The sequence below is a fragment of the Drosophila obscura genome, unplaced genomic scaffold (genome assembly GCF_018151105.1).
Source record: "Drosophila obscura isolate BZ-5 IFL unplaced genomic scaffold, ASM1815110v1 contig_73, whole genome shotgun sequence".
Lineage (NCBI taxonomy): Eukaryota > Metazoa > Arthropoda > Insecta > Diptera > Drosophilidae > Drosophila > Drosophila obscura.
This window is the reverse complement of record NW_024542865.1, coordinates 7,783,792-7,916,050: the sequence shown is the minus strand read 5'-3', so window position 1 is coordinate 7,916,050 and position 132,259 is coordinate 7,783,792. Positions and strand designations below refer to the sequence as shown.

Below are 132,259 nucleotides of genomic sequence, written 5' to 3'. Positions count from 1 at the left end.
GCTTCTTTGTTCTTTAAAATGGATTCTCTCGAATATCAAGGCATATTTATTTACGGGCAGGAGTTGCCTACTTGGAGTCTCTCCTTTGATTTGAGAGCGCTCTCGGAGAACGTTCACACCTGTTAAAGAACAGACCTTATCAGAGCTTATTCTCTGCGCGATCTCTCTCTCTCTCGCTGCGTCTCTCTAGCGCGGTCTTCAGGTGTGTGTGTCGTGTGCATAAGCTACAGTTAGATGTGTGTATAGATGAAAATCGATAATAGATGGAGCAGGCCCAATTTTCAGCGAAGCGGAGTCGAAGTGCGGCCTCGGGATCCCCGAAGCTGCATCAGTCGGTCGCGAAAACTGCTGAGTGACGGTTGGGCGCCCTGCGACATTAAATATATATCTTGTCACACACACACAAACGCACAAACCATCAAGAACTAACGGCGATCGGTGATCCGTGGATGAGAGACTGAACCCTGAGCCCGCCCAAAACTTCTTCGGCGCAGCATTTTGTTATAATTTTAATTTTATTGTTGTTTTTTTTTTTTTAAATTTGTTATATTTTGTTTTTTTATTTGCTTGCGACCGTTTTTTTTTTTTTTGTTGGCGTTTCGGTGTTTTTATTTCGGATTTATTTTTTGCGGTCAAGGCTTAAACCTGACTGCCGGCAGTCGACCGATCAATCGCTTTGTAAACGTTTAATTTGTGTTAATATTTTGCGGCTCGTTGGGCAGGCCGAACACGAAGAATGAGGTAAGAAACAAGGCTGAATGAGAAGCGGGAGGCATCCCAATACATGATGTGCAGGTAACGGAGCTTGTGCATACATATGTACATACATACATATATCGATTTCATTTTGGTTGGAGAAATATACATATGTACATTCTTATCGAAGGAGATTGCAGCATGTGTGTATATCGATCCCGATCTCTCTTTGAGGAGCAATCTCTCCACTTTATGACACTTCACTTGTGTAAATATTAGAAACAGAAAATTGAAAAAAACAGAAAGCAATGTAGAGCTGGCAGAATGGCAACTGTTTCTTCTCTCTCTCTCTCTCTCTCTCTCTCCATTTTAATCAATTCTTAGACACGTGTGTTGCCTTAGATACAGACAGAGACATATGTATCAGAGTATTACAAGAAACCAAAAAAAGAAAATGAAAATAAAACTAATCACAGAAACCAACAACAAGACACAGACGTCAGCCGCTGTGCTGTTCTTCGTGTTATTCTCTTATCGAGAACTTCTGCATTGCTCGCTTTTTTTTTTCTTGTGGCTTTTTACTGCAGGTGTAAAAAAAAATAACGTCAATTAGCGGTTTTTATGGTTTATGGTACCCAAAGTTTACGATACCCCGAATAGCTGATACATAGTACCGGGCTAAGATATGGGGGGGGAACCATGGGCAGCCAGCCCATTCATTCAGCAGGAAATCGCTGGGATATTAACTGATAATATACGTATGTAATACTATATTGGGTTCTTCTGAAGACATTGCTGAGAAATCACAAAAATTCAATTAACAATTAACGTAAAATTGTTGATTTTACAATACAAATATCCGAATTTAAACGATCATTATTATTCGCAGTATATTCGCAGCATCTGAAACTGGTTTTTATTTATTTTTTTTTCATTAGCAAAAAGTTCCCCTGACCTCTGGAAATATATGTATGAATAAATTATAGAAATCGCTTGGCAAGAGCAGCGGTGGGAAGCAGCGTGCAATTATTTTTGCTTGGGGCTTTGCAACTGTTGAGCAACAGCTAGAACTGATATAAAGCACTCAATTACTCAAAGGTACAGAACTACAACCCTTCCCCGTCCTGCCTGACTTCACAGCGGGCAGGGGGAGGGGCGTTTTTATCTTCATGGAATTGGTAGCAAAAAACGTTTTACTTTTTTTTTTGGCGCAATGAATTTTTGCTTTGATCAAGCAACCAATGACGGTGCACTTCCCCCCGTCACCGATTGATAAATAGTAGAAATTTGTGTTTAATTTCTTGTCGAGTGTTTGCTGTTTGATGATTGCTTTCGTAATGAAAATATGTTCGTTCCACTGCAGGATTTTTATCTGGAATTCATCTTCAAAGCATCTTGAGCATCCCTCCCACATCGGAACTTTCAACAGTCGAGAGCATCCCCTGATGGTTTATCACTGCTTATCATTGTGGCAACTTGTCCCAAGTCCAAGTCCAACTCCAAGTCCCGGTCCCGGTCCAAGTGCAAGTTCCATAGAAAATCCCTGCCCTGTCACGAGCCACCACTTGAGAGTCTCCCCACGCTTATCGCAGGACGACTAATTACGAGCAAAACCGAAAGCAGATCTAAAGCTCTAAAGCCGTTTTATGGCTGCCAACCGCCGCGCCGGCGTTAATGGCTAAACGGCGGCAAAGCAGTTTCAATTGGAGGCCCGAGGGGCCTTCATGATCCGCTCAGAAATTGCCAAAAATGAATGAGTTACCGCCTTAATCTGCGTACGTACGGTCGTATCGTGTCGTATCGTATGGATCACGTATCGCTAGGATGCGATTATACGCAATGACGGACATAATTATAATTGCTCGCCCTGCCCACCCCTTCTGCCCACTGGCGGCACACTCTTCTCCGGCTAAATCTACGTTAATTATAGAAAATGGCTTGTTAATAGCACTTGTTGAGTTTTTTGTGATCCCCTCGTTGGCATTTTTATGAGCGCCAGCGATCAAGCGACCAACGCTATCACAAAAGCCGATAAGAATGGTACACACACGAGCAGTGGCATGGGCAGGGGCAGGGGCAGAGGCATACCCCCACTCTGACTGCCTGCTTGCCGGCCTGCCGCCCCCCCTTCCGGTGAGGTATGCGGCCTGTGTGGGTCTGTGTGGGTCTGTGTCCCCCAAGTGCGTGATGATGACCAGCCAAAATTGGTAGACACAACAAGGAATATTTTCCCGTGTCACGGCCACTCGAGAACTGGACACTCATTTATCCACGATCGATCCCAGATCCCAGATAGGCGTCGGAGCGGCGCTGCATTATTTATGCCCTGGATTCCCAGGGTGTCGGCTACGTGTATGCCGGTATCTCGGCCTGAAATTTGCTTCGGGCTGGCGGCTATTTACGGATCTTCTGCCTTACTGCCTCAGGGTCAGGCATTTCCATCCGTTTTTTGTTTTTGGTATTTTCTTTGGTCTCACACCCTCCTGGATTAATCCTTGGAGTTCCACTGGTTTCCTAGAGACACTTTCGTCTATAGAAATTATGTAATCTGATTTCGCGGCACGGTTGCCATTAAAAATTATTTTAAAATAATTTTAAAGCTTTTTTGTATCTTTTGTGGCTTTGATCTTCATCGATCTTCATCCTGGAGTTTCATTCTTGTTACGTTCTTGCAGTGGGCAACCATTTTGTGTAGGGTATTGCCGCATACCTTCTGGTTGGTGGGCGATTCGACTCGCTGACTCGGCGATTTGCCAGCACCAGCGATCAAAATCAAAACATTAGAGAGGCAATCAGCAAGCGGAGATCTGCAGACCGATAGGGTGCTTCGATTAAACACTCGACCAAATCCCACTTGAACCACTCGAGCGGAGAACGGGTCTGTGGTTGGGGCTGGGGCTGGGGCTGCGGGTTGGCTGTGGACTGTTGACTGTTGACTAAAGATTTATCACTGAGATTGCTCATTGCATTTGCTTTCAGATTGGTGTGCAACAAGAAGACACTGCTATGGTTGCTCCTGGCTGCTGTCCTGGTCACGGCCCTGACGCTGGGCCTCGTCTTTGGGTTGAAGAGCAGCGGCACGCCCCTAATTAGCGGCGCTGTCGTCTCAAATGGCATCGGCTGCGCCGCCATTGGCGGCAACATGCTGGAGGAGGGCGGCTCTGCGGTGGATGCGGCCATCGCCACACTGCTGTGCGAGGGCCTGCTGCTGCCCCACTCGATGGGCATTGGCGGGGGCTTTGTGGCGACCATTTACACGCGTAGCACGCGACGCGTGGAGACGGTGATAGCGCGCGAATCGGCGCCGGCGGCGGCCCACAAGGACATGTTCGTGGGCCAGACGGCGATCACGGGCGCAATGGCCGGAGCCGTGCCCGGCGAGATTCTCGGCTACTGGGAGATGCACCGCAAGTACGGTCGCCTGCCCTGGAAGACGCTCTTCCAGCCGTCGATCAAGCTGGCGCGCGAGGGCCACGTTGTGTCCCGCTACCTGGCGGCGGCCATCCAGTCGAAGCTGAGCGAGATCCAGGACGAGCCGTCGCTGGCCGCCATGTTCCTCAATGCGAACGGGGAGGCCTACGTGGAGGGCGACTACATGAAGCGCACCACCCTGGCCGACACACTCGAGCGGATTGCCGAGAACGGAGCCAGCGAGATCTACGACGGCGGCGAGACGGGGCGCAAGTTCGTCGAGGACATCCAGAAGCTGGGGGGCATCATCACCGAGCAGGATCTGAGGGACTATCGCGTGCAGTGGGACAGCGATGGCCACATCGCGGCCAATGTGACCGGCGGCTACACTCTGTACACGACGCCCCTGCCCAGCAGCGGCCCCATTCTGGCCTTCATCCTCAACGTGATGGGTGACCTGTACACGGACGACAAGGGCGTCTACTGGCAGCGTGCCGTGGAGGCCTTCAAGCATGCCTACGGGCAGCGCACGCATCTGGGCGACTACCTCAGCGATCCCGTTAGCGGGCCCAGCATCCAGGAGACGCTCGAGAAGATCCTCAGCCCCGAGCTGGTGGCCGATGTGCGCAAGCTCATCCACGACGACAGCACCTCCCAGGACAACCTCTACTATGGGGCCAATTTCACGGTGGAGCCCGATCACGGCACCGCCCACATGAACGTCCTGGCCACCAACGGCGACGCCGTCTCCATCACCAGCACCATCAACAACTAGTGAGTGTCGGGGGGGAATTCCAAATCCCAATCCGCAACCGAATCCGCTGCTAACAAATGTTTTTCCCCATTGCAGCTTCGGCTCCAAGGTCGCCTCCGCACAGACGGGCATCATACTGAACGACGAGATGGACGACTTCTCCACGCCGGGCGTCATCAACAGCTTCGGCGTGCCCGCCTCACCGGCCAACTACATCTATCCCGGCAAGCGTCCAATGTCCTCGATGTCGCCCGTCATCATTGTGGATGGCGACGGGAATGTACGTCTGCTGGTGGGGGCTGCTGGCGGCACCAGGATCACCACTAGCGTGGCAATGGTACGACCACAAATTGATTTACTTCGGGCATATCAGCAGAGTACTTATGTTTGGGTTTTTGTTTTCGACTGCCGCAGGTCATAATGAAGTACCTCATTCGCCACGAGACCATGGAGCATGCCGTCAACGATGGCCGCATTCACCATCAGCTGGTGCCCATGCGCGTCCACTATGAGAGCGAGGTGGAGAGCGATATTTCTGATTATCTCGAAAAGGTGGGCCACACCATGTACCAGGAGCCGGCAGGCTCGAGCTTTGCAGCCGTCACAGCCATCGGGTCGCTGAATGATCCGGAGCCGTTCTTCGACCGGCGCCGCGTTGGCAGTTCCCTTACCCTGAAGAACCGTAACAAGATGCAGCACTAGGGGAGCGCATGATCGCTGATCGGTGCTCGTGATTTCGGTTTTATTTATTAAAAATAGTATTATTATTAGTCACAATCAAGGAGGAGAAATGCAGAAACTGTATATAATTGTTGAAGAATATTTCGAATAGAGAACTGAGTGGCTTCGATTTTTTAATGTAAATAACTGGCTTGAACAGCCGAATAAATTTATTCTGTTAACCCATTCTGTTTTATTACAATTCAAATTCAATTTTGAATGTCAACTGCTATCGGCGCCGCTCGGCTATCGGTCAGACAATCGCTTTTGCAGCTCACGGGTACCAATAATAGGACTCAGAACCGGAATATAAAGGATATAAAGCACAAAAACATCTCAATCTCAGAAAAATGCAATATTAATGTATCAACGCAGCTTGGAACAACAAGTTTAACATCAATTAAAGGAAATAGGGTGTACAATGTCCATACGCATGGCAGAAACTTCGTTGACAAGCAACAATGACGTCACATTCCGGTAAACACTTTCGTTGTATGCTTTGGCCGTTTTTGCTTGAACCTTATTATGTAAACAATCCAATGAACAAGAGTTCTGAAAACTAGCCAATCTTATGCAAAACTTATTGATGAAATGTATAAAATTATATGTTTAGGGCTGAGAATCTTAGCTGACTGGTAATATTAAACCGAATATCAAAATCGAGGAATATCAACGCAAAATAGCCCACGGTGAGTTATGTGGTGAGGTTGCTTTTATCCTTGAAAGCTCTGGATTTTGTGACGTTTTTCAACTGGGCCAACCATACCTTTACTTTTCTCAGCATTTAAAAGTTCCCTTAAAGCTTTCTTCCTTAAGAGGAAGAAACAAAACGTGGATATGATGAAATGTTTGTCATCTTGCAATGATCGATTTTATAAACTTGTTTGTATTATGAAGATGTATATGCGAAAATTGTCACTAAATTTATAATCTATCTAAATTAATATTGCAATTCTTCCAGCTACCAAACGGGGTGGAGACATATATAGATTATAATTTAGGTCAAAAACATGCCAATACGAGTAAATTCATTCATACTTAGGTTTTAAAGCAGCTCAAGCTGCTGTGTTCCAATTGGAATGCAGAAGTTTAACAATATTAAAATTAAATTTCCCAATTGGGTATAAAAAGTGCCATATGTAGCAAATGTGTAGTTACCGTGCACAAAAATCAAAATTTTCGCTGACCTTTGTTCAAACCTTATTTAATATGTAATCAAATAATTAAGAGTCTTTAAAATAAACCAGATGGTAGAAAATTGATATATCTATCGGATAAAATTATATTTTCAGTCGTTTAAGTCTTAACTAGCTAGAAGTATTAAACGGAATATCAAAATCGAGGAATATAAACGCATCTTGTCGTGTCCGTCAGTATAATTACGGTATATTTTGTTAATGAGAAGGTATGTATATTTCGGTATACAAATGTCTGAGGTCACACTTATTCAAATCACCTGCAATTGCAATTAAAATTTTAATCAATATTTATTTATTAAAAATAGTCATGGATAACTTGAATGAATTGACACGCGAAGATATATTGGAGCAGTTCAAAAAAGTGAGTATCCCTTTTCATGCAGGACATACATGCATACATTCATATGAAAATGTGTATACAGTATGAAACAATGTTTGTTTTTTTTTTGTTTTGCAGAGGGAACTGCATTTAACAAATGCAAAGGATTTGTCACTGGAAGAACTACTGGTGATATACAAAGGATTCATTGTGCCGCTACCACGCCGCGAGCCACGGGATCGCCGTCCCCAGAAGCCCATGGAGATCGATCAACTAACGGAGCGCATTAAAGTGGTGTCCATGGTCGGCAGCAAGCGACCGATTGAGGAGGAACCCTGTTGTTCCCATCAATCTATCAATGATGCCAAGCAAATCAAGATGGACCTCCAATGACCCCCGCTTGACGCTACGATAAGGAGCGAACCGAAATAGGCATTTCCCAACAGTGCGCCAGCCGAGATGCATCGCCTGCTGTTGCTCCTCGGGCTGCTGTTCTTTGTGGCTGCCGCCGAAGTTCTGCCGCTGGAACCGGACTTGGAAGGCTACCAGGTGGTCCTGCGACGTGCCGCCAATCGGTCCGATAAGCTGCAAGTCTTTCAAAGCATTTGGGGGGCCATACGGTCCGATTTTATCGATGATACCGACAAGGTGAAGGGTCTTTACACGCAGCTGGCCAACTTCATACGCAATGAGATGGCGTGTACCAGTGGACCGACGGGACGCTCGGCCTGTGAGCTGCAGCAGGAGGTGCGACGACACCTACGGTCCCTGATGGCCCAACGCCTGGCCAATCTCATCAATTCCGAGGAGAGCATTCAGTCGTATGGCATGTATGTGGGATCCAGCATTGAGCCGTCCCTAGTTCGTGACGTTCTGGAGCATGCCATCGAAGACGTCTACTTCCACCGGCCGCTGGAGAAGCTCACTCTGCAGCTGGACCAACTGTACACGGACAGGGACGAGGTCAGCTTCAAAATGATGATCGAGGCGCAGCTATCACTTTACTGGCGCTATCAGACCATGCACGACAGCAACGAGGCCTTCCTGTTCAACATGGCGCATGCAGTGAGCAAGATCCAGACCCATTACATGTATGCCAGTGTGGACACATCGCTGCAACGGCGAGTAGAGGCACTGCACAGCAGTCTGCCGCCGGTGCTGGGTGCCCTCTTCCATCCCCAAGGCTTCTGTCTGCTCAATCGCGACAATCGTGAGTATGTGTATACGACCATCACGGATGACTGGAACTACGGCCTCAACGGACGGCAGGTCTTCACTTGGCACGAGAAAAACTATACAGACTCGGCGGGTCTCATTCGAGCCTTTGTCCAGGAGCAGCACTCCACGCCTGTGTTTACGCTGCGCGGTGAACTCTCCAAATGGTACTTCTTTGTGGATCCCAGCGAGGGTAATCGCCTGGGTGCGCTTCGTTCTGGCAGTCCCAGCTCGTCGACCAGCTACTGGACCATCACTTATGTCGAAAATGCCCTCATATTTCGCCAACGCGATCTCACACTCTGTTCCGCTGAAATGTTTGACAAGGAGCGACGTCTGATCAAGATGCTGCCGGGACAGTTGCATACGCCACCGTCAGAGGCATGCCAGTGGCTGCCCGTAAACTGTGCGCCGTCAAAATGAAAGAGATGGCAATTAAAGTTATTTTTCGATTTATTCCTAAATGATTTCTTTTGTACATGAATAATTTACAGATGTTCGAGCCAATAAAACAATGTTCAGAAAGAGAAAATCATGTTAAGTGCGTTTGAGTGAGTTTTCGAGAATCATGCCGTGGTAAGTAAATTGCAAGGGCAGTTAGTTAGTTAGTTGTGCTGTTTGTATATAGCTGTCAGCTTGAGGTCAGTTCTTGAATTAAAATAAATCGGTCATTAAGCGAGGTGGTGTGTCCTGAATTAGCAAATAAAGTCAGTTAATATTAAGTAGGTCATTGAAGGAACTGCAAACTTGAGGTAGTGCAATGGAACTTTGGTTCTGGGATCGATTTGAAATTGATTGCATGCGTTGCACATGAATATCTCTATGACTTAACTTCTTTTTTGGCATTTACTAAAATTAAACGGTCAGCGAACGAAGGAACTTTCTCCAGTGTTGGGTCGAAAACAGGCAAAACATGCCGATGGTGCGATGCAGAATGAAATTCATTCAGCCTGAGCTGCCTGAGTGTTGATTCTGCTTCATGGCAACTTGACCAAAGTACAAACCCATATCAAAAATATGCAATCTTATCTTAGTCTAATGAGTCTTTTGATTCGTGTGGATTGGCTCTTTTGTGTCTTCTTATTCCTGCTCCATGTATTCGTCGTCATCGGTATCAGAATCGTAGGGCTGTTGGATGTTCGCGCGTAGCGTATCTCGTTGGTAGGCGGGCGACTGTGGCTGGGGCACAGTCGCGCGACGACGATCCTGACTGACGTTAAACCTATTGCCGGGCAAGGGCCGATAGTGCATGCTGCACTGCAGATAGTCCTCGGCCTCGTTCAAGTCGGCCGCCTCCATCGACTCTTCTATGGTGCGTGAGTAGTCATCGATCTCCTCGTCGAACAGATGTGGTTCCCCATTGGCAAAGGTGGCGAAGCGCAGAGGATTGCGCAGGCTGCTCATTATGTTCCACTGCCTGCAATCGGGACTGTTGACGAACCGGCGCAGCTCCGCCAGTGAACGTTGCGTCTCTTCAACAGTCTGCTTGTAGTACTCGTCATTTGTCAGCAGTCGGCGCTTGGGCGGAAAGCGGCGTCGATAGAACGAATGGCCATAGGCCAAGAGCGATTGTGGGAAGTAGTATGCCGCAAAGACGGATACCATCAGAAACAACACTCCACTAGAGTGCCAGCTGCTAAAGTAGGCCAGGGCACCACCAACCGCCTGGAGCAGCCACATGATGATGTTCTGGGAGCGCGGATTCTTCGGTGGGCCAATGCGATAGCAGATGAGGAACGAGATGAGGCCGGTTATTATCAAATACCAGACGACATAGTCGCGATAGGTCAGTAGAATTAGGCGCATGTTGTCGGCCAGCTGCTTGAGTATATACAATCCAATTGTCCAGCCTCCAATAAGGACGCCATACATCATGGGACGTCTGGGAAAAAGTTTAGATGTTAGTGAAATTATGAGCAGCAGCGAGCCACAAATGCCCAGCATAATGCCAGCCAAATAATAGAATATACTGTTCTTGGCCAAATTGCGGCTGCTCCAGAAGACGATAACCCCCAGGCCAAATTGTAGAAATCGCCACACATCGAACTGAGCATGATGGAGTCTCACGTTGTAGGGCTGCCTGGAGGCAACACCAATGCACTGAGGATCAAATGGTGAAAGATGTATCCGTTGACGCTTCTGCGAGAAGAGCGTAAAGCTGAAGAGGGAGCGCTGCTCGTTGTAGTGATCCAGCACCTCCTGTGGTGTGCGTCCGCCGTACTCCGAATAGTCATCGTTGCCGATGCCCAGCAAGAACTCAACCGTCTCGAACAGGCTGAGCAGCGAGAGCGGCTTACCAGGATAGCAGTACGTCCTCAGAGTATTTGATCCATAGCCATTGGCCGTGATATCGATCGATGTTCCCGGCGCCAAAAACACGGTGTCCGTAACGGGGGGCGGGGTTGCGGCAGCGGTAGCGGCAGCGCATATCGCCATCAGTGTCAATATAAAGATGGATCCATGCCTCACACCTAGTTGAAACATGTCTATGCACTTTAATTCAGATAGCTGCCACAAAAATGAAATAAATAACTTCGAAATGGAATATGCAGATGATGGATGTTGTGTATCGATATATACCCAGAGCGTTGGTATTAGAGGTGGAGAAACATCGATGAAAACATCGATGCATCGATGTTTTTCAATTTTTTGGAAATATTGAATACAAATATGGAATACAATATTTTGGAAATTTTATTCATTGTTGCGTCATTCCATACGCGTTCCCGTAAGATGCATTGTTGTGCAACTTTGGCACGGGATGAGAAAATGGGAAAATGGATTTTATGGACTTGAGATATTGTTTGTAATTTCAGGCTAGAATTAATGCAGAAACTACTCAGACTCTGTTTTAAAGATATTAACGAAATTTTGCAGCTCAAGGGTTCCAATAATAGGTATCAGACTCGGGATAAATGTATATATAAAACACAAACATGTGCATTCATAGGTAAAAAACATGTCAATCTAGGATAAAATCATAAATAATATTTCAATGAAGCTTGGAACATAACATTTAGCATCAATTAAAAGAAATAAGGTATACAAGAGTTCATACACATAGAAGAAACTTGGTTGACCAGCAACACTGACGTCACAGTTAGTCAACATTTACGTTTTATGCTTTGGCTGTTTTTTTTTTGAACATTTTTATGTAAACAATGCAATAAAAAGGACTTCTAAAAACTTGCCAATCTTGTAGAAAATGTATGTATCCATCGGATAAAATTATTTGTTTAGGGCTGAGAGTCCCAGCTAGCTAGTAATATTAAACGGAATATCAAAATCGAGGAATATCAACGTTGAATGTTTTGAAAAAACAATCGATACTATCGTGATAGTATCGGGCTCAAATAATTATTAAAAAACCATTGAAACCTTTTAGGAACTTGTCCATTGTAAAAATTAGATAGTGTCGATTTGTTTACAAATGTCTCTTCGTATTTTATAGCAGCCAATCCAAACAAATCAAAAGCGCAACGACTGTAGCTCGATACTATCATGATAGTCGCAAAACCGTCGATAGTAGAGGCTAGCAGTACTATCGATAGTTCCCTCGATGGTTTGACATCTCTAGGCCGCTGGTTACGATTTCAGCAGCAAATTTCCATTGTATTCCTTTTTTTTGTCACACTCCAAAAAGAAAAAAGGTGAATTTTGCGTGGATACCAATTGTTCTCCGAGTTGGAACCGATGGCGGTGTTGTGACTTGTGCTAGGATTTTGTTGTGTGCCTGCAAGGAGAAAATCAACTGAACGCCGCCTAACCTACAAAGTTACATAATTTTAATATTATGTTTTTATGTTTAGAAGTTGCTGCTGCAACGACATCAATGCAAGACACTAATTTAATTGCCTTCTCCTCTTGCAGTGAAATATGTCGATCGTGAAGAATGCCCGTTTCTTGGCCGCACGCGGCGCTCGCCTTGCCCAGTCCCGTGCCTACTCGGACGAGATGAAGCTAACCTTTGCTGCTGCCAACAAGACCTTCTACGATGCCACCGTAGTGCGCCAGATCGATGTGCCCTCCTTCAGCGGAGCTTTCGGCATTCTGGCCAAGCATGTGCCCACATTGGGTAAGCCCCGCCGATTATATCACATTCGAATCCAATCGAAACCCTTCTAACTTGATCCAATGTTGTGCCCACAGCTGTGCTGAAGCCAGGTGTTGTCCAGGTTGTGGATAACGATGGCAAGACCACCAAATACTTTGTCTCCAGCGGCTCGGTGACCGTCAACGAGGACTCCTCCGTTCAGGTGCTGGCCGAGGAAGCTCACAATATCGCGGACATTGATGTCGCCGAGGCCAGACAGCTGCTCTCCAAATACCAGTCGCAGCTGAGCTCCGCTGGTAACGATAAGGTACGTCCTGGTCTTCCTTTCAACACACAATCAGAACTGTCCTCACTACCTGTCTGATTTTCTATTGCAGGCCAAGGCAGAAGCTGCCATTGCCGTCGAAGTTGCTGAGGCGTTAGTCAAAGCTGCCGAATAGACGTAATCACAACCACACAACACCCAAACAGCTAAAGCATTGCGTTTAAAGTAAATAAAAGAAAAACATAACTGAAGTGGTGGCCAATTTAAAAAACTGGCTGACATCCCCCCCCCCACGTTATGAAACCATAATAAAAAGCGAATAATAATATCCGAACTAATTACAAACCCGTGTGGATCAAACAAAAAACATCAATCGCATCGCATCGCAGCTCATCGACGAACAGATAACTGTTTTTTTTTTTGTGTTTTTTTTTTTGCATGTGTATTTTCTCGCCTTACACTGTGCTACATGGAGTGAGTTGAAAGGCTTCGGCCCTTTGGGGCTGGCTGTCGCAACATGCAAATCAGCTAAAAATTATGTTGAGCAAATCTTAAACTAAACGATTGACTGTAGAAGTGTGCGAGAGGGAAGTTACAGACACCTGTGCGAGTTATTGCTTAAAATTTGGAAAATCAGCAATCGGCAACAGTTGTTAATGCCTCCAAGTAGTGTCTAGAGTGCAACTGATCTGAGGAATCTTTAATCACATCTGCCTGTAAGCCCTTTCAAGCTGAAATATCTACAAGCTTATCAGAGGAACTAAACAGCAATTAACGTCAAACCATTTTACATACGTGATGAACAATCATTTTGCTGCACAGTGTTGTAGATTTGTATGGCTGGCTGGCTGCTGCGCGTGTGCGCATGCGCCACTCTCTCCCATACCGAAACGAAAGCCGAAAGCCGAAACCCGATCGGAAGGTCAAGTTTACAGCGCGCCGCTTTGTGGCTGTCGAAAGTGAGAGTGGGCCACACGGATTGAAAGTGTTTCTTTTCGGTTTATATTTTGTATATTTTCTAGCAAAAAAAAAATGGGTAAAAAAAATGACTTAAATTAACTCATGGCGTTGTGTAGGAAAAGTCGATAGAGGTAGTAGTAGTAGGTCGAAGGTCTTCCCGAGTCTCGAATGTGTGGGGTGCGGGGGTGTGTCTTGAAGTCGGGGAAACAGTCTTAGTAGGCTGGTGGGCCGTAGGTCTGGGCGGGCGCGTGTCCCACGGGCAGCAGTTGCTCCTCGGGCGCGAACACTGGTGCGGGTGCTGGGTGGGGGACGCTCAGGAGTGGTGCTGGTGCCTGCAGTGGGGCACTGTACACTTGTGCGGGAGCAGGGGCACCGTAGACTGGAGCTGGTGCGGGAGCAGCATACACTGGAGCCGGGGCAGGAGCAGAGTAAACTGGTGCCGGGGCAGGAGCATAGTTCACCTGCGGTGCGGGCGCATAGTTCACCTGAGGTGCGGGCGCATAGTTCACTTGAGGTGCGGGCGCAGCATAAACTGGAGCGGGAGCAGCATACACCGGAGCAGGAGCAGGGGCAGCATACACTGGAGCAGGGGCAGCATACACTGGAGCTGGAGCAGGGGCAGCATAGACTGGAGCCTCCTGGTAGGAAGTCACTGGAGCTGGTCCGGGAACATCGATGGGGGCGTATGCTGAGCCACCGCCAATGCCGCCCGAATGCTCATGGATGACGCGCACCACCTTGGCGTGTCCGCCCGAAATGGAGCCAGAATTTCCGCCGTAGGAAACACCAGCGTCGTGGCTCTCGTGGACCACCTTGATGACCTGCGACACACCCGACGAACCGCCGCCGCCGCCTCCAATGAAAGCTGGACCGCTGACCAGAGGAGCGGACTCCGACAGTACCTTGATCACCTTGACGGAGGTGGGGGCGCTGTAGACTGGGGCTGGTGGGAGGTAGACGGGGGCCGGACCATGGCTGGCGCCTTCGGAGATTACCTTCACTTTGTAGACCTGTGGTGCGGGCTCGTAGCCATAGCCGCCGGCATAGCCACCACCGCCGCCGCCTCCGGAGTAGCCACCGCCAGAGTAGCCGCCCTGCTGATGGATGACCTTGACCACCTGAACTGGACCGCCACCATGACCGCCATGTGAGCTGCCACCGTGGTAACCACCGCCGCCGCCACCGCCGCCTCCGGAATAGCCACCACCGCCGCTGCTTCCGCCGCCCAAGCTAATGCCGGCCTTGAGACTGCCGCCACCACCGCTGCTGCCACCGCCTCCGAGCAGACCGAGGAAGCCAGCGTTGGCCACAGCAAACAGAGCACACATACAAACGAAGACCTGGATGGGGCATAGAAGAAGGGTAGTGGTTATAGTGTGGCTATCCAGGATCCAGGGGTGGGTGGGTGACACTGCAACTGACACTCACCTTCATGTTAACTACTATTCCACTTGATTCGATGACAACGATACCAATATCGAAAGGTTCCTAACGCCTTGAGTGGTGATGCTCTTCAGAGACGACTGATGTCAGATCGAACGCATCACGACTCTTTTATACGATGATCTGATCCCAGCAAACGATGTAAGCGATCATAATGAAGTCCCACAATTCAAATTAGCAACGCAACAAAACAGCATAACACACGATCCAACGCATCCCCAACACATACCCAGGCCCAGAGACCCATAGACCCAGACCCAAACAAAGGCATTTCATTAACATTTCCAACGGTTCATCATCATCGAGATTGGAATCATCATCATGGATGTGGGCATCATGCCCAATGCCCAATGCCCAATGCCCAATGCCCATGCATATCATAATCATGCTGAAGATGATGCAAAACTCAAGTAGCAAACGGGGAAAGAAGTCATCGGATGGCTTTCATTTTCACTAGGCCGCACCCAGTTACTGGCCTCGGGTTCTTCATCCACATCTACCATGCTCCCTCCCATACTCCCATACTCCTATACTCTGCATTTCCATTACCCATTCCGATTTTTGGTTTTGTTGGATTTCCGATTTCTTTCCAGTTTCCAGCCTCGAATTTCGTAAAGCCCTTACGTTACGTTAGGCGAGTCTGCATTTCCGAAATTCCGAAAGCGGCTCCCACAATTAGCATGAAAATGGATCGAGTTGAGGTTGAGGTTGAGCCAAACCGAACCGAACTGAACTGAACTGAACTCATCGTAGCCGGGCGAGCGGGCGGGCGGGCTCACTGAACTGATGGTGATAAGGTGGGGCACGGGAGGGCCAGTGGTAGTGGCAGTGGCAGGCAGCATCGACAGCATCGACAGCATGTGGATTTCATATTTCGTTTTGTCATTTGCATAGACGCGTTTTGGCTCTTGCCTCATAAGCGGCGGCGGCTCGCTGTCTGTCCGTTTTTTTGAGCCATTAACTGAATCGAAACCCAACCCAACCCAACCCCAATTGGCCATGGGCCATGGGCCATCGCCAGCCCAAGCCCAAGCCACACAAGCACAGTTCAAGCCAATCCAATCCCACAATCATTTGGCTATTTCAAGGTGAATTTTGGAATCTAATTTTGTTCCGAAATCCGTTGTCAACTAGCCAGCCAGGGCAGCGCCGCGCAGCGGCTGCCCAATATTATGATTATGCAATTGGCTTCTCAGCCGTGTAAGACGCATCATTGTCTATCCAATGATCATAAAACGACAGCGACAACCATAACAAAGCAAAATACAACCAAAAAAAAACACAACAAGATCATTGAAAATCAGCCTCTAATTTGTGTGTGTGGATGTATTTATTGCTCAATGGACCCGTGGGCCTACCAGACAGATTGCTTCGAAAAACCACATTCCAATGCAGCCAACGATAAGTGCAAAATTCAGAATGCCATAAATTGATATTTAAGCAAAGTCACAGGAATGCTGGAGAGCGAGAGCCAACGGTAAATACATATGCAGATGGGGTAGATAAAGGCAGATACAAGCTTATATAATGATGAAATAATGGTTAAATGTTAAGTGTGTGTTTTTATGGGCCACAATAATACTATTTTTAGCAAATGTATTAGCTAAAAAAAATGTTCCGCCATTTTAATTATGAATTTTGTGATTAGAACAGACAAAATGAGTGGGGACAGGAAGAACAGGTGGAACAATTGAATCTGCTGGAACGGCTGGAACGGTATGAGAGCGGGTGAGCATGGGACCTGAGAAAATTCACTTTTACGGCTCATTTCAGTCTCTCTCAATCTCTAAGACCGCCATGAAACCTTATAGGAAATGGCTAAAAACCCATTCTACTATTTGGTTGAGTACTCCATGTGCAAATTATATCATTTTTCGATGTATTATAATTTATTAATAAACAAAAAAAAAAGGACAAAATTGATTTATACAAGAGTCAGTTATGTCAGCGGTCGCATAGATATCAGCACTATACTTATTTCTGCTTCAGCCAGCCACCGTAGGCCAGGGGTGAATCGTAGACGGCGCCATGTCCGACACGGACCACGGAGGGAACCACGGCCACGTTCTCGTAAACGGGCACATGACGGACGACGGGCACTGTACGCACAACGGGAACCTGGCGGATGACAGGTACGGTGCGCACCACCGGGACGGTGCGAACCAGTGGCACGGTAGCCACTGGCAGAGAAGCGTAGCCGCCTCCTTGGATGACACTGCATTGGGCTACGGCCAGGCAGGCGGCGAACAGCAGGCAAGCAATGAAGAACTGAAAGGGAGAGAGAAGGCGTATTATCCGGTTGCCTGTAGGGCTCTATCCTGTGGGGATGCACCACTCACCTTCATGTTGAGTGTTTTGGTTGATTGGTTGGTTGGTGGATGATTTGTGTTGATTTGTTTGGCCAAGACCGCGATCTTATATAGCGAACAGAACCCGAACCCCGTCGCATCGCTCGAAAGTAGAGCAATAAAACTGGCAATAGAACATAGTCAAACATAGAGGCAACTACAACACAACAATGTGAATGAATCAATCGGTATGCAAATTTTAAATCTTATACGCACATAAGTAAGATACTTGAGAGGTATTTGCCATTATTAGAGATACTACACCGCATTGGTGGTGGGCTCGCTTGGACGAACAATGCGAGGCAGCATCATATAAAAACGCCTTTCAAATGCCAGAACAATGAGAACTTGTTCCTGTCGCTAATGCCCAACAGGTGCCCAGGTGATCTCTGTGACGTGGGAGCTGCTTCCACTCCCATTCCATTGCCGATTTGTCGCCATTTGATGAATTCTTTTGAAAGGCAACAAACCACAGGCGCCTTCGGTGTGCAAATTGATTGTCTTGTCTGTTTAGAAATAGTTTTTGGGAGTTGTTTTTTTTTGTTTGAATTTTGGCTAAACTTTATTTATGAGCCCATTGTTCACGCCCTATTATGCTTTTTGGTTCAGCCAGCAAAAACCGCCAAAACCCATGCAAATTTATGCAAATTTAAACGATGCTTCCTCAATTCAATTCATTTGGCTGTGGCTTTTCCAAAAAACCCATTACAAAAAAGAAATATTTGTGCATATTCGTGTGTTTATTTTATAGCAAAAACCTGTTTGTAATATTGTCTTCTCTTCGTTTGGTTTTTGTTATTTTTAACGATTATTTTCTCCCACGCGCCTTGCTGACATGACACCTTGCAGCACTGAGAGAGCTTCATGTGCGTGCCGTTGCACAACATTGAAACCAAGCCCTCACAGCTGTTCGGTTGTATTTTCGCAGGTGTAAAGTTTTGGTATATTTTGAGAATGGGAAGCAGTGCTGTCGATTCCGCTTTTTTCCGTCGAATCTGGCTGTTTTTGAAGACCAACTGCGGGAAAAATTTTGCATTGCAGGAATTCTGGGCTTTTTGAAATGTGCTTGGCTTTTTTTTCGCTTTTTTTTTAATGTTAACAGGTTTGCTTTAAGTTTTAAGCAAACTATCATCTCTATACCAAATGTGGATTAGCATGTATGAATATTTACGAAATGCCAAAAGACTATAAGCAAAAGTGCCGCGATGCTTGGCTAAAGGCGAAGAATTCAATGTTTGGAGTCGCAAAGATGACACAAATAAGCATAACTGTATTGTAGCTACTGCAAAATCACTATCCCAAGTGCAATAATACCTGTCTGAAAAATCTTGTATTCTAAGTAATTTTTCAGCTTTTTTGTCTCTTGTCCAAGTAGAAATGTTGGCAGCACTGATGAGAAGGTAGATTTCTGAGAGTCAGGCGGTATATATTTTCTATAAGTCCGCGGTCACACTGCTCAGAGGGGGAATCGCAAAATTAATGCCAAAAATGTCGTAGTTAAAGGCAACAAAAGTGAATAAGTAATTAATAATCATATCAATTAGGCTGTTTTGAGACGCACCATGTCTGGGCACGGCAGCAGCAGGAGTAACAGGCACAGAAACACTTGCAACACCGCCAACATGGCGCACCTGCTGCAATGCTCTTGATGTTGACGTCAACAAAGTGAAATTCGAGTGCGCGGAAAAGAGAAACACAACACACACAAAACCAAGAACAGCTACGACAAAAGAAAATCGCTAATTGGAGCTTCAAAATAACTCCACTGGGGCATACACTGAAGGGAAATGTACTCTGAATGGGCCTCACTGTCGGCCCAGATTACGGCCAACAGCTGCGGGGCGCAATGCTTCAGTGTGCTGAACAAGTTTCCAGCTTCGGCTGGACGGGAAGTGGTCGTGTCGGTGGTCAGGCAGCTGGGCACCAATCTGGGCATCACACAGAATGCCGAGCCAAGCCATTTGGTCAAGGATGAGGAGGTGAGCAGCAATTGTCCGATCTGGCAGTGAATCTCACACTTGTCGCACTCTCCTCTTCCCGCTCTAAAGGTAAAGTGGTGCATGGACGTAATCTGCTTTGGGCTGTCGCTGCCCCTGCAGGAGCACGAGACCATCAAGGACTGCGTGAATGTCTACTGCGAGTGGCTGACTGCCTTGCATCCACAGCCGCGCATCAGTGTGCCGAAGCCCATATGCGAGGATGCCAATCTGTATGCGCGCCAGATAATCAATCACTTTCACAATCTCTTTGTGCCGCGCCAGGGCGAAAGTAAGTAAACACAGTTGCCAATCGATCCAGCCATCCACCGATCCGCTGTCTATTGCCGCCACTGCCCATAAATGTCCACTCTCTGTCTTATGTATTAATCCCCATCTAAATTTCAAGTCTTGCCATTTCTATACCAAACCACGCTTGGTAGGTTGCTCGAACTTTTTTACGTACACTGCATACGATGCGGCCTGCGGCCGTGCTGGGATACTGACGTCTTTAATGTATATTTTTGCTGCCCATTCCAGGTGCAGACACCATCAAGCGGCAGGCGGTGCTCTGTCATCGGGTACTGCGCACCCTGCAACAGACAGCGCAGATTTCGCAGCTAATGGATCGCCAGACTTGGGATACGCTGCTGCTCTTCCTTCTGGCCATTAACGAGATACTACTGGCGCCGCCCACCGTCAAGGATGATGTGGGTGATCAGCTGTGCGAGCGTGTGCTCTCCGTGCTCTTCGAAGTGTGGCTGCTGGCCTGCGTTCGCAGTTTCCCATCGCCTTCGATGTGGAAGACGCTGCAGGAGTCGTGCTCCATGTGGCGTCATCGCGTGGCCCTTGTCGATCAGTGGAATCGTGTCAACTTGGCCCTGACGTCCCGACTACTCGAGTTCAGCTATGGACCAGCGTTTCCCCAGCTCAAAAATGGTTTGTGCCGCAAGATCTTCTCTGGCAATGTACTTATGCAGCTCTCTGCCATCCACAGCCGACGAGGATGGCCAGCTAATACCCGTTGGCATGTCGAACGATTGTGTGGCCCAGACATGGTATCGCTTCTTGCGTATGATCGGCAATCCCACGGCATTCTGCTCACCGCACATCATCAGCAAATCGTCGCACTTCGTGCAGTGGGCACTTACCCACGAGAAGGGGGCCGAGACGCACCAGCATCCGTGTCTGCAGTTGCTGCCGCAGATCTTTCTCAACGCAATGAAGGGCATCTCCAGCCAGGTGGATGCGTTTCTGGGTAAGATCCGAACTGCAACAACCTCACCGAAATCACCTACGACATAGGCTTCAGTAGCAATAGTTTTTGTGGTAGGCTAGCCGCCCAGTATTACTCTATCTCTCTCTGTCTCTCTCTTTCTTGTTCGTTTGTTCATCTCGCGCTTATCTAACCCAAAAACTTGTATTTAAAACGAACAAACAAAAAAAAAAAACGAAATTTGCTGCTTGAGTAGGCGTTTATCAGCCACCGCCACACCAGACGGATAATGTCGTGACGAATCTACTGGAAATACGGCACTCGCTCAACGAGGCCACCTCCTCCACGCTGCAGCAGTTCATCCACTCGAGCAGCGCATCGAATATATCGGCGAATAGCCAACAGCAGCTGCAGGGCTCCGCCTCGCAACAACTGCAGCTCCAGCTGCAGCATCAGCATCTGCATCACCATCATCTTCACTATCCGCACTTGCATTTACATGGCGCTGGCAGCTTTCTGCGCGACAATTTCATGAGCAACTCGGCCAGCTCGGCCCTGAACGCCATCATGGGTCATCACGGTCACCATCAGCATCAGAATCAGCAGCAACAGCTATCACTCTCCCAGAGTGGAGGCTCGCCCACGTCAAGCGCCATAGCTGCCAGTAATTTGGGACACTCGACGGGGGCCTCTGCCGTTGGAAGCACCAGCGCTGGTGGCAGCCATTCGGCCGGAGTCGTCGGTAGCATCTCCTTTAGCACGGCTGAGGCCAGCCTGGCAACGACAGCTGCCTCGAGCACGCCCACACCGCCTCTACAGCGACGATTGGCCAAGAGTTTTAGCGTGGCGCCCACCATAACGCAGCAGAAGGGTGCGAACTCGTCCTTAGATTCCGTAGAATGTTTTACTCAATGTTGTTTTTGTATTGTAACCTGGCAGAAAGTATTCCACATAGTCTATGGATTTACTATCGATGTGTTAGCTCGGATTCGATAACTAAAAATCAAAATGTCGAACAAAAGAGATCGTGTAGCTATAATTAATCTATGCCTATGTCAAAGGACTTAATGCATATAAAATCGAATCTATTTTGCTGTCCGAATAGGTGTCCTGAAGGAGTCACATGAAAAACTGAACATTCCGATCATCCGAAAGTGCTGATTGGTAATTAATGGATTAATAATAATCTGTAATACAATTTTCTAGAGCATCGATCCATGGATTCATAAAAATCCAATCAATCTTATCTCTTCATTAGAAATAACTCAATGGTTCAACCGAAATCCATTCATAGGTGGAATCATACTGATCTGCCAGGGTTATTGGGCCTTCGGATCACCGAAGTAAACTTCATTTGTCGTGCATTTTATTTGCTTTGCCTTAATATGATATGTTTTGCTTGCCTAGATTGTTGAATTGATCCTCCATTAATGTATTCGCCATTAGCTTTAAGATCAGTTCATGTTTTAGCTTCAGCTTCGCGACGACACGAGAGCACCTTGCCTCGGGGCACACCGCACCGTGAACCGCGCGCACCGCATGCACGTTTTGCATTTAAGTTTTTGTATAATTTGTTCCATAGCATGAGTGGAATAATCTGTGTGTAATTGCTCGGAGCGCGGGGGGATGTGGAGTGGATGGAATGGAATGGATGTGTTTGGGAATGGCTGAGTGAAAGAGTAACTGTTTCCACTTTCCAACTGCCATTGAATGCAGTGCCATTACATCGCATCGCATAATATCAGATTCCCATTCCCATTAACATTACCATTCCGGTCCCGGTCCCGTTCCCGGTCCCGAGCCAGGCATTATGCATTGTATTTTATCTATTGTACGCCCACAATTAATGCCAACCACGTTGCATGTGTGGCATCGGGCAGTCCATGCCATGTACATGTACCTCCTATCCGACTCTGCCGCGCTACTAATTTCTCACACTTGCTCTGCTCTACTCTACTCCACTGCTCTCTCCACAACACGCACATTCCAACTCACAACACCACACGAATGCTTTGTGCAGGCTTGAGCAAAACCTCGCTTATCGGCCTCACGGGGGGCGGTGCACGCAGTGCGATCGGCAGCAGCACCAGCAGCAGCTATATCCACAGCAGCGGCTCGACGAGCGCTGGCCCCGTCCAAGGCTCTGGTGGTGGTGGTGGTGGTGGTGGTGCCAGTTCTGCCCCTGGCAGTGGCAGTGGCAGCACTGGCATTGGCCCTGGCTCCGGTTCTGGTTCTGGTTCTGGCTCTGGTGGCCAGGCACCGGCTCCGGCCTCGGCTGCGGCACCCACAACGCCAACATCGACATCGGGTCCGCCCTCGGCGAGCAGCAGCATCAACTGTAAGTGTTGTGCGAAACATTTGTCGCTTCTGAAACAATCTAACAGATGTTTTCCTCCTACCTTTCCCCTCTCTCTCATCCTCTGTCCCTTTCTTTCTTTCTATCACCCTCTGCACTGCTGCTGCTGTTGCTGCTGCTGCTGCTCTGCTTTGCGTTTTCAGCTCTGCCACTGACATCGATGGGAGCTGGCGCTGAGCTGGCGGTGGCGCGGCCAAAGTGTAACAGCATTCTCCACGTATTCCACGAGTGGCTGTTCGAGGCGGCGCACATAGGTGGCGATACCTGGCGCCAAAATCGCAAGAGTAAGTGAACCCAAAGCAGCCGATGCAGGAGGAGTGCCGATGAGTGCACTCATATATCAACAAACCTTTTTTTTCTTCGTCTCGCACACAGAGCAGGCATGCGAGGCTAGTAAGCGGCCATCGTCGATGATAATGGAGCACCGCAAGGGATCCATTTCGCTATCGCAGCCCAACTCGCTGAACGATCCCGCCTCGCTGCCGCCCACGCTGACCATCGACAAGTACGAGTCGGGCCGGGCGGAGGCCATTGGCACACTGTGCAAGATATTCTGTGCGAAGAAAACTGGCGAGGAGATCCTGCCGGTGTATTTGGCCCGCTTCTATATGGCCCTGCAGCAGTGCCTAAAGATCACCGAGTCGAAGGAGTGCGATGAGACGCTGGCCAGCATTCTGCTGCATTCGGGTGATCTCTTTCGCCTGGATCTGGATGGGATCAATGTTCTGCTGCCCGGTTTCATCGCTGCCCTGGAGATTGTGCTGCCCGACAAGGATCTGAAGCTGAAGACGCAGTCAATGGTATTCAATCGAACGGAGCTGCGGCGCTCGGCCATCAACATACTGCTGTCGATAATGGTGCTGCCGCTGCACTATCAGGCACTGCCCATTCGAGATCTGTCCAGCGAGACGAGCGAAAAGTGAGTGAAAATGCGCAAAAAAGGGAATTTCGCTTATCCTTCTCCTTCGTCTCTTTTAGGATGTTCACGTTCATCCAGCTCAAGTCGCGTCTCATGAACATTCTGATGAACGCTCTGCAGGTGGAGACAGATGCCCAAAACACACACATGCTGCTGGGCGGCCTGCTGTTGTGCGTCCAGGATGCCGTCACCTTCGAGGAGACGGATATGGGCGGAGGCTCGGGCGCCACTCATATGCACAACTCTGGCGGTGCCCAGCACCATGAGGCCAATCTCCTCAGCTCGGGTAAGGTTGCCGGACACTGGAGGTGATCTGGATCAGCAATTACCTCTTGATTTGATTTTTTACAATTTTTTTGTTTTTATTTAATTGCCATTTTTTGTATATATTTATTTTTTTTTTTTGCATTTTTTGTAATCTCTTTTTGTGCTGTGTGGCACCACGAACAGCTTGCTCGGAGCGTTCCGCTTCGCTGGTCAGCACCGGCACGGCCAGCTTGGGGGCCCAAACGACGGCCACCATGGGAGCTGGTTCGGGCTCCATACGCGACACGGCCTCAGCCCACGATTATCCAAGTTTGACCATCTCCGATGACATGTCATTTGAGTTTGGCCAAGAGCTGGAGGGCGTGACCACATATGGTAAAGAGATTTCTATTTGTTTTTTGTGTGTGTTTATTTGTGTTTTTTTTTTTCTGTGTTTGTTCGCTTCTGTGAATTGGGATCTAATCTGCTGTTAGTCCCTCGGATTATACTCAGGTTTTTTCTCGCAATCCTTTTTGTTTTATCGATCATTAAGTGATCAGCGCTCGATACTCAAATTGAACACAAATATTCTGTCAAATCTTCTAGATAATGCCCATGCTTTGTTTGTGCGGGCCACGTATTTGGTCTGCCATCGGCTCATCTCGTCGTGGAAAACGGACTTGAATGTCTCGCTGGCCGCCCTGGAGCTGTTGTCCGGCTTGGCCAGGCTCCATATACGGGAAACAGGTAGCGTGTCCTTCTCTCTAATTAAATGTGCATGCACGGTTTTGGTGTAACTCATTCCCTTGCAAAGCCATTCTATCTACTAAAAACTATGCTAATCTCCGCTTGTCCGTCCGCCAGCTGTGCTCTCCGCGTCGCAGACTTTCTATTAGAGACTCGGTAGACAGCTGCTGGCTGTAAGGATCAAGTGAGATGTTTTTTGAATAAATTAAATCGATTTTAAAAGACTTAATTTAATTAGGCTCACAGAACTTATGGCCTATAGCTTAGGGGTACACGCTGTGATGGGTGTATTTGTTCGTTAATTATATTGTGGTGGGATCTTGAATGAATTTGCAAGGGAATTTGGCATTCGAAGCTGCGATTAGCCCGTGGCTACTCTTCATTTTCTGGTGTTAATGTCTCGTTGTTTTCTGTCGTCTTTTATTTGTTGCTCGTTTGTTTTACGGAATATGTCGTATGTGCGTGCGTACTTCCACTCCCACTACCCCGCCCTCTTCCACCTGGTCCTCTTTGTAACTGTAACTATAAAAATATCCCCTATCCCCGACCCCCACCTTACCCGCTGTACGTACAAATCCCCAACCCCAAAACCTCAACCACTTGGACTGTCTGTGCTGTGCCAACTTTTGCTTTTGTGTGAAAATTCTATGCGGCAGCCAGGAAGTTTACAAATGGTAATTGATTGAAATGCTAACAAACCTAACTAACGCCACTTTTTCTGTCTTTCTTTCCTTTCTTTCGTTTTTTTTTTAATGCGTTTCTTTTCTAACCGCCCGAACTACCCCCGTCCCAATAACCACTTCACCTGCGCAACATCAAAAAACAAAAAAAAAAAAAAAAATCCACCCAACACTCATCCACAATTGATAATTGTCATTATTTTCTATATATTTCGTTTGTATTTCCTGCGGGACACCCAAATAATACACACACAACACACCCACATCCACAAATACCAATGTAAATAACCTCGAAAACACACACCTGAACCACACCTGAACCACACCTGAACCACACCACAATTCACAAAACCCACAACCCACCTTAGACACATTAGTGAAAATATACGAAGCTAGTCAGAATCTAACGATAATCTCCTCAGACGCTCTAGAGTGCAAGCGGGCCGTGAAGTGGATATGCGACTACATATGCTATCAGTGCTCGCGGCCGCCGCCGGCACACAGCAAGGATCTGCATAGCACAATAGTGGCTGCCTTTCAGTGCACCGCCGCATGGCTGATGCAGCATCCGTATCTGCTGCAGGATAAGGACTGCCTGCAGACAGTTTTGGAGGTGGTCGAACTGGGCATATCGGGCACCAAGAGCCAGAGCAAAAGCGGCGATATACCCAAATTTAAGGATGAGAAGGAGCTGAAACCCGCCTCCATGAGGGTGCGAGATGCTGCCGAGAATCTGCTCACAATCATACTCGAACAGGTTGGCTATTTTCCCAGCGAGTGTGGCCCTGAGTCCATTTCGTCACTGCTCGATGAGCTGGCACTGATGAAGCACTGCAACTCGATGGTGCCGGCGGCGGCGGCAAGCACCGAGCAGGCCATTGCCAAGTTCAAGTATTTTGTGACGGAGAACTCGACGATATTGGCCCTGCTCGAGGAGCCCTTGGGCAATGATCAGGATCCGCAGCCAACAGTGACACGTAAGTCGCTGAGCTGAATCAGTCTCTTTAGACTTATAATTATAATTCCCTGTTGGACAGTGCTGATACGTGGACCATTTGGACGACATGCCTGGACGATGCAGCTGCGACATCTTCCACGCAGCAAGTCGGGCATCAAGTACCACGCCATCAATCCCGGCCGGCCCATTCCCATGAACGATATTAGCCAGAGGCCCGAATGCGAGCAGAAGAACTTCCCCGATGGCGTTGACAAGGTGCAGCCCTGCGTGGCCGACTATTCCATACCCACCATCGATCAGATCCGCGAGCAGTATGGATCCGCTAGCATACGGGAGCTGGAAGCGATACTCGAGAACCAGAGCATCCACGAGAAGCTGGCCTGGGCCGAGGCGGACAACAGTGTGGACAGTCTGTCGCATTCGCAGGAGTGCGTGCCGCCGCTGGTGTGCCAAGAGTTCCATGCCGCACGGCTATTCCTTTCGCACTTTGGCTTCCTCACGTTCGAGACACGCAATCCGCACAATCCAGCGGAGTCGCTTGGGACGCCGCCGCAGCGACCCCTCATTGTGCTGGACACCAAGTCGACGGCATTTGCCGCCGATCTGGACAGGCTGGATAAGCTCAGTGCCCGCACCCATGATACCGTCTATGTGTTCTATGTAAAGGTGGGGAAGCAAACAAAATTTCTATTCGTATTTGCCGATTTAAAACATTTTAATTTGTATTCGTTACGTATTCAGACGGGTCAGACAAGTGCCCAGCAAATAATTGGCAATATGGTCGAGGAGACTTCCCTCAGCTATGATCCGCACTTTGCCGGTATGCTGCAGACGCTTGGCTGGCCGGTACTGGTGGCCGATCACTCTGGCTGGACGGGCTTTGCCCACAACTCCTGGTCGCTGAAGGGAACGCCAGAGGAGCAGCAGATGCAGCAGATGCAGCAACTGCAGCAGCTTAAATCCAATGTACCCAGCGAACTCAATTACAATGGGTCACAGCGTGTGCTCTACTGGGCAGATGTCTCGTCGGAGATTGCTTTCGTGGTGCCGACCACGTGGAATCTGCGCTACAACAGCGACACAAGCGATGGCGGCAGCCTCTCCAACAGCGATCAGATCGGATCGAGCAATGTGTGGGCACGCTGCGAGTCGGATACGGGAACTGGCGCAGCCAAGTCTAAGCCACGCAATCTCAGCTTGGAACTGGACACTGGCACCGGTCGAACACAAAAGGATCCTGTGCCACCAACGCGACGCAAAGGGAACGTAACCAAGCCGACGCTGCTCGCTCAGGCGCCTGCCAAGATCTTTCTGGTGTGGCTGGAGAGTTACGAGGACTACCTGAACTTCCCGCTGGAGGATCTACTCGCCTACACGCGCACTGGCGAGGAGCTGCACTCGCTCCAGCAGCCCCGTGCCGCCGACTGTCATGTGATCTTCGTGCACTCGCTTATGTCGGGACTACTGAGGGTCAAACTGCAGGGCCCACCCGGTCGCATGAGCTTTGCTACGCCCCTAGTCGATGGCATGGTGCTGAGTCGCCGTGTCGTAGGCAATCTGGTGCGTCAGACGGCCCTAAACATATCCCGACGACGGCGACTGGACAACGATAAGTACGATTGAGTGACGGGAATCTTTTTAAAAGTAAATTATTCGAATTATTCTTGATTTTTTTTGCAACAGCTATCAACCGCCTCATGTGCGACGGCGCTTGAAGGTGCAGGACATTGTCCAGAAGTACAAAATGGATTTGAGCGAGGCCGAGCTGCTGGCCCATCTGTTCCAGCGTGCAATTTAGCCGGCGTTAGCAACACAAGTATTTACTAATCTAGGATTAACACCACCACCAAAATGGCTTGTCCATGCCTGTATTATCGTGTGCTTAACTAAAATATACCCCCTCTAGCCCCACCTACGCGTGGGCAATCGGTGTGGGTACACACTGCGAGGGTCTGCCTACGACACTGATCGATGGACTCTTGCAGTTATTCTAATTTGTATTTATATTTTTTTTTACTAATAAATCGAATTATTGTACTTTTTAAAAGTATAATTATGTGTACGGAAATCATTCATGCCCCGTCTCCGTCTTGGGTAATCTTTTCATCTGTGAAGAGGAAACAAGAGCAAGTAAGTGGGTCAAACATCCGAAATGAATTTGGCCCACGGCAATGTGACACACAGCCGAAAAGATCGCATCGCTACATTGTAAGCAAAGTGAAAGTAAAACCACAAAATTTAATTTATGTAACATGTAAATCGTATGAATATAAATCAATTGCATATGGAGTAAGTAAAATCCCTGCAGCTGCACTGCATAACGACAGGAGTAATTATGGTTCTAATCGGAGTGTGTTTGCCATCCCAAAGTTACGTATTTGATACATCATTAGTGGGTCATTGGCTAAGAGATCGATCCCATCAAATGGGAAATCAATTAAAGATGCTTCATAAATAAATACTTTAGGCCGAATTTACGCGTGTTTTCTTGGAAGGTCGTGAGGGGTATCTCACGGTTCGGTGCCCAATGGCACAGCCGCAGACCTGCGTGGAAACGTGGAAACTTCCCCTCTGATTTGTGGAATTTTGTAAGCTTTGGAATTGGGTTTGCAACGCCTTCGATGGTTAATCAATTCAAACTGTTGCTGGCTGAGGCTGCGGCTGCGGCTGCGACTGCGGTTGCGGCTACGGCTACGACTGAGGGCCATCAGCGAGCAATGAAAGTCGTGATATAATAATAAAAAGAAACCCCCACAACAAGTTACAGATCACCGTTTTGTTTTGCATTTCGTTGATGTATTTATTTATTTATTAAGAAATAATTTAAATTAACAATGAAGAGGCGGTGTGGCCCATGGGGTGTTTTCTTTTTTGTACTTTGGTCACAAGGCAATGACTGTGTGAAGGACTAGCCTATGAAAAAAAAAAATATAATAGATAGTTTATAGTGGATAGAAAAAAAAATTAATTTGGTCTAGCTAACTAAGCTGGCAGCGAGGGGGCAACTACCAGGCAGAAGAAGGGGGACCACCGCTGCTCCAGCCACCGCTGGGAGCGGAGCCACCACTGCTCCAACCGCTGCTGGAAGCGGAGCCAGCGTTGCTCCAGCCACCTCCACCATGGGAGGAGCCGCCGTTGTTCCAGCCACCAGCAGCAGCGCCAGACTGCACCTTTTGCTGCTGATTGTCCTGCACACGCATCACCTTCAGAGTTCCGCGCTGCACAACGTGACCGCTCTTGAAAAAGGCGCCCTGGGCCTGATCGGCCTTCATGATGATGGCATTGCCCTTGCTGCCGTAAGCATTGATCAGCTGCCCGTTGATGGCACCCACATCAGCTGAACCGCCGCCGCCGAAGGCGTCCTCTTGCAGCACCAGCTGGAGAATCTGTGGCAGTATGGCATTAAACTGCTGCACATCGTAGGAGGAGGATCCGCCATAGCCGTGGCCAGAAGCATAGGACTGCCCATAGGAGTGGGACGACTGACCCTGGCCATAGGAGTAGCCACTGCCGCCGCCGCCGCTTACTGCATGGTAAGCAACTGGAGCAGGAGCTGGGGCTGGGGTTTGCTCGATGACTTTGAAGACCTGCTCCTGCTGACCGCCATAGGAGCCGTGGCTGTGGCTGTGGCCGTGATCGTGGCTGTGGCCGGTTGCATAGCCATGTCCGTAGCTGTGTCCACTGGCCACGATGCCTCCAGCTGATCCACCACCGTTGCTGTAGCCTTGGCCCTCTTGCAGAATGACCTTGATGATCTGGGCTGAGCCTCCGCCACCACCGCCGCCGCCTCCATGCGAATAGCCGTGACTATGGGCATATCCGTGTCCACCGCCTCCGCCGCCGCCGTGGCCGCCGCCGCCATGACCTCTTCCTGAGCTGGGCGTGGCAATGACATTGTATGTGGTCTTACTTCCTCCACCGCCGCCGCCGCTACCGCCGCCGCCGCCCAGTAACGACAGGAAGGTGGCATTGCAGGCACAGACCGTGGCCAAGAGGCAGATAAAGACCTAGAGTAACCGTTCCGTTTAGTATATGGTATGGTATATCCGTTCGTTATCCAAATTGCGGGTACTAATCCGATGATCCACTCACCTTCATGTTAGCTGAATCCGTTGACTCTCTCTGAGATTCTCTAATTGTGTGTGGAAGCGGTGTGGAAGGAACACCTGTGCGCGTCGAGCTGTTCCCGGTAGGTGAATGATGCCAGCTTCGAGCTTCCCGTAGCTTTTATACATAGATCGGATATGGATATTTCCCCATTGCCCACTCCCGTTAGAGGCAACGCAACGCAACCCGCAACCCGTAGCCCGCGAGAGATGGCAATGGCCATGGAGATGGAGAGATGTGTGACGTCAGCGATGAAGAGCTGCCGATACGGGATTCATCATCGTAGGCTACTCTGCTGCGCTGCTCTTGCAACTCACATGGAGATGGCGATGCTTGAACACACGCACGCATCTGAATGGGGCCGGCCTCCTCCTCCATACAGGGTGCTGTGTGTCGGAGCCAATCAAGAAGAAAGAACACAAAACTGCACTGGTGGTCGGAGATACATATATATGTATATCATATGTACGTAATATTTGCACCTTCACATTCGATCAATCCCGGACAATGAAAGCTTAATAAGACACCCTTTACGTCTTCATCTATTTCTTCAATGGCCAAATAATATGCAACACTAACAACGCCGGCGGACAAGCAAACAAAAACAAAAACAAAACAAAAACTGAAAACTACAAGAAGATAACACAAGCCTAGAGGGGGTTGGAGGGGGGCTTCGTGGGTCAAGCAGGGCAGAGGCCCTCCCACCCCCTACCATACCACAAAAATATCAAGCCGCGACGTCGACGGTGGCGCAGACCGCAACCGCGACTGACCGGCTCTTTGCATACGATTATCGATTTGGGCGCATCGTTGGGCTTTGCTCTGGGTGGCTAACGGCCATCGCGTCGGATCGGATCGGATCGGATTGGATCTTCATCTGTGCCTCTTGGGTCGTTCCGATTGCAACAGCTCTTCGTGTGCTCGGGCTCAGGCAGCTACACTCATAGCTCATACATACATACATACATACATACATACATATGTACATGTGTCGATTGGCCCAATCTTTTGCGCTCTCTGGGAAACAAACGGATTGGCACCGGGACCGGAGTCGAGGCGACAGCCGGATTATTATATCATGCAACATAATTTGAAATTTGTTAATTTTGTGTGCATTTTTGTATAAATTATTTAATGCGCGCTGTTGCGCATGTTGTTGCCCCGACTCCAGACCGGACCAGACCCTCAGACCCCCAGACCCACAGACCCCCAGACCCCCAGACCCCCAGACCCAGTAGTCTCTTTTGCTCCTCTCTTCTCTTCGATTTGCTGATGACCCGTTACCGGCTCGTTTTTCATGGCGCGTTCAGTTTCAGCTTCATCTGAAGAGCATCAAAAGCAGCAACAACAAGCACACACATTTTGGAAGCGATCGGCATTTTAGCACCTTGGTGTTTTTGTGCTGTAGCTGTTTCGGATGTTGATCACAAAGCAGCTGGTTGCTGGTTGTTGGGGCAGGCCAGTCGCTGGTCTCTGAATGGAAATCGGACTGATCATAATGAGGATGATTTGACGTGGTGTGTGCAAATACTTTAGCTGATCAATGGCCCATGGCCCATGGCCCATGGGCCCGGCCGGTCAGCCCCGACGCTTGACTCACCTTATGCAACAAACAGCATATGGTTTACGATATGTCATATACATGCCTACATATGTATGTATGTATGTATGTACATATATTTAAATGTGTTTATTTAAATGTTTTCTGACCAAAATTCCTTACGCGATCAAATTTCGAATGTCCACAGTATGATGAAGTTGGTCGGTCGTATTTGATCATATTTTGTAAATGAAGCAAAGTGGAATTCCAATCAAAATATTAATTTTATACTAATACAAACTAATTCCGATATTATTAAACCTATAGGGAGAAGTCCATTGTAGTCAGAACCCACTTCGAGACGAAAAAACTATGGCTTCAGCCAGGTCTCAGCAAACACAATAACGTGGAATAAGAATGATAGAATATCCAGGACAGGGTAAGCCTTTAGCATTCAAGTAGGCACACAAATTGAACTTCGGCTTAGCGGAAGTAGACCGGGAAAAGGGAGTCTTATGGGTGGCTTATCCGTGATTGAATCTGCTTGGACAGAATACAACGGCAGCTAAATTTTTCTGACTATTAAGATTAAACGAGAAGGAACGTGTGAGTCGCTTCTGTGGACGCGAATTTACTTTTATACCCGTACTCAGTCAGTCTGTATATACCTCTTGTTTTGCTCGCCACTGCAAATTTGTGAGCTTATGATTTATGTAGACTTTTAAAATATTTTAGATTTTAAATTTTTTTGCTACACCTGTTATCTACATCTACACTGTCGATTACACATCGAAAATGTAAATTATACATCTACAATGTAGATTCTACATTTTTTCGCACTGGGCTCAGTGGCAAAGTTTGCATCTATACCGATCATGTAAGCCCGAGGACGGGAAATCCATAAAATATTTATTATCAATGAACTCATAAAAAAGTACCTCAATGGAAGTAGTGGCGGGTATCAACACAACAATTGAGAATGTTACAAACGATTTCATTGGGTGGTTGCCAAGAATCTGTAACTGATTGGATCCGTCGATGCGACCGTTGTGCCAAATATACATGCAATATATGCAATATAACAATAACCATTTCAATTGCCATATGCAAGCAAATTTTTCGGAAAGCGACGAAACTCGCGCCATCTCGCTCGCACAAATTTGAGAGCGTAAAAATCTAAAAACAGAATGCGCTTTCATGTATGAGTACACACAGAACCAGCAAGTGCGTATGTGTGCGTACTTGTGCTATGCGACTCGGCTCGGCTGCCGCAGCGGCAGAGAACCAACTTCGTGTGCCTTCGTATGCTGTATGCATACAAGTGAGCGGCTAGCTCTAGAGCACTCTCTCTGGCTTTTGAACAACATTTTAAGAGAGCCTGGAGACAGCTCTAGAGTCTAGACTCTAGAGCCAGCCGGAAAAATTCGTGTGCAAAAATTTCGTGTGGCGTTATGCATCTTATTGTTATATTGTCTTTGGTTGTGCTATGGCAAAAGGGCCACACACTAGAAGGCACAGAAAAATGCGGCAGTACAATTTCGGAGCACCGTTAGAATAGCAATGGATGTAGCGGGTCCATTCCCTGACAGTGACAGTGACGCAAGACACACCGATAACCTTGCTTCAAATCAGAACATGAGACATTTTTTTTGTGCCCGTGGAAATAAATATTTGCTCGATGTTAGCAACTATTTTAGCAAATGGCCCGAAGTAACCCGATCCCAAACCAAGATGCATCGACAGTAACGAACTTCAATTGGGTACCTAGATACGGCGTTCATATGGAATTACATTCTGATCAGGATCGTATTTTGAGTCTCATGCAATCTAGGAGAACTTATTGGGGACGAACAAGCTTCGGCAGAGGGCAGTGTAATGAAAGGGCTAATCTATTAGGCGAACTATACTAGGTGTGTTGGGTTGTCAGGCCTTTTCACCAATAACAGTCAGTCGGAGCTCACAGATTGTTCGGAACGGAACCTTAAATCTCTCGGAAAGAAATCATTCGTTTATAATACAAAATATCACTTTGTCTCCGTTTCTCAACCTTGAATTCGAATTGTAAAAACGTAACAATAAATATATATGAGATGATTTCATTTATCGGGTCAAGGTATTGACGGATGAAACCTTGAAGAGCGATTTCCTCGTGTTTTGGAAACTTTTGCATATATTGCTGGTTGGCAAAGCGCGCGATTGGTGCTCGGAATTTTGTGCGCCATATGCGTGATTCCAGCTGCAAATGGACTGCGAGGCCACATGAAAATTTCATATGTCCTCAGGCTGTATACCGACTTTTAATGGATGAAATTCCTACCCGGAATAAGGATGGGCTTAAAGATGTCACTGATGTCGTGCAACAAACTAACACCAAATAAGCGACTCATCAAATGTTTGATTTTTGGAGCAACAGGAAACAGCGAGAAGAAGCGAATCCAGTTGTCCAAGGAGACGATACAAAGCCGATATTGAGACGTGTTCAAAATGCCGCCGACTGCACGGCTGAAATTCGTCCCAAATCCGTGTCCAGGGGTCGCTTGGGATGTGGCTCAGTGCAACTGAACCACTCCATTCAAATGGCAACTAATTTCTAACCAATTTGGACACTTATGACGAACAAATAAAGTCTATAGGTATAAAAGTACATTGAAATTTGTAAATTGTTGGGTCCCAAAAATATTTGCTTATATTTTAAATTCTATTTTATTTGCAAATTATGTAAAAATAGAATATTCGGTATTAGAAGGATTAGAAAACTCCACTCATGAAAATATTATAAATGGAGCATATATCCAGTGGTGAAGCAGCTACCTCAGTTTAGTCAAGAGAAATAAGTATCAAATAAGAATATTAGGTGGAGGAGAAATACGTCTGAACAGGCCAGAAAATTTTCGAGCAATGTCGAAGAGCCGTGGACGTCGACCCTTAAATATGTTCGGCAGTCGACGTCCTCTGCTAGAATTTCTGTCGACGCCAGTGCTGACCACTTTTAATCAGAAAAAATCTGTTTTTAGATTTTAAAAAAAGCTGAAAACTTTCAGAAAAAATACAAAAAAATAACGTTTTTTATGGTTCTATGTGGACGCGACTCTACTCAGCCAGTATATAAATTTGTAAACTTATGATTTATGTAGAATTTTAAAAATATTTTACATTTTTTTGCTACATTTTTTATCGTAATCTTCATCTGTCTATTACACATCTGAAATGTAGTTTATACATACACAATGAAGATTCTACATTTTTTCCGCAAAGGTCGCGCACTGCACAGGGCAGAGAGTGTGCAAGCGGGAAAGAAAATGAGTAGCGTCAGCAGCGCTGGAGGAGGTGGGGAAGCAACTGAAAATTAAATTCCTTATTCTAGCTTTAATAATGATCCGATCTAATTCAGATTCGGCAATATGGTAGATATGGTTATTCTCTACGATACTGCGACTTTAGTTTTCTTGTATCTTCAAAATTGTGGCTGCCACAGATTTGCGTTCTTTGTGGTGGCGAAAGGGGACGGGGCGAAATTTAGAAATACACTTTTAGCAGTGTGGTATCACATAAGTCTGGAAATCAAATTTGGTTGCTCTTGCTCTTATAGTCTCTGAGATCCAGGCGCTCATCGAGACGGACAGACGGACATAGCTATATCGACTCGGCTATTGATGCTGATCAAGAATATATATACTTTATGAGGTCGGAAACGTTTCCTTCTTTGCGTTACATACATCCACTTTTATCACAAATACAACATACATATGTACCCCTCTTAACTCTTTTTGAGTACGGGTATATAAAATCAGAAATACAAAATTTGAAAACATTTTCAGCTCGGCTCCTATGAGCACTGCTTGTGTGCGAAGCAACAGAAATAATTTTCGAGTCAGCTACGAATATAAGTTCGAGCGAGCAGCACCAGCATGGCAACAGCATGCGTTTGTGTCCTGCTGCCCAGAAACAGCCATTTTACTTTGCAATGCAAGAAAAGCAATGGATGTAGCGGGTCCATCCCCTGACAGTGACAGTGACGCAAGACACACCGATAACCTTGCTTCAAATCAGAACATGAGACATTTTTTTTGTGCCCGTGGAAATAAATATTTGCTCGATGTTAGCGACTATTTTAGCAAATGGCCCGATCCGTAACCCGTAACCCGATCCCAAGCCAAGAGGCATCGACAGTAACGAACTTCAATTGGGTACCTAGATACGGCGTTCATATGGAATTACATTCTGATCAGGATCGTATTTTGAGTCTCATACAATCTAGGAGAACTTATTGGGGACGAACAAGCTTCGGCAGAGGGCAGTGTAATGAAAGGGCTAATCTATTAGGCGAACTATACTAGGTGTGTTGGGTTGTCAGGCCTTTTCACCAATAACAGTCAGTCGGAGCTCACAGATTGTTCGGAACGGAACCTTAAATCTCTCGGAAAGAAATCATTCGTTTATAATACAAAATATCACTTTGTCTCCGTTTCTCAACCTTGAATTCGAATTGTAAAAACGTAACAATAAATATATATGAGATGATTTCATTTATCGGGTCAAGGTATTGACGGATGAAACCTTGAAGAGCGATTTCCTCGTGTTTTGGAAACTTTTGCATATATTGCTGGTTGGCAAAGCGCGCGATTGGTGCTCGGAATTTTGTGCGCCATATGCGTGATTCCAGCTGCAAATGGACTGCGAGGCCACATGAAAATTTCATATGTCCTCAGGCTGTATACCGACTTTTAATGGATGAAATTCCTACCCGGAATAAGGATGGGCTTAAAGATGTCACTGATGTCGTGCAACAAACTAACACCAAATAAGCGACTCATCAAATGTTTGATTTTTGGAGCAACAGGAAACAGCGGAGAAGAAGCGAATCCAGTTGTCCAAGGAGACGATACAAAGCCGATATTGAGACGTGTTCAAAATGCCGCCGACTGCACGGCTGAAACGTCCCAATGTTCACGGGGATGTGGCTCAGTGCAACTGAACCACTCCATTCAAATGGCAACTAATTTCTAACCAATTGGAACAGGGGGCCGGGGGCCCGCCCCGGCGGCCGCGCCGGGGGCCAGGGGCGATACGCCAAGGCGGCAAAGCCGCCACCGCGCGCAGGGATGTGGCTCAGTGCAACTGAACCACTCCATTCAAATGGCAACTAATTTCTAACCAATTTGTACACTTATGACGAACAAATAAAGTCTATAGGTATAAAAGTACATTGAAATTTGTAAATTTTTGGGTCCCAAAAATATTTGCTTATATTTTAAATTTTATTTTATTTGCAAATTATGTAAAAATAGAATATTCGGTATTAGAAGGATTAGAAAACTCCACTCATGAAAATATTATAAATGGAGCATATATCCAGTGGTGAAGCAGCTACCTCAGTTTAGTCAAGAGAAATAAGTATCAAATAAGAATATTAGGTGGAGGAGAAATACGTCTGAACAGGCCAGAAAATTTTCGAGCAATGTCGAAGAGCCGTGGACGTCGACCCTTAAATATGTTCGGCAGTCGACGTCCTCTGCTAGAATTTCTGTCGACGCCAGTGCTGACCACTTTTAATCAGAAAAAATTTTAGATTTTAAAAAAAGCTGAAAACTTTCAGAAAAAATACAAAAAAATAACGTTTTTTATGGTTCTATGTGGACGCGACTCTACTCAGCCAGTATATAAATTTGTAAACTTATGATTTATGTAGAATTTTAAAAATATTTTACATTTTACATTTTTTTGCTACATTTTTTATCGTAATCTTCATCTGTCGATTACACATCTGAAATGTAGTTTATACATACACAATGAAGATTCTACATTTTTTCCGCAAAGGTCGCGCACTGCACAGGGCAGAGAGTGTGCAAGCGGGAAAGAAAATGAGTAGCGTCAGCAGCGCTGGAGGAGGTGGGGAAGCAACTGAAAATTAAATTCCTTATTCTAGCTTTAATAATGATCCGATCTAATTCAGATTCGGCAATATGGTAGATATGGTTATTCTCTACGATACTACGACTTTAGTTTTCTTGTATCTTCAAAATTGTGGCTGCCACAGATTTGCGTTCTTTGTGGTGGCGAAATTTAGAACCACACTTGTAGCAGTGTTGTATCACATAAGTCTGGAAATCAAATTTGGTTGCTCTAGCTCTTATAGTCTCTGAGATCCAGGCGCTCATCGAGACGGACAGACGGACATAGCTATATCGACTCGGCTATTGATGCTGATCAAGAATATATATACTTTATGGGGTCGGAAACGTTTCCTTCTTTGCGTTACATACATCCACTTTTACCACAAATACAAAATACATATGTACCCCTCTTAACTCTTTTTGAGTACGGGTATATAAAATCAGAAATACAAAATTTGAAAACATTTTCAGCTCGGCTCCTATGAGCACTGCTTGTGTGCGAAGCAACAGAAATAGTTTTCGAGTCAGTTACGAATATAAGTGCGAGCGAGCAGCAACAGCATGTGTGTGTGTCCTGCTGCCCAGAAACAGCCATTTTACTTTGTCTGTGTGTGTGTGTGCTGGGCTGGTGGCGACAGAGCAGAGACTACACCAGAGCAGAGGCCGGCAGCGTCGTATGCACTGTGCATAGGAAACAATTTCGGGCAGCGCAGTCGGCACACGTACAGCGTAAAGATTTTGTGTGGTTTCGTTATTCTGCCTGATGACGTAGCGGCAGAGAAAATTCTGCTCTGCTGACGTCGCGGCAGAGAAACATGCTTCGGGCTATGCAAAAACGGCTTCATATTCTGCTCGCTTGCCTCGGCGGCAGAGAAGCATTCGTGTGCTCTATGCCCAATTCCTCGGCTTTTGCAGCGGCAGAGAAATAAGTAACGTATTTGACTTCGTGTCTGTTGTTTTCGCACACAAACGCACCAAAAAAATGTGTGAGTCTGTGTGCCGACCCCTGATGTAGAATCTAAATGGTACATGTACAATCTACATGTTAGATGTAGAATATACTTTGTATATGTAGATGTAGATATCAGATTTAGCAAAAAAATGTAACATGTAAAATATATTTTTTTTTCTAAAACTCTAAAAAATCATAAGCTTAAAAATGTATATACTGACTGAGTACGGGTATGAGTAAAGTCGCGTCCCCAGAAGCGACTCACACGTTCCTTCTCGTTTTGTTTGAAATCAATTCAATTTTATTTTTATTAAAGTGATAATTAGTTACTATTTAGGTTATATGATATTATTGTACTTAAGATTTATTTAAAAGTAATGCTAAGCTATGTAAAGTAAAATTATATAAAATATATGGATAATTAATGATATTCCGAGTTGGGTTTTTTTGTAATTCGCTCCGCGATCCCCACCAAGGCGGCCATCAATAGCACGTTCGGACGGCTTGGATAGGTGGAAGCCAGCATCACGTTGTACACCAATTCACCAAACGAGCTTCCACAGATCTCCAGATTGTTAGACTTCAGGTGAATAGGATGCAACGGCACCTCAGGCGTCCGATTGAAGTGTCGTTGAAGCATGCGTTGGATTTCGGTCAGCTCCCTCTGGATGCGTCCTTGAGGCTCCCCTGGGCCGGCGTAGTCCTCATTTATTGGTGGAAATACATGATTCTCCCAAGCATGGGGTTGAAACGTGTAATTATACGTCTGGTCCAGCACGGTATCGACGACGTAATGCTCCACCAGGTTCTTCCGCAAGTGGGTCACGTCCCACAGCACTGGGTATGCATGCGAGGCCTGCATGTAGGCCAAGAGGTTGGCAGGGCACCTGTTCGAGATCACTGCCAGTAATCTGGTCGAGAATCCCCGTTCCTCGATCTTCGATAGCACCGTTTGAACGCCCTCGTAGATGACCTGGCTTCCCAACACGTCCGTATCCACCGAAACCGTCTTCAAGTATAGGAAATGGAAGTTTCCTCCTTTTAAGTTGAAGGCGGCAACGACCAGCACCTTCCAACGGTACAGGATGAATCGGGGGGTGGGCAGCTGCGGGATATGAATCTCGTCATATATAACGACGAATTCTTCGTCGTTGTCGAAATGGTCAAAGTTGCTGGATAGGTCCACAACTCCATGTTCCAAATGCGGCGATCGCAAGACCTGGTATTCGGCTTCCAGAATTGCTTCAGGGTTCACGTTGGGACGGTGCGGTCCGAAAATTCCTATAGCGTCCATAGTGGGTTTGTATCAACACTGATCAGTCTTCATTTGATGTCCAGTTTATATACTTTTTCGGCGTTCAGGAAATTGCACAAAATTACACAACTACCTACTACAGGACACGGGACTGGACTTTCCAAAGTAACCCTTTCACTACCTGCCCATGGGTAGGATGCCGGTATTTCCCTAGGAAAGGACACAAGGGTGGACAACCTTTTGAGTCGGATTTTTAAAGAGCCGCCACTCAAATTTGATGTCATGCATTAGGTATCTAAGAATCTATTAGGTGTATTGCATGTGGTTCAATCACAAAAGAAATTCTTTTCTTTACATTTGTTTACGTCGACTTACATGCATACACATGTATACGCGCTTTTTTTTTTGCCTTCTTTGTCTATCCTATCCTTCTCATTCCTCTTTTGTAAGCGAGCGCGGCAAACAAAAATAAACAATTGTTGATTTGATTTAGCACTTTCAATGCATCGATGCATCGATGTTTTTAAATTTTTTGGAAACATCGATGTTTTTGAAAGGTAAGTAAGTTTCAGCGATGTTTATTTTGAAAATATCGAAAAACATCGATGTCCACGATGTTTCTCCACCTCTAATTGAAATGCTCGGCATTTAACTTTTAACTCTTTAAAACACTGCTTTATTCCACTTCTTGCCAGTGTTGCCAAGTCCCAAGAACAGCTGTGTAAAATTTCGCTAATTCAGCCGGACAATCGTGAAGAAAAATAAATAAACAAGCAAATGTAATACAAAATCATGAATTTAGCTCAATAATCAGGTCTTACGAATAAATATTAAAATTTTACAAGAATTTTGTTAGCCGATTATATTTACGAGGTCGCGATAGTATGCTATGCTTATGCATCGTAGGCTTGAATACTTTGACTTCAATTTTGTTTATATGAAGAAGAACTTTGATCTGAAGCTGCATTTTTGTCCATTTGTTGGCCACTTTCTATAGACAATACTCAAAGTGAAAAAAAACCAAGATACTGAGGAAATTGTATAATATTTTCAGTTCACCGATATTCATAGCAACCAACCAGCGGAAAATTCGGCTCAAACTCAACGACTTATTACACGCCATCGATGAGAGTTGTTAATATCGATATCCCGTTGCGGACCACCTCTGACCGTACCGATATCTTGGGCTGGCAACTCTGCGCTCTCTCCCGGCCGTATTCCTCTCTGTTATCATACTCTCTCTCCATCATTTGTCATAGAATTGAAATTTGCTTAAAATCCAATTAGCGTTAATTAAAAACGCACAACGCGGAGAAGGTAGCATGGACGCGGAGCACCTGAAACGGCTAGAGGGCAGGGAAGCTGACCACATCCCAGGCATACTAAATGAATTCAATAAAAAGGTAGAAAACTCACACTATGGTGGCCCAAGCTCATCCGTTCCATCCATTCAATGGTCAAACAAACTACTTTGCAGCACGCGGATCTTCTGGTCTTTGACAGCTTCCACTCGGACAATCAATGGCACGAGCTTTGGCTGGCCATCTTCGGCATCTTGGACGACGCGCAGCTAGGCCACCTGCACACCCAGTGCCTCAATACGGTGAGAATTTTGACCCGCGACGAGTTCAGTCTGCAAACCAATTACATCGAACATGAGGTCAGCCAACTGCTTAGGCTGGCCCGCGTCGAGGCCAGCGCCCTCAAGCTGCCAGCCACCCCCGACGAGCTCAAGCAGCAAGAGGAAGGTCAGCTGCAGGAGCAGCCCAGCTTGGTCCAGTCGGACATTATAGCCGAAGCCCTAAAATGCTTGTGCAATTTGGTCTACCAGAGTGCGGACTGCCGTAAGCAGTGCCTGCGCCAACACTGCCTGGACGCCATCATAAAGCGGGTGGCTTCCTCGATGCGTCATCCCTGTGCCCTCGAGTACTACGACATGAAGCTACTGTTTCTGCTCACAGCTCTGGAGCCAGCGGCACGCACCCGTCTCCAAATCGATCTCAACGGCCTCACCTACATGACCAAGTGGCTAGATGACAAGCTGGCCGAGCCCAGCTGTAGCGAGGAGCAGCTCAACATCATCTGCGAGCTGCTCAAAGTGATGTTCAATGTGACCAGTGCCCCGGATAAGAGTCCCAACGAGTACGAGATCCAGAGCTTGCATCTGACTGGAGTGCTGAGGGAGCTTCTGCTACGTTTTGGAAAAATGGCGACCGACAAGGAGCGCTCGGTGGTCACGCATGCCATCAATCTACTAACCAACATCTCCAGCAGCTGTCTCATCGAACTAACCCTCAAGTGCGGCAATGCCGAGGAGCAGCCCAAGGCGGTGGAGGGGGAGGGTGCCGCAAAGGCGCCCAAATGCTGTGCTCTTTGCTTCGAGAAGCGCAATGTACGCTGTTTGACCGTGCTCCTTAACTATCTGCGACAAGCCTTGGCCCAGCAAGAGGCCGAAGCCAGTTCCCATGAGCTGCTCTCGCCGGTGCTAACCGTTCTAGTCAAGTGCTCCCGCAGCGATCGCGTGATGCGCCACTATCTGAGGCAGGAGATCTTACCGCCACTGCGCGATGTTAGCCAGCGTCCGGAGATTGGCCAGGAGCTGCGCAATCACCTGTGCCGCTTCCTTACGCTGCCCGCTATGATTTTGCGTGACCTCGCCGCTGAGCTGCTCTTTGTCCTCTGCAAAGAGGACGTTGGTCGGATGATCAAGTACACGGGATATGGCAATGCGGCCGGCCTGTTTGCCAAGCGTGGCATCCTCGATTGTCGCCGCGTGGAGGGCGCCGACTACTCTTCGGACAGCGAGGACAGCGACACCGAGGAGTACAAGAAGCAGCAGCAGGGTATTAATCCTGTTCTCGGCTGCGTAGAGCCCAGAGCCAGGCATAACCCGCTGGACGACATGACCGACGAGCAGAAGGAGAACGAAGCGCTCCAGCTGGTCAATCTCATCGAGCAGCTGCGCCAGGGGGGCATCGTCAAGCCCGCTCTCATCGACAAGGATGGCAAGCCGCAGCCGCTGGAGCACATCTTGCAGCTGCAGGAGGAACTGCCGCAGCAGCAGTTTGAGCAGAAGCGCAAAACCTAAGCAAAGCAGCAGCCCACAATCGATGATACTACATATATCCCAAAAAATATTCCAATTACAATTACAATTGAGATCGATTTAACTACACCTGACTGCCTGTCGGTTAATAATTACTAATTGCTAATCGATTATATTATCGATGCATGGAATAGCTCCCAAACAGACTTCAAAACTATGAATGATATTTGGAGCTACTTGGGACTGATTCCACAGCACTTCCATCGTTCGCTTGAATCGAAAACAAAATGCATAACAATCGTTGGGGTCTTCCAGCTTGTGTCCGGGGACGGGGCAGATGGGGCCTCGCAGGAAAGTGGCAGATCAGCAAACAAAAAAAAAAACAAAACAAAACAAGAAACCAAAAACTGCAATCTTTTATATACATACATACATACATACAACTGATCCACAAATCGAAATATAGACAAATTTGACTAGTCCTTGTAATAGCTATGTAAGTGCATGTATTTATATAAATTCTAATTATACATTTACGATCTAAGTACATACAGTTCGTCTGAAATAGGCCGATCCGATCCGATCCGCCTAACTGGCCGGGCCGACCTCTTGCGAAGCTGCAGCCTACATTTCGCTTTGAATTTACATACATTGAACACACATGGAGTAGCATTTCGAAGAACTTCTGCTTAATATGCTGCATCAGATCTACTTCGCACCAGCTCTTTTATTATACATGTTTTGTGTACTGTACGTAACTATAACACTAGAAATGAACTAAAATAACTATTAAGTCGCGAGTGAGGTAAACATAAAACAGGAAATCTAGACTCGGTACCGATATCAAATGATTCTATATTTGTTTCGCGTATTGCTCTCTTCATTGTCGTTAAGGCTCTTCCGAAAGTTGTAAAAGAATGATTCCAACCAATATCCAAATCAATTTTCTTGAAAATTTTCTGCTAAAAGTTTTTTGCCACCCTTTGAAATCAACGCTTCCACAAGCATGCTGGGCCCAGGAATGGCAAGAGTTATCCCAATCCCATATAGCCCTGTTTCAATGCAAAATTTCAATATTCTAATTTTTCCACGGCCGGATATGTTTCGGATAAAATGATGAACTGCAGCTAAACCTTTCTGCATTATGTATACATTTTTTAAATATCTTTGAGAAAGGCACTACGAAAAGATTCTAGCAAAGATATCACAATCCAAACTATTTGGCAGTCACAGTCGCGTGTCGTAGACGTAGTCTCTTTGAACTCGCATATAAAACAATCCTATATAGAGCTTTATTGAGTTCAATTTGCTATAGCAATAGAAGGTAACAATAAACACTATACAAACATACGGACAGATGCCATTTGGCATATGTCTTTCTGCTGCTGATGTGGGGGGAGAACCTCTTTATGATCAATCGGTGAAAGTCTTGCACAAGCAACAAGAAAATTTTGTTAAATTATTGTCGTCGATCGAAAAATTTGCATTTATGAATAGAAAATATATAACTCAAAAAAAGAAACTAGTAATAAAACATCTAGTCGTGATTGACATGGACGCGAGCTGCCTCCTGGATGTCGTGTCGCTGTTGCAGGGTCTGGAAGTAAGCTCCAGAAATGTGCTTCCTGCGTCGTGGCTCCTTGAGTGTCTGGTGGGTCGAAATCAGGGCTGAAGTCGTATCCAAATACATGGGTTTCAGGTCTGTGTGCTGTTTGCCAGGTGTAGTTCTAGTGTTGTCTCTATCGTAGGACGATTTGCGAACTCCGGTAGGGAATGTGGATTCGTAACCATGTTTTTCCATTTCGTGGGTACGGAGCTCTTGGGTTAGCCGGTTCGTCTCCACCATCAAATCCGGCTGCTGATATTTTCTTTCCGATGGATCGAAGACATTGTACACTTGCTGCTGCTGCTGTTGCTGCTGCTGCTTCTGGAACTTGTAGGACGACGCGGGTTCGTAGAGCTGCGTAATGCTATTTCCGTGGTGCTTTACGTGACGGTTGCATTTATATTTTTTAACCAGTAGTGGCTTCTTCACCAACGGCCTACGTGTTTTTGGGGTAAAATAGGACTCGGAGTCTGTAGAACAAAACGTTGCCGAGCCGTCTGAACCGTTCTTCTTAGATTTGTCGGTGATGAATGTCAATCCGGTTTCCGCAGCATACTTGAGAATCTTCTTCTGCATCTTCTTTCGCTCCGCCTGCAGCTTATCCAGATTCGCCTGCACTCTGGCATCCAGATCGACAGACTGGGCAGCTGTTTCCCGCTGTTTCTGCCGCAGCAATGCCTCGAGTAGAAGGCTCTTCTCACTCCTTGTCCTTGGCTTGTCCGAGCGACTGTTCACCTCCAGCAGCTCTTCCTCACGCTTCCTCACCTTCCGCTGGATCTGATTCTGATTATGATTCTGGCTCTGGTTCTGGTTCTGGTCCTTTATGTGCTGCGATTCCTTCTGGATAATGGGCTCCTGCGTGGTAATGGCCTGAACTATCCTCGGCTCCGTATGGGCCTTCTGCTTTGAACTTCTTTCCTTGGTCGGCCTTTGCATGCCGGACTCGGCCCGAGTCTCTCTTGCATCCTGAGTTTCGCCCATTTTTGTTGGATTTAACTTCTCGAGCCAGTCAGTTGGACTCAGCTCGGGGCCTTGCGGCTTCTGCTTGTCTGTGGTTTGTGCCTGCGATTGGATCTTTTCCTTTAACTTTGAGTGGCCTGCTACCCGCGGCGTCGCTACCGCCACTGGACGTTCGCCCAACTCCCGATATGGGGTCAAATTCGATCGATGGCCCTTATGCAAGGTTCGCTCTCCGTCGCCCTTCTGGGGACAAACCGGCGGTGAGTGCGGATGCCGCTTATTTCCACAGTGCTGAACGCTGTGGTGCTTGTGGTGATGAGAACGCCTTGACAGCTCCTCCAGCGGCTGAACCTGAGTCTGCTCTTGGGAGTGGGACCGCTGCTTGCTCGCATTAGAATGCTTCTGCTGGGGCTCCGTACAAGGTTTACTGTGGCCAATTCGGGGGCTGTTCAGCCCGAGCCCATTCGGCTCCAGTCCGCTTTTCTTTCGCAGAGTGCTCAATGCACTGGGGGAGGGACGTAGTAGGTTTGATGTTAGTTGCATGTAGAGGATGGTGGAGCGGAGTGGAGTGGTGTGGTGAAGTGAGTTGAGTGGGTTCTTTGGGTGTTCTCTATGCTATGATATGGTACTAGTTTGAAAACTTTAAAAATAATTAACGGACAGTTGAACGGACATTTGAACGGACAGTTGAATGGATGGACTTGGAGTGGAAATGCTACGCGGATGATCACATTCAAGATATCTGTGGCGGTATCGTTGCTTCTGTTGCTTGTGTTGCTGCTGTGGCTCTTGTGGTTGGGCTGTAGCCGAATCTTTGCAGGAAGTGGACGTGGAGGCTGCTTTTTTTGGCTTCACATTCGATGCACCCGCTGCTGCTGGCCCTGTGTTAGTGGATGCGGAACGCCTATGCTAGGGACGACGGCACCTGTAAAAAGCGGACGAGCAGCTAGAGAAGCTCCAGCGCCAACAGACTACCACCACTCCACACGGACACCCACACCCACACAGACACACACACATGCCTCGCCTTCGCAAATCCCACAAGTTAATCGATTGGCACTCACCTGGTTCGGCACCCGACGGGAAGTTCGCGTCTAGCAGAGGAAGCCTTGGTCGTCGTGGACGCACCGCGACGAGCGGTGGTCAACTCCTTGGAGATCATATCGTACAGACCGTTACGATAGTCGTTCAGCTCGAAGCGATAGTCGTCCCGCAGCGGCGGTTGCACATTCAATCGCATGTCCATCTCCGCCGAGGGGCATCGGAAGGAGCTCACAAACGGATGCTTGAGGGCCTTATTGGCCGTGATTCGGTCATTCGGATCGAGCATCAGCAGGGAGGTGGTGAACTCAATCTCATTGGTGCTGCAGCCTCCGAACATGGCGTGCAGCGAGTGGTGGTAGTCGCGACGGATCGTTCTGCAGAGCAGCGATGTACCGAATCTGGTTCCAATATTATCGATCTCGCGCTGTGTCACATTCGGCAGGGCAGACAATATTTTCTCCATCTGTTTGCCGAAAGGTTAGTTAGTCTGGACACAATATGGGTGGGCCCCGTGGCTCGTTACCTGATTGATGGTGCTGCTGCCTTGGAAGATCGGCTGTTCGGTTATCATCTCGCCGAGGATACAGCCCAGACTCCACATATCGACGGCCTTGGTGTATCTGCAATTTCGTATGTATTTGTATGATTCGTTTAGTTTTGTATAAATGTATGTACTTGCGACAGCCGACGAGAATCTCGGGGGCACGATACCAGCGCGTGGCCACATAGTCCGACATCATGCCTTCATTCTCAGTTGTCTCGTGGTTGCCGCTGCTGCTGGGCTTTGCCACGAGAGTACGCGCCAATCCAAAGTCCCCCACTTTCAGTCTAAAAAGGGGCGACGAGGGGGGTATCATGTCATCCGTCAGCCATCCGCTGCGAGCTGAGCTGAGCTGAGACTCACCTGCACTTGCTGTCGATCAGTATGTTGCTGGGCTTCAGATCCCTGTGGATAACGTTGCCCGAGTGCACGTACTTCATGGCATTCACCAGCTGGTACATCACGAACTGCCTGTGGATGTCCTTCAGGATGTCCCCCTTCTTAATGACAAAGTGCAGATCGCTTTCCATATGCTCGAATACCAAATAAAAGTCCAAATTGTTGGTAGCCCTGTATATGCCCAAGAGTCGAATGATGTTCGGATGATGGCGAAAGGCCCGTAGGAAGACCACCTCACGATATGTGCGCTGGGCATCGGTCGTGTCGCGAAACGCATCGTAGATCTTCTTCAGAGCGACTGTGTCCCTTTGCCGCTTGTCGATGGCCTTCCAAACAATCCCATAGGCACCCTTGCCCAGCGCCTGCCAGTGGGAAAGGCAAGTGGAGTTAGAGGTATGAGGTGGCACGACTGTGGCATGCACATATGTATGTATGTATTTATGATTGATCTTACCTTTCGCACATCGAAGATTGCCGTTACGTTTTTGTCAAGATCATAGTTGGACTCGGCCTCCGTTTTGGATGCCATTGCCCACACCTAAACGCGCTGCTTATTCGTACTGTGTCCACTCAGCTGTCCGCCTTGGAACGCAACTTGCTCTGTAGTCTGTATCTGGAACTGAATCCGTCTGCGTACGAGTGTTTTCTTTCAGCTGGCAGTGGGCTGCTGGAAAACCCAGACCCACAGAGGTGGGTGGGCTGCTGCTGTGGCAGTGTGGGTGGTTAATTCTCTAGTAGTTGCATTTAGCGCGGGTCTACTGTAGTCTGTCTGCTGCTGCTGCTGCTGCTACTGCCCTCAATTGTTGCTGTGACTTTGAGTAGTTCCCAAGTGGTTTTGGGCTCCAACTCCGGGGAATCTGTCCTAGACCAAAAGAGGCTCGCGTGTTTCTCATGGATGCCTCTCATATGCACACGGCATTCATTTCAAGTACGGCTACATACATTCATGCATATGTATGCCTACACATGTACATACATATGTGAGGCAACAGAACCAAAAACGAAACAAGAAGAAGGAATGGCACGTGTAAGGGTACGGGCACGGGTACGGGTATGGGTACCGAAGCTTTTAACACTCTTGCAGATTGATCCTAAAAGCAAGCTATATTATTGGGTACCGTCTTCGTTTCTGATACAACGTGACTGAGTACATGGGGAATTCTGTAAATATGTAAATATTTCGAATCGTTGCAGGCATCTGGCAAAATCAAAATATCCCCTCTGAAGTGTACTTTTCACAAAGAACAAAGAAAAACCGACAAAAGTGAAGTAAGAGGGTAAATAAAAAACGAATAAATATTCGTGAAACAATTTGATTGAAACTGGATTATTGTTAGATCGATCAGGGGAAAGCGAGCGCCAGAATTGTCCTAGCAATGACTCCAATGGACGGACACTCAAGTGCCCTTGCCCACGTCATATGTATACCCCATATACACACACACGTAGTCGCTCAGATCTGGAGGCAGCTTCACACAGACTCTTCTTTTTGTGCATACTCGGATGTACAAACATTGGATATTGGATTCATAGGAAAGATCGATCTGCAAGGGTATCCATTGCCTCGGCACCTTCGGGTGGCTTGTACTTTCGTGTGGCTGTTGAAATCCAAAGAAATCGGTTCATGATGACAGGCCATCAACTGAAAAAAGCACAGCCACAGGCCAACACGGGCAGAACGAGGAAAATGAATTTGTTTAACCAATAAGGAGGAGGCAGGCAGGCACTCATGCGGCAAAGGGCCACAGGAACAACAAATTCGCTTATGGGGCCCCACAAAAAATCCAGCTCAAATATATTCTCCTTCTAGCAGACAAGGACTTTGGCGAAAATAATGTATAGAAATGTGTCTGATGTGATGTGGGCATGGGGAGGAATCCACAGAAAACGGCAAAAGCCAGCAGCAGCAGCAGAGAAGTGAGCAAAAATGGTGATGAGATCCTATCCTACTTACCTGATATGAAAACTTGCTCGATATTTGTGTGGCTGTGTGATGTTTGATTGCAACAATAATGAACAAAATGAAAACGCACACAGAACCCCGTCTGAGTTGAAACGGTGTGGTGTCCTCGAACTGGTGGATCGGTGATCCTGCACGGGGTTCGCCCAATCTCTGCCTCGTTAGATTTCCTTTCAGACAGCAGGGGCAATCAGCTTGATTGACGTTTCACTCGTGGGCCAAACCCATCATTTACTTTCACGGAGTTGTCTTGGAATATAAAAAATATATGGTTTCTTGATGATTGATGATTGATGATTGATGGTTGACGATGACCGATGACCGACGACCCGATGCATCGGTAACCTGCAGGCTGCAGGTTTTGTCTCGCACGTGGGGCTTCAAATTTACCAAAATAAATGAATTGACTACAGAAAAAATAAATATTTTTGTGTGTTTTTTGTTGTACAATCCCGCTCTGTGTGTGAAGTAGATGAATTCTACTCCAGAAAACTCCACGACTACTGTTTTTAGAAATTTCCAAATGCATACTCGTATCATGCCAACTCATTGTATCCATTCGCACGGCCTCCTGGTTTCAATAATTTTCGGTCCTTTTACTTTCCCTTCGTTTCCATTGGTTGCCCAAACCGCTTCCCCCCCCCTATCCAATGAGTGCAGGTCCCGCAGGAGCCGGCCGGCCGTATCATTTACCCTCCAGTTTCCTCACACATATGCACAATGGAACTGCTTACATTTGTTAGACGGGGCGCTTAATGGACCCTGGAGATGGATGGTTGGTGTATTGTATGACTACATCGCAGAGAATAATTTCAGGAAAATTATCTAATTACGATTAAATTTGAATCCAAGAAAATTCGTTTATTTTGGCAACCGTTTGCTTGAGGAATTTACTCATAGATACATGTACATTTGTACACATGCATGTCGTCCCGATTTAATACAAATTTTAGTTTGTTTTCGTTTAATTGAATATTGTAATTACAGCCCCATACTACATAAAATCGTGGTTCTTACAGTTTTAGATAATGTCATATTATATACATAATGTGTAGGTATGTATGTATGTTTATACATATATAAATATAATTTCATTTCTAGTCAAAAAATAAAAGCGCGTGAATGATATTTTTAAGAGTGCCAACCCATGGTTGTTATGGGACACATGCTTGTTGCCATCAATAAATGCATATTTGAGGCTTAGTTTTCAATAACAAACATGGGCGGGCCCTTGTCCGGACGCATAGCAACCTCTGGGCTATGCTTGTGATCTGCTTCTTCCAGGAAAGGCTCCAGAGAAAAGCCGGCCGTGTGTCGGCAAATGTTTCGAATATGTTGCCCAGGGTGACGGTGACGTGATACAGAACCTTTTTTATGTTGTTATTGTTGTTGTTGATTCACAGGAGAAAATTTTCTTGGATTATCGTACGAAAAAGTGTTGAAGTCTGCTTATTAATGGAGTTTGTGTGTTTGCAGCAAAGGGAATGATGGAGTGTTGGCGCTGGAGCTGGAGCTGGACACAGTTGCCGAATCTAGAATCTACCATGCTGGTGGATGGTAGGGGGCTTTTGACTTTGCTCCGGTTGTGACTGCTGTTGGTGGTGGTGGTGGTGATGCTGCTGCTGATGCTGCTGCTGCGGCTGTTGCTGTTGATGCTGTCGCTGCTGTTGTAGCAGTGGTTGTCGCTGAGGATTTTGTGGTTGTGGTGGCAGCTGCTTCTGTTCTTGCTGCTGCTGCTGCTGCTTTTGTTGCTGTTCTTGGTGTTTATGGTGCTTCTCCTTCTGCTGCTGCTGCTGATGGGCATGACGACGCTGCTGCTTCTCGAACTCGGCCAGATGCTCGTTCTGCTTGCGAACCAGCTCGTCAATTACCTCGTGATTGTAGGTGGAGTGGAGCATGAGGCCAAGGAGATTGGCACGAGAGCTAAGCTGCTGTCGGTAGCCGCGCTCCTGCTCCATCAGGTCGTCCATTTTAAGCCACTGCCGGACGCGCTCCAGATCGATCTCGGCCCGCCGAATCTTCTCCCAGGCATAGTGCTTGAAGCAGCTCTTCTTTGGAGCACGACAGAACTGTCCGGTGGGCTCGAAGACATTGGCGACGAGGGGAGCGCCGCAGACGTCAGTCTCGTTTACTTTCGGATCCTTGCTGTGCTCGGGGCACAGGACGCGCAGTCGCTTGCAGTAGGTCTTGCTGGCCGGATTGTAAAAGTCGCAGAACATGTTGTTGCCCTCCATGCGGGTCTGGAAAATGCTGCCGAAGCTGGCCTGAGATTCGTATTTGTTGAAACACTTCTCCATATGCTTGATGGCGGTGCGAGAGTGGATTTCATGGCCGCAAGTGATGCAATACATGCTCTGCTCATCCTCGACGTCGCCAGTGTCGTTCGCGGTCTGCCTTTCTATGATGCTGTGCTTGGCCTGCTCCACTACCATGTTGAGCTCGTCGGAGCGCTTTTCGAGCTCAGCGAGAGCGAAGCGGACCATCGACTGCTTATCCCGGATGGATTCAAGCTGTGTGCGGTTATCCTCTGCTGCACGACAGGGCGTTAGGTTCCATTCCTGCAAACGCTGCGGCAGCACCTGCCATTGAAATATTGATTAATATTCTGGGTCAAAATAATGATTGGACAGGAGTGATGATGGGTACCTGGAATATGCGGTTGGTCGCTAGATTGAAGCCGCATTTTTCACTGCAGTATTTACTCTGAGGTCGCGCCTGGCAGCAACAGCCGGGGCCATGACACTGCCGCGTTCCTTCCAGCTCGGGGTTGAGAAACACTTCGGGACTGGCCACACGATTGCCGACCTTCATCTTGCGATCCTTGGCCGTGGTCTTTTCCCGTTTCCTTGAGGGACCCGAAGCCTGGGGTTCGGACACGGCGGCCGCCTGGGCGACACATGTGCGGTAGATGCAGCGCGGCTTGTGGCCAACGCGAATACGACAGGCATTGCATTGATTGCAGTTGGGACGGCGACATCCCTCGCAGGTGCCGCAACGTTTTCCCGCCTTGGGCTCTTTGGCATTGCTATGCTTTCGCTTCGGCTGGGCGGCTGCTGGTTGAACGGCAGCTAATGCAGGCGGACCCGATCCGTGAGTGTTGGTGCCACTGGTGGAGGCGGCATTGGAGGCCGCTGCCCGCTCGGTGGCCACCAGGCGGAAAATTGTCTGGAGTTCCGGATTCTCCTGCTTGCATCGACAGCAGAAGTATTGCTTGATGTGTTTTGCCTCCTTCTCTGTGATGCCAATGCAATCGCCATGGTACCATTCCTCACAGCCATCGCAGCCGCTGCAGATGGGAGAGATTGTCAAATTACCAAACCTTCGGCATTCATTCAACATTCGTCACCTACATCATAAACCTGGAGCAGTCGGAGGTGCGACATATGCAGTACGCCTGGTCTTCCTGCTTTAGAATTGTGGCTATCTTGGATTTGCGTTCAGGCAAATCGAATTCGCGGGCAATTTCTCTACGGATTTCTTCCCTCTACAGGAACGAAATGGCTAGATATTAACGGGTTAATCATTAAATTTATTATTCTTACGCTTTTCTTGTATTTCTTTTCCTTTTTTTCTGACATGCCTGCCAAAATGTTTATCTTTGCCATTCCGATTTCCCAATACCCAGGGATGCAAAACCAGCGATGGCCGTGTTAATGGTGGCTTCGGAATTGTGCGATATATTTTTGGAGAGAACAAATTTGAATCTTGAATTAAAGAACAGGATTAATTAATTAAAATGGATGTGGGCAATCCCATTATTTTGTAGTTTTTAAAATTATTTACATAATTGTCAATGCAAATGCCAAGTTAACCTATCGATGGTTTTTCAGCTCTACCAATGACACGAATCTTTATCGATAGCTCGCTTTGACGTGTGACCAGTTGAACATTTATTTTTTGTTTACGTTTACACCGCTGAATTGTCATTGTACTTATAAAAACGTTTGTCACAGCAGCGCGGCTGGCAGAGCGGTTCGGCATTCACAAGCTTTGGATCTGGCAAACTTTCGATCCACATCCCACTGCAATTAGAACCCGATATCGGGCATACAGTAATTCGTTTTAGCCGCTACGCTCACTTGTCATTGTCGGTGAGAGTCTTTTGATCACCTGGTGGTTCTCTCGCTTACACAGACACGCATGCAGGCACACAGGTAAATACGCACACCAAGTCATCAGAATCAACAGCAGCAGCAGCAGCGGCAGCGACAGCGGCCATTTGAACCGAAAATTCTTCTTTGGGCCGCATCGCGTTCTTGTGTGTTGAGCTCTTCTTCTTCGCGAGCGAGGCGAGGCGTTAACTTGCTCTAATCACGGTCCGGTGTCGGCATCTGGCTGGCTTTGTTGCTCTTACATTGGTGGTCGCGTAGCCGCGCGCTTAGACACGTCAACAGAATCGCGGAGGGGCGTCGAGCTAGCCAAACGCTAAGAACTGGTACGAATATGCGTGTCAGCCACATCCGCAGCGGGCGCATCTGCCGAGTGGCCCTGTGCCTGCTGGTCATCCTGCCGCTGCTCTACCTCCTGGCCAACTGGAGCGACCACCACAAGCGCGTCGAAGAGGCCTATCACTCCCGTTTTGGCGGGCCCAAGTTCAGTCACCAGCGTCTTGAGGGTCGGCCCCACGAAGTGCCCAAGCTAGTAGAAGGTAAGCAAACATATGTATGCCCGGTTGGCACCGGTAATTGGCACTGTTTAAACAACTGCTGTCCGATTCTTGTATGATTCTAGCATGATTCTAGTATGCACAATGCACTAACCTAACATTTGTATATGTATTTTCACAGGCCTTGGTAACTTCGAGCCGAAAGATCTGAAGCCACGTAGCGGACCCGGCGAGAATGGGGAGCCCCACAGCCTGTCGCCGGACAAGAAGAACGTTGCTGACGACTCCGAGATGGAGTATGGAATGAACATCGCCTGCTCCAATGACATTTCCATGCATCGGTCGGTGCGCGACACGCGCCTCGAGGAATGCAAGCACTGGGACTACCCGTACGACCTGCCACGCACCAGCGTCATCATCGTCTTCCACAACGAGGGCTTCTCGGTGCTGATGCGAACCGTCCACTCGGTGATTGACCGCTCGCCCAAGCACATGCTCCACGAGATCATCCTCGTGGACGACTACTCGGACAAGGAGGACCTTCGCAGTCACCTGGACGAGTATTCGAAGCAGTTCAATGGCCTGGTAAAAATCATACGCAACAAGGAGCGCGAGGGCCTCATTCGGACGCGATCCCGCGGAGCCATGGAGGCGACAGGTGAGGTGATTGTGTTCCTTGATGCCCACTGCGAGGTGAATCTCAACTGGCTGCCACCGCTGCTGGCGCCCATCTACCGTGACCGCACCGTAATGACGGTGCCCATTATCGACGGCATCGACCACAAGAACTTCGAGTACCGGCCCGTGTACGGGACGGACAACCACTTTCGCGGCATCTTCGAGTGGGGCATGCTGTACAAGGAGAACGAGGTGCCCCGCCGCGAGCAGCGACGTCGAGCCCACAACTCGGAACCGTACCGCAGTCCGACGCATGCCGGCGGGCTGTTCGCCATCAACCGCGAGTACTTCCTGGAGCTGGGCGCCTACGACCCCGGCCTGCTGGTGTGGGGTGGCGAGAACTTCGAGCTGAGCTTCAAAATCTGGCAGTGCGGCGGCAGCATCGAGTGGGTGCCGTGCTCGCGCGTCGGCCACGTCTACCGCGGCTTCATGCCCTACAACTTCGGCAAGCTGGCCAGCAAGAAGAAGGGCCCGCTGATCACCATAAACTACAAGCGCGTGATCGAGACGTGGTTCGACGACACGCACAAAGAGTACTTCTATACGCGCGAGCCGCTGGCCCGCTACCTGGACATGGGCGACATCACCGAGCAGCTGGCCCTGAAGAAGCGCCTCGGCTGCAAGTCGTTCCAGTGGTTCATGGACAACATCGCCTACGACGTCTATGACAAGTTCCCCGGCCTGCCGGCCAACCTCCACTGGGGCGAGCTGCGCTCGGTTGCTTCCGACGGCTGCCTGGACTCCATGGGCCACCAGCCGCCGGCCATAATGGGACTCACATACTGCCACGGCGGCGGCAACAACCAACTGGTGCGCTTAAACGCCGCCGGCCAGCTGGGCGTTGGTGAGCGCTGCGTTGAGGCGGATCGCCAAGGCATTAAGCTGGCCGTCTGCCGCTTGGGCACCGTCGACGGACCCTGGCAGTACAACGACCACACCAAGCATCTCATGCACCGCGTCCACAAGAAATGCATGGCCCTGCACCCCACCACGCAGCAGCTCACGCTGGGCCACTGCGATGTCAACGATAGCTACCAGCAATGGTGGTTCAAGGAAATACGTCCGCGCTGGTAAGAGGACAGACCTACGGAGCAGCGGGAGGAGGAGCAGCAGGCGAAGGCGTGCGGAAATGGAGTAGTACGCAACCGAGCAGCTAATGCAAAATCTCAATAGGGTTTCATCAAGGCCGTGCGCGTGGGAGCCGTCGAGCGGGCAGGGGAGGGGAGGGGACGAGCCAGATTTTAGACAAAAGCAATTTAGTGAAAATGAGAAATGAGAAATGGAATTGTTGTTGGTTTTGTAGCGCATATACATACACACATACATACATACATACATACATACATACAGATATACACAGAAACGCACTGTCAGGGCAGGAGGCACATAACGCTGGCATCCCGTCGGCAGTGGCGCTGGGTCCGACCAAGGCATTAAATGCCATGGGATATAAGGGGGAGAAACACTTTAAGACACCTTTTGAATGATATTACTTGTACAACAAATTCCGAAAACGATATTCAGTATTTGATATCGAAGTGTGAGCGAGATATATGGGGGGGGAGTAGCTCTCAATTAAATGTTGTGTGTTGCCTAGAGATTGTACAAGCTAATCTAACAACATTTGTAGTGCATACATACACATATAACCAACCATGTTTAGAATCCGTCTTAAAAATAATGTTACTCGTGAAGCATTCAATATTCATAGTCACGTTTACTTAGTAGGATTAGGGATAGCCCATCCCATTGCCAAGTATTGTTTAGGATCTTCAAGATCACCTTTGCATGTGTCCGAATGTTAGCAGAGAAATATTCTAAATTTAAAATTTCAACTCGAAACATACGAAATGAAACATGCATCAGATACATGTACAACGAGGAGAATGTGGCAGGAAATATGTATTATATGGGAGTATGTCAATCGAGAAATCTCAATATTTGTATCAAATTCAATCAATTAATCAAGAACCACAATCAGGACCTAGGGCGCCGCTAGGCTGTAGGGATTGCCATGCCCATGTCCTCTCCTCCCATGTCATGTTTTATTAGTGCGCCTGAGTGAGTGACAGTGAGAGTGAGAGAGAGTGCGATAGATGGAGATGAAAGCGAGGGAGACGGCGTTAGAAGGAGGAGAAGTCGTTGTGCAATAGAGAACGATATACATAGAATATGACAACGGGTCGCAGATTGTTTTATTTGCTTTATGATTGCCAACCCTACACACAAATAACACAAAACAAAAAACAAAACAAAACAAAACAAATCGATGTAATTATGCTTAGTCGTATATGCTATGCTATATGCTATATGCTATACTATTCCTGTTATTCTGATTCAACTACTTATACGAGTACTACTTCCCAAGATTCGATGATGCTGATGCTGATGCTGTCACATTCCAGTCCGGGATCCAATCAAGTCACCAGCTACAGCTACGGAATCACCACCAGAGAGAGCTTCCATTCCAACCATCATATAATTCGTTCTTCGTTATTCCCTTTGTACTAAGCAAACGTAATCGCAATCGCAATCGTAATCGAAATTCGAATCCGATCAACTTTTCGACTGGCCAACATCTAACGGTACTGCTTATAGTGTACGATTTTTGAAAACAATTTTTTACATTGAAATGTAACTCTAGAGTTATCGAATAAGTCTGAATAATAGCATAGAAATAAACATGTTTTCTAAACACTTTATCTTGTAAGCCCCACAATGTAGTACATTTATTTTCGCATCTATGTACATATGTACATACAGTATGTATTCAAGCGGTAAAATAAGGAATGAAGGCTGTCACGCAGATGGGGGATTCCCAAGGGATTGGCAACCTCTCGATTTCCGGAGGGGGTATTTTGGTGCCCACAAGTGGAGCTTAATTTAAGCAAATGATTCACAACTGATACTTGAATCAACTCAACAACATCGATTGGCAAACCACCCTGCAGAAGCGTCTCGATTTGCTCAGTTCCAGAGAAAGTCCACAATAGATAAAGTTCTGGGAAACATTTTCGTAGAGTTCGTCGAGACGGCGCAGGTGGCGCAGGAGCGGCCAGGGGGTTGGGGCCATGAGGTTGCATTAAATTTCCATCGCTCATCAAAACAGAACTCTTCTCCGAGTGTTTTTGTTGTTTACTGATGGGTGGCTAATGTGTCTTCCGATGGGTCTGGCCTGTTATCATCCGGCTAAACACGAGCCTATACCCTATATACCACACACACACACACACACGATCGAGGAGGGGAGGGCGGAGTGGAACCCTTGATTAGATCTGAACGCAATAACACCAAAATTGTTCCGTTTAATTGAGTGAAGTGGGCCTGGTTCTGGGTAGGCGTTATCAGTGTTATTGCTGGCTGCCCTTCCACCGGGTCGCCCCATTCGCTGCTCGGCAAGGCAACCTGCGGTAGCCTCTGGCTCTGCGCAGCTGCTGGCAAGGTATCCCGTCGGCGGTTTGGCGGCCACTTCGTTCGTGTCTAATCCCACGTTGTCAGTTGCTCCACTCGAAATTGGCAAATGGGAGATAAGGAGGCTTCGACGCTGCCGCTGCCGCTGCCACAGCCACAGCCGGAGCTGGAGCTGGAGCCGGAGCCGGAAGTGGGGCAGGGTGTGTCACGCCAAAGCGAATCAAATCGAATGCCCCTCCACTTAGTCGGAGGCAACTGGTATAAATAGTAAACACAGCCAGACCTTGGCTATCATTCCGCGACTTCCATTCGCCGCAACCACTGCAGGAGCAACCTTTTCCGATTTTCAAGAGCAATCCGATCCGCCGATCCGTAAACCGTCGTCATGTGCAAGCTGAGTCTCTGTTTGGTGGTGGCCCTCTTCGGCTGCCTTGTGGCCGCCGGTCCCGCCCGCCAGCTGCCCGTGGACAGCAGCACCCTGCGCGAGATCACCGTGGTCAAGGACGTGCGCTCGTTTGCCGCCCAGCACCCGGGGCTCAAGATCCAGCGACTGGCCAAGCAGCCGGCCACAGCCCGCGCTGGCGTCGAGTCCGTGCGCTACACCCTCGGTGCTCGCGTAACCAGTAAGTCACCCACCCATCCCATCCACCCTCCCCACACACGCCCAAAAGCAGGCTGCGGTCGAGACTGAGGCTGATCATTGCATACTTTCAGGCGACAGCTTGGTGGCCCAGGGCGCCGATGTCTTCAACTATCCGAGCTCGCAGGACGTGAGCGTGCAGCTGACGTACCCGGAGGAGGGCGCTGGAGCGGTCGTCACCTACGTGGAGCTGATCTGCACCCAGGACAACAGCGAGGGCAACGCCTACGTGGTGGCCGGCGGCATCGGGCAGCGGTTCATTTCGATCATTCTGGAGGCCAGCCAGACCCGCAACTTCTCGTACCAGGCCCAGTACTATGGCCAGAAGTAGGACCCCCTCCTGCTGTTGCTGCCCCACTGCTGTTCGTACATACCGCAGACCATGTCGCATGACTCCAATAGAGAGACAGAAATATACGTATCCATAAATGTTGAAAGTGAAGCGAGCAACCGTTCATTGAATGCCAGGCGACGGGATCATATATCATCCATTCACAGTCCACCATCCACCATCTACCATCGAGGGGTATTCGCTAATCTAGAGTAATTTGAAATTGTTTTCGTCGCCGCTCACGCGCCTTCCACTTGAAGTAGACGTCGGCCATCGCCGCAAATCTGGGCCAGCCACTCACCTGAAAATGAATCTGAATCTGAATCGGAATCGGAATCTGGATCTGATTCGGGGGGGGGCTCCGACTAGATTGGCCGGCCACTAGACAACCCACATCTTCGTGAATCCACATGTGCATATAAGCGCGAGTCACGAGCTATCCACGAGACTTGCGGCGGGAGTACCCTGGCCAGGCGGTCCGAGCAATGATACTACAGAAAGTATCTACTTCTCCCAGTCGATAGTAGCATGGACAGGGCCAGGGCCAGGGCCAGGGCCGGTGCCGGGGCCGCGTCCGGGGCTGGGGACTCATTTTGCGTAGACGAGCAAGCAATTGACTTTTGTAGATTGGTTTATTTGTTCATTAGATTGTTTGCCATTATGCATATCAAGGTTAAGATTGCCACCAGCCACAAGCCACCAGCCACCAGCCACAAGCCAGCTAATAAGCAAATAAACACCCCTCCACGAAGGCGGGGGGAGAGACAGAATCAATCAGAGCTAGATGGGAGATCTTTCGTATGCAGAACTGCCTATTCAGAGTCAGTCTTCCAGTCTACCAGCCATACTATGTACCTGTCAGAGTTTCCCACCATGGAACCCTGCACTTGTGGTGGAGCATCCAAAACCAAGGGGGGGGGGGGGGCTGAATCACCTGCCAAATTTGTCACAAACGCCTCACGGCTCAAGCAATCGGCAATTTGGCGGCAGCGTGTTCCAATCCAATCGAATCGAATCGAATCGAATCCAATCCCAATCTAAACGATACGATCCGTTGCGATGAGATATGCCGATTAGGCCCTCGAAAGCGGGATGGCCTATTTATAGAAATTGAGCAAGGAACAAGCCAGCGAGTGTGCCAGCAATTATGGTCTATTATGTGCGGGGAGTGGAGGAGCCCCTAGCCCGTAGCCCGTAGCCAATTCCAGGGCTTATCGTACGAATTGTCGAGCCTTATCTGGGTGGCTGACCGCCGATAAGGGCGGGCGTATATAACAAGCGGCCCGAAGCTAAGGCACACCCAAACCACGCAGAGAAACGGAAGGCATTAGAGCACTGCCACTGCCACTACTGGAGCCGCACCACCTACCCTACCGCCCTACCGCCCTACCGTTTCCCCTTCGTTTTTTGTTTTTGTTTCTGTGAACTTTATTCTGTACACCTTTTGGTCTGTGATGTTGCTGCGAGTTGTCCTGCTCCTGTGCCTGGCGACGGCGACGGTGCTGGGACAGCCGCATGCCCGCGCCAGTGATCTCTACTACACGGACATCACGCCGGTCACCGACGACAGCCGCTACACCACCCTCAATCCGCAGGCAGAGCTCAGAGAGCTGGACAAGGTGAAGCACTCCAAGGGCAACATAGTCTTCACCTCCGGTGAACGCATCGCAGGTGAGTCTGCAGCGGGCTGGCGTCGACTGCCGATCCTCGACTAAATCCTCCACTGAATTCCACGCAGGTGACCGCCTGGTGGTGAACCACTACGACGACGAGAGCTTCGCCACCGCGGTGGACATCGAGGTGCTGATGAGCTATCCCGCAGGGTCGAGCACGGGCGTCACCCTCACCTGCATCGAGATCTACGTGGACACGACGGCCAGCGATGCCGGCGGCTTTCTGACCAGAGGCGGCATTGGCGACACCACAGCCGAGATCCTGCTCACCTCCAACCTGACCCGCAGCTTCGTCTACGAGACCTTCCTCTATGGCTACTAGAGAGCGGGCCACCCCACCACCCTGCGGCTCAGAACTCCCCAGACCCTTCTTCAGATCAGTATACAGAGCAACAATAAAAGTTTCGCTTGGAACCCAGCTGTGATCGTCCTGCCGCACACCATTTGCCGTAGTATCATTATCGTTATTATTATTATTATTACTATTACTTTTACTATTAGCTTTAGATCCTTGAATTAAAGACGAAAAACGAAACCAACATTTTGGATACCTGTGAGAAGTGTTTCGCTAATGAAACCCCAGTCCATGGAGGTGGTGGCTGGTGAGGGTTAAGCGGTAAGCGGTAAGCGGTAAGCTTATCGCGCAGAAAGAACTCTGTTTACTGTCCGGGTTTCTCCCTGTAGACGACTGCAGACTGCGTCATCTTCGTTCCAGCTAATTGAAATGCCACAAAGCCTCATGTGATCAAATTCGCGCAGATAAGAGCCAGCGGCGCCCCCAAACAGACCCACTGAATTATGACTCGGGGATCGGAGCTGCAATCAGCCATCAGGGATGGCTCTGGTCTGGTCTCTGGTCTCTGGTCTCTGGTCTGGAACGTACCAGAATACTCTCCGCAGTGGGGTCAGTGTTATTGTTGCTGTAAAAACTACCCCACAGCACTACAAAGAAGTATCGGGGGGTATCGGGTATAAATATTCTGATGAATAATGGACTACACGCACACAATCTTCAATGCAGCTAATCTTATCACTCAGCTCATTCGTCTTTAGAGTCTAAACTAAGAACATCCAAAATATCATTATACCCTTGTGTGGGTAGAGACTTTTGAGACCCCGGGGAACGGACACATCCCCGCAAGTCCATGGAACTCGTAGAGCCGTAAAGTCGCTTGTGCGCAGCGTCTGAAGCTGCTGATAAGCCGTGACTTGGGCCAGAGAAACGTACAGCATATATTCATGAGTCGCGAATTTATATAGATTAGTTCTAGGCCGGGCACGACACTCCACGGACATGACACGGATGGGACTTGGACTTTTGCTGACGGCCGTCATGGCGCTCTCCGCTGCAGCCCATCCCAAGCTGGAGAGATCGCTGTCAGGTATGTGAAGCCCCGTGCCACGTGCCACGTGCCACGTGCCACGTGCCACGTCCCCTGTGCCAGCAGACTGACTAATCCCTGCACCAATCGTTGCCCATCCAATTAGAGGGGCAGGACTGCCCCAGTCGCGCCGGATATCCCGCGAGCCGCTGCCAGACCATCAAGAACTGTCCCAATGTCGTGCAGTATATTGTTTCCACCAACATGACGCTGAACGATGTGGTGCAGTGCGGATTAACTGTCTTCGTGGAGCTCATCTGCTGCCCCAAGGAACCCCCGGAGCCCAGCCTCCAAGCAGTGTCCTCGACGACGCAATCGTGGGTTCAAGATCTTCAAGATCCAACGGCCGCCAACTATAGTCTGTTTCCTCCACAGGAGGTTGCCCGCTGGTGGTCAGAGAGTACCCCAGCCCGAGCGCGTGCGTGAGCCCTATGGCCATGTGACCGCCCTGCAGTACTTGGCCCCACAGACATTGGACTCGTACATCTTCCGCTGCACGGGCTTCCTTCTCAAGGAGAACTTTGTCCTCACCTCAGCCGCATGCGCTGGCTCCTTAATGGAGGAGCCCAACCACGTGCGGCTGGGCCCAGAAGAGCCCTTCGGGGACAGCAGGGAGATCAATGTGAGTCCGCACTGCACTTAGCTGTTAATGCATCCCGCCCATCCTGTGCCATTCGCAGAACATCACGTACCACGGCAACGACCTCGTGCTGCTCCGCACGAGCCAAGGCTACGGCAGGGAATTCATTGCCGAGATCTGCAGGCAGGAGGACCTCGACAACCGACGCAAGCTGGTCGCCGTGGGTTTCTCCCAGAAGAACGGTGAGTCCTCTCCTATTGCCTAATAGTCCAAGTTCCCCCTAAGACTCCCTTTCACTCTGTCGATTCTCCAGGGGAGAACTGCCAGTGGTTCGAGCAGGAAGTGAACATCGCCCCGTTCGCCCGCTGCGATCGTGTGAGCATCAACCGTCTCGTCACCGGCATCGACCCCGTGAATCACTTCTGCGTGGCTCCCGCCGGGGCCAGTCCTCCTCCTCCGCCCGGAAGCTGCGTGCCGTGCCTGCGCGGCAGTGCCAGCGGACTTCACGTGATCCGTGGCGATGGCACCGTCTGCCTGGCTGGCGTCGCCACGCCCACCAGCAAGGCCTGCGCTGCCGGCACGAAACATCTGTACTATACCAGCCTGCTCGGCCCGAGAAACAGCAGATTCCTCAACGACATGCTGCAGGTGCCAGCGGCAGCAGGATTTAGACAGCAACGATCCCCTACATATTGATGGAATAAATATTGTTTGGAGCATCACAATCGGTCGTTGCGTTCCCTCTTTGCGGCTAGTGCTGGGTTACATATGTACATAAATATATACATATGTACATATATGTATGGTATGACTTACGTTACGATATCCCAGAGGATGATTGTGGATGGATGCTCGCTCTGCTGTCGTGCTGCTGCCAGAGGGGTTTCTCCCATTCACCGCAAATCTCAGCCAGCGTACCGATAAGCAGAATCAATCATGCTCCGGCAGCTCTCTTCTCTTCTCTCCATCTCCATCTCCATCTCCTCATCGCGAAAAGCTTTGCTCTCTGTCTCTCTCTGTCTGGGTGTTTGATGCTCGCCGTTTGCCGGACTAGTTGGGGGGAGCGCCAGCGCCAGCGCCAAGTGTTAGTTGATCGCCAGCCGTGCAGTTGTTCGGTCAGTAGCTCCATCAGATCGGCGAGCGAGCGACAACAGCAACAGCAGCAGCGGAAGCAGCAAAAACAAGAACAATAGCAACAATCGATCGGAACAATAACGAACGTTCTAAATAGCAACAACAACAATCGGTGCAAATAGAGCGACCGCCCCGCGCCGAGCAATGGTACATCGAGGGAAATCTGGCACATTCGCAGCGATGCTGAGCTTGGCCAGCCTCTGCCTCGGCCTCTGCCTCTGCCTCTGCCTGGGTCGCTGCGACGCCTACTTTAGCTTGGAGAGTGCGTAGCCCGTCGATTGTAATCGATTAATCGATCAATCGATCAATACACATACCCTTCTAAATACCTTCCCTTCCCTTCCCCCAGTGACTCTGCCTCGATCAGCTGTGTGCTCTATTAAATACCGATCGATCTTTTGCAGTTGGCGATCCCTGTCCCACCGTGGGCTACCGCAGTCGTTGCCAGTCGGCTGAGGCTGAGTGCGGCACGCTGGCATCGCACATCCAGGTGGGACACCTGACGCCCCAGACGATTGCGGGCTGTGGATTCACCAGTCGCGGCGAGAAGATCTGCTGCCCACTCGAGAATGCCTCAAACATGGACGTTCGCATCGATTCCAACGAATCCACAACGACAACGACAACGACAACAACAACCACAACGACAAGCACAACAACAACCACTCAGATACCCACAACGACGTCCACAACGACAGAAGCGCCTGGGGCCGATGGCTGGCTGAATATTTTCCAAACGGATCACGAGTTCCTGCAGCGCTCGATAGAGCCCACCCGGCGTCCGGCGCGTGACAGCTTCGTGTATCCGGACACCAGGGAGGGGGCGGAGTGCAGGGCCCCGCTGTACGAGGGCGAGTGCCGGGCCGTGTCCGCCTGCCCCAGCGTGGAGCCGCTGCTGGCGCAGGGACGACTGCGCGACGAGGACTTCATGACGTGCCGTGACGGAGCCAGGGAGGAGATCATCTGCTGCCCCCTCAATCTGCCGCTGCAGCCGCGCGGCCAGGTGAAGACCGCCACCCGCCTGGGTGTACCCCCACTGCCCACGCGAGCTCCGGTGCCCAAGGAGATCGATATCCAAGAGGTAGCCGCCATTGCCAGGGCCGACGCCCTGCTGCCCCACTACCGCCACCTGGGGGCCCTGGCCCACCACAATGCCGCCTTCGATGGGCATCTGCACCACTGCGCCGCCATTGTCCTGACACCGCAGTTCCTGCTGAGCGCCGCCGGATGCGAACGGCCCAGCCATGCCGTTTTCGGGGTGGCAGACATGCGGGACGTGGACGTCGACGAGGACTACCTGGTGGACATTGTGGTGAGTGAGCCATTGCCCCCTTCTCGCTATCTCCCTCTGACCCCCTGTCTCTCTCTCTGTCTCTCTGTCTCTTTCGTTGTGAAGCGCTTGGAACAGTTCCGGCGGGATCTGGCTCTGATGCGGCTGCAGGAGCCACTGCGTCTGGGGAGCGGGGCGTCTGCGAACGTCAGTGTGGCGCCCATCTGCAACCAGTTCGAGCTGACGCGTCTCCAGGTCAGCGGGCGCCTGGTGGCCGTCGGATGGGGCAAGGGCGAGGACACCGATTGCCCTCTGTACGAGATGCCCATGCGCCTGCGTCCCACCCGGGCATGCGGCGACCTGCCCAATTACGGCAGCGTTCAGGAGCTGCCCAGCTCGCACCTGTGCGTCGAGCCCCAGCAGCCGGAGACGGACCTGCAGCCCTTCTCCAATGCCAGCTCCTGCGCCGCCTGCCCCGGCACCGTGGGCAGCGTGCTGCACCTGGTGCGGCCCAACGCCAGCCGCTGTGTCCTGGGCATCGCCACGCCCACGGGCGTCGATTGCGATGTCCGCGTCATGTACTTCACGAACCTCCTCAGTCCCCAATTCACGCTCTTCGTGGAGCAGCAGCAGCAGCAGCCACAGCAGGGGTAGTAGTCGTAGTCGTAGTCGTAGTCATAGTCTCCAAGTCGTAGTTAGTTAACCTTAGTTAGTATAAACTGTTTAATCTGTTTAAGCCCGTGTGTTAGAAGAGAGAGGAGAGCGCAGCGCGTCCAGTGTGACCCCAGCAACGGTGGAGCACCAGTGCCAGTGTGAGGAGAGCCCCCAAGTGGGACGTGGGAATGAAAGAACTTAATGCACCAGTGATCAATATGCATAAATACCCGTACTCCGTACACTCCGGAAATACTCCCAGAAAGAGACCAAACTCCAATTAAATTGAACTATTTTTGAGAGTGTGCAAACACCGTTCCACAGTGCGCCCTCTCATTCAGATCAGTGTGCACACACCATCCCAATGGGAGCTCATCGGAAATACCTCGCCGTATGGTACAGTGCTTCCCCTGCGTAATCTCTGGGCACATGTTGTGTGCTGTGTGCTGTGAGTTGTGAATTGTGAGTTGTGATTCATGCATAAATAAAATATAGTGCCTGCCCGTGCTACCATAGAGTTGAGTCTCCTCCAGGCTGTGCATTTCCCCAGACCCAGACCCAAAACAAAACCCAAACCCATGCCCATGGCCATCGCTGGAGCTGAGTCACACTGGGGTTTCGTTTACTCTTTAATTACAGCTCTCGCTATGGCTCTAGCTCTGGCTCTGGCTGTGGCTCTGGCTCTGGCTGTGCCTTTGGCTCTAGTGCTTGTTCCGCTTCTGTATTCTGTTCGGCTAAGCTCGATTCTGCGAAGAGCTGAAACCAAAAACCGGTCCACCGCTCAGCGGGAGAGGAGCTTCAGCAGCACGAGCTTGCTCTATGGCTCTGCGGCTCGGCGGCTCTGCGGCTTGTGCTGATATCAGCTGCCCGCCCGGTCAGTCCGGTCCAGTCCCCAGCCCGGATTCGGTTCTTGATCTGGTCTGGTCTGGGCTTTAGCTTCAGTTGCTCAGGCGATGCGCTACCGATCGGTCGCCCCCGTCAGCTTTCTAGCCTTCCATCCGCCTCGTTTCGTTTCGTTTCGTTCCGTTTCGCTCCGTGTCCAGCGAGAGCCTCGTCTCGTCTCGTTTCGTACCGTCACCGGTTTTCAACTTTGTTGATCGTCTCTTATTTTATTTTATTTTATTTTGTATTCATTTCATTTTTTTAAGTTTTTTTTTTTTTTGCTGTGCTGTGCTGTGCTGTTCTGTGTGCTGCGCTTTGTTTGTGTGTTTTTCTTTTCAATTGAGTTTTGTGCCTGATTGCCTTATTCAGTCACAAATAGCAGCAGCCTGTGCCAGTAATTATTTTGTTATCAAATACCGAAAAAAGGTCGTGTCAAAGATGCGTCTGATAAGGCGGAGTGGACTCTAGCCAAAGGGGGATGCACCGGAGAGCGGGGAGAGCGGGCAGAGAGCGAATTGCATGTTCTAAAACGATTCCCGTGCTGTTCGTTCTTCGTGTCAACAAAAGAGTAGCCAGTGGCAGCAGTGGCTTGGATCACTGTGATGATCCCACCAGCTTGCCCATAGATCAAAATAGAGTGGGACTCACAAGAGATTACAGAGATCTGGCCAGATCGAGCCCGTGTCAGATTCAGGAAATACTCGGCAGCAGCCCTCAGTAGCTCTCAGATCTAAGCCCTGTTTCTGTTAACCATTCCCTAGCCCATCCTATCAGTTTTGATATAACAATTACATGAGCCAGAGAGACAGCAGCACGGCTGTGTGCAACGTCTTATCAGTGACAGCAGTGACAGCAGGTTGGTTGCCCCTTTTGGGTGTTCGTCTAAATGAAATTAGTGTTTGGTATCAGACACATGAAGCAAATACTACCCAGTGTGGCATGTCTTGTCGCTGTCGGTGGTGAAATGTCAGATTAACAGTGTCGCAAACGTAATGCGGAGCAGTGAATCAGCGAATCGGCGAATCGGAGATTCAGCGATTCAGCGATTCAGCGAATCAGGGAATCAGGGAGTGGAATCGTCTGCCGTAGGATTGTGAAATTCCCAAAACTATCACCGAAATGGCTTTCCCCCCATTTTTCACCCCTAGTTCTGTTGTTGTACTTAGTAGTAGAACTGCCATGTGGGTCAATGCCAGGTTCATTCACTATGCTCACAATCAGCTGTGGGACGAGCTCTCAATGATGTGCCCCGAACAAAAGAACAAACGAACAAAAGAACACAGAACACATTTCTCCGGTGCGGACTCTCCTCTCCTCTCCTCGCCACTCCACTCCACTCCACTCCTCTTGTGCCCCAAACAGATTTTCATTCCCAATTTCTGTATACTTTTGAATGCTTGCAGGAACTAAAGAGAACTAAAAGAGAACTAAAAGACTCCGGGCTCGTACAGCTGCGGAGAGATGTTCAGACAACAGGTCGCCCTGCTGCTGGGGGGCCTCCTCCTGCTCGGCAGCTGTGGCCTGAACGCAGCAGGCGAGGGTATGTGCCCGCCACACTCTGTGCCCATGCTGTGGCCAACACTGCACTGTAGCTCTTGCTCGTTTCAGAAGGCGATGAATGCATGGTGAAGGAGAACTTTCCGGGCATCTGTCGCGCCTCGTCAGCCTGCGAGCCCTTCGTCGACGGGTACATTAAGTCGGGCATACTCTCCATCAACGATGTCCCCAGCTGCGGTCTCGGCCCCCGGGAGGAGATCATCTGCTGTCCCACGAAGCCCTGCTGCCCCAATGAGTAAGCCAAGCCAAGCCTCCTGAGTGTTTTGTGTGTCCAAGTGTCGTCCCCTTTTGTGGCCCGTCTGCGCTGTGTGCCAAGTGATGTTGCATGCCCCGCTTCCAGCTCTGTTTCCATCTACGCCAGACCACCGACATCTCCGACTAACTCCACTAACCCCATCCCACAGCCCAAGCTCGCAAGGAATCGCAATAGCTCCCGTTACTGCTGCTGCTGCTGCTCCTCCACCTCCACCTCCACCTTCACCTGATCTTGCACCATCACCCGCAACAGAGCAGAGCCGGGAGAGTAGGCTGGATCAAGGTGACAGCTTCTTCGACTTCAATCAGATGCTGAGCACGCCGCGGAGCGTGCCACAGCCCGCAGGACGGGGTGGTGGCAGGACCCACGAGGCCATTCGAATGCGGCCAGAGCCACTCCAGAGTGTAGGCCAATGGGGCGTCGCTCTTCCCGCGGCAACGACCACGCCACGATCCGTGGGCCCTTGGGGATGGACTGATGGAACAGCCAGAATAGTCAACAGGCCCCAGACGATCCCCGATCAAAGGTTTAGAGGACCCGGCAACAATCTGATACACGTGGTCAACGACAGGCTCCGTCAGCATGGGATGCAGATAGAGACCGCCAGGGAGGTGGAGTCGCTGTCGCTCCCGACTCCGATGCCAACGCCAACGAAAAAGGCGCTGGTAGATCCATTTGCGCCGTTCCGCTTCCAGGCGAAGGAACAACATGGCAACGTCTTTTCGGCGGACGCATCGACGCTGCCGTTCCGGTTTGTCTCAGTTCGAGTTAATGGCATGGACATCAGTTGGCCACAGCCAGGGGCCATGGACTCCTGGCAGATCTCTTCTCAGCCATTGCAATCAACCATTTCCCATTTCCCTTTTTTCGTTCGCAGCACTCCGGGGACAACGTCCAAGGCCCGACCACCCGTCTCGGCCACGCCCATCACGCGTGTGGATGTGCCCACAGAGAGCCAGGAGCGGCAGGATCGGCCGTCGCTGGTGGCCTGCAGGAGGATACGCAGCCGCTACGGGGAGAACCGGCTGACGGTGCACATCCTGGATGGTATACCCGTCGATCCCGGCGTCTATCCGCACATGGTGGCCATTGCGTACAGCAGCTTCGGCGCACCAGCCGAGTACCGTTGCGGCGGCTCCCTGATCTCCAGTAGGTTCGTCCTCACCGCTGCCCACTGCGTGAACAGCGAGAGCAACACGCCCATATTCGTGCGCCTTGGCACCGTGAACATCGTGAATCCCGCACAGCAATATGAGGACATTGGCTTGGTATGAGTCCCCTGCCCCTGCTCCTGCCTCCGTGCGTCGAATCCTCACACTCACATGTGTGCATATGCTTGTGCTTGCAGAGAAACATTACCATCCATCCGAACTACGTGAGCAGCAGCAAGTACAACGACATTGCCCTGCTGGAGCTGGATAAGGAGGTGAACTTCGCCAACAACAGCAACATCTTTCCGGCGTGCCTGCACACAGATACCAGGGATCCGCCACTCAGCTCCAAGCTCTTTGTGGCCGGCTGGGGAACCATGAACTTGACCAGTGAGTAGTGTCCAGAGAGTGAATCAATATACTCATGTAATCGCCTCATCTGCACAGATCGCTCCAGGTCGAAGGTGCTGCTGCGTGCCCCACTGGACCTGGTGCCGCTGGACAAGTGCAACGAGTCGTTTGCCGAGCAGCCGAGCACCATCCGTGCCCTGAAGCAGGGCGTCATCGACTCGCTGATGTGCGCGGCGGACACCAAGCAGCAGAAGAAGGATGCCTGCCAGGGAGACTCCGGCGGCCCGCTCATCTTGGACATTAACGTGGAGGATGGTCTGTACTCCATTGTGGGCATCATCTCGTCGGGGTTCGGGTGTGCCACCAAGACGCCGGGCCTCTACACTCGAGTGGCCTCCTTCCTCGACTACATCGAGGGCATTGTCTGGCCGGACAATGTTCTGGGAACGGGCGGGATATGAGCCAATAAATTTTGGACAAGACCACCGAAGTTTGTTCGATTAGTTTTCATTTGCATCCCTGGATGCCAACTGTCAAACTCTCGCCGTCTCTGCCTCTTCCACTCATACGTAAACAGAGAGAGAGAGAGAGAGAGAGAGCGAGAGAGAGAGAGCGAGAGTCAGAGAGAGCCTGAGCGAGAGAGAGCGAACGGACTAGCAGCTGCTGGCTGCTGCTGGCTGGCATTGATTGTTGCCAGCTGAAATATTGACAGTCGAAAGCTGCTTGAGCTTTATTTACTGAGCTTTTAGCTTTTGGTTTGGTTTTCACAGCTGGTGGGGAACAACCGTTACAAAAATTCTGCCGGCATTACTGTCGTTCGCCCCCTCTGCTCCGCTCCATCACACAGAACCAGAACGAGCAGCGGGACAGAGACAGGGAGACAGGGACAGGGCTCTATCCAGCTGGTGGCGGCCTGTGGCTGTGCCTTAAATGCCGCTGCTTGGGCGCTGGGCGCCTCAGTTGGTCGCGAGACCTGCGTAGCGTCGGTTGGTTCGCAGCCTGCCCCCAACCATCATCATCATCATCCTCCTCCAGCAACGGAGCAGTGAGACCGAACCCGAGACCCGCCAGTAGGCCGTTGGGCGCTCACTTCAATTTCAATTTCAGTCTTCAGTCTTCACCCGATTTACTCCCGGTTCACACCGGTTCGGTTACGGTTCGTTTACGAGTACTAGTGGCATTCAATTCAATTCGATTCGATTCCATTCCATTCAATTCGATTGAGTTGATTTCGGACATTTCATCTGCTTGAGTGCGTGCGTTATTTGTTTTTGTTTATTTTTTTTTGAAGTGTCCAATGCCACTCGAAGAGAACCCTTAACAGCAAAGGCAGCGGCAACAAACGGTCCTCCCACTGGCAACCAGTTGGTAAATGTAAGTCGATCTGTGTGTCCCCCTGTGTCCCCCTGTGTCCCCCTGTGTCCCCCTGTGTTGTTCGATGATTAAACATTTGTTTATCGCGCACTCCCGCCGCCAGTTATTATTTCAATTGTGGGAAATTGATTCCGGCGGCACATCTGCCGGGCCCCCACGCCCCCACGCCCCCACGCCCCCACGCCGCTCGTTCATTGCTGATAAGCAGCTCGACTGAGTCCTGGCATACGGGTCGATCCGATCGCCTATCTAATTGTGCGGACTTAAGGCATCTCGGGGCCGATAAGCACCGATGGGTGGACGGGAGCCACACAACAGGTGCACTACGTGCACCACCCACCCTCTAATGATTCATGTGGCAGGGACAGGGACAGGAGCAGGGGCAGGGTATTCCAAGGAGCTGCCTGCCTCGCCAAGGAATTAGCGGGTGCAAAAGCCTGATAAATGTGTCGCATCACGAAGTTGCCTTAGCCCTCAGTCCCTCCGCCAGATTGGCTCAAATACACCCCCCGTACAGCCGCGTAACATGACAACTGATTCGGGACGAGGCGGCTTTTCAAATGGATTGGGCGGATATTTGTCTTTTTCGCACATTTTTGATCTCTCCTCGGGAGGAAGCGGGTTCTGACTCCTCCGAAGTCCTGTCCGGGCGAGTGTAATTGTAGTTTTGCGTTCAGTGGAAATTTCTGCCATGATTACGCCCACCTTTGGTTTGGTAAGAAATACTTTTCAATTTATCGTTCTGCCATCTATTAAACATCGAAGGGAATTTTAGAGCAGCTCTCGTGTCCAGTGTCCAGTGTCTAGTGCTCATTCCCACGATGGCCTCCACCCACATCCGTCATCCGTTATCCACCTTCATTCTGGGTGGGGGGGCGTCCAAGGGTGGTGTGTGTGGTGTGTGGTTTGGCTGTTGTGTTGGCGGTTAGCGGAGTGGCTATAAATGTGACACTAAGTTAATAAATTTATGGCTAAAACACACCCAACTGCTGATGCCTGATGCCTGATGGCTGATGGCTGATGGCTGCGGTGTTGCTAATTTCCCGTTGGCTGCTCCATGACCCATCTCCCAGCTGCCCTGGCCAATGGTCCCTGTCCGCATTCCCCCGCATTCCCCCATTTCCCGTGCCCGTTTACATTTCCATCATCCTGAATGATGGCGCGACTTTCGAAGCGGACACCAGCGATAAGGAGAGGCGAAATGGGGGCAATGTGGGAGTTAGAGTTGGAGTGGGAGTGCGAGTGGGTGCCCGAGTAATAATAATATTTTTATTGTCCGCTTATTTGCCTTTTGTGGTCCGCTCTTAATACACATTCAAAATGTTGTTGTCCGCTCGCTTTAATTAATAAAAACAAAAAACGAGAGAAGGGCAGGCGGATCGCCGCCAGATACAAAAAAAAAAGTAGGAATCCCATATAAAATATCCATCCAATAACCGTATTGGATCCAGCCGGGATATAGTGCAGAGCAGAGCAGAGATTTCTAATCAGCATCAGCTGCTGCATTCGGTGATTGTGGCAGAAGTCTGTAGTCAGCCTTTATGGCTGAGACCCGACACTGGGGCATGCCACGGCGACGACGGGCACAACAATTTCCATATTTATTTTGGTTTTTTTTTTAATTTTTCAAAAATTTCGTTCGCTTCTGCTTTTGTGCCCATTTTGTGCCGCTCATTACTTTTGGGCACTTGGGCACATTGCCACATTGAATATTCATGCGCCGAATGTAATCACAATTTGGGCTGCTCCTATGAGCTGCAGGGAAGAGAGGGCAGAGTAGGCCAGTAGATGCCACACCAACCTATCGCATTCCTGCTCCCCTCACAAGCCGATTAAACTGTACAGTTTTATTTTGCCCTTGCGCTTTATAGCCACATTCCAAAGTTAATCTGTTTCTTGATTCCCTGACTGCTTGGATGCTACCTGAAGATTTCCTTTCCACTCTTTCAAGTGCGAAAATCAATGCTGGGCAACAAACTAAGAGCCGGAATAAGGCTCCTCTTCTCTCTTCTGTCTGCCCTCTCCTGGCGCCACTCTCTCTCTCCCCTCCTGGCCCCACTCTCCCTCTCCCTCTCTCTCTCTCTCACCCCCCTAAGTGCGGGCCAACTCAAAAGCTGACTTAAGCGATGATTTCTGGCTGCTCGCTGGAGCTGGAGCTGGAGCTGATGCTGATGTTTGATGTTGTTCCAAGGAATGCAGCAATAAAAAAATGCCCGAATAGCGACAGCTCTGCAGCTCCTCCAAGGGCAGCAAGGCAAACAAACAAAAAAAGATAAAGAAAAACTAAGCAGCTAATGGCGTTGGTTACTTAGCCAACTGATACGCAGGCTGCTTCTTCCCTCTCCTGCTCCTGCTGCTGCTCCTGCTGCTGCTCCTTCCGCCTGCTTCCCTGAGTCCTGGCAATGCACATAAATTTACACACAAAAGTTCATTTTTGTGTTGCGCGTAAATCTCCTCACAAATCTCTCATTTCGCTCTGTTTGGCCAGCAAGTGTGGGGGGGGGGGGGGATGCGAATGGAAGTCTTGAATACCCTGTAAATGGCAGGGCAGGGATATGCTCTCCCGAGAAGTGCTTCCGATCAGCAGAATGAAGATGCAGATATCAAAAAGTGACTCAATTAGCCATGGATCTCAGTCAGCGCTGTCCGCATGCCATGCATATCCTTTGCAGGCTCCGAATCAACTCTGTGCTTCTGTTCTGCCGCTCCTTGACAAGGGTATAAGTATATGCTGCATATGGGAAGAAGGGGCCTCCACCTCCTCACACGCAACGAGACAAGAACCAGGCACGGGGCACAACAAATGGCATACATAATACGGGGGGGTGTGCTGTGTGCTGTGTCCTGGCACGGGGCGTGCATATGGAGCTGGAGCTGGAGATGGAGCTGGAGTGGAGCTGGAGATGGAGTGCCCCCACTTAACTCTGATAAAGAATCAGCTGAACTCGGCAATGTGACGTTAGACATAATTTTTGCTTTTGCTTTTGCTTTATTTTCAGTATGTCTTGGTCTTGCTTTTCGGTGCCCTTGTTTCCCTCCGTTTCAGTTGCTCTTTCTGCTTACACTCGCATTTGTGTTGCTGTTTCTGTTTCTGTTTTTGTTTCTGTTTTGGGGGCTGGAAAGGTCGCTGCCATTGTCAGCCGAGCAGTGAAGGAAATTTCGGAAATTTACGGTTTGGCATTAAAGGAAATTTAATCGATTTAACCCACCCCCCTTCCCCGCAACCCTGTCTTGGCACGTACATATGTGATTTCCCGTTTACCCAATTTCCATATGGCTGCCGCTCCCGCTCCCGCTCCCGCTACTGCCTCCTGCTGCTCGTGCCCTTTGCTCCTTCTCCTTCTCCGTCTTGTTGTTGTTGTTGTCTGCCTGTTGTTCCTGTTGTTACCAATTCCCTGCTCGGGACTCGGGACTCGGGATGGGACCTACAGTGGCGCGTGCCTTGGGCTGCATTCGGCAAGCAGCTCCGCCCCCCCCCCCGTACCACACGCATCGTAAAGAGCCCCCCCTGCCCCACCCTTTGCCACCCTGTCGCACGCACCCACGTACTGCCGCCCTGCCGTATGGATTTCCTTAATGAAACGAGAAGCAAGGAAAAACACAGCCAAAAGTTGAACGTGGCCAAGGGGGGGGGGGGGGGGGGCCTCCAAAGCGATGTGCGGAGTGCGTGTAAAATGCGTAAATTATTTTCCAGCTTTGTTGTCGTACTTGATATTTGAATGTCTGCCGCCAAGCCGCCATGTCTCCATTCCTCCATGCTGCCTGTTGCTGTGTGTAGCTGGCACTGCCACTGCCACTGCTGGTGCCGATTCCACCAGTGTGGCATGTAATTAAAAATGTTGTCACGCTCTGCTGCCACCAGCAGAGGCCCACTGTGGCAGGGGCCAGAGATGCGGGCCACTTAGCATTGCCTTCGAGCTGGGGGGTTCCTGCGCGCTGCAAGTACATTCATGTGTATGTTGCAAGAGCCTTGCCTCGCGACAAGTTCGCACTCAATTTATTGCGATTGCTTTCCACTTTAAATGATTGCTGCGCTGCCCTAAATCATTGGAAATAGCAATTGGGAATGGCAAAGTCCATGCCGGGCCAAAGCCGATGGCTGCTTATCGCAATCCGTGAGAATGTGCATGGCAGCAGACAGTTGGCTTGGCGGTGTACCTACGGTAAAAGCTGCCTGCTCACGTTGCGTCCCAATGAGTCCCATTTAATGTCTGAAATTATGAAATTGGCTATAAAACGAAGGTGCAAATGGGGCACGTGGGACACCAACATTGCAGCTGATGGCCCTAATGCTGCATAATCAACCTGCCCCTCAATCATCAGTCTGCTTTGAATTGCTTTGTTCTGCTCTGCCCAGCCATTCCGGGTACCCCATGCTGCGAGTTGTCTGCTGGACATTCAGTTTGCTCCGAAGATCTCCCCGGGATTTTTGCCCGCTTTAATGGCTCCACCTTTAATGGCTCTCTCGCCTCTCGTTGGATTTCGCATTCAAATTTAAAGCGTGCACTTTGGTGGGGCATGTGAGGCCCCACATTTAGATGCTCATCGTTTCCATCTGTCGGTGGCCGATCCCCTTCTGTGCTACGTCCTGGCCAAGTGTTGAGTGCTTGCTGGTCATCTTTGACGCTGGCGGCGGCGGCAATGGCAATGGCAATGGCGATGGCAATGGAAACTTAAAACGTCAGCTAATAACCCCGAAATTAGCGATGCAATTCAATTAGCTGCCGGCAGAGTGTGTCGCCTCGGGAGCTTTAAAAGGTTCCACCACCCCCACCCCCACTCCCACTCCCACCCCCAGGGTGTCCCTTGGGTGTGTGTCGCAGCTTGGCAGCTGCCTTTCATCTGGTGGCTGCTGTCATCTGGCTGTCAATTAGCCAGGAACCTTGCCTCGATTTCAAGCCTTTTAAAATTGCCCGCCCGCAAATCGACAGAAGAGGCTTCTCCTCTGCTACCCCCACTCCCGCTCCCACTCCCGCTCCCGCTCCCGCTCCCTTCTTTAAATGAACTCATTAAAGTTAATGAATAACGAGCAAAGACGAGGCGGCCCGATGGCGCAGGGTGGCATTTGAGGGGCTTAGGGGAGAGGCCTCCCGACTCGCTGCTGACTTACGGCTCAAATCTAATCAAACTGCGGCCGGCCTGCTGCTCCCAGGGCATGTGCCCGTCCCGCCCGCAAAATCAGACTCTGTTTCCGTTGCCGTTACTCTCAGCCTTCACCGATGCGAAGCGAAGCGAAGCGAGGGAAGCCTTTGTCAACCGTTTAGAAGAGCCTGCTGCCAGGTGCGAGCAGGTGTAAGATTCGACCACAGGCTGGCAGGGGGAGGGACACATTGCGACAGAGGTTAAGGAAGCCGGAAAAGTTCAGCCCACGCGCCGCGGCCCAAAGTTCATCAATAGTCAGGGCACGCCCCAGTGGCAGGGGGGGCAAAAGGGTTGTTCAATTATGCGGAGTGTGCCGTCAGCTATTTGGAAAGTGGAAGTGGAAAGTGTTGGCCAAGTTGGTTGGATGCTGGCCATGGCTCGACATTTGCTACCCTCGCCAAGAAAGGGTTGGGGTGGGGCAGGGGAAAGAGGGTACGGTGCGGTAAGGTAGGGTACGGTATGGTAAGGTATGGTACGGTACGGTGCGGTACCTTTATTCATTTCAAGGGAATTTATTATCAAGAAGCGACTTTTTAATCTCGGGAATTGTTAGCACGACAGTCTCTGGGGGTGGGTTGGAGGAGGGGAGGGGGGTACATTGCATTGAAATGGAATTGCAGCATCCTCACCTCACCCCCTCGCCGCATCACCTGCTTTATGGCCCGAAATGCAAATGCAGAAGGCGGCTGGCTCACCCCCGCGTCAGCCTCAGCCTCAGCCTCAGTCTCAGTTTGAAATCTTTTGTAAGCTCGCAACACTCGCACACACACACACACACACACAGTCTATGCTGAAAGTATTTGCACCGCGACGCGTAAACAATGTCTGAGCTGGACCACTCCTCTCCTTGGGGATTGAGAGCACGGCGTATCCGAATCCGAATCCAAATCCGAGTCAAGGCAGCGCCCGCGCCAGTCCCCGCCCCCGAGATCAAGAGTGGGCCTCAGATACACAGTGGCAACTCTCCACACGGAGGGGCCCCCTTTCGATTGGCTGCCACATTTAAAATCAATATGACAGCGGTCCGGAGGGACAATTAGCACACACCGAAGGGATCTTCTCTCGCTGCTACCCCTGCTCCGCATCCGTTCGGGACAATTTCAATTTAAAATGTTTGCACTAATTTGCAATTAGTGAAATTTTTCTCGCTCTTCGCTGCCACACAGCTTCCCCCCTCCCCCGGGTTCCTGTTATTGAATTTTACTTAACAAAAAAAAGGAAAGGAAAAAACGAAATGGAAAGTGGAAAGTGGAAAGCCCCGAGGTCTCATCAAGATTAATCATACGCACCGTTAAGCATTTTGACAGACAACAAAAGTCGCCGCTTGCGCACATACACATACACATACACATACATATATACCTACAAATATAATCTATATATATCTATTTGTGTGTATTATCTGAGGGGAAGGGACACTTGCAAGGGGGACGCCTTTTAGTGGGGGGGCCAGGCCATTGACCAAAATCAATGCCCTGCTGCCTATTGCCTGTTATGCTCCGCACATAGACGATGTACGTACAACATTGTAAGTCGCTTTTGAAATTTTTGTTGCTATTGACAATTGCTGGCGGCAGTGGGGTAACAGTGGGGCAGCAAATTGCAGCAGCGAGCAGCGAGCAGCGAGAGTGAGTCAATGACCGACGTGGGCCAAGTGCAGCGCAGCGCAGCGCAGCGCAGCCCATGCCCCACGGAAGGCAGGGGCAGGTCCTTCCTTCTTGCTTTTGCTGTTGTCGACACACCCACACACCCACACACACACACACACACACACAAGACAAGCGAGACCAGACCAGGCCAGGCCAGGAGTGGGATGTGGCACGAGGTAGGCAAAGGCAGAGGCAAAGGCAAAGGCAAAGGCAGTGCCAGTGGCAGAGCTCAGCCAATGCTCTTTGACTGCACACTCAAGTAGAAACTTGTCAATTTCTACCGACTCGCAACGCCCACCCGCCCATATATCCATGGAACGGCACATCTATCCGCATGCCTCGTCTCTGAGCCGCCCTCTGCCCGCCTTGCGCTTTTATAGTTGTCTTGCTCCTTTCACTATGGAATCATGGATTCGAGGAATCAGGGAAGCAGAGCAGCAGAAGGGCAGAAGTATCAGCATCGAATAGAAGAAACGACGCGGAGGAGAGGCGCCGAACTGGCAATCCTCTGGCCAGCAAAAGAACCCAGATATAGTTTCCACATACACTTATGTGCAATATATATTCCTCCACCCCTCCAATCTGCCTGCCTTGATCTTCATTAATCGTATGATCGGGATTTCTGTTTCTCCTTTACTTCTCTTTCGCCCTCTCTTCATTCGCAAAACGTTTGTGAGGCTGAGCAGTATCTGAGCAGCATTCACAGCCAAAGGGTAGCAAAGTAAAAGAAGTAAAAATAGAAAAAAATCTATGCTCGAATCGCTTAAGAAGCTGCGGACTCCGGGACTCGAAACCCTCTGAAGCTGATTAGCCAACGGCTTGCAGAATCAATTTCCGTTTAGAGTTTTGCCCTGGAGGCGGTGGAGTGGTGGAGTGGAGTGGAAGTGGAGCCTGCAGCTGAAAGTGGAAGTGGCGGCACTAGAATGACAGGGGAAGAATGGGGAGGAGGATGAGCAATTACTTTGAGTGCCATAACCATGGGATATGCCATGACCGAATCATTGAATCATCATAGCAGCGTCGTGTTAGCCTGTCCGTCTCTCCATCTCTCCGTTTGTCTGTCCGTGAAAGAGGAGTATGCAATTATCTGCACGCTCTTGGTCTAACTGTTGCACTGATGACCATCCTCCTGGAATTTCCCATTTTCCCAATTTTTCCCATTTCCCATTTCGCATTTCCCATTTCGACTGTGTAAATTGGCTTGATTGGCGCTATTAAAATAATTAGCCTCGGCTCCTCGATAATGCTTCCGCAGTGCGCAACTCCCTTGCCAGTTGCCGGCTCGATGGGGCAGACAGACTCCCGCAGGCCCCCCCCCCCCACTGACATGGCAACATTGCCACATCCACATCCACATCCTGGAGAGCTATTCCTGCAGCAATTGGAGGCGCAGTGCGCAAAATAAAATAATTGCGCAATTATTAGGGGAATCGTATTTGGACACCCAGCAAATGCAACTGCCCCATGCCACATGCCCCATGACCACTGCTCCACTGCTCCACTGCCTTCAATTATCCAATGGGTTGCGCATTAGAAATGCCATAAATATCGAATGAAAAACTACTTTTGATGGACTACTTGGATAATGATAGCAGGCAGGCAGGCAGTCAGGCAGGCAGCCGTTTCGACTGATTGCGATTGAGGTAATCGATCTTCGCTCTCTGATTGAGATATTTGGCAAGCAACGGAGACCCACAGGGAGACCCTTGCAGCAATAAAAACTATGCTTATTCGTGTTCCATGTGGTGCCAGACAATTGACGAAATCGAGTAGGAACTGAAGCCAATCTGCGTGGAAGGAATGGATTGCCATTGATACGAGTGCGAGTACGAGTGCGAGTACGAGTGCGAGTACATATATGGTATTCATGGACAAATTTTGTGTATACTTTTTATTATGTGCATAAGTCGGTGACAAAAAGGCAAGCTATGCGGGCTGGGGCTGTGGCTGTGGCTGGGAATGGGGTTGGATATCCATCGACAGCGAAACTTGGATAGCCAAAAGGCAAATGTAGAAGTCCCGGCACTGCACTTGGACACGCTTTTCACAGAGGGTATCTTCAGTATCCTGAACCAGAAGTTTACTTCACATGGAAATAAAATAAGCGAAGGAACAATCACAATCAGGAATCGGCATACTGCCGAGTGTACTGAGTGAATCGAGTGAAGAGAGAGACTGAGAGAGAGTAGTCTGTGTGCCTGTACCTGAGAGCTTGACTTCGGACTCACTGCTAGAGAGGAGCAGCAGCTGGAGCAGGATCTGTGCGGCTATTTGGGTATCGAGTGTCGTGTGACTTTGCGCTAAGGGTATTCGAGTCTTCGTTCTTGTTGTGCGATTGTTTGGCTTGGGTTAAAGTGGGCGAAAACAATAAACATAAAGTGCACAAATACACACACCCCCACACCCACACACCACTGTCCCCCAACTGCCCCACTACCCCACTGCCCCACTGCCACCCTGCACAAACTGCCACTCAAATTAGATTGTGTGTGTGTGTGTGTCGGTGTCGCTGTCGCTGTGTGTTTACAAAGTAGCAGCAACTGGCTTATCAATTTCCATGTATTCCCTCCTGCCGTTCCCCCCCGTTCCCCCCCGTTCGCTGCCTGAACTTGTGCCTTACCTTTTTCTGTGTGTTTTTATTTGCCTGCTGGCAGCCATAATCAGTCAATGCCGACGCATCGCACCAGTTGGCCAGAAGAGGCTCAACCCAGAGGCCCGCCCCCAGCCCCAAAAATAAAGAGGCTCAAACAGTGGCAGAGGCAGGGGCAGGCGCGTGACAGTAGGGGAATGGAAGTGCGACAAGGGGGGTAGGGCAGGGGGTCTCTGTAAAAAGCCTGATAAAAGTTTTAGAGCGCGCTCGATGTCGGCTCTGTGCAGTGCCTGCTAATTTATGGAGGCTCCAGCCTAAGAGACGCATTACCAAGCCCCACCCGCAGGCAAGGAGGATGCCACGAAGGATGCCGCTAATGCCACATAGATACATGCAAATATATAAATATATAATATACATGTATCTGTACATACAATGTACTCTCTATCCCTGCAATTCGATTCACTCCACAGGACTGGCGCGACCCGTTATACATGACAAATTTTTATGGGCAAATAATTTGGCTTTCTCTTTCGTTGATTTTATGGCCGCTTCGGCTTTTGGGGGCTTTGTCTCTGGTATCCGGTATTCATTGAAAGCGGGTACAAGAGCGGGGCGCGGTGCGCGGGGCGTTACGGGTGCTTTGGGGGCGTTTGGGGCGTGGTTTAGCTATCAAAATCATTTGTTTGCCAATTAAATACATTTGGCGCCGCTACTCCGCGTTGCGTGTTGCTGAGCAATTAACTCGCTCAACCACCCACCCACCCGCTGCCGCTGCTGCTGCTCCTGCTGCTGCGGCTGTGGCTGCCTCTTTTTCCGCTTTGAATTTTATGCAGCATACTTTTCAGCGTGCGGCGTGCGTCCCTCCAGTCAGGTGAAACAATAAACCTACGAGTATGCGCTGAACCAAATTAACTGACTTTCAAATACATATTATTATATTATTATTATCATTCGTATCATTCGATGTGCATAATTAGCAGCAGCAGTGGCGACTAGGCGAATACCCTGTTCATCTCTGCTGGGTGAATGGAACGAAAATACCAACACCTACGCTGATAGAAAACAGGCATAGTAAAAATAACTACAATCATATTTGAATTTAAAATGCGATTTTTGAATACAAACGTAGTCAAATTAAATATCATTCACTTTGATTCAAATATAAATGTATTAAAATGGCAAAACACTTCAAAATAACTATAATATATTAAAGTTGTAGCTTAATATGTTTCATATTTAAATTGAATATTATTATGACTTGATTTCCAAATTTTTGTTTTAAAATCAAAAGGAAAAACTTTTTATTTTAAATAATCCATATTAAATGAAATAAAATATTTTTTTCATTTATTTTAACTATTTTTATATTATTTTTTATGTCCCTCGAATTTCCAACTGGTTCAAGCTGCTGCCGCCTTGAATACACAATTAAACTATCATTGCGCAGGGGCATAATCACAACCAATGCAGTTCTACTCATGTTGCGATTATTTCTAGTTGAACACCTTAACCAATTCACACCATGAGGACTTGAAATGTTGTCTGCGTAGGCAAAATAATAAACAATTAGTTTAAAAATGAATACTCAATATAAATATGAAACATATTAAATTTAAGCATAAAATATTTTTAAATTAAATATGAAACATAATAGATTTAAATATTAAACATATTAAATTTAAATATGAAACATATTATATTTAAATATGAAATATATTCAACTTAAATATAAAATCTTATATGTTTCATATTTAATTTTAATATGCTTCATATTAAATTTAATATGTTTAATATTTAAATTTAATATGAAACATATAAGCATATTAGATTTAAATATGAATTATATTAAATTTAAATATGAAATATATTCAACTTAAATATAAAATATATTTAATTTAAATATGTTCATAGTTATATCAAAATGTAAGTGAAAAATATTGAATTTTAATACAACCACTCTTGGATGAAAATCAATGGCATAAATATTAAAATCTATGTGAAAATATTAAAGTTTCAGGGCTTTTTTCTATCGGTGTACAGGTGCAGTTGTGCAGCACTGGGAATTAAATCCCCCCACTCAAGATGCATTTTCGTGTTTGCCAGTGTTGGCTAGGCTTTGGTCCATTCGCTGTTTGCCAGTGTTGGAATGTGTCCCTGCTGTTTGTTGCTGTTTTCTTTTTGTTGTATTTGCTTGGAGAAAGTGGCTGCGCACAACTAATCCGATTAAATTAAATTAGATTAGATTACTTCTCTGCTCTCATCGAAGCCTTCACAAAACAAAAGAAAATAAAAGCCCATTTCTGCATTATGTATGTATGCATGTACACACACACACACACATGCATAAATACATACATACATACACATGTGTATGTATGCTTTGATATGTCCTCGAATTGCCTCTTGAGCTGAGGCTTGCGAGGGCTGCACATAAAGTTTGTTAATGAGCTGATGGCTGAATCGTAAACTGAAACTGAATTTCTGCATTGATGCGAGTGCTGGGAGTGTCGTCGATCTGACCCCGCATGGCCTGCATTTGAGCGATGGCAAATGTTGCATTTTGCATTTACTTCGCACAATAATAATTGGATGTTGCTCGTTGCATTCGTTGCACGTTGACGACGGTCCAAGGCCAGTGCGAGGGGCAATGCATACACACAAATCCATCCGAATATATTTCATATGTAAATAGAAGCAGCACACTCTCTGTCGTCTGGCCTTTGAATGGATTGCACTTTAATTAAATCGAATACGAAATAGTCGATGTGCACAGTTCTCCCTCCCTCTCTCTCGCAGTCTCTCTGTCTCTCTGTCTGTCTGTCATTCCTGTTGGTTGAGGGGCATGGCATGGCATGGCCTGTTCTTCACGCTGAATGCGTTGAATTTTGATGCCAATTGAATGGCCTCACTCTGCGCTCCATTCGGTGGTCGGGTCAAGTTCGGGGGAATGTTGAATGTTGCCAATCACAAAGGATACACATCTCCCCGTACAGAGGCTACAGCAGCGGCGTTTAGTTTTCCGTTTGCTTAATTAGGAAAGTTTCCGAAAGACGACACCAAAACCAGCATCGCAGTAGGCAGTAGGCGGAGGCTTTCAGGAGGATGCCACGCGGCCAAGGAGGGGTGCTGCCACTCGCACCTCGCCCATGGTGATGGGGATGGGGATGGGGCTGGGGTTGGGGTTGGGGTTGGGGGATGCAAGTGTGCAGACCTTGAGACACAAAGTAAAGTTGTTGGCTGTCGCTTCTGGTTGTCACTCGCTAAACGTTGTTGTATTTGTCTCGTTGTTTTTGCCTTTGTCGGCATGTACCTCGTCGTCGTGTCCTCGTCCTCTGTGCGCTGTTCCGCATCGATGAGCGTGAGGGAAATCAGTATTAATTACTTGACTCCTTGTTGGTTGCACGGGTTACACGGCAGACGGACAGGCGAACAGGCGAACAGGCGAACACATGGCGGAGGTGTCTGTAGGTCTGTAAGTCTGTGTTCTCTGTCCCGTGTCCCGTGTCCCGTGTTGTGTCTGGCTCCCTATCCCCATTAACCATTCTTTCTTCTCATTCCTCCCATTCCTGCCCATTCTCCTCGTTCAAGTAATGAGCAAGCCAGTTCAGATGGAAAGTGATTTATACACACGTGGAGGAGAATCAGCAGCAGCAGCAGCAGCAGGAGCAGCAACACAGGCAGCAGCAGCAAGTGAGCAGCATTCGAAAGAATGAAGTAATGAAGTAATGAAGTAATGAAGCCCTGGACTCTCGCGCAGATCATGAACCATTTGAGTAATGAGTGAATCAGTTTCGCAGATTCCTTCGCCCGCCCCCCTCCTCCATGGATAAGACTCCAATGAAAGAAATCCGATAGCACACAGCAAACAGCAAACAGAAAAGTTGTTTGAACAAATCGTTTCGAAGAGGAACCACTTCCACTTCCAGTTCAACTTCCAGTCAACAGTCATCAAGTTCAGTTACAGTCACAGTCACAGGCCCCATACTCCCATCCTCCTACCCTCTTTGATAACTTTTGCTGCTGGGTGGCAGACAGATCTGTCGCCTAATGACCAAGTAAATCGCTCTGCTGAACAGAACAGAGCAGAACAGAGCAGGGAACAGAACTTCTTCAGAGAATTCAAAGCTCTAAGTGGGCTGTGATTGATGCAGTGCAGCCGCAAAGCCCGCACCCTCACCCTCTTCCCACTTCCTCCTTCCTTCGCACTCCGCCTGTTCGGATGGAAGAAAAGTTTGCTGCCTTTTGATTCTGTGGCGTGGCTGATGGGCTGGAGGATGACGAGTGCGGGGGGATGCCCCCCCCCCCCCAATTGTATCCAATTGATGAGTCCAAAAGTCATTCCCTAAGCTAGATAAGGTCTTCCCTTTCTTCGCGACTTCCTTCCACTGGAGGACGGGTGCTCCTATCCACAGCAGAAGCCAGAAGGAGGGACAGCAGCAGCAAAGCCAGCCACAAGCCGCGACAGGCTGTCTATCAACATTTTAAGCTAATTAAAAAACACACACACACACAGAGAGCACACACAGGGACGAAGGGATGGCAGTGGCAGTGGAAGCCACATCAAATGAGCGAACGATCTGCAGAGGCAGCGGCTGTGGCAGTGGCAGTGGCTGTGGCAGCGCCAAATAGAATTATAACTTTGCATGCGGCAACGCGACTAATTGACAAATGGATAGGGCTAATCCTGGTCCATGGATGGGGAGCTAATTCAACAAGTGGATGCTCCACACATCCAGCTCCATCAGCATCCCCATCCCCATCAGCATCACCATCTCCGAGTGAATCAGAGCGGAACGGAAATGGATTCGGCGGAGAATGGAGCACACACTGCAATTGCAGTTGTCGGGTGCCATGGGAGGGAGCACGCTTGGGGGACTTGGGGGACTTGGGGGGGCGGGCTTGTAAATCATTGAGCGTCATAATAGACTCACTCAGCAGACACTGCCGCACCAGCACCAGCACACACAGGGCGGTAAGTGGGGTGGTAAGGGGCAGACCAGATAGGGACTTGGCCCAAAAACGGTGCCAGCGCTGCACATGCTCGTATGAGTGCAGGCTGCGTCCAAAAACGTTAGCACACATAGATAAAGCCGTCGCGTTGCAAGCAAAAAAAAAAACTACCCCGATTCCTGCAGCGGGGAGAGAGGTGGAGCCTGCCAAATGGCATGTTTAAACAAAATTAAGAGCGAGCCGCCAACAGTTGCCGCCATTCAGAGGCAGCTCCAGTGGCAGCTTGGCAGTGCCAGTGCCAGTGCACGTTGCACGTTGCACGGGTCATCAAACCGAGCGGCCATGCAGCTGAGTGCTGGTGCTTGTGCTGGAGCCTGGCGCCTGGCTACTGGCGACTGCAGTGGGTACAGGGTGCCCAACAAGCAAAAGATATTCCTTTGAAATTTCCATGTCGCAATTTCGTTTTAAAATTGTTGAACAATTCAATTTGTGGGCCCAGGGCCCAGGGCCCTTTTCCTGTCTCTCTCGAGCACGGGGGGGCAGGGCACCCTGTTCCCTGTTCACAAATATTTTCGGCAAGTGAAGAAAAATTAGCTACAATAAATTGACCGGAAGTTGCCGCCCAAATTGAAAGAATCCAAACGGTGGGGAGGATTGGGAGTCTGCCCACAAAAAGCAGGAAAGCGGAAGACCGGAAGACCAGCGAAAGAGCCTCTCGGGGAGCCTCTCGGCAGCCCAATGTGGGCGTGGCATGTTTGTCTGCGGCTGCTCCTGTGGCAGGAGCATTTGTGTGTGTGTGTGCGGTACGTGCCAGTCAGTCATCGTGGCCTGAGTCCGTGTGGTGTCTCCGTCTCCTTAATCGTGTGTGCGCTGGTGTCTGCCTAGATTGAAATTCCTTGGGCAGAAAACGGCGGAACCGACGCCAGCAATGGGCCCGGTCCATCCCAAGGCTGTTTGTGTTCCTGTGCCCGTGCCCCCCACCGCAGACAGACGTTGCATACAGATTTTCAATTTACATATCATGTGGGCTGGCCCCCACCCACCGCTTGCAGTGCCTGAAGTCTGCTGGCTGGCTGAACCTTTGCTGGATTCCTTTTGGCAATTTCCGCCACAAAATGCTGAATGCTGAATGCTGAATACTGAATACCGAATCGAAGAAAAACAAAGCAAACTGCAACACAAAACCCAAAGCCAGAGGCAAAGGCAAAGCCAAAGCCAAAGCCAAACGTAGCGAAACCAAACTTAAACGTAAACTATTGTGGCACAGCCGCAGCAGAACAATGAGTGCACAATGAAACGAGTGAATGGATGGAAAATGCAGATGTACGTGTAGCTGGGTGTCCCTTGGGGCGCCACAGCAGGCAGGACAGGCCACAAAAGTGTCACCAGTCGCCTGGCTTCAGCCCCGCGGCAATCACTCGAACGGATCCTGCGTCAGAGTCGCAAGCGAATCAAAACGATATTTCCATTTTTGTCGGCTGCCTTAGCCTTTCCCGTCTTTCCCTCCTTAGCTGTCCGTCTGCCCGTGTCCCTGTCCCTGTCCCTGTCCATCGATGTGACGTGCATAACTTGACAAAAACTTGCCCCAAACCGCAGACACAGTGGCAGAGGCAGGGACTGAGGCAGTGGCATCGTTTTGCATATGTAACTGGGAGCGCAAGCATAGACGTCAATTGTCTGCTTCAACAACTTTTATTGCCACAAATACCCGACCCGAACCCTTTGCAGACTATTTCATGCATGGGGAATAGAGACATTTGCCAGCTATTCCCTCTTGTGTGTTGCTCCAGAGTCCAGAGAGTCCTGTCGGCTCGCATGGATATTCGAAGCTTCTCTGTCTGTCTCTCCCTCTCTTGTTAGCCGTTTGTTTTTGTTTGTTTTCTGTTGGCCAACTGTGCAACTAAACACATTTCTCTCGTGTCCGTTACAGGTGATTAGAAAATGTCATCCACTGATCTGCATGCCGGCGGTGCAGCGGCCGATGACTACCATCTGGCCGCGAGCACCTCGGGCGGTGGTGGCGCTGGCGCTGGCGCTGGCGATGGCGGTGGCGGCGGCGAGAAGCTGAAGGATATGCCGGAGAAGTACGTGATGGCGATTGTCAATTTCCTGGACTGGCACGTGAACGCAACGGCCGACATGGAGCGGCTCAACCTCAAGGCGAGCATCAAGTCCGTCTACTGGCTCTTTCTCATCCAATACGCGGCGCTGGCCCTGCTGGGCGTGATCCTCAATATAGCCATTATCGTGTACGTCATGTACCATCGCCTCTACAAGGACGTCACACACTCATTTCTGATCAATCTGGCGCTGTGCCACTTTGTGCAGTGCGCCCTGGTGCTGCCCGTCTCGCTGATGGTGATGCTCATCCAGAACTGGATCTTCGGGCAGTTCCTCTGCTTCTTTCTGCCCATGCTACAGGTAAGTAGTGGCAAGTGTCCATGCTGCAAGAACCCTCGTGGGTGGAAGTGGAAGTGGAAGTGTCCGCCCCACCACCATTTGAGGGCTGGCTGAGTGGAAATGGCATCCGGTTGCGCTCAATTGAGCAATCATTGGTATATCGAATCAGGCAAAGCCCCTGCCCCCAGCCTTCGATGTGGATGTGAATGTGGATGCCTCACCTCATTATTGAACACCCGCCGTGATTGACTGACGATTCACAGGAGGGGGGGTGGGGGGTGGTAGGGCACGGCACAGGCTCACAAATTACAAGCAAATAAAATCATATACCTGGCTTTTATTCCCAGTGCCCTGCCACAGCCTCAGCCACTGCCACTGCCCTTGCCTTTGCCTTTTTTGTGGCAAGGAAATAAATAAATAAATAACGCCAAACGTCCAGAGGGGAGCGCGGGCCCAAAATGGATTCGATAGGCCACATTTCGGGCGGGGCAACTCCTCCATCAGGCGAGAGAGACCCTCACATGGTGTGGAGCAGCCAAATGATTACATTTATAGCCTTGACGCTGCAGGAGATTCTATTACGAGACGGCGGCGGAGGCGGAGGCGGAGGTCACAGGCAGATCGAAATGGGAATGGAGCTGCCGCCGCCGCAGGAGGGGTATCAGAACGGGATATGATTCGATTTGATTGTTATCACAAAAGAGCGACAAATAGCTCTCACACAACAGGCAGAGGCACAGGCAGAGGCAAGGGCAGAGGCAGAGGCACAGGCAGAGGCACAGGCAGAGGCAAGGGCACAGGCAGAGGCACAGTCAGAGGCACAGGCAAGGGCAGGCAGGCAGCCGACACACAAAGGCACTTCACGGGCATCGGGGGCAGGGGCAGCATCGTAGCATCGTGTGTGTGTGTATCCCCCCGCCCTTGCTGGCGTAATGATTGATGGGTGGAGCCGTGGAAGGGCGGCAGATGCCGCAAGTCTGACAAGTTGCATTAAATTTGTGACTTAAAGTCGACAAATGGGAGTAGTTCTTTCACTTCTACTCTGAGACATTGAGATGCTGACATGAGTTGAAAAATAAGCGCTAGAAATTGCGGGCGCGTATTGGCTGCCAGGTTTACACACACACCACGAGTGCACACACACCCATCTGTAGCATGTAGCATGTAGCCTGTAGCATGTAGCATATGTAATGTATTTGATCTCTTTTGCAGGACATTCCGCTGCACGTGGCCATGATATCGCACATCCTGATTGCCTGGGATCGCATGCGCTGGCTCAACGATCCGCTGAAGGGCCGCCTGCCGGGCTTCGTCTGCTGCTGTGCCACCTGGCTGACTGGAATGGTGATTGCGCTGCCCTACCCCATATACACCTTCTACGTGGAACTGGGGGTGAGTACGGGGGGGATGTCCCTGCTGTGGGGTTTGTGGGAGGAGGATTGTGGTGGGAGGAGGGGCCCAAGGCGTTGCTCGATTGAAAATTAAACTTCGCCATGGCGACGCGGCCTCAACCGAAGATCAAAGCGAGTGCACTAGACCATAAAAGCGCCAAAGACTCCTCCACCTCCATCTCCATCTCCACCAGACGCGCAATCGCATATATACATATGCTCGAACATATGTGAACAGGCGGCAGGCACCTGACAACGGCTTAAGTGGGCCAAATTCCACGGAAATTGACTTTTGGGGGTGCTAGTTCGCTCCGTGAACCGTGAACCGTGAACCAGTTCGCTCTGAGTCGCTCTTCTGCTGCGGAGCTGCTCTGCCCATTTTATTTTTATTTTATAAATATTTTATTTCATTTATTTTTATTTATTATTGATTTTATTTATTATTTATTTATTATTTATTATTTATTTATTTATTTATGTATATTTATTTATTCTTTATTTATTTTATTTATTATTTATTTATTATTTATTTATTTATTTATTATTTATTTATTTTTAATTTATTTATTCTTTATTTATTTATTTATTATTTATTTATTATTAATTTATTATTATTTATTTTTATTTATTTTTTTTTTTATATTTTTATTTGTATTTTTTAATTGCCATTTTTAGGTTATTATTTTGCATTTTTACAGTTTTTCATGTGGAAAAAACTGAAAATGTGAATATTTTTGTTGTGTATGGAAAATAGCTGCAAGTCCCTTGGCTCTGCTTAGTCCAGCAGAATCTCTTCCAATTTGCTGACACCAACACTGGCACTCGCCTGAGACTGGCAGTCTGGGGAGGACTGGGAGATCTGGGAGGTCTGGGGAGGTCTGGGGAGGTCTGCGAGTCTGGGCCTCAATTCCAAACTCGTTAACATGCCCTGTCAACGTGGTCTGTGCTGTCCTGTGCTGTGCTGTGCTGTGTGTTTGCCTGTCGGCCTGCATTTTGTTGCCAAAATATTGTGCTACATTGACTCTGCCTCTCCCTCCCTCTTTGGCTGTGCCTGTGGCCTGACTGCCTCAAAGTGCGCCCACAAGAGCAACAAGAGGCATAAATATTTATGGCCCATAAAGTGTTGCACCTTTTTGATACACTCACTCTCTCCTGCTCTCTCTCCTGCTCTCTCTCTCTACGTGTAGCAGCCTCTCAACCTGCCCCTCAGGGCTCGTGGTTGGCATTGTGTCAAGTCATCACTTGCATGTGTGTGTGTGTGTGTGTGTGCCACTCCTGCCCCCCTTCTCATTGCCTTGCATATTTTATAACATCTGTGGGACCTTTTCTCGAGAGCCGAGCCAAAAACACTCCGAAGGAAGTCCACCCAAATGGCTCCAGCCTTAGCATTGATGAAGATCGCACATTTGTAGCCTCGCAGAGCGAGTCCCGATGGATATCACACATCCCTGACTTCCTGATTTCCGTCCGTGATGGAGAAACCCAAAGTGCAGGTTGATTGAACCCTTAGCAATCATTTTGTATAATTTTTGTGGCAATTCAGTGAACGCTGGAGCCCATAAAAACTGTCAGGCAACAAGTGGGGGAGGGTCCCACCCAACCCAGCGCTGTCCATGATGATGATGATGATGATGATAGCCCGCATAGGTGCATGGCCCCAAAAGTTTGGTTTGGGGCTGCCGCCTGGCAGCCTGGCAGCCTGGCTGCCTGGTAACACGCTCACTCGCCTGTCAATAATTTCATTAATTCAATATTTGCGTATAATTTGATGGCTCCTCTCCAAGGCTCAGCAAGGCGCTGCCGGAGGAGGGCTTATTATCTCTGTTTGGGGCATGGAGGTCTCCCGCTGCCGCCTGCCCCGTGCCTGAGCCCAAGTTTGTGGCAATTTATGAATATTTTAGCATTCTATTACGGACACACCCACTTGCCCCAAAGAGTGGAGAGTGGCAAGTGGGGGAGCGTGTGAATGGGGAGTGGGGAGTGGGGAATGGGGAGCATGTGCATACACGAGAATATCTGTGGTACTATATGAACAATTCCATGAGGACTCTGATTGCCAATTCACAATTTGGCAGGCTGTTCCACAAATCTTCCCAGGCAACGATTCTCCATTTAATAAGGAAAAGTTTGCCATACTTTGGCCCCAGACCCCCATCTCGCTCTCCCCCTTACTCTCCCTCTCTCTCTCTCAGGCTATCTTTATGGCCCAAAAGTCAAACACTAAAATGAATTGCTTCAGATAGGTTCAGTCCAGTCCAGTCTAGTCCTGACCTGTCCCTGCCCCTCCCTATCCCTGTCCCTGTCCCTATCCCTGTCCCTGCTCGTTCCGTTCCGATTCGGTTTGGGTTCAGCTTCAGTTGGGTCCTCCGTCTGTCTACGTCTGTGTCCACGTGGGAGCCTGGTATTTCCAGGTAATAAGCGTTGAGGCTGCCATAACTGGCCAGCGAAACTTTTCTGTTTGTTTTCGTGTTTTCGTTTGGCCTGGAAAAGTGTCAGAAACTTTTCCACAAAACAAATTGAAATTTTTCCATATTTCTACGCAGTGCCACCCAGCACTCCCCCCGTGGCACCGCCAGAAGCGGCTTCGGTTTCGGCTTCCCTTTGTGCGGCGGCAAATTGATTTTTTAAGTTGTCCCCAAACAAATCAGAGTGGAAAAATAAAATCTCTTTGCCTCCATCAAGTAGAGCCGGTTGCCGGTCGCCGGTCGGCCCTTCCTGCCAAACAAATGTGACTCGGGGAGGGGGCCACTCCTGCCCCAAGTACTGTCCAGAATCAGCTTTGGCATGCAGACTCGGGATAGGGGAAATTTGAACAGCCGATCTGATCTGATTCGTCTGACAAATTCCTTTCGCCAGCCAAAGATCTGAAGATCTGCAGATCCCTGATCCGCGAATGAAGGCAGAACGCTGCGGAAAGGCCGCCCTCTCTGAGAGGCAGTCTAAGAGGATGGCCAGAGGACACACCGAAGCACCGTCTATGCCTCTCTGTGCTGCTAAAATTTGTTTATGTTTACTGTTAAGCTGTTGCGCCTTTCGTCTCTCTTGCATCCCTGCCGCTGCCCGCTGCTGTTGCCACTGCTGTTGCTGCGGATATCCGCTTGCCGGCGTTGACTTTGGCACGCGCCTTCCCCTAGTCCCCTAATAACCATCCCCATTCCCATTCCCATCCCCAATCCCATTTCCTATTTGCCACTTCCATCCTTATGCCCCATTTCCATTTGCCCATCAAGCAGGATGGAAGGGCCCCCGCTGTGGCTGCCATGAACGAGCGGATTAGCAGCGAAAGTTGGCCCGGATATGCGCCTGCAAGACGAAATTACATGAAAACTCAAGTCACTGCGCAAAAGAAACGTCCAGAGTAAACATTATCCGGGCCACGGCAGAGTTCCGGTGCCCCTGCAATGCCATTTGAGCAGCATTCAAGGCCCCACTGGACAGCCGCCACTGCTGTGGGATATGCCAGAGTGCCAGGGTTACTGCTGAGCTGCTCTTCTGATGCATGCCCGAAATGAGTTATATGTATCTTTTTGGCTGTATATCTGCATGCCGCGTCAGCCTGCGGCTAGGGCATACAGAAGTTGGTAGTTTTTCCTCGATTTTCCCCCATTTCCCTTGTTTCCCTTGCTGCTGCTGATGTCGAGGCCTGCGGGGTCGTTCCTTTGCCGTTTATCTGGCGTGGAAAAAAGTAACTTTAAATACAATCAACTGGCCCCATTTGCCTTGGCTTTGGGCTCGTTGTAACAATTTATAAAAATTACACACACACACGCGCACACACGCGCACACACAGGGGAGGGGGCAGGCATAAATGAGACTTCCGCCTTAACCGGAAATCAAAGGGTCCTTTGGCTTCGCTGGGGTCTGTCTCTGGCTCTGGCTCTGGTTCTGGCCTGACTTTGGTCGGGTTGGCTCACCGGTCTCTGGGTCTCCTGGTCTCTTGGTCTCTTGGTCTCTGGGTCTCTTGGTCTCTTGGTCTCTGGGTCTCCTGGTGTCTGGCCCTGTGCTGCATTCACCTCGGGACTCGGGGCATTCGTGTGGTGCCTTGTTGCCTGTCCTGGCCTGTCCTGTATATTTCTCCATCTTCACTGCCTCTGGCTCTGCCTCCATCTTCATCATTATTGCATATTATGAATGTAACTTTGTTAGCAGCCAGTTTGTCTGTGTCTGTGTCTGTGTCTGAGTGTGTGTGTGTGTGTGGGTTCTGGCCTCTCCGCCCTCCCTGCCTCACGCCATCTCTATGTCTAGGGATGTGCGTGCGTGTGCGTGTGTGTGGGGGGGTACGTGTGTAAGACTTATTAAATTGCCATTTACTAGGACACAACGAGCCATGCAAATTGCTCCATTGTCAAAGAGAATTAGTTGATGTGTTCAACTAGGGGTCAAAGGGTGCCGGAACAGAGCAGAAGAGCTGCAGGGGAGGATGGGCGTGGGCGTGGGCTGATTGCATGGCTGAAAGGGGGGTCTTTCAGCCCTCGTTCCGCGTTCCTCATGCTTATCGGCAGCAACTGCAACTGCAACTGAACTGCCACTGCCACTGCATCTCCCCCCAGGCTGTGCAGCAGAGCAAATCAGCAAATGGAAGCTGAATAGAGCAACATCAGTCAATCAATCAAGCGGAATGAAGACGCAGCAGGAGCACAAGATGTTGCCCCCAAGTCCAAGGAGATCTCTGCGCCCCTCTCTTGCCTCTCTCTGCCCGCCAGATGATTGGCATTTTCAGTAATTGAAAAAGGAGCACAAACGGCAGACGTAAATTTATTTGCGCACCAATCGGCACTCAAGCGAAGCCAAAACACGCCAGCAGATGGACTCGCCGTGCCTGTTAGGGCATTAAATGTTCTTATTGGGAAATCGCGAGATTATCCCCAAGCATGCCACAAGGGAAATGGGAAATGGGAAATGCCAAGCAAACTGCAAGTTCCACCCACTGCCGACTGCCGACTTAATTTCGGTTTCGATTTCGGTTTTAATTTTGATTTTGATTTTGGAGTTTGATTTCGTTGCGTTTAACAGAATTTTAATGGCCAGCAATGATGTTGCTGCCACTTGTGTTTGCCACCCCCGTGCCACTTGTGTTTGCCGCCCCCGTGCTGCTGTTGCTGCCACCTCTGTAGCTGCTGTTGCTGCTGCTGTTCTGTTGCAAATTGCGTGGCAATGGCCAGCCAAATGGTGGCAAGGCGATTCCGTTCCGGGGCAACCTTCGGCTTCAGATTTTATGCGTGTTGCAATCGCCCGTAAGGCAATCAATTTTTATGTATACCCTCCCCTCCCCCCCCACAGCAACAGCTTGCGAGGCAACTAATGACATTGATAATGGAGCGATGGAGCAGTGGGGCAGTAAGCATTAAGCAGTGCCACAGAGGGGCTAACAAATGGCTAAGAAACTGACAGTGAAACTGACAAAAGTTCCCGCTGCACGACGGTGGACGGTGGAAATTTAGTTTTGCCCTTTCCTTTCCTTTTGCCTGCTGCTTGCGGGAGCAGCTTTGTTTTCCCAAGCATTTCCTTTGTTTTCCTCGGCGCTCAGTGGCGCGCTTCGGGAGTTCAAGAGTTCAATCGGCGGGTGGCAGTGGCAGTGGCAATGGTAGTGGCAGGGGAGTGAAACGAATTCCGGGTAAACGTTTTACATATTGTAAAATAACAATATCACCAAAATTCGTGGAAAATAACAGACGACAGACTGCGGAGTGGCAGAGCCACAGAGCCACAGAGCAACAGAGCAGGATCCTCAGCACCGGGGAGTTCTGTTGGATGTTCTGTTTGCCCCAATGCAAAGGGCCCTCCTGGCCCACTGGCTCCTGCTCCTGCTCAAAGAGCGCCAGAGGTTGTCAAATTTTTGGCTGCGAGAGGCCGTGAAATGGCAGCTCGAATTTCGTTATAATATTTATGCGCTTCTCCCTGTCTCGACTTGGTAAAACGCGTGGGCGGAGTGGTTGTTGGGTGGTTTGGTTGGGTGATTCGGCGGCTGAGTGGTTCGCGAATTGGGTGACGAGTGTGGTGGGGCTGCTCCAAGTGCGCTCTTTAAAGCCAAATATATTTCACTTTAGGTCTTTGAATTGGCATGCGGTCGATTCCACGGGGTTCAATGTTGCTCCCTTTCTGCTTTCACGTGTCTCTCCTCTTGACCTTAGCCTCGCAGGCAAAGGAAACTACAATCAGATCGATCTTCAAGGGTATCCCAGCTTCGTTGCTCATAAAGGCAGCCTTTTGCGTTTCCGTTTCCGTGTTGTGTTTCTGTGACTGTTTCTGTGTCTGTTTCTGTGTCTGTTTCTGTGTCTGTTATTTGTGTTTAAGCAGCCAAAGCTCTAAATCACTTGTTGTCCGCAGTGCCCAGACAAAGGTAACAAAGTAGCAAGCAAAAGGACTCAAAGGAGACCGTGTCCCATGTCCCATGTCCCAGTCCCTTGTATTTCTTGGGAATACTCGTATCACTGATGAGGAATTGGCGCATTGGAGTATGTACGGAGTGGAGGAGTCTATTAAAATGAGAACCCTCCTCTTTGGGTCAGGCAGCACCTGAAGGTAATTTAAATTATTTTTGGCTCCTCGTCTCTTTCTGTGTCTGTTTCTGTTGCTGTTTCTGCTCTGTTGCCGTCTCCACATGACAACAACAAAAACTTTCAAGTGGCAAACACTTTTTGCCCAGGGTAAGTGCAGAGCATTTGTGCGTGTATTATTTTCTGGCACTGTACAGTGTACACTCCACGTACAGTGTACACTCCATGTATCCATGTAACCCTCCCTAGCATAGCACAGCGACTAGATACACATTTATTTGTACGAAATATCTGTCTGCTTTCCTGCTGTCTGCTGTCATATTTGCCTTTATGCGCACAGGCATAAATAAATAATTAATAATTAACAATTAATAACAGCTACAAATGCAGCAACAGATGAAGGAAAAGTAAATATGGAAAATGCGTGGGAAACGCTGGAAACTGGAAAATGAGACAAACAAATAAGACTCCAAACAGGGGAAACTTTCAGCCATCCCATCTAAGTCCCACACCCGCCAAAGACTGAGAGAGAAAGCGTCCGAGTCCTGCTGCAGATCGGAGTACAGATTTCGCGTGCCCCAGCCCCTGCCCCCTGCCCCCTGCCACCTACCACTCTTTATCTTCACATCAGCATTCAGTTTCCACTTCGTTTGCATTTTCCTTTGGGCTGTCACTTGTAAAAATGGGGCACAAAAAGCGTGAAAAAGGGGAATGAAAATCCAAATCAAAGTTGACGACTTCCACATGAACTCTAGCTGTAACTGTAGCTGTATCTGTAGCTGTAGCTGTGTGCCTCTGTGTGTCTCTGTCTCTGTCTCTGTGTGTGTGTGTCATTGCGCTTGTTTCTGTGTGTTTTTGTGCACTTTACGACTTTAATTATGTAAGTACATAATTGTGTTATTATCGTAAGCTCACAGAGCGCAACACATGCCGTCTACGGTTGCGGGTCCGGGTCCGGGTCCGGGTCCGGGTCCAGTTCGGGGTCCATGTCCATGCCTGTGCCTGTGTCTGGGTGCTTATTCTGGGGTCGTAATCCCTGCCCTGGTTTCGGTCATTCTGCTCCACCTCGCTCTCTCCTCTCCCACTCACTCTGTGTGTGTGTGTGTTTGCTGTGGACCTCGACCTCCTCGCTGGCTGTCCGCTTGGCAAGCATTTTACGGCCATTAAGTCCGGCAGTGTCTTTTCGGTGATGCCACCGTTATGTGGCAGCCACTGTCCACCCTCCAGCCTCCACCCTCCACCCTCCTCCATTGCGACCTTATCGTGTTTTTTCGGTGGACTCTGAGCCAGGCCTAACCTTTGGGCTCCTCTTTGCTGTTTACATTATAATCTCTGGACCCGGACCTGGTCCCTGGTCTTCCATCATCCTCCTCCTGCTTCTGCTTCTCCTCCTCCTGCTCCTGCTCCTAATTCTCGTTCATTGTTTTCCTATTATTTAAATTACGAAAATTTCGCTTTTAATTATGCATTGGCAACATTTCCCTTGTTATTTTTGCCGCCCCACGCCCCACGCCCCACGACCTTTTCTTTAGTGTTTTCCCATTAGAAAAGACTTTTCCACGAAAAACGTAAAACTCCCGATTATTGGTAGCCAGCGGTGTCCTCCTCCTCCTCCTCCTCCTCCTCCTCCTCCTCCTCCTGCCGTGACTTTTTCCATTTGTTTTTCTTTAAATATTTTCTTTTAATTAGAGCGTATGTGTGGAGAAGGGGGGGGGGCGACTGGGGGGACAGGTTTTCAATTCAATTATCGCTTAATGATTACTAAATATATGCAAATAATGCCCGAACATCTGAAGCTGACAAATGAGAATTTCTGTCTTGTTTTTTGTTTTGTTTTGTGTGTCATCTTTTTCTTTTGTTTACTTTGCTCGGCGCGGGCAGCACAAGTGGGTGGTGGTGGGTGGTAGGGTGACAGGGTGGCAAGGTGGCGCAGGTTAGGGGCAGAGTCAAGGACAGCGCAATATGAAATCAAATTTCAAACGATTTTTTCCCAAACACATCTCCGATGTCTGCGCAGCTGCTACTCCTGTGGGGCGATGCGAGGGGGGAACAGCAGCCGCCGCAGCAGTTTTTCCGGGGGGGGGGGGGAAAGCCGGAAAGCTGAATAAGCTTCGAGCCAGATTCTCCAGCCTTAGATCCCAGGATCATCAGCCTATGGATCTGTGCCTGCGCCTCCGTACAAACACAAACCTAGACCGAGGCTGAGACCAAGGCTGAGCCGGCATTCGCCACTTGTAAATTGTTATTAAGTGCTTTTCATTTCCATTTCCATTTCCATTTCCATGCTGCTACCCTTCTGGCATCCAATAGGCAGCCCCTCCCACCGAAACCACCGAACAACAGTATCCCTCTCCGGTTTCTCCTGCTGCTGCATGCTCGCGTATCCTTGAGCAGCGATTCGTCAAAGTCAAAACTGGGACGACAGTGTAGATGATAAGACGCGTACTTCTGCAGCCTTCGGTTGCAATTTGTTTGCGAGGGCAACACCGCCACGGCCTCAGTCCCAGCCTCAGTCCCAGTTCCAGTCCCAGCCTCTGCCTCTGCCTCTAGGCCTCAGTCTGAGCCTGGTCTTTGAGGTATCTATGGAATGCCACGGCATGCCTCTTGCCTACTGCCTACTGCCTACTGGCATGGCGGAAATAAATTGTTATTAATGTGCTTGCCTGTGGCTCTGGTTCGGTTTCTGTTGCTGGTTATGGCTCCCCCCCACGCCCACCACCCCACGCCAGCATCTTCTCATCTCTTCCGCTGGCTGAGCAGTGGCAGTGGCAGTGGCAGGAGTCGTGGCTGGAGACCCGAGCTGGGCCCGTGCCCGTGCCCGAGTCAATAAATTATTTGGAAACGCGCGCCAAATTGTAAATATCTTAATGCCCCCCCTCCTGCCCCTGCCTGCTGCTACGTTTCATGTCTGCGTTTCGTGGACGTGAGCGTCGGCGTGGGCGTGGCCAAAAGCCCAAATAATGTGAGCCAATTTAATGTTCTGGCCACTTGTTGAAAGCAGCAGCAGCAGCAGCAGCAGCATCGTCCCATTGTCGCACCCATTCTCGGTCAGGCTTGGGGAGCGGCACGGCACGGCAGGGTGGGGTGTGGTGGGGGGACTGGATGCCTCCTACAAACCATAAACTGTTACGTGCGACGCTCAAATTGATTTGTGCCCAGTCCAGTCCAGCCCAGTCCAGCCCAGCCCAGCCCAGCACAAATCAAATCAATTGCATTAGCAGACTCCTCCGAAGGTAATCATAACTTGGCTGAAGGCAGGACGGGGCACAGCAGGGTACAGCAGCGCGGCAAGCTCTGGGCGGAGCAGTGAGAGAGAGATGGTTCGGCCGTGGCCATAAACAGCCGGAAACAGTCACAGCCGTAAACACGCAGATGAGCAGAAATGAGAGATGGCCATAAAAAAGTGAGGCAAGCAGAAGAAGAAGTCACCCACGTCCCGCTGGCAGCAAGAAGATGGAATACTCTTTCAGCGGTTGCCAGGCTCCTCCCAGGCAGCAGGAGGAGGAGTCACCAAGTGAATGAATGACCTGCCCGAGGGTGTGGTGGGCGGTGGGCAGGGCTGATTCTTGCTACACGTATATACGGGGAGAGTGTCCCGAAGATGCCCGCAGGCCTCGTTAAATTGCGTGCAGCCTCCGACCGCCACAGGAGGACCAGCCTGTCACTCCACCACTCCACCGCGGTTGGCCTCAGCTCAAGGATCCCTGTCCCTGTCTCTGTCTCTCCCCGTTCGTTCCTTCGTTTATTTGCATTTGGCCGTGTGGCACAGTGGGCAAAGTATTCAAAACAGATTTGTTGGCCAGATTGTACAGCGCTAACAGTTCATTACCCAAATGACTGCTGGGCTCTGTGGCAACACAGGGGGTTGGGTGGGTCAGGGGGGGGTGGGCAGCAATTTGGCTGAAAAGGTTTCATTACATATTTTCGGGGGGCGGGGCACCCGAACGAAACGCCGCAAAGCTTCGAATGGAAAACTTTTTCGTTGCAGACTCCATTTGCTCCCTTCGCTCTCTCTCTCTCTCTCTCTCTCTCTCGGGCCATAGTTTACGATTTGATTTAAAAGTTGGGGCCAAGTTTCGAACCGCTCGACTGGGCGTCGGAGGGGAGGGTGGCGGGTTGCGGGTGGCGGGTGGAGCGAGGAATGGCGAAGGAATTGTGGAGCGCCTGCTGTCAAGGGAATTGCTGCTAACTTTTTAATAGTTATTCATACAAAATCATTTACGAGTGCTCTCCACCAAGAATACAACTCATGCCCCCCGCTCCCGCCTCATCCCCTTACAGCATCCGCAGGCCAAACATACATATGTGTGTGTGTCTGTGTGTGTGCGTGGAACATATGCATGTAGATGGGGGGGGGGGAGGTTCCGTTCGAAAATAAGTAAAGGAAACTTTATGAAAAGTTCCAAGCTGCAGCCTGGGGGCGAGACACCGCTCCACCCACCACTCCCACCACTCCCACCGCAAGCGCAGTCTGGCGGAATAATTATGCGCCGCATCGCATGCTGGCCTTGCCCCACTCATCCGCTCATCCGCTCATCCGCTCATCCAGCTATCCACTTAGCCAGTCATCCCCATCCACTTGCACCTGGACACTTATTGATGAGCACTCCTTCCGTCGGAGGCTACATGGCTCGTGCCCCAATCTCCTCCTTCCCCACTCTCTGCTGACTTCCCCTTGCATTCAGTCACCTCCAGATCTTCATTTTGCATTCCATTCTCCGCTTAAAACACTTCCCACTCCTCCCGCCACTGCCTCCACGATGCCACGTGACGGCAGACGGCTTCCTGCCTCTAATCCCTGCCCTGATATCATCAACGGATACATGCAGAATCTACATTGTAGATATCATTCCGCAGCTGAGCAGGTGCCTCCCCCCACAACACCCCCCCCCCCCCACACCCTCCACAGCAGAACCATTTAATGAGAAAATAACTTGGATTTAGCCATAAATTCATTTCCGCCCCTTTGCTTAATTTCCTTCGCTGCTCCGAAAAACTTTTTCGCTACGCGTGAATTCATATGTAATTACAATTACGGCGTAATCTCTGTCCGGACTGTAAGAGCAGACAATACAATATCAGACGGATGGGAAGGGAAAGGCAGCAGCGGAATGGCGGAATGGCGGAATGATTCCGTTGTTGCCCAGCCCACCACATTGGGCCATGGTCGTGAACATGGCCATGAACATGGACGTGGACGTAGACGTGGACATGGACATGCTCATGGCCACGTTGAACACGTTGAACGCACCGTGCAATGGAATCCGGGGCTTTGATTTGGGGCTCTCTCAGTGAATGCGAAATGCGTGTCCCCCCGTGTCCCCCCGTGTCCCCCCGTGTCCTGTGTTTAGTTACAGGATTTCGGAGAGGTAGCGACCGTTAGCGGTTAAGGGTTATGGGCTAAGGGCGGGACAATCGCTGTGTGTGCGCGCCACAGAGAGTTGATTCAATTAATGATTTTCCTAAGCCAATCGATAGGTGGCGCCCCCAGTGAGAGGAGGGGGGGAGCGAGGGCAGCACATCTGCTGCTCTCTAATTATAAAATCAATTCGAATAGCTGCGCCACCCAGCATATCGAATGGCACCTATATGTATCTCCTTTTGTTTTTCGCTACATGCGCAGGACTACATGCCGCAGCTGGCTGGGATCGGGCTGTGCGTGGTCAACCTGATGGACGACATGCAGGAGTACACCAGAGGCCTGTTCCTGCTCATGTAAGTGCGGTGGTGACCCCACACCCATGTCGGCGGGTTTTGTTCCATTCTGCGACTCTCCCGTTACAGGTACTGCGGGCCCCGCCATTCTGTTGTCCTACCTCTACATCCGCACATCCCAGGAGCTGCGTCCGCCGGAGGGCCCCTTTGCGGTCATGATGTACGAGCACCGAGCGGACCTGCGTATGCGCCAGCGGTGAGTGGAGTGCCAGTCGTGCCAGTCCTAGGGCTGTACAATTTTGCCAACAAACTAAACCATAGGCCGCCAGTCTTTTGTTTGTTTATTTTACATTACATATTTTTGCTACAAAGTTATACCCCAGAGGTTGGTTAATGCCTTAATGCAGTCACAACATTTCTGTAATATTTATTAGTAAATTAAATTTTTTGTTTGAATTTGCTTAAATTTAAATTGAAATACCTCCCAAACATAATACAATCTTAATTTTATTTTTTGTGAGCTTTCATACTAAACTAATCATACCCGTACTCAAAAAAGAGTTAAGGGCTATATTAGATTTTTGGTAAAAGTGGATGTCTTCAAGGAAACGTTTCCGACCGCATAAAGTTTATATATTCTTGATCAACATCAATAGCCGAGTCGATAGAGCCATGTCCGTCTGTCCGTCCGTCTGTCCGTCCCGATGAGCGTCTAGATCTCAGAGACTTTAAGAGCTAGAGCAACCAAATTTGGTTTCCAGACTCATGTGATATCACACTGCTGCAAGTGTATTTCAAAATTTCGCCCCGCCCTCCTGCCGCCTCCACAAAAGACGCAAATCTGTGGCAGGCAACGGAAAACGCAGTATCGTAGAGAATGACCATATCTACCAGATTGCTGAATCTGAATCAGATCGGATCATAATTATAGCCAGAATGAAGAATTTTTCAGTTGCTTCCCCCGCCTCCCCAGCCAGACTGACGCTACTCATTCTCTTTCTCGCTCGCACACTCTGCCTGGCTAAGTACGCGAGCGCCCTCTAGCGGAGGAGATCTAGAATCTAAATGGTACATGTAGAATTTACATGTTAGATGTAGAATATGCATTGTAGATGTATATGTAGATACCAAATGTAGCAAAAAAATGTAAATTTTTTTTTAAATTCTAAAATTCTAAAAAATCATAAGCTCAAAAATGTATATACTGACTGAGTACGGGTATAAGTAGAGTCGCGTCCCCAGCAGCGACTCACACGTTCCTTCTCGTTAAAATTTAAATTTGAATACCTCCCAAACATTCTTAATTTCATTTTTTGTAAGCTTTCATCCAAAATTTTGAATTTAAGTTTTGCTTCAAAATAATAACTAAACGTAAGAATAGGAATTCCTAATTCACGGGACCCGTGCACTCGGGCACGTCAGCTGGGTGCTGTCTGCTAATTGGGCTGATTAATTCGCTGGGGGCTACTGGAGGAGGAGTAATACGACACTAGCACGCAGATAGATATTCCAGCAATCCTCGTAATATGAATATCCCTGGGAACCCATCCTCCGCCAGTGCATGCCACCGCTAATGAGCGCGATTCCTCCTCTAATGAGTTCTCTCTCCTTTCACTCTCTTTGCACCCCACGCGGCAGACACTCGTCCACATCCTCGGCAGAGCCGCGCACCCTCAGCGGCGGAGGTGTGGCGGGACTGAGCAACGGAAACCATGCGAGCACCAGATCCTACGACCTGTACAGCGCCGAGCTGGACGTCCATCGGGAGAAGCGGAAGCAGCGGAACTTCGGGAGCATGGCCGCCACCCAAGTGGTGTGCGTGTGCCCCCTGATGATCCTCCGCTTTGCGCGGCTCTCGCTGGAGGAGACGTACGAGAACCAGAAACATTTCGACTTCACCTACCTGATGTTCGTGTGGGTCGCCTTCCTGCCCACCGTGATCTTCCCATGCATCTACGCCTCGCAGATACTCCCCAGGTAAGGGGATCCGATCCGCCTCCTTTTAATCTCATAGCTGCTAACTTTTATTTGTGATCTCTGCCCACTGTCCACTGTCCCCCATGACTTTTATTCTTGCATCTCCCAGGGATGAGCAGGAGCGTCTGCGGGGCTACTTTCGTCTCTCCTCGAAGCGGAAGCAGAAGAGCCAGCGGCGCAGCGATGCGGGACGCGAATCGGGCGGCGGATCACGCGAGGACTCCATCGAGAAGGACGAGCCGACCAACACCACCACCATACAGGGACACCAGGGACACCACGAGCCGCCGCACAAGCATCCGGCCAAGGTTCGGAGCCACGAGAGGAGTGGAGGAGCAGGACTGGCCCATGGATCCGCCGGCGATCGCTACAGCGGAGCCCCCTACAGACAGGGCAAAGACAGAGAGAGAGATCGCGAGAGAGACAGGGACAGGGACAGGGAAAGGGACAAAGACAGAGAAAGGGACAGAGATAGGGACAGGGACAGGGACAGGGAGAGAGATAGGGACAGGGACAGAGACAGGGATAGGGATAGGGAGAGAGAGCGTATGAGAGGCGGACGTGGTCCTGGGGACGCTGGGGTGGTCAACAATCTGGGCAAGGATGTGCGCGGCAAGAAGCACGACGTGAAGATCAACATCATCTCGGACGGCGGGCACTCCAGCAGCCACCCGCATGCCCACCGGAAGCACCCTGGGAACAGCAGCAGCGGCAGCAGCAACCGCAGCAGACCGACGCCCAGTCAGCGCCACGGCAGCGCCAGTGGCGCCACCCTACGCGGTGCGGAGTGCATGTCGGGCATCACCGCCTCCCCCTACTGCAATGGGAATGGCAACGTGAACTTGGCTGGGATCGGGATCGGGCTAGGGATGGGGACCGGGACTGGGACCGGGAACACGAGCATACTGGATGACAGCAGCACCAGCAACTATGGCGACGGGGAGGAGAGTTCGGTGGTGAGCAGCATGATGGTGCCGCCGCAGCGCTGGCCGGGACTGGGGCCAGCAGCAGCCGGGGCGGGGCTGGGGCTGGGGCTGCGGCACAAGGACGTTTCGTTCAGCGAGTGCAGCAGCAGCACGTTCTCGTCCAGCACCCTGGAGCGCGACCTGGAGATCATGGACCAGCTGGAGCGCGAGCGCAGCATGGACATCCAGGAGATGCTGCAGCGGGAGCAGCAGCGGGAGCAGCGCGAGAAGAGCCGCCACAGCGGGGGGCGCCAGCTGCCGGACATCGAGAAGCTCTACGCCCAGCGGTCGCCCAAGGCCAAGCGCGAGGCGCCGTACGGCTACGACAAGGCCGCCCTGGCCCTGGTCCTGCCCGGCAACGACCCCCTGAGCAGCCTCTCCCTCACCGGCAGCAGCCAGCCCACGGAGTACAGCATGTGCTCCTCGCTGCAGGACCCCAGTCTGGAGCAGCAGCAGCAGCAGCTGCAGGAGCATCGACTTGAGCGCAGGGAACGCGAGCTGCATGGGCATGACCAGGAGCAGGAGGAGGAGGAGGAGGAGGTAGTGCCACCGGACTTCTACGACAACTACACCCCCGGCGGGGCGCAGAACTTGCCCCCGGCTGTCGCCCAGGCAGCCGCCATCAGTGGCCAGGCTGTCGCGCCCGCTCCGCCGCCCGCCTATCAGTATCAGTACAGTCGCAACCGGCTAAGCCGGAAGAGCTCCACTGGGTCGCACCACCCCCACACGGGCGGAGCCATGTCGTCGCGCTGCTCCAAGCGGGACAGCTTCAACTCGCTCAACGGCACCGACCTCATTGCCGGTGCCTTCTGCGAGCTGGATCCGACGCAGCCGCTCAACAAGATGGCCGTCATCGAGGGTCGGATGCGCCGCAGCAGTCCCCGGAACGCCAGCTTCAGCTCCGGCTCGGGCTCTGGTTCCGGGCGTAGCTCCATGAAGTCCTCGTCGCGCGACTATGGCCACGGCTCGTCCTCGCACTCGGCCCATCCCGAGCTCGACTTCAGGGAGAATATTTTTGCCGAGCTCTAAAATGAATCAGGAGTAAAACAGAGAGGAGCAGAAAGGAGCAGAGAGGAGGAGAAAGGAGTAGGAAACGGAACGAAAAGCTTTAGCCTGTTGTTGGTTGCGGGGCCCGAGAAGTGCCCGAGAAGTGCCCGAGTTCCCGAGAAGTTTGTTGCGGCTGCAGTCGGGATAAGTCGGAATAAGTTGAGGTTGGATGTGAGGTAGTTTGGTGGTGCTCTCGCCGTGGGTTCCTTCCTCTGCAGGATCTCGTACACAATATTTATAGCGTTTGAAGCAGGGCGTTCGAAGGTACAGCGAAGAGTTTGCTCAGAGAATTGTTGGGCGGTTAATCAAACACACAAAACAAAATTTGTGGTAAAACTCAAAAGAGAGAATATTGCAGAGATTACAAAAGGTTGCAGATAACCGAAACAGATAAACAGATAAACAGATAAAGAGATACACAGATAAACAGATACAGATTACAGATTATATATGATATATGGATATACATGTGTATATGCAACGTTATTGGAGTACTTCAGCAACTTGGTTGTTGACTGTTGAGTGGATTGATTGATTGATTGTTTGATTGATTGATTGTTTGTTTGACTGTTTGTTGAATGCTTTTGTCAGACATCAGCTGCAGATCAGAGCTGGATCTTAGCTGAATCAGAGCTAGCACGGGAATCGAATTTAGATTCCAATATCGATATCGTTGTGAATCGATGATTAATTGTAAATTGTGGTAAATGTGCCAAGGATAGCCCGGGCTAGGAACCCACATATGATATGACATGATATGATATGTACTCTAATTGTAATTGTAATTGTAATTGTAACCGTATTGCGGCATATAGTATCTGCATATGTATTGTATATGTATATCTTTTAAATGTTGCTAACCAGAAAGAGATGCAGATGCAGATGCAGTTTTTAAAACTTTTCCCCCAAATTAAACATACAAACAAACAAAACTAAAAGTACATACACGTTTACATATATGCATAATGATAATACGAAACACAAAACATATATTATATCATATACTATATATTATATACACTCTATATATTGATAGCTAAGAGACATATTGATATATTACCAAACTAAATGCAAAGTCTATTGAATGTTGAATCAATGCAAAATGTCAAAACAAAACAAAAGTACACGAAATACTTAATTGTAAGTTAAATGAATATGTACGTTAAATATATCATAGGTGCAGATGCAGATATCTACGCCTTCCCCTTCTTCTACTGAGCCCCGAAGAAGTGCTCTAAAACAGATTACAAAACAAAACAAAAAGAAACCTCTACACAGCTACAGCTACAGCTACAGATACACACACACTCGATTACTCGATTTCAGGCTCAGAGATCTGTGGCTCCCAGCAAGGAGAGTCCAGCTCAGAGTCCACTCCCTGCCAGACACGTTGATCTCCGGGGTTTTAGGAAGATGTTGTTGTTGTTTGTTCGTTTGGTGGATCTGCTGGCAGGGCGGTGGGGGGCAGGGGGGATGCAACGTTTTTTTGTAGCATATAAGCCATATAAATATCGGAGATACCCATATACCTAGCTATAGATATTTGATGTATGTGTTTACCCCTATGCATATAATTATATGTCTCTACGTATACGTATTGCGTATACGTGTTTTGTGTGTGCGTGTGTGTGTGTGTGTGTATATCGAATAAGTTGACTTTTTTTTTTGTCGCTATTTGTGGCGCTGTGTGTGGAGAGTGTGGAGAGATTGTAGAGAGCGAAACTAATAAAAAGAGAATTTTATGTGAGTTGAAAGCACACAAAAGCAAATATCTATCTTTTGGTATCTATTTATTTGCCACGTCAATGTGCGGGGGGGGGGGGTGTGCATCAACAGTGGGGCTTACTGTAGGTGTAGGTTTGCTCTGCTCTGCTCTGGGCCATGTGCCATCTGCCATAAAATCCCTTTTGGCTCTTGCTGTTTGCCTTTGGCTCCCTTTTGGCTACCCGTTTGGCTATAGGTAGGCCGCCTCCCCCCCCCTATGACAGCAGGAGAATGGGGATGGTGATGGGGGTACGGTGTGTCCCATGTCGCCCCAATATAATCTGTGCCAATGCAAAAACCGGGCGCACCCAAAAACGGACGGGCACCGAAAAATAATTCGCAGCCGAACCATAAACGCAGCATTCGCCGCCAGGGGAGGGAAGGTGGCCGCCGCATGGGGTGATGGGGCCGGGGCCGGGGTCGGAATAGGGTCAGTGCGCGAGTTCAAAAGTTCAAACTGGGGTTTAACAGCCCCAAAAGCAGCTTTCTCTCTCTCTCTCTATCTCTTTCCATGTGGCTCCCGGGGAGGTCACTTCGGCCCAGGGCGCCTCAGCCGCCGGCTGCCTTCAGGCCGCTCTGGACCGTGCCACGGCTCCGTTTCAGTCCATCCGTGACCCCCTGACCCAGTAAAATGATTAAGTGCCGTATTTAGCAGCTGGCTAGATTTGCTTGTTTCCACCGCCACACTCCGCTGCTGCCACCGCCACACTCCGCTGCCAACAGTTCCCATTGCGAGTTCCAGTTTTAACTCGAGCTCCTCCTTGTCTCCTCTATTCTCTATGTTCTTTGCATAATTTGTGCTGCTTATTTTGATGGCTTATGGCGGCGGGTAATCGTAAACTGACAAGCATTTCATTCGCAACGCAAAAGTCAACTTTAATGACCCGCCATTACAAGGAACAAGGCAACCATTTCGGATACAGAATGGCCAAAAGGAGTGCAGCTCCGTGCTCCGTGCTCCGTGCTCGGGGACCGTGACTAGCCTCAGCCTCAGCCTCAGTTCCTGCGAAGCTCCACACCCTCGTTGAGGACAAGTTATGGATATGGGCCGCCTCGCAATAACACCAGTATCGCCAGAGCCCACCATCCGCCATACGTGTGTACGCTGGCCACGAGTCACATTCGAATGGCACGCCACACAACATTCAGGCGTGTGAAATGCGCTTTCAATTACGTCCGAACGGAGGTCGGATAGGATCCAAGACGAGGCAATACGAGGCGTAATGAAATGCGCGTAAATAAATTTATGACGATCACGTATACGCACCGTTTGCCGCTTCAGGTAGCCGTAACTCCGCCTTAAGTGACCATTATCCATTGCCTGCTGCTTTCATAATCGATGTGCCATAGCCATAGCCATAGCCATTCGCAGTCCCTTTCCCATACTCTCTTTTGGTCAGCAAAACAGCAAAACGCTTGAGGCTTAAACTGCATTTGAATGGAGCCAATTTCTGCTACTCTTGTTGGCCTTAACCCCGCTTCCGCAGCATGGCTCTGGCCACAACGATTTTCGCAACTCTCTGCCATCCAAGAGAGAGAGAGAGAGAGAGAGAGAGACTGTCATGTCTGTTTTCTGTTTTCCGTTTTTCTCTTTCTCTTTCTGTTTCTGCTTCTGTTTGCGGGTTTCTCTACGTAATTTTTCGGTTATTCCCTGCACGTTCCCATAAACAACATTTTATGCCCGTGTTTATGTTTAGTTTTTTCTGCTACTGGCACTGGCACTGCCACTGCTACTGGGCCCCCAGCGGGGGAGGATTGTTATGTAAGTGCCAAAGAGCGTATTCAATTTGAATTGGAATTGCCATCGACATCGCCATCGACATCAGAGTCGTCGGCATGTCTCTCGTTATTGTCGTTGTTTCTGCCGTCTGTCTGCACATTCCATATTCCGAACACATTGCCCTCAAACGGCAAGAAAAGTTTAAAGAAAGTTATCAGCAGTCAACATTCAACAGAAACACAAAAGAAAACAAGCAAATTAAAATAAAAATGCAATTATGGAGCATTATAATATTGGACGGGGGCACGGCGTTCCACAAGTGTCCCAGGGATCCAGGGGATCCAGGGGATCCAGGGGATCCAGGGGATCCAAGGGAGCAACAAGTGAGCCCTCGATGCGATGGAAACCAACGCATGGTCCACTGCTCCCTGAAGTTCTATTCAAGAGTATCGTCATAGAGATGGATGGATGGCAGCTGGAGGGAGGCAGGCTGATGGACGTGTCGTCACAACACTCTCGATTTTTTGGCCGCGGCTTCTGCATAATAAATGTCGCAAGCGAAAGGGAGTGGGTGGGGGTGGCGGAGAGAGAGAGTCGCTGACAGTCGCTGAACAATTGGATAATCGAAAACAGCGCTCTGGGGCACTGCATAGACTCGTACTCGTACGAGTATATAATGCTGGGGCGGACGGCGGGCGCTGCACATTCACAGTCGCTTTTCGCCGTGTCGCGTACTCCGACTCCGATAAGCAACCGATAACGAGCCGCACGTGGCATCAGCGGAGGGCAAGGGCAGCGAGTAGAACCAACCAACAATTAGCACTCGTCCGTAAATCATTCGTCCGTGGACATGTTTGCAGTGGCCTTGATAATGGCGGGTGTGGTCCTGGCCGGCCAGCAGGCAGCCTGCCGGGCGCAGGTCTCCTTCCACACGGACGCCAACACGAACTCCTACAGCGTGAAAACGCCGCAGCTGCAGCAGACCTTCACCCGTTACTACGGAGCGGCCAAGCAGGAGCAGCCACAGTCACAGCAGGAGGTGCAGCAGGATCAGCTGGTGAGTCCTGGGAGTCGTACACAGGTACATTTATTTCAGCTTCAGCATTTTACAAAAATCGCGAATTTAGCACATCATCTGCAGGGGCCAGCGACCGACCTCTGGTCTACCATTTAGCCAGGCAGCGGCAGACTCATGACATCGCCAAAGCCCAGCTGCACGGCTCCGTCCATCCGCTGGCCGAGAACCTCAACGCTCTGCTCGTGGCGCGCACCGCCGCCCGTATCCATCAGCTGCTTCAGCTGCCCCGCGGCCAGTGCCATGCCAGTGTCCAGATCCTGTCGAAGAAGTTTTCGGTTAGGCTCAGTACTGGGATATCTCCCCCTCTTGGGTTTCTCTCGTCTCAGTCTCAGTCTCAGTGTCAGTGTCAGTCTCACCTGTGGGCGAGCTTCAGTGCAGGCCAGCAGCAGCAGCAGCAGCAGCAACGAGCCAACCAGCCACAGAGTCAGACGGCGCAGTGTCATCATAGTGGATCCGATTCGGGTACGGATATGCAAGCTGCTTCATAGCGCACGTTCTATTTAAGCTTTTTTTTTTTGGGGGGAGGGTAAGCGAATGCAATTAGCCGCAAGCGTGGGGAGGGGTGTTGGTATCTTCTAATTACTTAGTTGCATCGTTGCTGCAGTTGCTGCAGTTGCTGCAGCTGGCCCTGCCTGACCTTTTTCCTGTCTTCCTGTTCGGTATTGCATTTTCCGCCTCTGATTCGCAGATTCCGATAAATGTAGCTGACTGATTAACATGGCATAACCTCATGGCGGTCGTTCACGTTTCGTGTTGCGTGTGTGGCCATCATTTAGCTGGGCAAATAGCGAGAATAGAAGTAATTCCAAACACCGATCTCTGTAGATTTGCAGCACCCCCTCCCCACCCCAACTAGATCATATTGGTCGATATTAGCCATTAGCCATCAGCAGAATTTATTGAGCGAAAAACAAGCAGATCCGAGAGCGCCTCCTCCTCCTAGGCATCATCTGTGGAGAACACCGCGTGGCCGTCATTGGGCCGGCGTCCATCGCTGAACAGATTCGAGAGCTCCTCGATGTAGCTGCGGGCGGAGTCTACCATCGACTGCCAGGCATTTCGAATGCTCTGCCCGAACTGCTGTGCCGCATTGCTGATCTGATTGTCCAGCCGCGGCTCGTCCGGGTACACCAGATGGGGCCGCACATCGTCATACTCGTTGGAGTAGTCCAGGTCCAAGTCGAGATCCCCCAGTCCACCGCCGGCCGCAGCCAGCACGAAGATCAGAGTCAGGGCGTAGATGAGTGCGGAAGTCATTTGGGCAACTGTTGAATAATCGTGCCCGAGTGCCAGCTTTTGTACTGGGACGAGCGAGCGTGCAGATTGCAGATTGACCCCTGCTGATTAGGCGATCTCCACCTCCCCCCCCCGGAAATGTTCACATGCAACCGAACATGCTTTCAGCCGGAAGTGGAAGTGGAAGTGGAAACCCGTGCCATGAATCTGACAAATTTCTGGCTGCCCGTGCCATTTCCATTTCCATTTCCATTCAGATCTGCATTCAGATTTCCATTTACTTTTATTAGATTTAACTTATTTGCAACACAAAAAAAAAACCAAAACAAAAAGTAACACTGTGGATGGGGTGGGGTGGGGTATCGGGGTATCGGGGTATCCCACCTAGCTGCGGCCTGCTGCGGCTGCTCCTGCCGCGCTGGTTATCTTCTTCTGCATCTGCTGCACCGCATCCGCGACGTTGTCCACCAGGGTAAGCCACATGCCCTTGAGGCGATCGCCAAGGCTCGCCGCTGCCTGCTGCTGCTGCTGTCCGCCGCCAGCTTGCTGCGAGGGCTGCTGGCGTCTCCTTCGTAGGAGCTTCTTCTTCTTGGTGCTCTTCTTGGGAGTGATGCGGGATCGGGAGGCGTTGTTGGCGGCTCGCTTGCGGGCCCGCTTCTTGCGCGCCTCCACCTCGTCCTCGCCGGCAGGCTCCGTGGGCATGGTCATCTTCCAGTGGCAGGGCGCACGCTTGATCCGCTGGGACCGCTGGGACCGCTGGGCCTGCTGCAAGCTCCGTCTTCTCCTGCGTCGCCTTCGCTCCTCGGACTCGGAGGAGTCGCCGCCAGAAGGCGGCCGCATGGCGTCGCCAAAGCCCGCGGCCGTCTTCGAGTGCACCGACATCAGGGGATTATCCACATTAAAGTCACGATTGATGGCCGCGCCACCCTGCACAGCCTCGGCGACATTGGCGGCCACGTTCATGGCGCCCAGCGCCAAATTCTCCAAGGGATTCTGCGGTCGGGCCCGAGCCAGGCTCAAGCCGAGTCCGACGAGCAGCAGTCCAATCAGCTGCGACCTCATCTCTCCACTGTGACCTGTCCGCGGTCCACGGCCTGCTTTAAAGGCGGCCAGCATCGCGTGACCGATTCGATTCGGAATCGGATGCGGATTCGGATGCGGATTCGATACGAGATCTCAGTAGGCTTCCGGCTAACGGCTAACGGTTCCAGGCACTGCTGCTGTCAGGGCTTCATCGGGGTATCCGTCAGACATCTGACTCGGTTTTAGTTTCAGTTTCAGTTTCAGTTTCATTTGTTCGCTTCGTCAGCGCGTATCGGTTCGGAGTAGTTGTAATTTTTGCTCTCGAAATATTATTTTAGATTTAGAATTTAGAATTTCGAATTCGAAACATTGGAATATCTCGCCACAAATTCAGTAGTTCAGTTCGCCTCGCTCCTTCCGCCACAATCCGAAACAAATCCGCAGTGGGATTCCCTGAGTCAGCAATCCTTTCACCACAGCCAAAAATGAGATCAAACAAAGCCCGTACACAGAGCCATGACAACAGACTGGTAAGACTTCTCTGGGCCTCACAGCAGTGGGATAAATAGCTCATAAGGGATTGCCATAATTAGCGCGGCTTATTGTTCACCTGTTCACCTGTAACCCGTTTCCCATTTCTATTTCGACAGCAAATTTCTACGCCTTTCGGTGGCTTTCCGGCAGCAGCAGCTCCACATACGTCTGTGTATCAGCAGCCGGCTCCGGCTGCAGGACGCGCGCCAGCTCGCGGGGGAAAGCTCAAGCCATCAGTCCCATCCACTCTCCAGCAGCAGCAGCAGCAGCTGCAGCAACAGCACGAGCTCCAGGCCCAGCAGCTGCTGCAGCAGCAGCAGCAGCAACTGCTGGCACAGTCGGGAGTGGCGGCCCCCGAAGTGGCTGCTGCCGCCGGACAGCGCGCCCCCGTGCCCACCTATGCGGACCAAATGCAGGCCGCCTTCCTTGACTACCAGCGGCAGCGAGTGGAGTTCGAGCAGCAGCAGCAGCAGCTGCTTCAGAAACTCTACCAGTTCTATCCGGACATGTCCATCGGACAGGCCCAGGCCCCCGGACAGGGACAGGGGCAGTCCCAGGGGCAGTCCCAGGCCCAGGCCCAGGCCCAGCCACAGATCCAGCCTGATGTCGCAGGAGCTGCTGGATCGCGTTTCGTTTACCGTCGTCCGCAGTTCGGATCCAACGGGCTGCAGCAGCAGGCTGGCCGTCTGTCCGGCAACCAGGGAGCAGCTCAAGGACAGGGCGTTCGTGCCGCGTACTCAGCGGGCGACATCTACTCAGGATCAGGGGGCGGTCGAGGTGGTCAGGCCGCGCCCACAGGTGGCGACTTCTACTCGACCCAGCAGCACATGGGCTTCCTGCAGCAGCAGCAGCAGGACGTGCTGCGCGAGCAGCAGCAGCAGTTTGCCAGCAGCCAACTGGCCCCCACCACCACCCAAAGCTACGGAATGGCCGTCCCAATGTCCTCCGTGCTGGGCTCGCCCTCGTTCCAGCCCTCGTCGGACGTTTCCCACGTGAGCTTCAGCAGCGGCAATCTCAACTACAATTTCTAGTCAGCCGGAAGCAGCCGAAGCAGCAACAGGATCCGTCTCTATCTTAAGTATATTTTTTTTCGATCTATTAAGTTTTTTTTTCGTCGAAATTCCTAGTGAATAAATTCAGAATTCTCGTCTGGCATCAACAATAAATTGCTATGAATGATTAAATCTAAAAGCCTCTGATTACGGGGTATTCGCAGTTCGGTAATACGGGAATTCAGCGCCTACAATGGCGATGATTTAGAGCTCTGCCTAAAATTGCTGAAGATTTCGAATTTCTAGCAGGCTCAAAAATAAAAACTTCTACAGATAATGAGCTTAGACAACAGGCGCACGATTTTGTTAATCTGAACCATTTGGCGGTTCTCCAGTTATACATATATTACAAAATATTAACCCGACACCAAACTATAAAAACTCGGAGATATTCCGGTTACATCTGCATCGATTACAACGATCCTTTAGCACACTGAAGCGGATACAAGAAAGATTGAGTAAACTCAGTTTATTAACAATAGAGTATAATCGAAGACTATACAATACCAAGTTGTTGCAGGACGAGCAAAATGCTCGCTCAATTTTCGTTTAATGCTTTTGGGTACGGGCGCGCGGGGCTATTTCTTCACTTATCTTTTGGGCTCTGAAATGCTACAGGCGCAGCGGCACAGCCAAAAAGGGCTTGCACAGGTCAAAACATTTTGTGAGCGCTCTGGATACGTAAAATAAAAATACGAATCTAAAAGAGAATTTTCCAGAGAATATGAGATGTAAGCACTTAAAGTTGAAAATTGTTTCAGGGTGAACACTTATTCGCTTATTAATTTAGCAAGCTGAAATGGCCGAGGGCCCCACTGTGCGAAATGCATGCACATGCATGCACAGACGAAGCCGACGGGCAGCGGGTTCGCGGTCAAAAACGAAGCATAGCCGAAAAGAGAACTGAAAGCTCGCGCGCTCCCTCCTCTGTTCAGTACATGGGACGTAGCGATAAGCCACGCCATACATAGAACCGGTTCTTCGCTCGCTCATGCAGCATCTTGTCATTGTATCACAGAGAAACTTAATATTGATGAGATTATAAAGCAGCTTGTCACCATGAAAGCAAGAAGAGTAATGTTTTAAATTTTCTCTAAGTCACTGAAAATAATTCTCAGCACGACTTTTACGCTGTGGCCCAAAATGACTTTTTCTGATAGATTGCGGGACTTAAATTTGGTTAACGAATTATTCATTTTTTTATGGTTTAGTTTTTTTTAAAGAATTTAAAAAAACTTTGTATTTTTAAATGTTTTTTTTAAGAGTTACGTGCTTCTATTTTCCACATAACTGAAGTATTGTATATTTGGTTGCATACAACTTAGCAATTCTGCAAATCTGACAAATGCAGCTATAAATCCGAACGCGACACTTTGTAGCTGCAGCTTAACGCCTCGAAGATATTAAGCTTTCAAATTCAAATTTCATCTTTATTTGCGGTATTTTTTCCGAAATTTTGACTTTAAAAACTTAGGAAAAATCGAAAAAAAAAAATTCTTGGCATGCATTTTTAGTTCTAGATAGACGCATTAATTAGGCGTCGTTTAAGGTATCGCTTGTAAGAATCGATGAATAAACGGCCAAGTTGCAGCCGTTTCAGCAAAACGACTCAAAACTCATTTTAACTGAAAAATACCGTTGCTGGTCCAATGCCAAAGGAAAACGTTGAGGAAAATGTGTGTTTTCCATTGTGGGTATGAAAAGAGGAGACTGCGTGCTCCCATTAAGACTGTTTGTAGAGTTTATAATCGCATTGGAGCTTCAATGCTCCCATTTATCAGCTCACCGCAAGAATTTGGTATGTGGTGTGGTGTGGGATGGCGGCTGGCAGCTCTATTAATAGGTACGAACGATATCCATGGAAATGAACGGCAAAGCAAAGCAAAGCCTTTTCTCCTGCCTGAGCTGCTGGGCTGCTGGGCTGCTGGGCTGCTGGTGGGTGGTTGAAGGCAGTGCCAGTGGCAGTGGAAATATTCAAAGGATTCAAGGGATGGCAATCGCCTTGGGTACCCTATGCGTGGGGTGGGGGGAGGTTTGGCAAGGGCTGGACAGATGAAGGCGTCGCGTTTAGGGATTGAATTGCATCATTCGAGTATTTGCCACATGTGTGGCATCTGCATTTATATCTGCATCGAATTTTTGCCCAAGACCCCCCCAAGGGAGCATTATGCAATCCCCTTTCAGACTCGCTGCCCAACAGGTGGCACTGGGCACCCATGGGCATCCAGGGTTATATTTGCCTCATGATGTACGTGTCCTTGAGGATTCATCTGGCCGTGTCCACCTGCCAGCAAGGACGGCATCGCTCCGGGCATACGGCCCAGCTGCCAATGTAAACAGCAAATCGAAACGTAACGAAAGCCAAGAAAATCTGCTGCCAAGAAACGACTGAAGTTGAAGGCAGGAACAGTGGGACGCAGAGCCAAAAACACGACAATTGCATTAGAAGAGTGGCGCCCCCCCTCCACCCCGGAGGAGCGAACAAACAATAACCCGCTGACTAAGCTCGTACACTCGAACAAGCACAAGGCAAGACCCAAGCCAAGACAAGAAATAATAATAAAATGCTCGTACTGGAGCCCTGCTGCACACCCTTTGCACACCCTTTGCACGCCCTTAACATTTAAAAGTAATTCAATTAAAGATCCGCAATCCCCTTGCCGGATGAATATTAATTGGAAAAGCCCATAGCTATTTTGCCTGAGAGCCTGAGAACCTGCAAAATCAGACACTGATTTTCCCCAGCTTTCCCAGCGACTTATTTGCATGGAAAAATTCGCATTTCGGTTGGGACAGACAACAACAACGAATTCAAGTGAAAGAAAAAGAATCAAGAGGAAACGGAGCCGAAAAAAGAAAAGAGAAAAATGGAAATGGAAATGGAAAACTAGCCGAATGAGGCGCAAAGCAAACACAGTTACAAAATAGGCCCACGTGTACACAGACATGTGTGTGAGTGATTGTGTCCGTGTCCGTGTGTTGTGTGTGCTGTGGGCTGAGGGCTGAGGGCTGTGTATGCGTAGGACCGCATCCTGTTCATTTCCCCAAACGAGAGGAGCAGGCCAGGACAATGGACAATGGACAATGGCAGACGGGGCTTGAACAAACAGCGCCACGACCAGGATGGACATGCCATGCCTCGTGCCTCTAGACACGACTGTTTGCCCTGGGCTTAAGTCAGCAACAAGCTTGCAGCTGCCTCTTTCACTTCCGCTGGCACTGCCACTGCCACTGCGACTAGGGAACCCGCAGCAGGCCATTATGGGCCAGCAGCAGCAGCAGCAATCATAGAGCCAAAAATACGAGACGAGCTCCCCCACTCGACGAGTGGGCCTGGCTTCCTAATTAGTTGCGATAATTGGGACAAACTTTCGCCCGAAAGATGAGATTAAATGTAGGGCACGAGTCAGTTGCAGATGCAGTTGCAGATGCTTCATGCTAACCGCAAACAATTTGCCTCAAGGGCCCTCATCCTCCTACTACTCGTACGCCAGCAAATTAAAAACCGATTGAACTTGGGCTTGGGCGAATGATACGCCTAAGCCTGACAAAACGGCCTGGCAATTATGTAGGTCGAGAGGAGATTGGCAACAGACCGCAAAACGAGGTAGCAGCCTCGTGCATTTTGGGGCCCCAGCCCTTGCATCAGGGATAATGTGAAGTTCGGTTAAACGAGAAAATGGCAAGTGGGAACCAGGAAAATACTCGTACTGCCTATTGCAGGCTACGATCAAGTCTCATTTCTCATCTTTCGCTAATTAATGTGAAGTGCGTTTGGGCTGCTTACAGCACTTGCAACCCTGTCCCTTTCCCCGTCCCTGGGACATGGGAACAGACCTCGACTCGACTCAAGCCAAGTGACATTTTGAATGCCATAGAAGTGCTGCTCCAGGGATGTCCCTTCCCTTCCCTTCCCTTCCCACCATTGCTACGAGTATTTTGGGCAAAGACCAAAATAAATTGATGGCTTGTCTATTTTGGGCCATGTGCGAGTGACGTAAATGGATTTTTGGGCTTTTGGGGGCCTTTGCACTTTGCACTTGGCATTGGTGGTGGGGGGGGAGGGGCTTAAAATCCGCAAAAGATTTATATGTGAATGGACGTGGCATGGATGTGGCTGTGGATGTGGATGGACAGTGCGTCTTGCAGCTCTAAGTGCTTCGTTTGGAGTCAAACAGAAGTGCAGTCGCTGCTGCTGACCGTCATGGAGCAGCACGCTGTTCGAGAACGAGTAGGGGTACGGGTAGGGGTACGGGTACGGATACTGGTACGAGACTACATCTGTCCAGAGTTTATCCAGAGTTATGTTCCAAGGGCTCGCGGGCGACGGGCTGTCGTGTTATGCGCCATAACTTTATGGCGTTGATCAACTGGGGCGTGGCAAATAAATCTCCGAGCAGCTTCCCTAAATAGAGGGACGATATATGCAAGGTCTGCATCATATATCATAAAACGACAGGTCCTGGGACCCACTACACGCCCCCCGCCCCCCACAGACATGGAGTGAAAGTCAGTTATAACAATGAGTTTTTTTTTTTATTTATTTTTCCAACATTTCCACTTGCATTTCGTTTCAGTTTACAAAATAAGTTTAAATACAACGTAAGTTCAACCGCGATAAAAAAAAAACACATACAGTACAGTACGGGGCAGCATTCAGTGGGCAGGGGGGGGGGGCGGTAGCTGGGGTTGTTACGGCGGATGGGTGAGATGGCCCGCCCGTTCCTTGCCCCGCAGAGCGTAAGCCCTGCAGCTAAAGAAAAAACATAATAATAATAATAATAACACAAAAAAAAAAAAACCACGAAGCACGGACACGGACACGGACAGGAGCACGGACACCCTCTCTCAGAGGATTGCGGCGTACTTTTCGGTGAAAATCGGCAACGTTGCAGCGTGTCGCAGTCACAGCTCACAGCTCACCTCGGTCACAGTTGCTCCGGTTTTTGCGCGCTTAACACTGCCGTACACTGCCGCACACTGCAGTTAACAAATCGAGTTTTAATTAAGTCGAGCAGCGCCCCGGCATCACTGGCAGCCGGAGTGAAAGAGCGGAGGAGCCGGCAACACGCGCGCTCTGGGTATTATTGTTCCCATTATTATTATTATTATTATTATTATTATTATTAGCGTGCGCCAGGAACAGGGACAGGGACAGGGACTGGGACGAGAGATGGATGCGTTGGGTGCTTGCTTTTCTGGACGGACGAATGCATGTCCGGGCGGAGGGAGCAGGAGCAGGAGCAGGAGCAGGAGCTGCAGCTGGAGCTCGAGCTTATGGTGACAATGGCGGGGCTACTGGGACTGGTACAGGGAGCAGGGAGGCAGGGTCACGGCGTAATCTCCCTAGTAGCCGTACTGAATGCCGTGGCCAGAGACCGATGTGTGTACCAGGGCGGGTGCGGCAACGGCGGCTCTGGTAAAAGAGAGAGAGAGAGAGATAGAGAGGGAGAGAGAGAGGGGGAGAGAGAGAGGGAGAGATGAGCGTGCGATTATATTTGTCCATCTGTTCGGAGAAGGGTGTGGCGCGGCTGGCGTGGCTGGGGGGGGGGCTCCAGGGGGGCTTGGCTGGGGCTCTATTAATAACGACTCCGTCATTTCTCATTACTCACTTCAGCACTGGGCCACCAAGGTGCGCAGCGTAGGCGGGTGCAGCATACGCAGCGGGGGCGTAGCCGTGTCCAATGATGCCGGGAGCTATAGTCGGGGGGGATCAGCAACAGAAGAAGGAGGCAAAAAGTTAGCATAAGAGCACACAAAGAGCGAGAAAACAAAGTGAAAACAGAGATATGGAAATATAGCTGTAGAGAACACAGAGAGATAGAGAGAGATAGAGAGAGAGGGAGGGAGGGAGAGGGAGAGTACGAAAGGAAAATACTGAGACAGAGTCCAGCTTGTCGAGCATCCCCAAATTAAAATCGGGACAGGGACAGGGACAGAGAGAGAGAGAGAGAGAGAGAGAGAGGTCCTTGCTCTGTTTGGACAATGTTGTGCTCCTGTCGTGCTCCTGTTCTGCTTCGATGTTGTTCACGGCAACCGCAGAGACAATTGTCCAGGTTCCACACACACAAACAAACATTTCTCAGCTCTGCTCGGAGCGTAGTAGTGTGCGTAGTGCCTAAGCAATCAACCGACAAGATGACATCAATCAAATGGCAGAGACACACACACACAGGAGGAGACAGCACCCCCCTAGGCGGCAGTGGTACGGGGCTGGCAGACTCCGCCATGACTTGGACTTGGACGTGGACGTGGACGTGGACTTGGACACCCCGCATCTGACATGACACCAGGCAGCAGAATGCATTTTTTTTTTTTGGGTGGGGCAGTGACGGGCGACCCTTGGGAGCCGCTGACTCCAAAACTGGCGTCTGTCCTATTTGAGTCATCATCAGCAACGCCTGACGGCTGATGGCTTTAAAGTAGTGCGCCCCCCCACCCCCCCCCCCCCAGAGGAGCCCGGTTAGGGGCAATGAATGATTGATTACAGGGCCGAACATTTGGCCTGCTGTCAGGCCCGCCTCGGGCCTCGGGCCTCGGGCCTCGGGCCGCACTTGTCCTATCTGTTTCGGGGAAGACAAATCGATAGCTGACGGACAGAAAGAGCTTATCCTGTATCCCAGTTTGCATGTAGCAAGGTGTCGGGGAGGCGAATCGATTGAGGCACACCCCCTCACCATGGGCAGCTAAGTGTCATGCAAGGGGGCGTGAAGCATCCATTCCTCAAGGGGGGAGGAGCCAAGCCTTTGATCACATCGATCGCTTGCTTTGTTCTTTTTCGACTGCCATTTATCGCTTGGAGTATTTTTTTCTATGTGGCATACCCCATGCACCCCACTCCCCATGCACCCCACTCCCCATGCACCCCACCCATCCGCCTGGTGTCCAGTGGAGCTAAACTTAAGCTTTGCCCGAAGTTTGTTTTTGCCAAGTGCACTTTGGACAGGCGAAAACACAATAAATTCCGCCAAGCAGTCCGGCAGGAGATAACTTTTCTCTCTCTCCCCCCCAATACTTATTCGCCATAACCCTTACTATGTATATGCACTGCCCTATCGACAGCCACGCCCCATGGGTGTGTGTGGGGCTGCTCTGTGGCATGTTAGAGCTGAAAACTTGCTGGAGAATTAGTTGAGCAGCGTTCACAAAATGACTACGGAAGCAGTGACAGTGCGTAGAGAGAGTGCAGCGGGAAGTGCGGAAAGTTAGGTGGTGGAGAGGGGCAGGCTTTGTTGTCGGAGGGAGTGGCAGCATCGGCATCCGGGCTTGCACCTACCGTAGGCTGGAGCGGCGGCATACTTCACAACTTGAGCGGGAGCGGCGGCCACCTGAGCATAGCCATGCGACAGGGCCGGACCGGAGCTATAGGCGCCATAGCCGCCATAGGCGAGACCAGCAGCGCCCAGGCCGAGGTGTCCGATTTGTCCGTAGTGTCCCAGTCCCAGTCCCAGTCCCACTCCGGACAGCTGCAGAGCCGGGGCCGTGGCTGCGTAATGGCCGCCGCCGCCGTACTGAGCTCCGTAGTGGCCGCCGTAGGCCAGAGCTGGGGCGGCCGCGTAGCCATGACTCGCGTAGGCCAGGCCCTGGATCTGGGCCGGAGCCGTGTGTCCCACTCCAACGGCGTACGAGGCGCCGACGGCGGGAGCGGCAATGGCGTGAGCCGCGGGAGCTAGATTCCGGGTGTTTTTTTTTTGGGGTTAACATTTAACTACGTGCACGGGGGGGGGCATGGAATGGAATGGAGTGTGGTGCTTTGTGCTTTGTGCTTTGCGTTTGGTAATGCTTAAGTCTGCTTGTGGGTGGGTCTGGTCTGGTCTGGTCTGTGAGGGGACAGTAAACAGGATGAGGCTCACCTGCATAGTGGGCCGCCGGGGCCAGGCCGGCATCGTTGCTGATGCTCGAGCGCTGGACATGCGACTGGGAGTGGGCCGTCTGCACCTGGCTGGCGTAGTCCGATTGCGAGGACTGGCCGTAGTGGCCCTTCACCGTGTGCTCCTGCGTGTTGCCCACGGAGGCGTGGTCGACGCTGGGGGCGCTAATCGAGTAGGCGGCGGGTCCGCCCGGCTTGGCCTGTGCGCAGGCGATCGCCATTGCGGCCACACAGAGGATAACCTGCAATAAATCGAAACCCATCAAATGAGCCAACGAGCGCACTTTGTTTTTCTTCATATTTTTGCCGTCTTGTGTTTATTTTGGCAGCAGCAGCAGCAGCAGCGGCAGCGCAGCAGCGCAGCAGGAAATTGCAGACGAGTAAACTTTTAATTAAGTTTCGTAAAGTAGTTGAGCGGAACAAGCAGACGAGAGGGGAGCGAAGGGGCTAATGGAGGGGCGGATGCGGAGCTGCAGATGGGTCTGACTGTATCGAAGGACACACAAAGCGTGTCCCCGGCATCAGTTGGCCGAATATTCCATGGGGGGGGGGGCTAAGTTTGGAGATTTCTGGAAGCAGTTCCCAGCTGGCGGTGCGTTAAAAAAGCAGAAAAGAGCAGAAAGATTATCCTTGTTGAATATTACAATTCATAATAAGCCTCAACCAAAAACCAAATCGAGCAATAACACTACTCGACAAAATCGAACTTTTTTTTTCCTCAAGGATCCAAACCAACTTTTTCTGATAGATATGGGGCTTTAAATTTTTTTAAAGAATTATGGTTTTTTTTCTATGGCAGAACTTTTTTTGAAGAATTTTTGAAGTCTGGTATTTTTTTTTAAAACTTTTTTCAGAGGTAGCGCTTGTTTTTTTCACATAACTCTAGTATCTTACGTCTGGTTGTAAAAAACTTTGCTATTTTGAAAAGATAATTGACACAGCTAAAAGTTAATGCCAAACACCTTGTGATTTCAGCTTACCGTCTGGGAAATATAAAGCATTGAAATGCAAAAATTATGATTTTTGTGGGTATTTTTTACGAAATTTTGACTTTAAAAACTCAGGAAAAGTCGAAAAAAATGATATCTTGTGTCCTCTATTTTTTTGTGTATAGGTGCGTTAATTTGGCGTCGTTTAAGGTATCGCTCATTAAAATCTATGGAGAGACTTTGGAGCTAAAATTCGTTAACCAAACCTAAAATATGGAAAAAATGAACAAAATAAAAGTTGGTTTTGTTCCTTGAGGAAAAATCGTGTTGACCAGTGTAATCGAGCGTGCGGCTGTAAAGATATAAGCCAAAATATGACCCCAGAAATGCATATGCAAATCGGTTTTAATTGACTTTTAATGATTCTTGTCGTGGTGGACCTTTTGGCGCAACTGCCAATTTACGGGCCTACTTTTTTGGCGTATTTTTATTAAAACTAAAACTCGAACTGAGCCCCAGGCAATTTGCACCAAGCACACAGCTAAAAAAATGCTATTTAAATGCAACAAAAAATGCTGCGCTATTTTTTTTCATTTTTTCTATCTTTTCAGTGCATTAAAAGGTCGCGAGGTGCAGGGAATACGATGGGACACTAGTAGCTCTCTTTGGACTCCGGTCCACTTCTGTGCTACGTATGCAGAAGGTGGGCGAGGTCGTGGTAGGGGGGGGCTCTAAGCTCTGCTCTGCCCACTTGCCGCTGGCTCTGCACCTGCTCTGGCAGTGGGTAGCCAGGTCGGGACCTGACCTGACCCTGGCCTGGCCTGGCCTGGAGAGACGCACCCGTAATTAGCAGCGTCTGGGCCCCGCACAATTAGCACGCGTTTCAGCACTGGCACTGGCACTGGTTCTGGTTCTGGCTGTGGCTCTGGCCAGTGCGTTTCCTTGGGCCACCAATTTAAACGGACATTGAAATGGAAATGGAAATGCACTTGCAAATCGCCAAAGCGCCGTAGCGAGGTCGGAGATAAGAGGATTGCAGGTGCCCCGGTAGATGCCAGGATGCCAGGATGGCAGGAAGTAAGCCAGTGGAGCTCTTGGAGCTGCCTTTCTGCCAGCAGCGGCAATTCAAACTTTGTTAACCTGTCGTTGTCGTGGCGACCAAAGGAAAGGCCACAAAGGTAAAGAGTCCTGCCAGCACAGGACGCAGCGCTTGAGGTTTTGCGCGCATCTTGCAACTGGAAACTGGCAACTGGCATCTCTTGGACCCGCACTCCTCGCTCCCCGCCGACGGAGAGGCGGATGCAACATTTCAAAAGGATAACAACTGCTGCTTGGATATCTCCTGAAACTCCCATTGAGCTTATTTAGCATATCCCCGCGACAATGGTGGCCTTCGAAGGCAACTTTCCTGATGCTTGCCACACTGGCCACACTCGCCCACACTCGCCACACTTGCCACACTTGCCACACGCACCTTGAATGCCATTTTGTGGGCTTGTTTAACGTTCACTAAGGATGCTGGAGCGACAAAAAAATACGATTTGGATCGGTTTTTGCTTTGGCTTGCAACTGCGGTCTGGGCTGCGTCTCGGTAACTGTCTCGGTCCGCCGTTCTTTGGGCCTATTTATACGAATTTAGAGTGATGGAAAAGCCCCCCTCCCCCTCGCACCACCCCCTCCCTCTGCACGCGAAATATGGTGCAATATGGGCAAAAAAAGTGGTGCGCCGCTGGCTGCTGCAGCAGCCATGAGAACGGGTTTTCCCCGCAGTTGGCAAAGCAGGCAGCAGGCCCCAGACAGAGCACAGGCGCGGCCCAAGTCTACGCACACAGACAGCTCCTCTGCAGCCGCTGCAGCGACCCCGCCCAGTGCTGATCGCCTTTCGATTTAATCGAAATTACTTCACATCATCGATTGTTTAATTGGAAATTTGTCCGAACTTGTCCAAACGGTAGCGTTGCTGTGTCTGTGTCTGCTGTGTCTGCTGGCGAATGCGGCAAAAGGAAATGCCAACGAACAAGGTGAGCTCTAACCCCATGGATGGGATGGTCACTGAACCACTTGCTATGTAGGGGATGCAGCACTGGGCCGTGCTGTGCTGTGGAGTGGAGTGCCGTGGAGTGCTGTGGCGTGGAGTCTGCTTCCATGACTTGCCTTGTTCCCATTTCCATTTCCATTTCCATTCCTCGTATCGTGGCTTTGCGGCGGCTCTTGTCAAGTGCTTTATTAATGGCTTCAGTGCACAGTCCACAGTCTGCCAGCTCCTATCCTCCCCTCCACTCCACTCCACTCCACTCATTGCCTTTTTTTTTTTTGTAGTTTGTTTCAACTTTATTTTCAAATTACGCGTGGGGTTGGGCGGGGGGTGGGGGGTTCCTTTATTTGTTCTGGCTCCGAATCCCTCCCCTGTGCGACCCGTGCACAGCCCAAAAGTCAGCAAAAGATCTCTCTCTGATCTAATGGGTATCTCCCTAGTCTTAATGCACAAACGCGATGTTCTTTTTGTGTCTTTTTGTGTCTTTTTGTGTGTTTTGGTTTTGGTTCTCACGCAGCCGCCGCCGCCGCCAAATGGGCGCGGAAATTGGGCAGCCAGCCAGCCAGCCAGCGTTGGAGCTGCAGTTGGAGTTGAAGTCAGAGATAAGAGACATAGTAAGAGCCAGGCCAGGCCAGAGCCAGGCCAGAGCCAGGCCAGAGGCTGGGACCTGGGAGCTTGGAACTTTGAGCAGGGGCTCAGCAGGGTTTGGTTTCGCTTTCGAAAGTCTGCAAAGCAAAGTGGAGCTCGATTCGGCGTTAGGAGGCCTTTTTTTTGCCAGTTTTTTTTGCATTTGTGATTGGTGTATCTAAGCCATTTTTGCTTGTGTGGCTGCTGCTGCTGTCCTGCTGTTGTTTGGCTAACAATTTTTGTGGGTCGCATACAATTTATGCGCACTATGTGCGTTGTCGTGACGCGGCAAAGAGAGAGGCCAGCGGCGAGCAGCGAGCGGCGACAGTGGGCCAGAGTTATGCAATGTGTGTGCGTGGCAGCCATTGCCCATTACCCATTACCCATTACCCCTTGCCCATTGCCCATTGTTGGTAGTTGGCCAGAGAGTCTAGACTGTAGACTGGTGGAGCTGACTGCCTCCCTGCCCGCCTCCCTGCCCGCCTCCCTGCCCCACGGCAGATCAAAGCTAAGCGCAAACAAAAAGATTTCGTAACCAAGGCGATGCCGCGAAATTGCTTGCATTCTGCGACCTCCAAAGGAAACACCCAGAAGCTGTCCCCTGTCCCCTGTCCCGTGTCCCCAAAAAGGACGAGTGCAGTCAGCGACCTTCAAGATGGCGCCACTTGCTTTGGCATTGCCAAACAATGAACAAGATTGAGTTGGAGCATTGGAGAGTGGGCTGAGAGTGGGGTAAGAGTGGGCTGAGAGTGGGGTGAGAGTGGGGTGAGAGTGGGGTGAGAGTGGGGTGAGAGTGGGGTGAGAGTGGGGAGATGCAATGCCATCCATTGATTGTCATTGAGTGGATGTTCTCCTTCATCTGCTCTCCCTCTGTGCCACTCCTCTCCGCCCCTGCAGCTGTTTCTGTTGTTCCATTGTGTAATGGTGCGATATTTCAATTACGCTGCTTCCCCATCCCCTTCCCCGACATTCCACCCACACACACACACACACACAATAACAAGCGTCGCAATCTGCGAGCTTTTTGTCTCTGGCATTAATTTGTATAATTGCAATGCCAATACAGGACAAACAGGACAAACAGGACACAGCCCAAGAACAATGTCCATGCGAAAGTGCAGCCAGCCGTAGTCTGCCATCTCGATGTCGCCCTGACAGCACCACCACCACCACCACCACCACAACCACACCCATGCCCCCTCCCACTCCACGCCACGCCACTCCTATCAGCAGCAGCTCCTAGGCGAATGGCGGGTGGCGAATGGCGGGTGGCAAGTCCGTCACAATGTCCAGTCAGGCGCAACATTTCGCCTCAATGTGGGTCAAAAGGCGGCAAAGAACAAGCAGGGGGGGGAAGCAAGGAGAAACGAACAACAAGAGGAGGCGCACACAATAGGCTGCTGTAGCCGAGACACAGCGAATGGAATGGAACTCCCATTGAGTTCCAGTCCCAATTGACAATAAGCAGAAAAGATCGATCTGTTGCCCAGTTGGATGTGGGATCTGGGTTCTGGGTTCTGGCTGCGATACGAATCACTGGATCACTGGATGGCAGCAGTTCCCGGGCCTGCACTTGTTGTTATTATTGCCATTATTGCGAGCTGCCTCCTGCCCTGCCCTGCCCTGCCCTGCCCATCCACTGCGCCATTGTTGCCACATTCGCATTGTGGCTCTTCTTGCGGCGGGTCCTGGTGACATTTGCCTAAATACCCTGCCCTGCCCCCACGCTCTGCACACTCGCACACTCGACCATTATCACACATGCTGCCGCTCTATTGTTGCCCCCTTTTGTTGGTCTTCGGCCAGGGAATGGCTGGCCAAGAGCCGAAGATTAATGACCGACATGCCCTGACAGCGCAACGTCAGCGCGCGGCATCGATATCAATACCGGATACATGTCCCACAAGGGGGGATACAGGGAGTGCAGAAGTGGACCCCCCGCCACCACCAGCACCAGCACCAGCACCACCACAACAGACTCGTGAGCTGCCCATCAATTGTGGGGTGTCGGTAGTTTTGTAGCCAAGCTCAAGAGCCAGTAACTGTCCGTAACTGATCAGCCAGCCCTCTGGAAAGCTCTCTCTCTTGCTGTGTCCCTGAGAGATCATTTCACGCCCTGCTTGAGCGCTCCCTCTCTCCCTCTCTTACTCTCTTACTCCACACAGTTCTAAGCGCAGGCCAAATGGAACCAGTCCGCTGATTGAGCCCCCGCCCCCCTGCCATATGGCTCTGTGCCATTGAAGAGCGGAGTGCAACAAACTTGCCCGAGGGCGTGCTCTCCACCCCTGCCCTGCCCTGCCCTGCCCTGCCCATCATCCAACGTTCACCCGAAACTGGAGCAACGTCCTGCCATTACGAGCTGTGCATAAAACACACACACACACGGCTCTGAGCGCCGGAGAGCATTCAAATTTAACCTTCAATTACAAAATCAATAAGCAAAAGGCGAACCCCAACCACAGCTCCACCCCCGCCTGCACCGCCACTTTAACCAGCAGCAGCAGCCGCAGCAGCATTTTGAGATCTTTAGGCCAGATTTGAGAGCTGCTTTTGTCTGTGGGACCGGGCCGTTGCCGTTGCCGTTGCCGTGGCTGTACATTTAATTTCCATTCTTAGACTTTAATATATTTTCATATTTTTCTTAGAGTTTTCATGGCTATTGGGGGGGGGGGGCACACAGCTGCGGCTGCGGCTGCAAAAACCGTTTGACAAGTGGGCGGGCGATGGGCGATGGGCTACGCCTCCATTGTGCGTTAATTTGTTGTGCAATCTGCGCCTTTATTATGTTTCGATTGTTATTGTACATTCCCCGCCATTCCCCCTGGAGCATGGTGGGCGGTGGTGGGGGCGGCGAGGCAGACAGGGACTTGCCTTGGACTTTATTTCATTTAAATTTGATTATTTTTTGCTAACGAGATCATGACGAGACTCGGGTCTGGGCACCAAGCACCAAGCACCCATAGTGCCCATAGAGGGCAGATAGAACAAGATTTTCCATTGCGTAACTCGCTGCTCCCTGCTCCCTGCTCCCTGCTCGGTGTGGCAAGCGAGCTATTAAAAATCCAAGACACTATCGACACCGTCAATTGCGGCTAAGCGCTGCAATTATCTCCGTATCTACGTATACGCAATATTTTTGGCTGGCTCGCTGGCTCGCTGGCAGCCCAGACCAGGAAGCCTTCGACGCAGCCCCATCGATCCCACACTCTAGCGCCTAGCCCCAAGCGTCCTAAGCTTCAATGCAAAGCCGAAGTTGGGCTCTGGGAACTCTCTGGGATTTTATCACACTGAAAGCAAAAGCAGAAGTTGTGAACTGAACCCCTGGGCGAGGATAGCCCACAATAATTTTCATCATCTAAGCTGCTGGCGGGTTATATAATTTATTTACCTTTCGAATTCGAGCGACAAATTATTCATTCAGTGCTTGCTTGGATAATTGTGCAGACCTCGCTCCCCACACAGCACGCACTGACAACTGGCCACGCCACTTTTTGGTGCACTTCTCAGTTGCATAAAGCGCAATCCGCTCCATTGAAGAACTGCAGTGTGAGCGGAGCGGAGCGGGCGACCTGATTTCCCCAAGCTCGAGCTCAAGACAATTCCACTCCATTGCTGCTGCTGCTGCTGCTGCTGCTGTTGCCGCTGCTGCCTTTTGATTTAATTAGTTTATTTTATTGATATTCACATTCTGTGGCCCACACGCGCACACACAAATATTTTGGGGACAGACTCCGAATGCGGACGTGGACGTGGACGTGGGCAGCAGGCGAAACCCTCGCGGCAGCCATACAAACACCCGGCCAGATGATGGCCGAAAACTTTGATGCGAAATTCAGATTCAGCGAATATTCATGGTACCGCGCACTTGTGGCAGGCGAAGGGCAGGGCATATTATGTTGGCGAATCATATCCGGAGCCAGGCAGCAGTGCACTGCAATGCCTCCCGAGTGAGGTATTTGAGGGTATCCCCACTGTCGGCGGCACACACCATTCCCATACAGATACAGATTCCTTGTGTTATTTCACTTGGCTCGCCTAATTGAGTCGGTTTATTGGATGGCCTGGACCCGTAGACTCGGAACTTGTGGACTCGGAAGCCCCCAATATGCAGTCTCCCCTGGCAACGTGCGTGGCGGGGGCGTCTCCTGCCTGGGGTTGATGGACACTGATAGACCCTGGACTTCTTGCCTTTCGCTCTTCTCCGTTTCAAGGAAACCTTCTTCGACTTTGACTTTGACTTCGACTTCGACTCTTGGTGGCCAATTGTGCTGAGTTATGGCTAGAACAGGGAACTGGATACTGGAAACTGGAAACTGGGAACTGGCAACTGGCCCCCATGCTGACCAGAAGCTTTGCCCTAATTCGCATATTTCATGTGTACAGCTTCATGTTGTATAATTTATGAATCCATTTGCAGTTCACCCTAAACTTTTGTGCCCCTCTAGAGGGGTGGGTGCTACGCTGCCTGCTTATGCATTCAGTGAGTTGGCATCCCCCCCCCCCAAAACCCCTTGGCGTGCTCTTTCCTTAAAGACTTAACCACTTGACGCGCCTTTAAAGCAGGGACCTGCCCTATTGATATTCACATCACATGTTCCTCCAATGCAATGCATAAATATGCAAATATAAATAAGAACATACACCTTATACATATAGGTATATTTATTTGTTTGGCCCTGGAGGCACCTCCAGCTAAACTCCCTCTCTCTCTCTCTCTCTCTCTCTCTCTCTCTCCCCTCTTGTTTGTTGTAACTTTCTGGGGCTTGTTTTCCCACCTGAAGCGCAACGCTCGACTGAATTTGATTTCTGTGTTAATTACGCATACGCAGTGCGGTCCACAGACCCAAAGACGAGGCTCATTAAAGCCAAACTATGCCCAAACTACAACGGGCCAGATCTGAGATCTGAGCGAAGGGGACTGCAGATTGGTGGGATTGGGGGATTGGGGGATTGGGGGATTGTTGGATTGGAGACGGGAGATCCAAAAAGTAATTAAAGTGCGACGGCCACTGGCAATTTTGACCAAATTTGCCGGGGCCAGCTAGGGGCCAGCTGGGGGCCACAAAAACACAGCGACAAAAGCGACAAGAGTGCCGTCGCACGTCGGCACTTGCAACGACAAGTGGTAGGCAGTTGGGTAGCTTCAACGTGCCGTTGCACATGGGCATGGGCATGGGCATGGCCAACTGGTTTGCTTGTTACAGGCAATTAAGCACTTCTGGCCCACAAATCTGCAGGCCACTCTGCAAGAGAAAGGATTAATCTGAAGGGTATAGAAGTCGACCGAACGACCGACCGACCGACAGGCTGTTGCCATTTACTATATGCGGAATACGAGTACGAAAAAGTCTATATTTGTGTGTGAGTGTGCATGCCAGCTGTGGCTGGTAATTGCCGATCAACACACATTCCCTTAAAGGGTATTCTTCCTCCGAGCCACTGCGACTGCGACTGCCCACCCCACTCCCAACAGACTAACACAATCTCTGGCCTGGGCTGGATGTTGGGCTGGGGTGCTCGGGCAACAAACTTGGCAACTCGGACTTGGCAGAAGGCAGACTCCTGGCTCAGCAAACTCTCTGCTCTCTGGCTGCTGCTCTCTAGCTGCTGCAGGGCGCAAGAGGAGTCGCTTCCAGGCCACTTCACTTTATTTACCGTTCCGCTTAGCGCCTTAACAGCATTAAGTGCGACAAACAAGCCCAAGCCTCGTGCCCGTGCCCGTGCCCGTGCCCGAGCCCCGAGCAGACGCATCGCATCGAACTCGCTCCTTGTTTGTGGCGCGTTCGGATTTGGGGGATGTGGCCCCTTTTTTATGGCCAGTTTATTGAAAAGCCACCAGCACACAGAGTCAGAGGCAGAGCCAGGGGCAGGGGCAGTGCCACGGCTCTGCCAGCTGCAATGTGCAGCGTGTAGCATTCACCTTGCCACAAGCTGATAAAGAGCGTTGCGTAAGATGATGATGGCGATGCCGATGGCGATGGTCAGTGGCCAAGTTAGGATCTGGTTTAGGAGGTGGGCCTGCGCCCCAGTCAGCAGCACCGCCCAGCTTCCCACTTGCCCATCTCGGGAGAGGAAGTGCACGGGCCAAAAGACGCGGAAACCGCACACGTTAAAAGCTAAAGCTAAAAGCATTGAAAGCGCTTCAATTTATTGCCGCACCTTTGCTGCAACTAAAGGCGATAGGCGAGCGGATGCGAGACGAATTAGCGCGGGGAAATTAAGGGGAGGTATATTATTTTGGTGGCCCGGGCGTTAACTAATACAATTTAAATACCCAAAGTTCAACACAAATGTCCATGTTTTCAAAAGAATCCTTAAATCAAAAATTATTCACTTTTTCATACAATTTTCATATAAAAAAAAAAAAATGCATTACTAATTTTTGGTAAGGAAAAGCAAAATTTATTTT

At 49.9% G+C, this 132,259-nt stretch overlaps 23 protein-coding genes across 43 annotated transcripts; 14 read left to right on the top strand and 9 right to left on the bottom strand.

Moving 5' to 3' along the window:
- The first annotated feature begins 317 nt into the window (after nt 1-317).
- LOC111082311 (glutathione hydrolase 1 proenzyme) lies at nt 318-5,763 on the top strand. The gene is made up of 4 exons (XM_022378502.2): nt 318-741; nt 3,676-4,881; nt 4,958-5,198; nt 5,276-5,763. Exons 1-4 carry the CDS (start codon nt 737-739, stop codon nt 5,561-5,563), a joined length of 1,740 nt encoding a protein of 579 aa, XP_022234194.2. The 5' UTR covers nt 318-736; the 3' UTR covers nt 5,564-5,763.
- A 1,285-nt stretch (nt 5,764-7,048) lies between these two features.
- LOC111082259 lies at nt 7,049-7,492 on the top strand. Its single transcript, XM_022378436.2, has 2 exons — nt 7,049-7,141; nt 7,238-7,492. Exons 1-2 carry the CDS (start codon nt 7,088-7,090, stop codon nt 7,490-7,492), a joined length of 309 nt encoding a protein of 102 aa, XP_022234128.1. The 5' UTR covers nt 7,049-7,087.
- Nucleotides 7,493-7,519: 27 nt separating this feature from the next.
- Nucleotides 7,520-8,846, top strand: LOC111082258. The gene has a single exon (XM_022378435.2). The coding sequence runs from the start codon at nt 7,559-7,561 to the stop codon at nt 8,735-8,737; it is 1,179 nt and encodes a 392-aa protein (XP_022234127.2). The 5' UTR covers nt 7,520-7,558; the 3' UTR covers nt 8,738-8,846.
- LOC111082257 (nuclear envelope integral membrane protein 1) lies at nt 8,750-10,895 on the bottom strand. The gene has a single exon (XM_022378434.2). It carries the CDS (start codon nt 10,796-10,798, stop codon nt 9,395-9,397), a length of 1,404 nt encoding a protein of 467 aa, XP_022234126.1. The 5' UTR covers nt 10,799-10,895; the 3' UTR covers nt 8,750-9,394.
- Nucleotides 10,896-11,855: 960 nt separating this feature from the next.
- On the top strand, nt 11,856-12,967 carry LOC111082320 (ATP synthase subunit delta, mitochondrial). Of its 2 annotated transcripts, none has more exons than XM_022378513.2 (4): nt 11,856-11,964; nt 12,185-12,389; nt 12,464-12,675; nt 12,746-12,967. In XM_022378513.2, exons 2-4 carry the CDS (start codon nt 12,191-12,193, stop codon nt 12,806-12,808), a joined length of 474 nt encoding a protein of 157 aa, XP_022234205.1. In that variant the 5' UTR covers nt 11,856-11,964; nt 12,185-12,190; the 3' UTR covers nt 12,809-12,967. The 2 variants fall into 2 exon arrangements, with proteins under 2 accessions (XP_022234205.1, XP_022234206.1); XM_022378514.2 differs by lacking the exon at nt 11,856-11,964 and adding an exon at nt 12,011-12,088.
- Nucleotides 12,968-13,610: 643 nt separating this feature from the next.
- Nucleotides 13,611-15,173, bottom strand: LOC111082319 (skin secretory protein xP2). Its single transcript, XM_041595604.1, has 3 exons — nt 15,022-15,173; nt 14,112-14,933; nt 13,611-14,054 (listed from the first exon to the last, which is right to left on the bottom strand). The coding sequence occupies exons 1-3, from the start codon at nt 15,025-15,027 to the stop codon at nt 13,806-13,808; spliced, it is 1,077 nt and encodes a 358-aa protein (XP_041451538.1). The 5' UTR covers nt 15,028-15,173; the 3' UTR covers nt 13,611-13,805.
- Nucleotides 15,174-16,903: 1,730 nt separating this feature from the next.
- Nucleotides 16,904-17,487, bottom strand: LOC111081549. Its single transcript, XM_022377642.2, has 2 exons — nt 17,376-17,487; nt 16,904-17,304 (listed from the first exon to the last, which is right to left on the bottom strand). Exons 1-2 carry the CDS (start codon nt 17,379-17,381, stop codon nt 17,011-17,013), a joined length of 300 nt encoding a protein of 99 aa, XP_022233334.2. The 5' UTR covers nt 17,382-17,487; the 3' UTR covers nt 16,904-17,010.
- Nucleotides 17,488-18,813: 1,326 nt separating this feature from the next.
- LOC111081464 (ral GTPase-activating protein subunit beta) lies at nt 18,814-28,526 on the top strand. 14 transcript variants are annotated; one of them, XM_022377545.2, is made up of 16 exons: nt 18,814-19,363; nt 19,433-19,652; nt 19,901-20,299; nt 20,358-20,618; nt 20,833-21,447; nt 22,597-22,914; nt 23,076-23,216; nt 23,308-23,851; nt 23,911-24,137; nt 24,302-24,493; nt 24,704-24,844; nt 25,501-25,518; nt 25,947-26,501; nt 26,562-27,148; nt 27,224-28,095; nt 28,166-28,526. In XM_022377545.2, exons 1-16 carry the CDS (start codon nt 19,172-19,174, stop codon nt 28,278-28,280), a joined length of 5,397 nt encoding a protein of 1,798 aa, XP_022233237.2. In that variant the 5' UTR covers nt 18,814-19,171; the 3' UTR covers nt 28,281-28,526. The 14 variants fall into 14 exon arrangements, with proteins under 14 accessions (XP_022233237.2, XP_022233245.2, XP_022233267.2 ...); XM_022377536.2 differs by lacking the exon at nt 25,501-25,518 and having other exon boundaries at nt 18,827-18,874; nt 18,929-19,363; nt 25,893-26,501; XM_022377553.2 differs by lacking the exon at nt 25,501-25,518 and having other exon boundaries at nt 28,166-28,525.
- Nucleotides 28,527-29,463: 937 nt separating this feature from the next.
- Nucleotides 29,464-30,723, bottom strand: LOC111082309 (loricrin). Its single transcript, XM_022378499.2, has 2 exons — nt 30,575-30,723; nt 29,464-30,489 (listed from the first exon to the last, which is right to left on the bottom strand). Exons 1-2 carry the CDS (start codon nt 30,578-30,580, stop codon nt 29,488-29,490), a joined length of 1,008 nt encoding a protein of 335 aa, XP_022234191.2. The 5' UTR covers nt 30,581-30,723; the 3' UTR covers nt 29,464-29,487.
- A 10,708-nt stretch (nt 30,724-41,431) lies between these two features.
- On the top strand, nt 41,432-44,774 carry LOC111082240 (synembryn). The gene is made up of 2 exons (XM_022378420.2): nt 41,432-41,633; nt 41,708-44,774. Exons 1-2 carry the CDS (start codon nt 41,553-41,555, stop codon nt 43,316-43,318), a joined length of 1,692 nt encoding a protein of 563 aa, XP_022234112.1. The 5' UTR covers nt 41,432-41,552; the 3' UTR covers nt 43,319-44,774.
- On the bottom strand, nt 44,579-50,273 carry LOC111082228 (extracellular signal-regulated kinase 7). 2 transcript variants are annotated; one of them, XM_022378412.2, is made up of 7 exons: nt 49,781-50,273; nt 48,281-48,531; nt 47,791-48,188; nt 47,562-47,714; nt 47,410-47,506; nt 46,907-47,349; nt 44,579-46,347 (listed from the first exon to the last, which is right to left on the bottom strand). In XM_022378412.2, exons 2-7 carry the CDS (start codon nt 48,353-48,355, stop codon nt 44,814-44,816), a joined length of 2,700 nt encoding a protein of 899 aa, XP_022234104.2. In that variant the 5' UTR covers nt 48,356-48,531; nt 49,781-50,273; the 3' UTR covers nt 44,579-44,813. The 2 variants fall into 2 exon arrangements, with proteins under 2 accessions (XP_022234104.2, XP_022234097.2); XM_022378405.2 differs by having other exon boundaries at nt 48,281-48,528.
- A 577-nt stretch (nt 50,274-50,850) lies between these two features.
- LOC111081353 (CXXC-type zinc finger protein 1-like) lies at nt 50,851-53,529 on the bottom strand. Its single transcript, XM_022377398.2, has 4 exons — nt 53,329-53,529; nt 53,137-53,270; nt 52,433-53,072; nt 50,851-52,365 (listed from the first exon to the last, which is right to left on the bottom strand). Exons 1-4 carry the CDS (start codon nt 53,389-53,391, stop codon nt 51,319-51,321), a joined length of 1,884 nt encoding a protein of 627 aa, XP_022233090.1. The 5' UTR covers nt 53,392-53,529; the 3' UTR covers nt 50,851-51,318.
- Nucleotides 53,530-53,654: 125 nt separating this feature from the next.
- Nucleotides 53,655-57,780, top strand: LOC111081359 (N-acetylgalactosaminyltransferase 7). Of its 2 annotated transcripts, XM_022377414.2 has the most exons (3): nt 53,655-53,877; nt 53,933-54,434; nt 54,574-57,780. In XM_022377414.2, exons 2-3 carry the CDS (start codon nt 54,230-54,232, stop codon nt 56,142-56,144), a joined length of 1,776 nt encoding a protein of 591 aa, XP_022233106.2. In that variant the 5' UTR covers nt 53,655-53,877; nt 53,933-54,229; the 3' UTR covers nt 56,145-57,780. The 2 variants fall into 2 exon arrangements, with proteins under 2 accessions (XP_022233106.2, XP_022233101.2); XM_022377409.2 differs by having other exon boundaries at nt 53,655-54,434.
- A 986-nt stretch (nt 57,781-58,766) lies between these two features.
- LOC111081374 lies at nt 58,767-59,563 on the top strand. The gene is made up of 2 exons (XM_022377426.2): nt 58,767-59,104; nt 59,196-59,563. Exons 1-2 carry the CDS (start codon nt 58,867-58,869, stop codon nt 59,450-59,452), a joined length of 495 nt encoding a protein of 164 aa, XP_022233118.1. The 5' UTR covers nt 58,767-58,866; the 3' UTR covers nt 59,453-59,563.
- A 1,284-nt stretch (nt 59,564-60,847) lies between these two features.
- On the top strand, nt 60,848-61,673 carry LOC111081439. The gene is made up of 2 exons (XM_022377508.2): nt 60,848-61,123; nt 61,191-61,673. Exons 1-2 carry the CDS (start codon nt 60,907-60,909, stop codon nt 61,445-61,447), a joined length of 474 nt encoding a protein of 157 aa, XP_022233200.1. The 5' UTR covers nt 60,848-60,906; the 3' UTR covers nt 61,448-61,673.
- A 694-nt stretch (nt 61,674-62,367) lies between these two features.
- Nucleotides 62,368-63,810, top strand: LOC111081428. Its single transcript, XM_022377496.2, has 5 exons — nt 62,368-62,507; nt 62,614-62,824; nt 62,883-63,129; nt 63,188-63,329; nt 63,401-63,810. The coding sequence occupies exons 1-5, from the start codon at nt 62,420-62,422 to the stop codon at nt 63,781-63,783; spliced, it is 1,071 nt and encodes a 356-aa protein (XP_022233188.2). The 5' UTR covers nt 62,368-62,419; the 3' UTR covers nt 63,784-63,810.
- A 434-nt stretch (nt 63,811-64,244) lies between these two features.
- On the top strand, nt 64,245-66,594 carry LOC111081420. Its single transcript, XM_022377487.2, has 3 exons — nt 64,245-64,483; nt 64,626-65,533; nt 65,618-66,594. Exons 1-3 carry the CDS (start codon nt 64,366-64,368, stop codon nt 66,143-66,145), a joined length of 1,554 nt encoding a protein of 517 aa, XP_022233179.2. The 5' UTR covers nt 64,245-64,365; the 3' UTR covers nt 66,146-66,594.
- Nucleotides 66,595-67,300: 706 nt separating this feature from the next.
- On the top strand, nt 67,301-70,832 carry LOC111081382 (serine protease persephone). 4 transcript variants are annotated; one of them, XM_041595453.1, is made up of 7 exons: nt 67,301-67,883; nt 68,431-68,567; nt 68,639-68,819; nt 68,989-69,591; nt 69,718-70,108; nt 70,189-70,381; nt 70,439-70,832. In XM_041595453.1, the coding sequence occupies exons 2-7, from the start codon at nt 68,489-68,491 to the stop codon at nt 70,801-70,803; spliced, it is 1,812 nt and encodes a 603-aa protein (XP_041451387.1). In that variant the 5' UTR covers nt 67,301-67,883; nt 68,431-68,488; the 3' UTR covers nt 70,804-70,832. The 4 variants fall into 4 exon arrangements, with proteins under 4 accessions (XP_041451387.1, XP_022233143.2, XP_022233130.2 ...); XM_022377451.2 differs by having other exon boundaries at nt 67,302-67,421; nt 68,636-68,819; XM_022377438.2 differs by having other exon boundaries at nt 67,302-67,453; nt 68,636-68,819.
- Nucleotides 70,833-71,314: 482 nt separating this feature from the next.
- LOC111082338 lies at nt 71,315-105,999 on the top strand. Its single transcript, XM_041595455.1, has 8 exons — nt 71,315-71,716; nt 87,981-88,471; nt 89,663-89,842; nt 101,962-102,056; nt 102,127-102,249; nt 103,632-103,970; nt 104,080-104,447; nt 104,523-105,999. Exons 2-8 carry the CDS (start codon nt 87,992-87,994, stop codon nt 105,962-105,964), a joined length of 3,027 nt encoding a protein of 1,008 aa, XP_041451389.1. The 5' UTR covers nt 71,315-71,716; nt 87,981-87,991; the 3' UTR covers nt 105,965-105,999.
- Nucleotides 106,000-111,415: 5,416 nt separating this feature from the next.
- On the bottom strand, nt 111,416-111,801 carry LOC111081865. Its single transcript, XM_022378021.2, has one exon. It carries the CDS (start codon nt 111,799-111,801, stop codon nt 111,484-111,486), a length of 318 nt encoding a protein of 105 aa, XP_022233713.1. The 3' UTR covers nt 111,416-111,483.
- A 246-nt stretch (nt 111,802-112,047) lies between these two features.
- Nucleotides 112,048-112,911, bottom strand: LOC111081843. Its single transcript, XM_022378000.2, has one exon. It carries the CDS (start codon nt 112,894-112,896, stop codon nt 112,165-112,167), a length of 732 nt encoding a protein of 243 aa, XP_022233692.2. The 5' UTR covers nt 112,897-112,911; the 3' UTR covers nt 112,048-112,164.
- Nucleotides 112,912-113,056: 145 nt separating this feature from the next.
- Nucleotides 113,057-114,509, top strand: LOC111081834 (putative uncharacterized protein DDB_G0271606). The gene is made up of 2 exons (XM_022377988.2): nt 113,057-113,333; nt 113,454-114,509. Exons 1-2 carry the CDS (start codon nt 113,289-113,291, stop codon nt 114,366-114,368), a joined length of 960 nt encoding a protein of 319 aa, XP_022233680.2. The 5' UTR covers nt 113,057-113,288; the 3' UTR covers nt 114,369-114,509.
- Nucleotides 114,510-119,691: 5,182 nt separating this feature from the next.
- LOC111082264 (cuticle protein 21.3) lies at nt 119,692-124,770 on the bottom strand. Of its 2 annotated transcripts, XM_022378441.2 has the most exons (5): nt 124,663-124,770; nt 122,243-122,501; nt 121,666-122,058; nt 120,002-120,086; nt 119,692-119,805 (listed from the first exon to the last, which is right to left on the bottom strand). In XM_022378441.2, exons 1-5 carry the CDS (start codon nt 124,672-124,674, stop codon nt 119,736-119,738), a joined length of 819 nt encoding a protein of 272 aa, XP_022234133.1. In that variant the 5' UTR covers nt 124,675-124,770; the 3' UTR covers nt 119,692-119,735. The 2 variants fall into 2 exon arrangements, with proteins under 2 accessions (XP_022234133.1, XP_022234134.1); XM_022378442.2 differs by lacking the exon at nt 121,666-122,058.
- Between the last annotated feature and the right edge of the window lie 7,489 nt (nt 124,771-132,259).

What these genes read in the sequence shown, in the direction of transcription:
- LOC111082311 (XM_022378502.2), top strand. An exon ending in ACCAGCACCATCAACAACTA is followed by an intron (nt 4,882 to 4,957) that starts GTGAGTGTCGGG and finishes TCCCCATTGCAG; the next exon opens with CTTCGGCTCCAAGGTCGCCT. An exon ending in TCACCACTAGCGTGGCAATG is followed by an intron (nt 5,199 to 5,275) that starts GTACGACCACAA and finishes CGACTGCCGCAG; the next exon opens with GTCATAATGAAGTACCTCAT.
- LOC111082259 (XM_022378436.2), top strand. Translation starts at nt 7,088, where the DNA reads ATGGATAACTTGAATGAATTGACACGCGAAGATATATTGGAGCAGTTC. An exon ending in TATTGGAGCAGTTCAAAAAA is followed by an intron (nt 7,142 to 7,237) that starts GTGAGTATCCCT and finishes TTTGTTTTGCAG; the next exon opens with AGGGAACTGCATTTAACAAA.
- LOC111082258 (XM_022378435.2), top strand. Translation starts at nt 7,559, where the DNA reads ATGCATCGCCTGCTGTTGCTCCTCGGGCTGCTGTTCTTTGTGGCTGCC.
- LOC111082257 (XM_022378434.2), bottom strand. Translation starts at nt 10,798, where the DNA reads ATGTTTCAACTAGGTGTGAGGCATGGATCCATCTTTATATTGACACTG.
- LOC111082320 (XM_022378513.2), top strand. Translation starts at nt 12,191, where the DNA reads ATGTCGATCGTGAAGAATGCCCGTTTCTTGGCCGCACGCGGCGCTCGC. An exon ending in CAAGCATGTGCCCACATTGG is followed by an intron (nt 12,390 to 12,463) that starts GTAAGCCCCGCC and finishes TTGTGCCCACAG; the next exon opens with CTGTGCTGAAGCCAGGTGTT. An exon ending in GCTCCGCTGGTAACGATAAG is followed by an intron (nt 12,676 to 12,745) that starts GTACGTCCTGGT and finishes TTTCTATTGCAG; the next exon opens with GCCAAGGCAGAAGCTGCCAT.
- LOC111082319 (XM_041595604.1), bottom strand. An exon ending in CTCCAGTTTATGCTGCGCCC is followed by an intron (nt 14,055 to 14,111) that starts GCACCTCAAGTG and finishes CCCGCACCGCAG; the next exon opens with GTGAACTATGCTCCTGCCCC.
- LOC111081464 (XM_022377536.2), top strand. Translation starts at nt 19,172, where the DNA reads ATGTACTCTGAATGGGCCTCACTGTCGGCCCAGATTACGGCCAACAGC. An exon ending in GTTTCCCCAGCTCAAAAATG is followed by an intron (nt 20,300 to 20,357) that starts GTTTGTGCCGCA and finishes TGCCATCCACAG; the next exon opens with CCGACGAGGATGGCCAGCTA. An exon ending in TCTATGTGTTCTATGTAAAG is followed by an intron (nt 27,149 to 27,223) that starts GTGGGGAAGCAA and finishes TTACGTATTCAG; the next exon opens with ACGGGTCAGACAAGTGCCCA.
- LOC111082240 (XM_022378420.2), top strand. Translation starts at nt 41,553, where the DNA reads ATGGACGCGGAGCACCTGAAACGGCTAGAGGGCAGGGAAGCTGACCAC. An exon ending in TAAATGAATTCAATAAAAAG is followed by an intron (nt 41,634 to 41,707) that starts GTAGAAAACTCA and finishes ACTACTTTGCAG; the next exon opens with CACGCGGATCTTCTGGTCTT.
- LOC111082228 (XM_022378412.2), bottom strand. Translation starts at nt 48,355, where the DNA reads ATGGCATCCAAAACGGAGGCCGAGTCCAACTATGATCTTGACAAAAAC. An exon ending in CAATCTTCGATGTGCGAAAG is followed by an intron (nt 48,189 to 48,280) that starts GTAAGATCAATC and finishes TCCCACTGGCAG; the next exon opens with GCGCTGGGCAAGGGTGCCTA. An exon ending in CTGATCGACAGCAAGTGCAG is followed by an intron (nt 47,715 to 47,790) that starts GTGAGTCTCAGC and finishes GCCCCTTTTTAG; the next exon opens with ACTGAAAGTGGGGGACTTTG.
- LOC111081353 (XM_022377398.2), bottom strand. Translation starts at nt 53,391, where the DNA reads ATGGCAAAGATAAACATTTTGGCAGGCATGTCAGAAAAAAAGGAAAAG. An exon ending in AAAAGAAATACAAGAAAAGC is followed by an intron (nt 53,271 to 53,328) that starts GTAAGAATAATA and finishes TCGTTCCTGTAG; the next exon opens with AGGGAAGAAATCCGTAGAGA. An exon ending in GACTGCTCCAGGTTTATGAT is followed by an intron (nt 53,073 to 53,136) that starts GTAGGTGACGAA and finishes TCCCATCTGCAG; the next exon opens with CGGCTGCGATGGCTGTGAGG.
- LOC111081359 (XM_022377414.2), top strand. Translation starts at nt 54,230, where the DNA reads ATGCGTGTCAGCCACATCCGCAGCGGGCGCATCTGCCGAGTGGCCCTG. An exon ending in AGTGCCCAAGCTAGTAGAAG is followed by an intron (nt 54,435 to 54,573) that starts GTAAGCAAACAT and finishes GTATTTTCACAG; the next exon opens with GCCTTGGTAACTTCGAGCCG.
- LOC111081374 (XM_022377426.2), top strand. Translation starts at nt 58,867, where the DNA reads ATGTGCAAGCTGAGTCTCTGTTTGGTGGTGGCCCTCTTCGGCTGCCTT. An exon ending in CCTCGGTGCTCGCGTAACCA is followed by an intron (nt 59,105 to 59,195) that starts GTAAGTCACCCA and finishes GCATACTTTCAG; the next exon opens with GCGACAGCTTGGTGGCCCAG.
- LOC111081439 (XM_022377508.2), top strand. Translation starts at nt 60,907, where the DNA reads ATGTTGCTGCGAGTTGTCCTGCTCCTGTGCCTGGCGACGGCGACGGTG. An exon ending in CTCCGGTGAACGCATCGCAG is followed by an intron (nt 61,124 to 61,190) that starts GTGAGTCTGCAG and finishes AATTCCACGCAG; the next exon opens with GTGACCGCCTGGTGGTGAAC.
- LOC111081428 (XM_022377496.2), top strand. Translation starts at nt 62,420, where the DNA reads ATGACACGGATGGGACTTGGACTTTTGCTGACGGCCGTCATGGCGCTC. An exon ending in GGGACAGCAGGGAGATCAAT is followed by an intron (nt 63,130 to 63,187) that starts GTGAGTCCGCAC and finishes TGCCATTCGCAG; the next exon opens with AACATCACGTACCACGGCAA. An exon ending in GGGTTTCTCCCAGAAGAACG is followed by an intron (nt 63,330 to 63,400) that starts GTGAGTCCTCTC and finishes TCGATTCTCCAG; the next exon opens with GGGAGAACTGCCAGTGGTTC.
- LOC111081420 (XM_022377487.2), top strand. Translation starts at nt 64,366, where the DNA reads ATGGTACATCGAGGGAAATCTGGCACATTCGCAGCGATGCTGAGCTTG. An exon ending in CGCCTACTTTAGCTTGGAGA is followed by an intron (nt 64,484 to 64,625) that starts GTGCGTAGCCCG and finishes GATCTTTTGCAG; the next exon opens with TTGGCGATCCCTGTCCCACC. An exon ending in ACTACCTGGTGGACATTGTG is followed by an intron (nt 65,534 to 65,617) that starts GTGAGTGAGCCA and finishes TTCGTTGTGAAG; the next exon opens with CGCTTGGAACAGTTCCGGCG.
- LOC111081382 (XM_022377451.2), top strand. Translation starts at nt 68,489, where the DNA reads ATGTTCAGACAACAGGTCGCCCTGCTGCTGGGGGGCCTCCTCCTGCTC. An exon ending in AATATGAGGACATTGGCTTG is followed by an intron (nt 70,109 to 70,188) that starts GTATGAGTCCCC and finishes TTGTGCTTGCAG; the next exon opens with AGAAACATTACCATCCATCC. An exon ending in GGGAACCATGAACTTGACCA is followed by an intron (nt 70,382 to 70,438) that starts GTGAGTAGTGTC and finishes TCATCTGCACAG; the next exon opens with ATCGCTCCAGGTCGAAGGTG.
- LOC111082338 (XM_041595455.1), top strand. Translation starts at nt 87,992, where the DNA reads ATGTCATCCACTGATCTGCATGCCGGCGGTGCAGCGGCCGATGACTAC. An exon ending in GGCCTGTTCCTGCTCATGTA is followed by an intron (nt 102,057 to 102,126) that starts AGTGCGGTGGTG and finishes CGTTACAGGTAC; the next exon opens with TGCGGGCCCCGCCATTCTGT. An exon ending in AGAAAGGGACAGAGATAGGG is followed by an intron (nt 104,448 to 104,522) that starts ACAGGGACAGGG and finishes GAGAGCGTATGA; the next exon opens with GAGGCGGACGTGGTCCTGGG.
- LOC111081865 (XM_022378021.2), bottom strand. Translation starts at nt 111,801, where the DNA reads ATGACTTCCGCACTCATCTACGCCCTGACTCTGATCTTCGTGCTGGCT.
- LOC111081843 (XM_022378000.2), bottom strand. Translation starts at nt 112,896, where the DNA reads ATGCTGGCCGCCTTTAAAGCAGGCCGTGGACCGCGGACAGGTCACAGT.
- LOC111081834 (XM_022377988.2), top strand. Translation starts at nt 113,289, where the DNA reads ATGAGATCAAACAAAGCCCGTACACAGAGCCATGACAACAGACTG. An exon ending in AGAGCCATGACAACAGACTG is followed by an intron (nt 113,334 to 113,453) that starts GTAAGACTTCTC and finishes CTATTTCGACAG; the next exon opens with CAAATTTCTACGCCTTTCGG.
- LOC111082264 (XM_022378441.2), bottom strand. An exon ending in TGCCGCCGCTCCAGCCTACG is followed by an intron (nt 120,087 to 121,665) that starts GTAGGTGCAAGC and finishes CCCCGACTATAG; the next exon opens with CTCCCGGCATCATTGGACAC. An exon ending in CTTGGTGGCCCAGTGCTGAA is followed by an intron (nt 119,806 to 120,001) that starts GTGAGTAATGAG and finishes CTCTTTTACCAG; the next exon opens with AGCCGCCGTTGCCGCACCCG.